Consider the following 144,179-nt stretch of genomic DNA (forward strand, 5'->3'; position numbering starts at 1 on the left):
CACAAACACACTCAATCTGGACAGTGTGGCCGGACACAGGCAAGCAATAAAACCTGGATTAGCGGAGTGTTCACACATAACACTAGAGCGAGAAAGTTTCTTAACACGCCCAAGCCCACCCTCTCCTCACACACGTCTCTCCTCTCTTTCATTCCCTCCATCTCTCCTTCTTTTGTGTCTGCGTCTCTCCTCCCTCCTCTTCCTTTGCCCCTTTCTCTTCAGAATTTCATTGTTTGTTATTACCATGTTAGAGATAAAGGAGGTCTGAGGAATTAGCTTGTTCTTACAGTTGCAGAGAAAATCCGCTTAAGTCCGCAACCCCCAAATTTGCAGTACCCAGAAGCCCCTGCTCTCGGGATTTAACTAGAATGCGTATCTTTGTGGTGGGGGGAAAAAATCATTTTGTAAGGTGCCAATGGGGCTGAGATGGAGCAGTCCGACCCGTCTCCGGGCCCCCATCCCTGCATCATGTCCTGGAAATGGGTGCATTTGTATAATATCACTGCTTTTGTCCCTACTTTGTAAGCTGGGGACAAAGCCCAGACACTCCTTCACCCCTCCCCGCTTACCCCCCCCCCCCCAAACAAACCTTTTTCATTAGAGCAGCAAACACTTTCCCCTTCAATAGCTCTGATACTACACATCATCCCCAGCATCTCCGCAGGACCCGAGCGCTTTAAAGCGCCTCTCTTCTCTCAGGACACAGAGCTTGCTTAATTAAACCACACTTAAGCCGGACAAAAGGCTTCGTGCAGGTCTGGGCGAGCCCGCCGAGAGTATTCATGGCCGTCGTAAAGCGAAAGCCGTGCGAGAGAGAGCTATATGCCAGATACTTTGTTCACACAAGATGAAGAGTCAACAGCCACCCCCACGCCATTTCTCTCCTAATAACCACCTTTAGAAAGGCTCCGTCCCTACACAATGCTTCTCCGCTCCCCTCCTCTCGCTCTCAATCACCCTCCAGGACAATGCCTAAAGCTCCGCAGCCCCCCAGGACCCTCGGCCCCACAACAGACACTTCTTTTATTGAAATTCTTTGGTGTTCTAATCCTCAGCTTCCTCTATAGGACAATAATGGAGTGTCAGTACTTTAGCTTTTTCCAGTGTGGCTATCATTAGACCGGCTTGGGTCACAAGCCCTCTCTTCCTCCTATCTCAGGTTTGAAATTATTTTTGACTTAGGGTTACTGAAGCTTGAAAATGAATACATTACCAGGGCATATTGCATATTTCGGGGGACTGTTATCCTTCCAAAGCATGTCGTCTGGCACGCATTCTTAAGCAAATATCAAATCAGACGTGAGAAGCGTAGATTGTATTTATTTTAAGAGTGCAACAGTCCAAACCTCAGGCCTCAGATGAAGATATTAGAGTTCTGAATGAATGGATTTTTTTTTTTTTTTTAAGGAAAAAGTTGTGGAAATAATGTCACTCGTTCTGTATGTGTTAATTTGACATTTGGGGATTGAAGGTTTGTCTGTGTCAGTCTAAAAAAGTTCTGTCAAGTTTTCACAGGATTCAAATCTCAAACCTCAGATTGGAAAGATTCTTACCAAGGTTTCATTTTCAAGGGTTGAAAATGAAAATTCTGAGGTTTGTTCGCATGTCATGCAAGTAGGACTGATTTCCGTGTTTACAATATTCAATGTGGTCTGTGCATGTGCGCTGATCAGTTTATTTTTTTGTGAAAATCTGTTCATCATATAACATTTGTGTCTCTTCAGAAGACTTGGATTAAACTGCTCTATTCATATGGAGCATTACTTTCATGTCTTTATGAACTTTTTGAAGCATCAAGGTTTTGGTTGAATGGATGGAGGGACATAAATGAAGATAAACGAAAGTCTTACAGGTTTGGAATGACATAAGTGTGAGCAAATGATGGAATTTTCATTTTTTGGTAACTGTCTCTAAGGGCTATTTCACCTAACAATTAAGATTTTGTCATAATTTACTCACTTTCATAAAGCAAAATAAAAGCACCAAATAATAGTTTTGTGAGGAAGAATCAGAAATGTTTAATCTCCTCTTATTAGTCTATATATAGAGGAAACGGGTTTCAAACAACATGAGGGAAATTGACATGAGAGAGTAATTGGTGCCAGAATTTCAATCAAAGTCCACGGTGACAGTACAGATGAATCTTTTTTTCAACTGACCACCCCAGCCTGTTCAACACTTAATAATTAATCAATACAAAATATACAAGGTTCATATATTTGTTAGTAACACAGAGAGAAAAACAAAGATGTCTTCATTTCTTCTAAAGCAATAAAAAATAATGTTCTAGAATATGAATAATCATTATAAAGTCAAATCGCATTTGTTATATAGCGCTTCATAATACAGATTGTTTCAAAACAGCTTAACAGTAAAAAAAAGAAAAAGAAAAAAAGGCAAGGTTCAGGTCACATGACTCAGTAAAGGCGAGTAAAAAGAGTATAAATGATGAGTATACAATAAAAAAAGGTAAGGTTATGGTCACATGACTCAGTAAAGGCAAGTAAAAGGAGTATAAATGATGAGTATACAATAAAAAGTCAAGGTTCTGGTCACATGACTTAGTATACTCCTCATTTATAACATTTTTACTCACCTTTACTCAGTCATGTTATCAGAACCTTGGCTTTTTATTGTATCCTTATCATTTTTACTCCTTTTACTGGCCTTTACTGAGCCATGTGACCAGAACCTTGACTTTTTTTTATTGTGTATTAATCATTTATACTAATTTTACTTGCCTTCATTGAGTCATGTGACCAGAACCTTGCCTTTTTATTGTATACTCATCATTTATACTCCTTTTACTGGCCTTTACTAAGTCATGTGACCAGAACCTTGACTTTTTATTGTAAAGGCAAGTAAAAAGAGTATAAATGATGAAAATACAATATCTTTTCAAGCAATTCATAAACATCGACAATGTGTTGATACTGACATCTTCTGGTTACATGCGGTGTCACACTTTTTTCTCATATTTTTTTCTTTTATAAAATGCTGTTCAAATTCTTATGTATTTTCAGATTGAAGACCAAATTGACTAACTTCTCTGATTTTATTAGCGTTAGAGGTTTCTTTAGCATTGGTTGTGACAGAATTACAATCACTTGAGACTTCTGTGCTCCTTAAATCATCAAATCTTGTTATTTATTTGGGAAAAGTGGAATCAGTATGCTAACATGTATTTTAAAGCTGGAATTGGTTGGGATCGGCCTGAAATATGTGAGGCATGCTGCTGGAGAATGTTCCCAATTCTAGTTAAAAACCTCTGGGGCAAATATGAGTACATTTGTAAGAACATGCATGAACCGTCAGCGAAACTTTCATCTAGTATAAATTCCCTTAGCTGTTGTCTTCTGTAAGATGAACAGTAGTAATTATGGAAGCTCTTAAAATGAAATAACTTCATGCCTCTATACACTTTATGATTTTCATGCTTATAGACTCATCAAAAACCTCAATGTAACATCTGTTGAAAGAATAAGTATTTATAAAAAAAAATTGTAATTTGATAAAGCCACAGTTTAGTCTCTGTTGACTGTCATAATGGCAATTTGATCTGCAGCCAGTGATTTACTCTGCATAGTCATCATTTAAAGGTTAATTAATGTCACAAGTTTTGGCCCTCGGGGGACAGAAAGACACAATGCTGCTGCAACTCTATAGGAGACTAAACGTAATCTTGTCTTTAAAGGTAGCCTGCTTCCAACAGCTGAAGGAATCGCATCACGTTGGGAAACATAAATCTTTGGGCCTAAGGGTTGCATTGTTAAAGAATATCAGAGTAGCATGTTCTGTGCTCCTAGATATAATTTAACAGCTTTTAAAATGTAGTAGCTCCTCGCCAAGAGCATTGTAAGAGCGGGAGTGGGAAGACCACAGCGCTTTGATGTTGTGTGCATTTGTTACGGTTTAATCATCAGCGAAGACGCTCCCACGTCATTCAGACACATGGCTCACGTTTCAAAGTTTGTGTAGCAGAGCTTTACATTTCACAGTAAAGGAACATCTTTGGCCCAGAGACTAAATAATCTTGCTTAGAAGCCTGTTAGAGACCTTACCGCCTATTAGTGGCTTTATAGCATTTGTTGAAGCATTAGCTTCACATTGACATGTAGATGGAAAGGACATATCATACTGAGATGTACAATACTGCAGGAATATAGCAATTATGAGATGACTACATACCGGTAGTAATTCTTAAAATATAGCAATTTAAATAAGTTTTAGGTTATATATGATTGTAGAACATCCTCTGTTTTAGGTGAAAATATTTGGTTGGGGTATGGTAAAGCTTCAGAATAACATTATCTTAATAAACCGTAAACCAGTGCTTCCTGAACTACACTTTTTTCCTAGTAAACTTTTAGAAAATTGACTGTTAAACACTTTTCATACTCTCACTAGTTTATTTATTTTGTCCATTAACAATGGGCATATGCATTAGTGATTTTTTTTTGTCATGTTTATGAAAAAGTAAATTACATTTCCACCACAATGTAATTTTTATTTTTTAATACCCTGTGGTGTCAATGTCAGTGATGGAAATTACATTATAAACATTTTTGGAATAAAATAGACTATTTTGTCTTGACTATTTTCACAGCTAACACTGTATGGATTCTAAGTACATATAATAAAATAATATTACTGAACACACTGCATAATTTTACAAAATTAGAGTTTAATCAGAAATAATACACAATAAAAATATTCTGTTTACAAGTGATATTTACTTTGATTTTTTCATGTATTTTTTACATCATGCATTTATATATATATAATATATATCACTTGTAAACAGAATATTTTTATTGTGTATTATTTCTGTTTAAATAATTTTGTAAAATTATGTGGTGTTCAATAATATTATTTTATTATATGTATTTAGAATACATACAATAATACTAATATATATACAATACATAATTTTTACAAAATCAGAAATAATACACAATAAAAATATTCTGTTAACAAGTGATATTTACTTTGATTTTTTTAAACATCTTAAATATGTAATTTTCACATAATATATATATATATATATATATATAATATTTCAGATGCAAAAGCCTCTAAGTGCCGTCTGAAATTGTCTTCTAAAATCAGCATTTTTATCAAGATCGTATGTTTAGGTTTAGTAATTTCACTTGAATGTCAATTAATAGGTCATTTTCATTGCCATTAAAGTAAAATAATAACACATAACCATACAAGCTTGATAAAAATGCTCATTTTATAAGAAAATTTCAGATGGCACTTAGAGAGATGGCATCTGAAGTCTTCATATATATATATATATATATATATATATATATATATATATATATATATGTATATGTATATATATATGTATATGTATATATATATGTATATATATATATATATGTATATATATATATATATATATGTATATATATATATATATGTATATATATATATATATATATATATATATATATATATATATATGTATATATATATATATATATGTATATATATATATATGTATATATATATATATGTATATATATATATGTATATATATATATATATATATGTATATATATATATATGTATATATATATATATGTATATATATATATATATGTATATATATATATGTATATATATATATATGTATATATATGTATATGTATATATATGTATATGTATATATATGTATATGTATATATATGTATATGTATATATATGTATATGTATATATATGTATATATATATATATATGTGTATATATATATATATATGTGTATATATATATATATATGTGTATATATATATATATGTGTATATATATATATATATGTGTATATATATATATATATATGTATATATATATATATATATATATATATATATATATATATATATGTTATAATGTTATATTGTTATATTAAAGTTTATATTCATTTCACTCTTTGTTTGGCTAATTATTGATAATTCATGTTTTTTAGTGAAAATGAATAGTATGATTTTCTTGGACAAGGAGCAATCTCTACATGAAGGACATTTAAAAATAGCAATATATATATATGAATAAATAAACAACAACAACAACAACAACAAAAAAAAAACCTATAAAGCAGGTTTTGAGGGCATTTTCTATGTGAACTTAATATAACAAAAAGAAAGAAAAGAGTTCAGAAGAACAAATCTATTAATTTTAATAAATAAATCAGTGCCAGAAGAATTAGGAAACACCCATGATATTAAATTGTTCAGTTCAGTGGAAACATAACAAGACATAACAAGTATAAGAATTACCTAAGACATTAATCTTAAATAGTTCAATAACACAGTAGTATGGTGTACTTAAGGGATAGTTCAGCAAAATGAAAATCCTGTCATCATTAACACATCATGTTGATCCAATCCAATATGTCTTTCTTTCTTCTACTGAACACAGAAGGAAGAATGTTAGGGACTGATGGCATTTGTTTTCTTTTTCTGTCATTGCATGTTTTCCCTCATATCATGAAAATGAAGTGTTGACTGCGTCTGTCAGCCCCTAACGTTGTTTTTTGTTCCACAGAAGAAAATAATACAGTTTTGAAACAACACGAGGGAGGGTTTAGGTGAACTACCCCTTTAAAACAGTAAACGCATTGCAACTTTCATAACGGGATACAAAGTATCCATTGTGAAATCCCGTCACATTTGAACTAGTTATTACAAAACCTGTTATGAACTTGTTATTATAAAACAGCCATTAGCGACTACTACATTATGTATAATATTTCCTTTAAATAAACTACTATACCCATAAATCTCTGTATTTTTGCATAATCGCCTAATGTCTCTTCACTAGCACTTTCTATGACGTTAAAGGGGCGTGCGCCTTTTCAGCAAATTATCAACGCATCGAACGCTGATTGGGCAACATCTTCCACGTGACTCACACCATCCAATCGGCGCCTATAACGATGAATACATTTCCATCTCTCTAAAGGTAAATTCTGAAAAATGATGACGTGAAACCATGAAGTCTTGCTGTGTTGTCATCTGTTTGCACAGGAACAAAGTGCTTCAAAGCAAACATAATGAAATAAACAGACGAATCAAGTTTCGTGTGCGCAAAACAGCAAGGCTACATTGCATAAAGGCTCCAGAAAGGAAGATATCCTGATAACGTTTACGAAACGAGCAAAACAGGGCTGTTATTATTTTCGTAAGGACTTATTGTGAAGTTTCTGCGTGATTCGTGAAGACTCTCGTGAAATATTGTACTGTAAGTGACCAGTGCTTTGTCCTGCTTATAATTTTAAATAACAACAATAATTGAACAGTTTCAGAAGTTGCTTTTCCACACTCTGCATATTCATTGTGGTTGTTACATATTGTTTTATGACTCTTATAGTCTATGCATCCAAATGTCAGTGAACTAAATGTAATTTTAAACACACATGTGCCTTTACACTTGCTTCTTGTCTGTGACAGTAAGTGCGCAATAGTTCTGAGTGTCCCTCTACCGCGCGAGGATGAATGTGGGCACGGCGCACAGTGAGGTGAATCCAAACACGCGAGTGATGAACAGCAGGGGTATATGGCTTTCATATGTGCTTGGCATCGGCCTCCTACACATCATATTGCTCAGTATACCCTTCGTCAGCGTGCCTGTGGTCTGGACCCTCACAAACCTCATCCACAACATGGTAAGTGCTGCTGAATGACACGTGCAAAGTTCATCTACTGTTGTCACATAGAGCACTGCTATAAGATTTTAGGTCAGTGTTTGCTTTGCTAAGTCAAGTGTTGATCTTTAAATCAAACACTGAAATGTTTATAATAGACCACGAACTTTATAGGCTCAACAATATGCAAAATTATCAACATGACATATTGACTGAAGGGAATATTTGTATGGTTTCATGCTTTTGGCAGGCAATTTATTGCAGAGAACAAATTGTGCCCAAACCATGTTTATCCTCACTGCAAGTGAACTTATTTTATGTCGTTTTTATACTCTTTTATAGTATTTAATATAGTCTATGTTGTATTAAAAGGTTAGTTCACCCAAAAATGAAAATAATGTTATTTATTAATCACCCTCATGTTGATCCACACCCGTAAGACCTTTGTTCATCTTCGGAACACAAATTAAGATATTTTTGTTAAAAATCCTCTGGCTCAGTGAGGCTTGCATAGCCAGCAATAACATTTCCTCTCTCAAGATCCATTAATGTACTAAAAATTTATTTAAATTAGTTCATGTGAGTACAGTGGTTCAATATTAATATTATAAAGCGACGAGCATTTTTTTGGTGTGCCAAAAAAAATAAAATAACGACTTATATAGTGATGGCCGATTTCAAAACACTGCTTCATTAAGCTTAGAAGCGTTATGAATCTTTTGTGTCGAATCATGATTCGGATTGCGTGTCAAACCACCAAACTGCTGAAATCACGTGACTTTGGCGCTCTGAACAGCTGATTCGACACAAAAGATTCATAACGCTCCGAAGCTTCATGAAGCGGTGCGTCCCAGTTCGCGTTCTTATGCACTATTCTAAGACTTTTTGTAAGCTGCCGTCCGTGATTTTTGGCCCTCTAGCGCTTAATAAACAGAACTGCACGCATCTTGTGGAGGAGCATTCTAGCAGGAGCTACTTTTCTCTGTGTATGTCTATGGCGAGTCACGCAGTTACTGTGATACTCTGCGGCGAGTCCTACCAGTCCGGTCTGAAATAGTCTGAATATAAACACTTATTATAAGTGTACCATAATGATTCAGGATAAAACAAAAACACGGTTTGGAAAATGGATTCATGTTTTATATTCTCATTATATGATTTTTGTAAATTTTTAACACAAAAAAAGTTGCGGACTGCAGCTTTAAGTATAAACAGTGAAAGTAGTGTGTTCACACTGAAAATTCCAAAAAGAAAAAGTACACTTTAAATACCTGGATGATGCACTAAATTAACGTAAAAAACGAAGTGTGGAATGTTGGACACTTCATGCACTCAACTGTCGCAGCTTTAATTACGTAGTGGAGGGTGAGGGGCTGTCAGACTCCGATGTTAAATGACAAAATAACCTTATACAATTCACGCACTACTTGGATGAGTACATAGTGCGTAAGTACATAGTGTATAAGTGCATAGTGTATAGTGTGTCATTTGGGACCTTATTCCAGATTCAATGAACTATGCTAAGCTATGCTAAAAGTGGTACCGCCAGACCCGGAGATCGGCTGAATGGATTCGAAAATGGTAAAACTCAACTGTTTAACTCTAGGGGAGTTGGAAAATGAGCCTATTTTCAAAAAAAGTAGAGTGTTCCTTTAATGGATCTTGAGAGAGGAAATGTCATTGCTGGCTATGCAGGCCTCACTGAGCCATCAGATTTCAACAAAAATATCTTAATTTGCGTTCTGAAGATTAACAAAGGTCTTACGGGTGTAGAACGCCATTAGGAGGAGTAATAAATTACATTATTTTCATTTTTGGGTGAACTAACCCTTTAAGGACACAACCTAAAGTAATAATTGACAATTGTGCAATCCAAAACAATCTCTGTCAATTAATTTTCCATTTGTCACTGTGAAGCTGCTTTGAAACAATATGTATTGTGAAAAGCGCTATATAAATGAAGATGACTTGACAACCTTTCAATTTACATATGCCAACAGACAAGTGTCAAAGTGACATTTGAATTTGTGCTGTGTATGTTATCTTATGTATTAGTTTTATTATCTTATATATCATGTGTAATATTGTACAGCACTTTGGTTCAACACATAGGGAAGCCCACACCACAGCTGTAACAATACTGATTTCCTGCTGATGAACCTTAAAAACATTGACAGCCAATTAGAATCGATCCCACTTTAAAGAGCTCAAGTATTTAAAGTGGCAGATGACATAACTAAATAATAAATAGAACCTTATCATACATTGATATGAGCGCTTATATAGTTATTGTTATAGTTATCTTTATAATTATCGTTCTTGGCGTGAACTGGCCTTAGCCACACTATAAACACTTCTATAGCATTGTAATTTCCTGCTATCAGCGACCCATAGCAGATCTGCAACCCATTTAGCATTAGTTTCATAGTGTAAATGTACTCTAGCACAGATGCTTTCTTAAGAAGCAGAGGCTTAAAAATAATCATTTGGCTTAAAAATAATCATCCAGCTGCAGGATCTCTAAAACGGCAACATTTTTTCTTGCTGAATTTTGGCCTGTTCAGTTGCTGACTCCAGGTTCTGTAATTTCAGCCAATGGCGGACTTACAGAGCCATCCTGTATCACCTTTCTTAGTTGTCCTGCTCCCAAAAAAGATCAGCTCTTGCTGTTGTTCTAAGAGTATCACAACATCTGCTTTGAAGAATTGTACCAAAGGTCATGATGTTCTGTGACTGTCTTTCTGCTGTAGTGCATGTATATCTTCCTACACACGGTAAAAGGAACGCCGTTTGAGACTCCGGACCAAGGCAAGGCCCGGCTGCTGACCCACTGGGAACAGATGGACTATGGGGTCCAGTTCACCGCCTCTCGAAAGTTTCTCACCATCACCCCTATTATACTGTAAGAGTGTTTGCTTTTACTCACTGCTGTTAGGAGCTTCATTTTGTCCGTCACGCTAATTTGTCTTTTTTGGTTGTGTTCTGCACACAAACTGTGGAGGCTTTCACAGCTTGCACTGCATGACCATGAGCAAGAGGCAGTGATGCTGACTTCCTGTGGTGTCTGCTGGCAAGGAGAGCTGGGTTTAGAAACATTTAGTCAGTCAGTCAGATCATTTGCTCTACTGTTTTCTCTCTTGTGTCTTCTCCTCTCCTATTGCAGGGGTGTATCTGTTGTGAGGAGTAAGGAGGTTGCTAGTCTGGTGTAGCTGGTGTTTAGGTTAGTCTTCCTGTCTGACCAGCAGAAAAGTACTTAAAACGCCTCTAAAAGTAGCCAACAGACGAGCCTGACCAGTCTGAAAGAGCAGCTAAGATCGGCAAACCAGGTTTAAGATGTTGTTTTCATTATATCCTGTGGGAATTGGATGGTGAAAAGTGGATGTTACATAGTAGCAGTGTTATTTTAGTATTATTTATATATTATAAATAATATAGAGTATATATAGTAATTTCTATTTAGCTTCAATTTATTTTTATTTTAGTTTTAGCAACTTAAGCTTATTTCAGTTAGTTGCCAGGGCAAGGTTAAGTTTAAGTTTTTCATCTAATATTTAATTTTTATTATATTTCAACTTTATTTCAATTAAAAAAAATATTTCAACAAAAAATATTTTTAATAGTTTTAGTTAACCATAACAGAAACACTGTATAGTATCAGATTTGCTAAAACAGAGCCAGGATAAACAAGTTATAATATAATATAATATAATATAATATAATATAATATAATATAATATAATATAATATAATATAATATAATATAATATAATATAATTAATATAATATAATATAATAAATTATATTATATTATATTATATTATATTATATTATATTATATTATATTATATTATATTATATTAGTTTTTTTAATCAATTAAAAAAAAACTAATAAATTGCACATTTTTCTGTTAGGCCTATTAAAACATGATTATATTGTAATAATTTCACATTGAATCTACAAAATAGAGAGTAGAAAGGCTATGTAGAAACAACATAAAGATGATACATTTTAAATATTTGTTAATTAGCATCTTTTTACTAAGCACTATGAATGAAGGCCTGATACCAATATTGATACTGATGTTTCTATTTAATGGGTTTCCCCCCCTCAATTTTAGCCATTAATTATAGCCATTCAACATTACAGTAGAATTGAAAGCGATCAATTTTAACATTTACTAGTCTTTAAAAAATATAACAACATAAACACATTAGCTGATTTGAAAAAATCTGCATTGTAAAAAGTGCTATATAAATAAAGGTGACAAACAAATTGTAATAAATATCACATTTAGCTGTGCCTTTAAGATCTCAGATCTCAACGTTTTTTCTACTAGTCCAGTTGGGCTGGTTCAGATTTGCACCTGCCCTACTAAGATGCACAAAAAAGTTATTGTTTTCATTGTTTTTGACCCATGTAACCTTGTAAATAGCACTTTAAGATTTTAAGGCCTAACAGGTCAAATGAAACACTGCACAGTCTTCACTGCATAAATTATAAATTGAATATAGATTAATCCTTATTAAAGCTACAAAAGTTATTCAGTCAAGAGCAGTGAGTGATTTCTATTTGTTTCTTGTTCTTTGATTAACATTAATGATAAATAGCAGCAGGTTTATTAGGCTGCTGTCTCTTTAAGACCTGACACTCATGACACGGATCTGACGTTATATTCTCAACTCTTTACACTTTTTTTTTTTTAAACTAATTTAAGACTTATGAGCTTATGAGGATACTCTACAAAACAGGAACTTTGACAATTTTGTGTGTTTTTGTCAGTTTAAGGTCAGTTAAGGCGCGTTTCGGGTGTTTGGCCGCTTTACAGACAGTGTGCTAGTACAGATTTAAGTTTTTTTTTTTGTTTGTTTTTTTGTTTTTTTTTGCGTCTTATTGTCCTTGAATGCTTTAATGGAGCTTGAATGAATGATAGTGTGATCATACACTGTAGTGCAGCCAAAGGATGACAAAAAAAGGAAAAAAGAAGGATGCTGCGTTAATTGCATTAAATTGCGTTTTTTCTTTAGAGTAACATGCACTATAGTTCACAATATTACTATTCATTAAGAAGGTAAATATGTCAGCTTTGATTTTGATTTTAAATCATCTTTTTATAGATGTATGAACAGCATTCTGTTACAGCATGAAGAAACCACATCCTGTGTTCCCATTAGATGCAGGGTTGTGCTGTGCTTGCTTGAGCAACTTCTGTAGCCTCTGCATCTGTGCATCTCATGTTGCTATTTGACATCTGACTTGATCTTGTCCTTGTCCTTCCCCTCTACAGGTATTTCCTGACCAGTTTCTATACAAAGTATGACAGGGTCCACTTCATCATCAACACCATTTCCCTGCTCACCGTGCTTATCCCCAAACTTCCTCAGTTCCACGGGGTCCGTCTCTTCGGAATTAATAAGTACTGATGAGGTTTTTTTCTTCAACACAAGAGACACACAGGGTGCTCATTGACATTGAATAAAAAAGGGGGAAATTGAGGGCTTCTTCAGATGCTCTTCTGCTTTGCGGTCGAACTGGCCGAATTGTTTGCTACAACATCACTTTTATTGATGTTTTTTTGTATACCATTTGTTAGATACAAATGCAATTGTTGAACCACCAGCAGAATGCCGCAGATGAGGGTCTCTGGAGATGTTAAGACCTCTGTTCTACTTTGTTGCCTAACAGCATAATGTACGTCATGTGGACCCACATGTTAGCTTTCAGTCACTTTGGCAGAAAAGCTGAGTTGATGCAATGAATCTGATGAGTCAAAATAATCTGGTTCATCATGTCTTAACTGTTTTGGGAGCCTGAGTCAGCATTTCCCAGTGTTCAGCACTGGGGAAAGAGAAGAAAGGTACTGTGTTTCTGAAGAAAGTGTACAAGGCTATTTTTAGCCCAGGTGCAAAGGACTGGCTTCAGTCCCATGGTTGAACTTTGTCCTGATAAAACTTTTGCCAGCCCTTTATTTCAAACGTTAAAACACGTTTTTAGATTTAAAACAAAACTAGTTTAATTTATATATAATTAACATATTTTAAACTGATTGTGCATATGTCGGTTGCAGTGATGCATATCTAGTGTTTAACCAGAGCCCTAAAACGTTTCACTCTTTTATAACATGCACTTAATATTGAGTAATAAAATGAGTTAGCTGGAATTGCATGGGAATTAAAACCCTCTAAGAGCTCTAGATGGGGAGCACAGATACAGGTAATATTGGATTAGATCCTTTTTTTGCCAAGAGAGAAACTTTAGTCTAGCTGTGCAAATGACCTTTGGATTGTAATCTTCTTCTTTTTTGGACTTACAATACTTTGCAGAAGTGAGTACACCCCTCACATTTTTGTAAATATTTTATTATATCTTTTCATGTGACAACACTGAAGAAATGACACTTTGCTACAATGTAAAGTAGTGAGTGTACAGCTTATATAGCTTGCTGTCCCCTCAAAATAACTCAACACACAGCCATTAATGTCTAAACCGCTGGCCACAAAAGTGAGTACACCCCTAAGTGAAAATGTCCAAAGTGGGCCCAAAGTGTCATTATTTTGTGTGGCCACCATTATTTTCCAGCTCTGCCTTAACCCTCTTGGGCATGGAGTTCACCAGAGCTTCACAGGTTGCCACTGGAGTCCTCTTCCACTCCTCTTCTGGGATGACAGCCATGCAGACCAATTTGATTCAGTGTGCGGCATATCGTTTGAGCACTGAGAGGCTGACCCCCCCACCCCTTCAACCTCTGCAGCAATGCTGGCAGCAATCATACGTCTATTTCCCAAACACAACCTCTGGATATGACGCTGAGCATGTGCACTCAACTTCTTTGGTTGACCATGGCGAGGCCTGTTCTGAGTGGAACCTGTCCTGTTAAACCGCTGTATGGTCTTGGCCACCGTGCTGCAGCTCAGTTTCAGGGTCTTGGCAATCTTCTTATAGCCTACGCCATCTTTATGTAGAGCAACAAATCTTTTTTTCAGATCCTCAGAGAGTTCTTTGCCATGAGGTGCCATGTTAAACTTCCAGTGACCAGTATGAGAGAGTGAGAGCGATAACACCAAATTTAACACAACTGCTCCCCATTCACACCTGAGACCTTGTAACACTAACGCGTCACATGACACCGTGGAGAGAAAATGGCTAATTGGGCCCAATTTGGACATTTTCACTTAGGGGTGTACTCACTTTTGTGGCCAGCGGTTTAGACATTAATGGAATTAAGGCAAATTTACACTGTTCTACAAGCTGTACACTCACTGCTTTACATTGTAGCAAAATGTCATTTCCTCAGTATTGTCACATGAAAAGATATAATAAAATAATTACAAAAATGTGAGGGGTGTACTCACTTCTGTGAGATACTGTATGTACAGCTCCTGCACTTCACGTTCCAGTGTGAGTCAGTATAACTTAGGCTAAATGTTAATGCAGTTTGCTAAGGTACAGAACATTTCTGTGAAGCATCAACAAAATGTGAATGTTTAAGTGCTTATCAATGTTGATGGCCAATCACCATGTTCTCTTTTACCATGCTATCATTATGCTCTCTCACGAAGGCAAAATGCATTAACCGTGGCAACACTGAAACAGAAAATTTTCTTTTATTGCATTTTTATTGATTTGATTAGCAATTTAAGCAAACCCATCTGTCGTAATACAGATAATGGTCTAAAAGGCCAGATTTAAAATTTGCAAACTAAGTACTGTGTTTTGTGAACAACAGTATGGACTGGTGGACTGATGATATGCATTTCGCATGACATAATTTCTAATAACTCATTATTTTCTTTTTTTGTAACAAAAAGTTATATTGGAATGATGTATGGTCTGTGACTAACCACACAGATGTATTCCTAGTACATACTGAGCAAGATTTTGAAAAGGTTGCTTTGAAAATGACAGTGTTTGCTTTTAAAGTCTCATACAGCATTTCATTGTTCATGTTTAGTAGCAGTTTGTTATAAGGGTGTCTCAGTCATGCTCTCTATGTTTGTTTTGTTGCTGCCTATCTTTGATGGTATATGGATTTCAGTCAGAAAAATTGTGCAAACGGTAATCCTGTGTACGTGGAGCAACACCTTATCAAATCAGTTGACCTTGAATCCCACATTTGTTCTTATTATAGTTTGCTCTTGTTTGTAAGTCATATTCTGTGTTATTGTACATTTCTTGATCAGTATTTGCAATAATACTTATTATTACAATGATAGAAACTGTATTATTTGCCTTCTTACATTTAACACAATTTTAGACACAAAGTCATTTGCAAACAGCCTTACTGCAGTGTTAATGATTACTTCATACTTGATTAGTTGACAGGGTACCTTTTGCAGTCTTGTTTAATTGCTTTATTCAATTGCAGATTAACATTGTGACGGATGATTTCATGTGAAAATCATTTAAAGTTCATTTGTTCATCAACTGTCTCATTATTAATTTGCAGATGTTTTGAGACTCATTTGACTGGGTGCATTAGTTGTAGCTGAAGGGATATTCACTGAAATGTGATTTTGTCACATACTGTATTAATACATTTACAAAGCTATTTTATCTATGTTTTGGGAACTGTAAAAACAGGAACTCTTGTGTAGTTGTGGCATGGTAATTTGTTGCGTATCGTGGTGCGTCTGGCTTTGTCAGCTGGAAGGATGCTGATATCAGGGTTCATGCGGAGTGAAATCAGAGCCTTTCTTTCTTGTATAGTGAAGTACAATGTTTTTTTAGGTGCAGCAGAGCCTCACGGACAAATTGTCAGTTTTATTACTGTTCTGCCATATACCCAACATTTCTCCTGTTTACCTTCACACAGTGATTATGATTGTGATAGCAGCAGCAAAACAACTCCCACAGCAATTCACTAACTGCACGATGTGATGCTGTGCGAAGTTAAACAGCAGCAAAAATCTTATCTTGTGACTGATGAAGAATATTCATCAGTTAATGTGCTGTAATAAATGTGTGGAAAGACATGAGGGTGAGTAAATGGTGAAAGAATTTTCATTTTTTGGCTGGACTAACCTTTTTTTATATCCAAATCCTCAGACATTTCTCTTTAAAATGTCTTGTTTTAGACTTCTAATCCGTGACCGGTGTTTTGTTTTGCTCTATCCTCTGCGCTTCCACGTTCATCATTACGTCACGCGTCGGGTCATGGGTTACTCTTTCGCCGCAGTACAGCCGTCTGTCTGAAGCTAGTTATTTTTCTTGATAAAGTTTTAAAGGTGCTCTTATGCTGCGCTCACACCGAATGCATCTGAGGCCTCTGGAGCGTCTGATTTACATGTTAAGTCAATGCAAACGCGCGTCTAGACATCCGACGGGGCGAATCAGTTGAAAAATCTGAACTTTGCCGTAAATTCGCGACACGTTAACCAATCAGGGACTCTGCTTTGATAGTAACGTGTTTATGACGTGATCAGCGGTGAAGACCAGAACAAATATAATAGTCTGTGTGTGGCCACCTCTGATGTGTCATCATATTTTTACCGAGACAGGAATAAAAAGAACCTTGTCTGGAAGAGGATAAGTGAAGAAATCGGACAATCTTGTTAATTTTAAAACGCTTTGCATGATTTTAGCCATTGATCATAGCCAACCTGATCGCTAGCAAAAGCCGGCCGGCATAACCGAGTTAAATTGCAGCTACTGGTTTGCAACTGACAAGATGATGTGTTTATTCAGAGGATCTGTGCAGAAAGAGATGGAAACCCCTCCCATGACGCGAATTCGCGTCTGAACACACTTTGTTTAGATTCGCAAATAGAGCGAATTTTACGCGCGTCTGACTTCAAAATGTTCAAGCATCCAACTAGACACGTCTAATGCGATTTTGACGCCCCAGACGCGTTTGGTGTGAACACAGCATAAGTGATGTCACGTGTTTTTAGGCCAAAACATTTTTTGTCACATACAGCAAACATCTCTTCACTATCCGCTAGCTGCACACTGTAAAAAAACACAGTCTCTGTAGTCACCACAAGCTCCGAAAAGGGCAATAAAAACAAACTGGTGCAGTCTGGACCACAAAACATAATAAACACGCTCCAACCAATAACAGACAAGATTGATTTTAAATGCGCATTCATGACTGTTTCAGGAAGCATGGAGGGGAGGGGGAGGAGGAGGAGGAGGGAGGGTCTAGCTAGCCTCTGTTTTGTTTGACAACACTTTGAACGTCAACATGAAGTTACTCCACCCAGGATCACTTAGAGCACCTTTAAATATGGATATTTTACTTACAAAAACCTATTGCTTTTTTTCAGAAGGCCTTTATTAACCCCCTGGAGCCGTATGGATTATTTTTTATGATGGATGGAAGCATTTTTTTGGGCTTCAAAACACTGATCACTACCATTACAAAGCTTGGAAGAGCCAGGATATTGTTAAATATAATATAATGCATTATTGAGGGTGAATAAATCATGGGATAATTTTCATTTTTGGGTGAAAAAATGTTGATGAGCTTTACCACAGATTAAATTATGAAACTGACATTTCTAAAGTGATTTCTGCTAGTTTTAACAAATTAAGAAATGTACTATGAAGTAGACAGTTACACTATAAAGAAAGCAACATGCCAGTATTCCAGTGTGCAACATGAGCCAAGGTTGTGCTCTTTGGGCTGTTACCCAAAGCCAGCAACTTTTTAAACATTGACTGGGTGAGAGTCCATCAGAATGGGGCGAGAGTGAGGCCTCATGTGTCAGTCTCAGTTCTCCATTACTAGCTCCAGCCTGTGTAAGCTGTCTATCTCCCTGTCAACACGTCTCTCCCCTCAGTGAGCAGATCCCTTCCAAACGTGAGGTGTTTCCTTCCTTCTTTACTCACATTTTACTGTTTTACGTCGTCTTTTATACTATCATCATTTTTTATGACTCCCCAGATAGTATGTCTTATTTTTAATTATTGTATGCCATACTTTTGTGGTTATACAGCAATAATTATATTTGCACAAAAGGCTATTGGCAAAAGGACCAAGTCGTCTTGATGCAGCACACACAGCTGACTGTTCTTTAAATTATAGCCTGGAGCAGGCTGAAGATTGAGCACACTTTTGGGAATTTTGTTTATATTCAGAGAGAAAAGATTAATTTTGTTTGTAGTATAGGCATACATTACCATTGAAAAGTTTGGGATCGGTAAGATTTATAATGTTTTTGATTGATTTATAAGTCTCTTATGCTGAGCAAGGCTGCATTTGTTTGATATAAAAATACAGTAAAAATAGTAATATTGTGAAATATTATTACAATTTAAAATAACTGTTTTCTATTTGAATATATTTTAAAATGTAATTTATTCCTGTGATGGCAAAACTGAATTTTCAGCATCATTACTCCAGTCTTCAGTGTCACATGATCCTTCAGAAATCATTCTAATATGCTAATTTGGTTCTCAAGAAATATTTATTATTAATTGAAAACAGTTTTGTTGCTTAATATTTGTGTAGAAACTATGATACATTATACTGACCCAAAACTTTTTTGGTAGTGTAGATGGAGTATGTCCACTATAACTCTCATTAGAGTATTAGTAGACTATAAGGTTAGGGTTAGATGTTAGGATTCAGGTTAGAACAAGCTGACAAGTAATCGAAAATGACATGTGAAGGCTAAGTATCGTAACTCATACTCAGAATTTGTCTTCCAAGTTAGTGCATACACATTAGGAATAGTGAACACACACTCGGAGCAGCGGGCAGCCATTTTTGCTGTGGCACTCGGGGAGCGATTGGGGGTTAGGTATTGAGAATTGAATACACAACCTTTGGGCTACCAGTCTGACTCATTAAAGGTAACATTGAACTTTTTTTTACAAGATGTATTATAAGTCTAAGGTGTCCCCTGAATGTGTCTGTGAAGTTTCAGCTCAAAATACCCCATAGATTTCTTTTAATTAATTTTTTTAACTGCCTATTTTGGGGCATCATTAGAAATGCGCCGATTCAGGCTGCTGCCCCTTTAATTGTTCGCGCTCTCTGCCCCCTCCCGAGCTCTCGACTCTATCATTGCATAAACAAAGTTCACACAGCTAATATAATCCTCAAAATGGATCTTTACAAAGTGTTCGTCATGCATGCTGCATGCATACATCGGATTATGTGAGTATTGTATTTATTTGGATGTTTACATTTGATTCTGAATGAGTTTGAGGCTATGCTCCGTGGCTAAAGCTAACATTACACACTGTTGGAGAGATTTATAAAGAATGAAGTTGTGTTTATGAATTATACAGACTGCAAGTGTTTAATGATGAAACTAACGACGGCCCTTGTCTCCGTGAATACAGTAAAAAATGATGGTAACTTTAACCACATTTAACAGTACATTAGCAACACGCTAATGAAATATTTAGAAAGACAGTTTACAAATATCACTAAAAATATCATGTAATCATGGATCATGTCAGTTATTATGGCTCCATCTGCCATTTTTCGCTATTGTTCTTGCTTGCTTACCTAGTCTGATGATTCAGATGTGCAGATCCAGACGTTTATACTGGCTGCCCTTGTGTAATGCCTTGAACATGAGCTGGCATATTCGAATATTGGGGGCATACATATTAATGAGCTGTTACGTAACAGTCGGTGTTATGTTGAGATTCGCCTGTTCTTCTGAGGTCTTTTAAACAAATGAGATTTATATAAGGAGGAAACAATAGAGTTTGAGACTCACTGTATGTCTTTTCCATGTACTGAACTCTTGTTATTTAACTATGCCAAGGTAAATTCAATTTTTAATTCTAGGGCACCTTTAACCATTAGGCCACGACTGCCCATTTAGTAGTTGGAAAGTTCCTTATAGTCAGTAGAATGTCTGTTGTGGGATCATCAAAATAAAGATATTATTAAATAGACAGTCTAATAATACATGTACTGAAATGTACTGTAGTTTCAAAGTTACTTGGGGTAGTAGGGTTAGTATGTCAAAAGTGGATTACTGAGAAAAAAGAAAAAAAAAATCCTTAGAAAAATGGAAAATATACTTATTGCACAATGCAATGAGTAATTAATAAATATGGGTAAAACACATGCAAGTAATCAATATGTAAAATTCAGTACAATGGGCCCCTATTTTTTACAAGTATTTTTAGTGTGGTAGATGTTACAATATGAGCTGTCCAACTGAAATGCTTTTAATTATCCGTGTGTGTAATGTCATTATCATAATTTGAATTTGAAAGGAAATGTCTTCTGTCCTGCCTTTTAACATGATGACATGGTGTGCAAACGTCTGAAATATTAATGTGCAATAGAGTACCTGAGTTGACCACCAGGTGTCAGTGCAGCTACTGCAATAAAATGCATTTCAGTGCAGATAATGTGGCCTTGCCGACTAATTAATTTACTGATAACAGTTCAGTGTAGTTTGTGGTTACTACAGAGTGATATGGGCAGTGATAGGATTGTTATGGCCTTCGTTTTTCTCTATCTGTATGATTGACAGGAAACAAAACAGGATATTGTTTTCTTGGCTGCTTTCACAAATAAAAAGTACTTGACTGTAGTCTCATTGATAATATAATCATCTGGTCCTGTGCTGTATTTGATAATGTGACTGAAGGCCACTGTGTCATATTCAAGTGACAGTCTGACAACTGTTTTTTTTTGTTTTTTTTTAATCTTCTGTCCCACAATAAAAAATGTTAATGCATACAGTATGGCTTTTCTTCAATAAAAAAACATTACTGGACATTAATGTGTATGTAAACTGCAAGCCAAGTAAAAATGTCAATAAATTAATATGGGACTATATGTATGTTATAATAGGCTAAGATATAAAGTTTTATACTATATTTAACAGGGGTCCCTCCCTGCTCCATCTCCACCAAGGGGTCCTCCTTGGTCTAAAAAGGCTGAAGACTCTTGCTCATCTGGATTACACTTCTGTTTTGTAATATGTAGTGTCTGTTTCATTCAGCAGGGGGCAGTACATACTACAAATTGACACTAATCCAAAGTGGCATTTGCCACCTAAAAATAGGATTTGCCAGAGGATAAAGGCTCTTTATTTATTATACTTTAGCCTAGATATTTAGCAGAAGTAATGTTTTGTTTTAGTGTGTTAAATTCATTGCTGTTAATATTTTGTCATCTTGGTTTACTATTTAACATTTGAACCGGTATCAAGGGTAATGCAAGTCTGTGATCTTTCATTTGAAAATACACAAAGGCTGCTTTATCTTTTGCCACCCACAGCTTTCATTCTGTCTTTCTTTCTGTCCTCAAATCCACTATGCCCTTGACTCTCTTTCATTCTTTCGGTTTCTTTCGCTTTCTCTCTCTCTGTCAGGTTCTACCCATCAGTTCAGTCAGCTGGATGGGAACATGGCTTAAATCTGTGCACTGGGAACACAGGGAACCCCATGGGTTTTAAAATATTCCTCACTTTCCTCTGCAATGCATTGGCATTTGAAGTTGCTCCTCTTCTGACGGAAACGTGATCTCTGTGATTTAAAGGAGCTCACTTTGAAAGGAAGCACATGTTTATTAAAAAAAGCTTTCAAAGTTCAGGATGTGAAATATAGATGCCCTGTGGTGTCTTATAGCTGTTTATGCTTGCAAGTGCTTTTTTTTTTTCTGAACTGAACTTGGGGGTAAGTGGATTACATTTACGCATTTTTAAATAACCCAAAAAATGGGGACTATGTGAGGATTGTGTCCCCCAGTGTGTGAGGGCATGCAGGACATCGAACATCACATCATGTCCTACTACCAGCAAAAAATAGACATACTAAAGGGGAGGTTGCACTGAATTATGGATATAAATAGAGTTGCCCCTCATTAGGTGCGTTAAACATGAAGAATTGATCCCTCCAGGATCTGTATGATGGAGAGGACAACAACCACTGCTTTGGAGAGAAGCCTAAAAATGTATTTTTAAAGTAGGAAAGCATATGGATGGCTATACGTTTACACAGTGTTTGGCATTGACGACCACATTTAACAGGTGTATCTTAGGGTGCAATCACATTAGTAAAAGTTTGTGGCTAAAAAGGTCAGTTTTTTTTTTATTGTCAATAGTGCATCGATGTATGAAGCACAGCTCATACAGAAGACACTTTCAAACCAAGCAGCTTTTTGGTAACCCAGTGAATTCCTATTGAAATGTTTGGATTTTACCAAAATTTGTCAAACGGTGATAAATGCGGCTAAATGTCGTTAGCGTTTCAAGTTTCTTTCCTGTTTTTGTGATAGAGGCAAGTATCACCTGTAGCCATAGTGACAGTGCAAAGTAAATATCAATAACAGAGCATACATAAAGGTGCAGTCATATTTGGCATTGCTCAGTGAAATTCACAGACGTAATCCAGTATTAATCTGAGTGATGGGGAGTTTTGCATGAGAATGAAAAATTCCCCAATTTCTCCCTAAAGCTTCTTGGTTTGAAAATAACTTCTGAGTGAGCTGCAAAGTCCCTTTCAGGCAAGTCATTTCACTCAGTGGCCATCTTTGAATTTTCCAGTTTTCAGACACTAGCCAAAGTTCTGTTAGCAGGCTCTGTACAGTGACTAAATTTAAATCTATAACCTTTAGATATCAACCACAGTTTAAATTGTCTCTGTGAGCTACCGAAACCACACATATATATATATATGAAGAGTTCATTATATGATGAGATTAATATATATATATATAGATACAGTGTTTAGCATAAATGAGTACACCCCCTTTTGAAAGTAAAATTTTAAACAATATCTCAATGAACATAAAAACAATTTCCAAAATGTTGACAAGACTAAGTTTTATATAACATCTGTTTAACTTATAACATGAAAGTAAGGTTAATAATATAACTTAGAGAACAAAATTTAGAGTTTTACTCAAATTAGGGTGATGCAAAATGAGTACATACCACTGAAAGTCTCTGGAGAAAAGCTAAATTTTAGACTACAAATGTCTCATTTAACAAGAATTCAACCACAGGTGAGTTATTATTCATTACACAGGTGTCCAACAGACAGTTGACTATAAAAGGGTGTTAAAACCCCTTCCCATTTCATGCTGTCAGCAACGGCACCACATGGAAGAGAAATGTCACAAGACCTGAGAAAGAAAATAATTTCTTTACACCAGGAAGGTGAAGGCTACAAGAAGATCAGCAAAGCTTTACTTATCAGTCAGAATACTGTAGCAAAAGTGGTACAAAAATTTAAAAAAGATGGAACTGTAACCATCTCACAGAGACGTCCAGGTCGTCCACGTAAGTTAACACCTCGACAGGAGCGTCTTCTGATTAGAAGGGTTGAAGAAAATCGCCATGCAAGTTCACTGCAGTTATCTAAAGAAGTAGAAAGCCAAACTGGGGTGACTATTTCCCGTGACACAATACGGCATTCATTGCAGAGGAATGGCATGCATGGGTGCCGTCCACGAAAGAAGCCTCTCCTAAAGCCTAGGCACAAAAAAGCCCACCTAGAGTTTGCCAGGGCCCAGGCTGACAAAGATGAAGACTACTGGGACTCTATACTCTGGAGTGATGAGACCAAGATAAATGTTTTTGAAACTGATGGCTTCAAAACTGTATGGCGTCACAAAGGTGAGGAATACAAAGAAAAATGCATGGTGCCTACAGTGAAACATGGTGGTGGCAGTGTCCTTATGTGGGGCTTCATGAGTGCTGCTGGTGTCGGGGAGCTGCATTTCATTGATGGCATCATGAATTCACAGATGTACTGCTCTATACTGAAAGAGAAGATGCTACCATCACTCCACGCCCTTGGTCGTCATGCACTTTTCCAACATGACAATGATCCTAAACACACATCTAAGGCCACTGTTGGATTTCTGAAGAAGAACAAGATGAAAGTGATTCAGTGGCTCCTGATCTGAACCCAATCAAACACCTATGGGGAGTTCTGAAGAGACAAGTTGAGCATCTCTCTCCATCCAGCATTCAGTCTCTAAAAGAGGTCATTCTTAAAGAATGGAAAAAGATAGATGTTGAAAAATGTCGCCAACTTGTTCATTTAATGCCTAGAAGACTCGGTGCTGTCACTAAAAATCAAGGAGGCCATACAAAGTACTAGATATAGTAGTTTTTGTTGTGGGGTGTACTCACTTTTGCATCAATTTGAGTAAAACTGAAAATGTGTTATCTAAGTTAGATTATTAACCTTACTTTCATTTTATAAGTTAAGCAGATGTTATATTAGCTTAACTTAGTCTTGTCAAAATTTTGAAACTGTTTTTGTGTTCATTGAGATATTGTTTAAAATGTTACATTTCAAAGAGGGGAGTACTCATTTACGCTGAGCACACTATATATATAATTGATCTCATTACCTCTTTGCCCAATTAATGTTAGGCCTATGTATTAAGTTCATGTTATTATTATTGCTCAGTGAACCTAACGTTATTAATGATGTTCCCACAAATTAATATCTCATGACCACAACATAATATCATGTTCCGGTGTGTTGTGGCCATGAGAAAACTAAGTGAACTGAACATATCCCCTCCCGTTCACCGTACGATTCCATTTACACAGCAGAGTTTACAAAAAAATGTACTGGCATCAGTTCTGTTACAAAATGCATCTGTCACTCTAGTTAATAATCGAACTGGGTGTGTACCTAACCATATTTAGCACTGCAAAACAGGACTGACAACTTTATTACACTGCTGCGTGAAACCAAGCGGTAAATCTTCCGATTTTCATATATATATACATAGCCTGTAAATTATTTTACACACCTTTGTACAAGTTTATTGCTTTCATTTTCATATGTGTTTTACAGCTTGTTTTCCCCTAGCATGTCTACCCTCATAACTTCTTCAAATGCATGTAAGCACACCTGTTTTCACACAATTATGCTTTCATTCGCAGCTCTGAACTGACCACATTTTACCTCAGGCTAACCACAGTGAAAGCTGTCAGGAAAAAAAAAAACACGATAAAGATGAATTTGTTTAATATCTGAGGGATATCATTAATATCAGTCATTGTCAGTGGTACAAACTTTGAGGTTACTTTTAATAACTTTATATTACGAGACATTAATCATGTCATGTATGAACATTCAAAAATGATTTAAAAGTGTATCTGTTTTGCAAGATACACAAGATGTGCTTTCACAAAAACTATTGCAGGATTACAGCTTATGTCCCTGCAAAAATAAGTCAATTACTAGAGCTCTGATTAAGTACACATTAGGAACATATTAGCATCCCAAGCATAAGGAGATTAGCTTCTCAAACGGTTAATCAGACACTTATCGGGCTGCTTAGAATCACTTTGTCATAAATAATGCCACTGCCCATTAGAACAGATAATGCACACTTCCACAACAGATCTTCAGCACACACACACTTGTTTGTCTATGAAGCATGGTGTGCTTATAATAAGTGGCCTTAACTACTATGTACTTATATCAAAAAATAAGTACAATGTACTTATTGGTTCATATTGAATTGCAAAACACTTGCTGCTATTGAGGTGGGGTACGGGTAAGGTTAGGGAAAGCTTTGGTGGTATGGGTAGGTTTAAGGGTAGGGATAAGGGTTAAAGGATGGGTCAACAGTGTAATTATAAATGTAATTACATGCTGGTGTTTTTAAAATATAAGTACAATGTAAAACATGTATGTACACAATAAGTACATTGTATCAAATTATTAATTTAAATGTAAGTACATAGTAGTTAAGGCCACTTACTATAAAGTGGGACCAAAAGTTTTCCTTTGCGATTTTTGTCCAACAGACGACAACATTGTTAAAATGATCCTTACTCACAAGGACCAGCTGAAACGAATAAAAACGCTGTATTATACATGCCAGACCAGTGGTTGGCAATGTCACAGTTGACAAGAAACACTACGTACCTAACATGTAATGCGCATGATGTCACCATTTTCACAAATTCGTGTTTTGTAGTTTACACTGTATTGTTTTCAAAAGCATACATTTTGAAACCTGTTTTCAAAAGTTTGCAGTTTCAGGCCCCCAAAGCTGTTGTCATGTAAATGAATGGCCAAAACGCATAAAAAGTTTTCCGCTTTTAGTTGAAAATGGTGTCATGTAAATGGCTCCTTCTATGAGTATTAAATATAAAATAATGATTTTTAATATGTTATTCATTTATATTATAATAACTAATTGTGTATATTATTTTCAATAGTAAATATTATATTACATTGCTATACATTAGTATAATTAATATTTCTGTTCTTAAATTGTTATTATTGGAAATGTCTGCAATAGGTAATATGACAGTGGTGTTAAAATAGTCCACATGACTACAGTGGTTCAACCTTAATATTATGAAGCGACGAGAATACTTTTTGTGTACAAAAACAAAACAAAAATAATGACTTTATTCAACAATTCGTTCTCTTTTCTGTCACTCTTGACGTAGTGAACACAGTGCAGCGCTTCCGTGTTTACGTCAGAACGCCGGCTATTGTCCGCTGGCTATTATCGCCAGTATTGGCCACTAAGTTCACTATGTCAACAGCGTAGGAGACTAAGAGAAGAAACTGTTGAATAAAGTCATTTTTTTTGTTTTGCTTTTGCAGTGAGTGTGAGTAATTAATGACAGAAATTACATTTTTGTGTGAACTAACCTTTAAGGCCTATCCTTCTCTTGGGTGGAGTTTTGTTGTGTTTTTTTTTTTTTTTACATTTTACCTGTACAATTTTCAAGCAGCAAACATTAATGATTTTATTGTATTTCAATATAAGGCAGATCATTAAGAGTGATCCGTCCATCCATCCTCCAATCCGTTTGCCATATATAGGGTCGCAGGGATGCTGGAGCCTATTCCAGTATCTTGGGCCAAAAGCAGGGAATTAAGAGTGATCATTTTGTCATATTGATTCACAAGGTAATTGCCGCTGATTGTTGTCTGTCTTTTGAAAAATGTAGACCCAGTGAACTCAGTCTCCTCATTCACATGTGTAGACAGGCAATTAAAACACATGTTGATTCAGTGTTCTCTTGATAATCACTCTCAGGGAAGGCTCTAGTACTCTCTTTAGGAGATCACATTAGCTTCACTTACAGTTAGATTGATTTTCAATGCTTTTAGTCTTGGAATGAGACAAGCACAATGACAGACATGAGTTTTCCAATATTGCGGCATGTCTTGTGTGTTTCACCTCTACCAGTAGGTCTAATTGATTCCATTTTGCTTTACTGAATCAGGTACAGAAAATCCTTTAGGGTCGAAGTGTCCAGGCATACACCAATGTATTTTGACAGAGATTTTCACTAACGCTTAAGATGAATCACCTTTGCCATTTGTCTATATACAGTTCTGTGATATAAAGCAGTGTTTCTCAATGCCAGTCCTCATGACCCCAAGAATGTTCAACACACAAAGAAACTGATGAGTTGAATCAGGAATCAGTTTTAATTTGTGAGACATATACAAAGTTCTCTCATGAAACTCTAGATGGCGCAGGCTGAAAGATCCTTAACTCACTTTGCTTACAATATAGGGCACAGCTGATTGGTTCCTATTGTATCAGTAGCCAATGAGCTCTCTGCTCAACTTTCAAATAGCATTTGTTGTAGCAGTTGCAGCATGCTTTCAGCATACAGAAACCCTCCACCTTCCCCAGCTCCACCTGTATTCACCTTATTCTGCCCCACCCACTTTTAATACTTCACTCTTCCGCATTTTGTCATCCGGCTTCTGCTAAATTGAAACGGCACATCCGGTAGCTCATTCAGTAGTTAGAAGATTGTTTATAGCTAGCTATGACTTTATCGAAATGACAAAAAACATTAATGCCATAAATTGGGAGTGTGGAGAAAACTTTATACGACGATCAGATGGTCCCATATTGTTTACGTGGGTAGACGATATGAAGAAGTGGCCAGAGGAAACTTATGGGGACATATTTAACTGCTTCGTCCTGTCAGGAGTTGATGGAGCAGAGGGTGTAGGTGAAGACTGGAACTATTTTAAATCAGTTGTGTTAAACAAGATATAACTTTGTGATTTGTGTTTTTGAAAAATTATAATTTAATATAAGTTGTATAAAATTCAGTTGTAAGAGTGTTGTTTTCAGGAAGGTAAGACACCTTTTACACCATAATGTAGAGGTAATATTTCACCATTTAAGTTTTCATATGTAGATGGAATTCATTTGCAAACTTGACATGACTTATTCCATTTAAATCAGAAGACTTAATTCCTTTTAATTTTTAATGGGAAATCTACAGAGCTCACATTATATGGTTTTATAAGAAATTACTGACAGCTAACATCTGGTCACATTGTAAATGTTAAAAAAAATAACTACATAGTTTTACACTGATTAGTTGCAAAACCACAGCAAAATATATCGACAAATTTGATCTATTTTAGGGGTGAGGTTAATTGGAACTGTTGTGAGAAAGGATTTTGAAGTTTTTCAGTCGGCATATGACCCGCTCAACGTGTACATTGGCGATGCGCCTAGTGTTGGTGGTGTCTTCTTCAGAGAGTTGCATGCCTCTCTTGGTGAATGCTGGAATAACAAGTTTCATATTGCTTTCATAGAGGAAATCGGTAATGGTGAAGCCTCTGTCTGCTGTAACTTCATCGCCTGGACGAAGGTATTCCAGGAACACTGAACTTGAACTTGCACGCAGCTGAATGGCTTCAGTTCTCCACATTGTAAACGACACCTAATTAATGTCTTTTACATATAAAAGATCACCAGGCATCGTCCAAATCCTTTAATTTTGAATGGCGAGCTGCAAGAATAGCTTAGATTTCCAAAAACCTGCAGTACTCTGACAAGGAAAAGTGCATATGACTATTCAGACCCTGACGTGGCGCTAAGCCCTTTCTTATAAATATGAGCGTTGGCGTGGATTTAAGCGTACGAACACTCTAAGATCAAATGCATATGCACACTTTATAAATGAGGCTCCAGGTTTTGAAACACCAAACCTTTCAGCAAGATCACCCTGCAATAAATTAAGATGCAGCTTAATCAGAGTCATTAGGAGCTGGTCCCAAGTGTGTAGCTGGAAGCTGTTGGTGTATGTATTGGTAAGGTGCTCGGCAACTGAATGGAATCCATCCAATGTCAACCCTGTGAGCTGACAAAGGTGGTTGCTTCTCAGCAGAGTTATGTACAATGGCGCTTGCTCAAAGCATCGTGTTCCCATATCAGATGTAGGTGGCTTCAGGTTGAGTTGTGATTTTGAAGCATAGTTGTGGTCAGAGACAGATGAATCATCCTATTGCGTTTCTGCATCACAGTTCAGGGAATGTGGATGTGATCATCTTCACAGTTGTCCATTGCATCATTGACACTAATCGATGGATCTGTGGAAATAATAGAACCATAAACATATTTTTATATTAGTACTTAAAATACATCATGAGAATTAATATACTTAAACAGAACCTAGGTCAGGCTTGGGAGGGTTACTTTAAAAATGTATTCCATTACAGTTACAAATGACTTCATAAAAAAAGTATCCAGGAATGTAATCCAAGTACCACAATATGAAAGTAATGTAATCGGATTACTTTTGGATTACTTCAAGGTCACACACACACACACACACACACACACACACACACACACACACACACACACACACACACACACACACACACACACACACACACACACACACACACACACACACACACACACACACATTTGTTTTTGTGAATTGTGGGGGCATTCCATAGACGTAATGGTTTTTATACTGTACAAACTGTATTTTCTATCCCCCCACACTAACCCAAACCCTAAACCTAACCATCACAGGAAACTTTGCACACTTTTACTTTCTCACAAAAACTAATTTCTGTATGATTTATAAGCCTTTTGAAAAGTGGGGACATGGGGAATATCCTCATAAGTCACCTCTTTTTGTAATACCTATGTAATACCCATGTCATTATACATAAGTGTCCTGATATGTCACAAACACACACACACACACACACACACACACACACACACACACACACACACACACACACACACACACACACACACACACACACACACACACACACACACACACACACACACACACACACACACACACACACTATATATAATATAATAATAATAATAATAATAATAATAATAATAATAATAATTTTAATAATAATTTTAATAATAATTTTAATAATAATTTTAATAATTTCTGCAAGTTTTTAAATGTTACACATTCCATACTTTTGAATGGGTCTCAACAATAAAAATATTTTACAAATGAGATAAAGTATCTATTGTAATACTATTATCGTTGTTGTTGTTGTTTAGAGCTTAAACATATAAAAGTCACATCAGATCATAAACAAAGTGAACTGAACAAGCTCGGATCAGACATTTTTGTTTATGTTTGTTCTGCTTTAATTTTAATGTTTAGCATTTGGTTACTTTTACAACCTATTAAAACTAAGCAATCATGTCTCATTTCATTTCATTTCCAACTTAGGAATACACAGCCCTGAATAAATATATGTAAAGGGCTATTTAGACATGTAGTGGCTACAGTATGGTATTACAGATTATTTTTAGTCCTTTGATAAAGAAAGTGTTTTTGTAAATGGAAGGCAGAGTTTGCACTGTACAACAGTGTTGTTTGCATTTTTTTCTTTGAAAACAAAATAGTAATGAAATTTCCATGAATTGAAAGCGTTTTTCCCAGCGGGCAGCATTGTTTCAACTAGCAGCAGTGATTCAATCTGTGTCTGAGGAGACTGTAGACAGGTTTTACTTGCACATGCACCAGCGGGTGGCTCGCGTGAGTCATCACTGGCCGAACCAGGAAATACTGTATAATCAAGCAGCACTTAATATGGTGTTATATGGCAAAATAATGATTTATTTAGTTTTAAATGAAACGATTGTAATCCTGATAGTATGCCCCCTTTTTTCAAAATTTTTCAAAAAGTTTTTTTTTTTATGTAACTGTACCGAATTACAGTTACTGGATTTTTGTATCCTGATTAGGTAACGCCGTTACATATATTCCATTACTCTCCAACCCTGACCTAGTTCAATAATCAATATCTGAATGAGAGATTTAGCTAGCTGGCCTGCTAGCATCTGCAATCTCTGTAACTTTCAGCTTCCCATCCATGAAATGGTTTGAACACACATAAGGGCGCTTGGGTGGGCACTTCAAGTTTAGCGCCTTCAGCCATTGCCTCAGGTGCTCCTCGCCTTAAGGTGGTGGGTGTAAATTGTAGAGTTGCGTCTGCTTCACATTGTGTTCGTAACATTGTTGATGCACTTGTTCTCTCTTCTTAATCCAGTTGTTATGGCAGCCCCTAACTGAGCATATAATACTTGACATATTTGCTTTCTGTCATCATCTACCGTTATCAGCTTTAGGATTACGGCTAGCAACTAGCTTAGGTCCCTCTCAGCTGGAAGTAAGATGACGAAACGAACGCAATGGTGTCACCCTTGTTGTCATGGAAAATAAGATGAATAGATCTGTTACAGGTAATTCATGTATGCTATTTTGTATAGCAGCAGCATGTCTTACTTGCTCACAGCAGAGTGTTGTGTATGTATTGGCAGTAGCAATTGCTAATTTTTCATAAAGTATTTGTACTTGCATATATATTAAATCAGTGGCAATAAAAAAACTCCCCAAAAAACAAAGGATGCAAATTAAACTTGACTAAGCCTGATCCTAATCATATTTGACATTTTTGCATTTAGCAAAAATATTTTATGTATTGGTATTTGTATTGGTATTTTAATTGTATTGAGCTTTTAAATTGTCTTTGTAACACTGACATAAAGGTGAATGTGGCCTGTGGGACTTTGGTGAATCGTACATTAAAATCATGAGGTGATTTGTGAAATAGTTTTGGGGGCACATGAAGCTGTCTTTGCCAAGTGGAAACCTGGTGATCTCGGCTTTTTATTGGGGTTAATATGGTTCTTCTAATGCCCTTCATGCCTTTACATCTGCACATTAGAGAATTTCATTATTTCATCTCGAGGGTGGCATACAAAAAGGTGATGTATGTGGGACCCGGAGACACACATGATGAATCTATTATAGTGACATGTTATATGGGCCGTCTCAAGGGAAATAGCACATCATGCTCTGTGTGCAGCACAATTATACAATGTGTTTTTACTCCATTTCTATGCACCACTGCATGTCTGATTTCATGCTTAACCAGAATTACCCAGTAGCCTCTGATGACTCTGAGCCAACTGAGTGAGCTGTCGCTACAGCTCTACTCTCGTTTTTTATCTTGTTTTAAAGTCTTTCCTGCTTTTTACAGTCATTTGGTGAAAATCTATTTTAAAGCCTCTAAGCCTTCAATTCAACTCCATACCAACTATGGAAATCCTATGTTTTGAATAAAGGCAAGACCTCAAGCTCACCTTTACTCTTGGCTCAGTTATGATGTCTGCCAATGTGAGGATTGGCATGTTAGAGTCACGTGACAGCTGCCCCAAATACGGTTCCAGATGGCTCCCTTTATACAGAGCTATTGGGACAGTGACAGTGTTTGCTGAGGACTGGCAGATCATACAGTACATGTAAACAGGTCTGTATGAGCACAGCATGATCTGTTGCATGAACCTTCCCCCTCTCTGATAAACTTAACCACCTCAGATCAGCTGATTGCAATGCAATGCATTAGGGGTCTGTATGTGCAACAATTGAACAGATAGGCAGTCCGTCACATCTCATTAAGCAGGAGTAATACTGTCTCCGCTTGTGGGTGACTAATATGCTTCAGTGTAGCAAGGCTCTCAATTTGTACGATTTGTTCCTAATGGCTGTTACATAATCGTAGAAGACCTAATGATGCACTACAACGGTTGATTATAGTTTACAAGACAGATTGTGTTCACGTCACAACTTCCTAGTTAAGGCCCGAGCACCGATGGTGTGAGGACCCTATTGTAATTGCTCGGTCAATTATTCTTATTCTCTGAAATGAATTGCATTTTTGAGGGCCTAAACGTACTTGAAAACTCATGAAACTTTTGCATACATGTCAGAAGTGGTGAAAATGTATGTCTAAAATGGGTTTCAGAATTAGGTGTGGCAAAATGGCTCAATAGCGGCACCTACAAATTTCAATTAAGTGCCCTTCGTGCTACGTTTCACATACAAGTATGAAATTCGGTAGACACATGTAACAGCCCAACAGTAAAATCATGTTTTACATTGTGATTAACTCCTCGTTGAGATTTAACCTGTCACACGTTGTAGCTAAGGATGAAACGGGATTTAAGTGCATCAATTTACAGGTTACTGAACAGAACTCAGAATCAACAGAACATCAACGTATACGTTACAGAGAACTGAAAGAACAGGCTGAAACGCAGGGCTTAAATACACAGTGAACTGAAGATCTAACGATACTAATTAACAAGACACAGCTGACCTCAAACACTAATCAAATCAGGAACCATGACAACAAGTGGCGGGAAACTAAGAACGAAGAACATGCAACCAATGAAAAACAGACTCTAAACATGAACTAAACAGAACAAAACAACTCAGACCATTACTGGCTGGAAAGGACGTGGTTTATCGGGACGGGAAGCCTCCAGGGCAGATTGGGCTGCTTAGGCGGCCAAGGCAGCACCGGCTGTTCAGGGGGCAAAGTGGCACGGGCAGCTCAGGGGGCAATGGCGGCATAGACAGCACAGGGGACCATGGTGGTGCCAGTTGTTCAGGGGGCCATGGTGGTGCTGCCTCCGGGGTCTTCACCCGGGGGTTTAGCTTGGCTACTACAGCAGAGGACGTACTTAGCCCCAAGGTCAGCACTGCTGGATACCCATTTCCGTGCACGGGGGAACACAGGGGGACAGAAATGGATGGATCCATTGGAGGGGACTGGCGTGAGGTGAGCGGACCAGGCCAAGTGTGTTTCTGGATGAGGAAGATACTTCTCTACCTTAACTTCTTCAACGTTAAACTTTGAACCATTTAAAAAGAGAATGAGATTAATCGACTCGACTAGAGAAATAACAAGCAGGTTCACTATACCGAATTGTATCTTCATCCAGACCCATCAGAAAACAAGCACTGAGGGAAGCATCAGGCCAGCCCACCTGATGAGAGAGCTCTAGAAACTCCTCCACATACAGTACCTCTCCAAATGACAACCCCTCTGCCTCAGTCCCCAAAGGCCGTCCTCAGCCCGGATCATCCTTTCTTCATGCTGCTAGATCCAAATATAGTTAAACTGTTACTGGTTGCTTTACATGTCACTTGACATGTTTTCGCTGTCTGTTGCGTTACACTAATTGTTGAAATTACTGTCATTTCAAGGTTTCAACTTCTAAAAAGCAAGATGGGGCTTTTTTCTCCGGGAGCTGCTACTTGTACCACTGTACCACCTGACCGCTGCAGATTTGTTTAGGCTTTGATAGCGGTGCTATAGAAACGCATAATTCCCAGTCTGAGGATGTGGTCTTTATATTCTTGTGGATTTATAATGGCCAGGGCCTCTGAAGATCTGGCTACAGGAGACTATTTCCACTCATATACACAGATTAAATAGTTGATTTTCTATTTTAATATGTTTTAAAATGTAATTTATTCCTGTGATGGCAAAGCTGAATTTTCAGCATCATTACTCCAGTCTTCAGTGTCACATGATGCTTTAGAAATCATTCTAATATGCTAATATGGTGCTCAAGAAACATTTCTTCTAATTATTTGTGTTTTGCTGCTTAATTTTTTATTTTTTAATTTTTTTAAACAAGTAAAACCAGAGAAATTTTTTTCAGTATTGTGTGATCATGAATATAAACGGCATTTATTTGTAACAGTGTATTTTTTATGTAAAAGTTTTTATTCTTACTTTTAATCAATTTAATAAATCCTTGCTGAATAAAAGTATTAGCCTATTTTCATTCAAAAACAAACCTTACTGACCCCAAACTTTTGAACAGTCAATGTTGCATCTTCTGAAATTCTTATATTTAAAGTGATGTTGCCTCCTTAAATAACATAAGAGCATTTTCTAAGTGTCGTTTAACAACTATAAAGCTTTAAAGGGTTAGTTCACCCAAAAATGAAATTACTGTCATTAATTACTCACCCTCATGTCTTTCCACACCTGTAAGACCTTCGTACATCTTTGAAACAGAAATTAAGATATTTTTGATGTAATCCGAGGTTTTTTATTATTTTTATCTTCCATGGAAAGCAATGTAATTACCATATTCAAGGTCCAGAAAAGTAGTAAAAATATAGTTAAAATAGTCCATGTAACTACAGTGGTTCAACCAATGTTATGAAGCGACAAGAATATTTTTTGTGGTTCACCAGCATGGTCTTGTAGGGTTGAGTTTGAGTAGGCCAGCAGTCTATATGCAAGTTTTGGGGACAAGCATTTCTTTTTCTTTTGTTTTTCTCTTATTAATGATGTAAAGGAAAAATAATATAAGGTTTAACAAAGTCAGGTCAGAGAGGTGAGTGAACACAGATGTATTTTTATTAGACAGAGGCATGAACACAGGCAAATGATGGAAGCAGGTGAATAATGGATCAAGCACTTTCTGAAAATTCACTTAGCTGAATGTTAACAGAGTTTGTCTATGCAGGAGGAATCGAACGGAGAACAGGAGACGGATGACGGCAGGAATGGAGATATGGAAACTCAGGTGAGTAGCGGGTAAAGAGTCTAGGTACGTGAGACGAGACCAGACAGTGAAGTGAAGGGAGTGAGGGCAGGTGCAAGTGATCAGTACTCGGGAGACTGTGAGCGAGTGGGTGGAGCGTGGTGATCCGGTGACGATGCGTAGGTGTTGGTGGGTGTTGGCTGCGACTCCGTGACACATATGATTTATTGAATTATATGATTATAACTTTGTAATTTCCTTTGCTCCCTCTGCGGAAAGTACAACTAAAAAAAGTAATTGTTTAAGTTATAATTACATTATTAATCAATGTCACTGATAAACTGGTAAAACGTTTCAAAGCATGTCTCCTGTTTCAAAAGATTTGAACACAAATCATTTCAAATCAGTTAAAATGAGCATGTGTGCATTGCAAAACAAAAACATTTAGAGGGTAACACTTACAATAAGGTCTCATTTGTTAACATTATTTATGTATGAACTTACATTAATGATGATCAATACATTTGTTACAGTATTTATTAATCTTTGTTAATGTTAGTTAATAAAAATCCAGCTGTTCATTGTTTGTTCACATAGCATTAACTAATGTTAACAAATGCAACATTTGATTTAATAATGTATTAGTAAATGTTGAAATTAACATTAACTAAGATTAATAAATGCTGTAGTATTGTGTTAGTTCATGTTAACTGAAGTAGTTAACTAATAAAAGCCTTATTGTAAAGTGTTACCAGTTTATAGATACAAAAACCAAGAATAATGCCTAATAAAAGCATAATCATAAGCAGTTCGTTCAATAACAGGTTATGATAAGCTTTTTCAATGGGACAGTTAATAACCACTTGATAATGAAAGTTCAAAAGTTGCTATTTTTAAAGACTTTCATGTTCATTTGTGAACTCACATGTGTCAAAATCCAGCTGTCAGTCACTGATTCCAAAAAGTGCACATGGTAAAGGGTATGTCATTGCAGTCATGAGCATGAAATATGGTTAACAATAGTAATAGCATCAATTTCTGAAAGAGAATTAATTCAACCAAAGTCAACCAAGTGGCAACTTAAAGGGCTTCAACAACTTTTGCACATATACCAGATATGACAAAGAAATGAAGCCAAACTGGTTTGTAATAAGTGAATATGGTAACAGGAGCTGTTTAATCATTCTCTAGTGAGATATTGATTTTATTTGCAGTTGATTTCATCTTTAGCTGTGTGGCTGTAAGTCAGTTGTAGTTGTTTCGTTTCTGCTCATCTCTTTTTTTTTCTGTTCCTGTTGATCCTCTTATCCTCATTGATTCTGTTTGTTAACTGAAGGTGTCATCAGTAATGCTCTGTCATCACATGTTGGGGACCAGGAAACTAGCAAACAGTATTCCATGCTGGTCCCAGCATGCAAAACATGGTGACCAGCAGTGCTGGATTTTTCAGCAAGGGTGTGGTATCTGCTATTAGTGGTGCTAAGCTAATGACTTTGCATGAAGGTATCTAATACCTACGACAAAACTCCACAGCACCAGCCATGAGTCACAGGAGGGGTCATCCGTCTGTTCTTCCAGCATGCATCACCCTGACATTCAGAGCCGAGCTTGCATTTGTGGTCCCATTAGTGGTAATTTACAGGCATATTTCATAGGGAACAGAGGAGGATGGATAGCTCATATTAAGGGCTGTGGACGGGAGGCTCGTATGTGTGTGTTAGACTTAGGGGGCTCTTTCCTCATTTGCTTCGGAGGGCACCTACCTCAAGAGACAAGTGCTTCTCAGTGAGTGCTGAAAAGTAATGCTCACAAGGGCTTGCATCGATTAGCTGTACACACAAAATTGTTCCTCATCTCCAGACTCATTAACATCCCTTTCTTCATTTAAGTGGTGCCATTTGCATGGCAGAGTCCACACTGACATGGCAGTGCCCTTGTATTTGAGTGGGGCGGCTGGCAGACTTAGGTTTTGGATTTTAAAAGCTTATGAACATTTTTCAAAGGGTGCTGTCGGATCATAATGTTGTACTCTAAAGGTAAATTGACAACTTGGTGGTACTAAGCGAAACAGTTTGTCTGAGAGAGCGATCGTAATGCTGGGGTTGGCATTGTTAGGTTAAGCCATTCAGTTTACTTCCATTTGCTCATGAAACTTAAGCTCCCAAATCTGCTCATTGCGTTTTATTTTTTTTAACCTGATGATCATATTGACCAGTATAACCAAACAATATAATCAATCACTCAACCAACTACCAACCCAGGCTCATTGGAAAAACATGTCTATGGCAGTATTTCTGCTTGTTGCTCATTTTGCGACACTTTCAAAGTGAAATGTCCAGCAAGTGGCACTAAGGACCTGTTTCCACCTGGTCTTAAAGGATTAGTCCATTTTCAAATAAAATTTGTCATATGTCATCCAAGATGTTTCTGTCTTTCTTTCGTCAGTAGAAAAGAAATTATGGTTTTTGATAAAAACATTTCGGGATTATTCTCCTTATAGTGGACCTCAATGGCTTCCAAATGGTTGAAGGTCAAAATTACAGTTTCAGTGCAGCTTCAAAGGCCTTTAAACGATACCAGACGAGGAATAAGGGTCTTATCTAGCATTTTCTACAAAAATACAACTGTATATGCTTTATAAACATAAATGGTCGCCTTGTAGGTGCTTCCGCTTTCCGTATTCTTCAGAAAGCTTACGTTGTATGTCCTATGCCTTCCCCGTTTCAACTTATGGAATGAACGCAGCACCAGTTTCGTTTTTTTCCATAAGTAGTTCCGCTTTTACATACCACCTAGATATTATTAACAAAAGCAAGTGTGGCATGAAAACGCATCTGTTGAAGCAACAATGTCATTTTAGTTTGCTTCTACAAGTCTTTGAGCTGTACATCTGTATGTCTTTTATATTTGTATCATTTAATATAGTTAATCAATATCACATTTTCTCCAAATATCAGCATGATTACAAATGTGATATTGATTTTACACAACAGTTCAATAAATAAGAAGTTGATTTTTAGTGACTTAAATTTTAGACACAATATTGCCTGTTTTCGCTCTATTTCGCCAATGAAAATAGTTCCAAACAATGCCACATGACTGATTTGCGTCTCTTGTCAGCAAACGGTGGTGAATGGACGAATTGTTTGAATGAATGATTCAATGACTCACTCATTAAAACGGTCAAATGTTTTGTTCCTGAATGAATCAGCCGTTTGAATGAATTGGTTGAATCTCAATGACTCACTCATTAACACTGACTTGCTGCCACCTACTGGCGGTTTAATTTCACATTTAAAGTATCTTTTTATTCTTTAAATAATTTCAAAATATCAATGTTCACCATTTTATGTTTAAAACATCAAAACATTATTTATGCATTTGTAACTGCAGTGAAAATGCATTTGTCAGCTGTGAGCTGCATTAAACAGTGTGTAAATGCATTTAAATGGCACTTCAGATGCAGATTCTGTGTTTTCTCTGCATTGAAAAGATTAATATTGTTGATTCTGATTTCATTTGATTGGTAACAGCCCTATTGTCTTATTGTTCTTATTGAATTTATTGATTAAAGGTAAGAATTTGACACAAAAGATGAGGCATACATTAGGTTAAAAAATGGCTTTATAAGGGTAAAAATGCCCTTAAAAATGTAAAAATCTATTTAAACTTATTTAAAAAAGATCATTTTTCAAGTCACTGCTGTGAACTAACCACCGCACAAAATATGAAGAATATCAAAAACTTTAAGAGTCAGCTGCCCACAGCAGCCCAAAACCTGCCAAGGTACCAACACAATAAACACACTCAGCAAAATATAGCCTAATTAGCGTTATCAAGAAAATCCCAGAAAATATCGAGATATAATTTTTTGTCAGTATCGCACACCCCTACTCTGTGGTGACTTATGTTGGACTTCTCCAATCATTTAGTCCGCTTAAACTCTGCTCCTTGTAAACTCACTTCCTCCATTCATTCAACAACTGTCTGATAGAAGCAAGACCCCTGCCTAATTTTTTTTTTCTTTCATTTTTGATAATCTCTTTCAGTCTGATCACATTACAATAAAGAAGAAAAGATCTATCGTTACTTCCATTTCATTGCACCTTTAATTAATGATCTAAAAATATTGCAGAATCTTACGTTTCTGACTTAAACTGTTTAGTTTTAGACTTTGATTCGATTTTGATCCACTAGGAACTCCAGCACTGATTTTGAAATGCTGACAGACGTTACAAACTTGGCTTATCTTCTTCACAGTGATCGACTGTCGTTTGGCACTCTCGCCTCTAATTTGCTTAAAATTCTGCATTTTTTTTGACACGCTCTTGCCCTACCTCTGTCAAAAACTCAATCCCCCAAGCATGATGCTTATGTCCCATAGAGAATGAATTGGAAGCGCCAACTTATGCTCCGAGTCAAACCAGTAAACAACCACATAAATATCACACAAGCTTTTGTACTTTTTGAAAACCTTGATAATTTCACTGCTATCCCAACTGAGCATGTGACACTATGACAAGACTAAGAGTATTATTGATGAACACTGGTTCATTATTGAAAAGAATGCTTAGTCTAAGAGCAGTATTCATGAGGAAGTGCTGTCTGTACTCAGAGGCGTAAGCGATATGTGTGAGGGTTAGTGTGTATGATGCTATTATGAAGGGTGTTTTATGGGCCTCGGGGACATGGCATTATTACAGAGAGCCACAGCAGAAAGAAAGAGATGCTCACTAAACACTTAACATGAATGATTAATCAAAAAGAAGATTCTCACAAAAGGTCTCAGGGCTTTATTAGTCTTCAGTGACCCTAATAGTCACACTGGATTTGGAAAGGACCTTTCAACGGCTTGAAAATGAGCATGATTACTCCCTTGGCGATGCATAGTATGTTCAGCAAATTCATACAAATTTCAGTTCTAATTACTGTCAAAGTTTAGAAGGAAAAATGCATGTTTTTTTTGTGTATCCAGTACAAAGTGTCTTTTGTTGAACAGGAAACAAGATTTTTACAATTCCCAAAGAAAGTATCAGTGGTCTTTGGGATTTATAAAAGTCACTTCTACTGTATGTTGCTGTTGTTATGTGGAAAGTTTGAGTGGTTTTTAGCATGTTGCTCTGTGGTTGCTGTGGTGTTCTGGTTGGTTGATAGGGCATTACTTTCAGGCCCATGTTAAGAGCATGATTCGAAACAGGATTCATAAAGCTTCGAAGCTTCATGAAGCAGTGTTTTGAAATCACCCATCACTAGATATTGTTGAATAAAGTCGTTTTGTTTTTTTTTGGTGCACAAAAAGTATTCTCGTTGCTTCATAACATTAAGATTGAACCAATGTAGTCACATGAACTGTACCTTTCTGGGCATTTGAAAGTTAACTTGCTCTCAATGCAGGCCTCACAAGCCATCGGATTTGATCAAAAATATCTTAAAAGCTCTTACGGGTGTGGAATGACATGAGGGTGAGTAATGATAGAATTTTCATTTTTGGGTGAACTAACCCTTCAAAAGGTACTAAAGAGGATCTTTTCGACGACTGAGAAACCAAAGACTGTTACTGAGTTTTTGAAATGAGCGCATGCGTAAGAACAACCCCCCCTGGTTTTGTGGGAACGCCTCAAAAAACTTGTGCACGAGTATTGGAACACGAGTGTTTTCCACCGGCATTCGCTGTGTCGTGTTAGTGGATTCATTATGTCGGACTCACCGCAGGTAACTCATAATCTGCAGTTGTTACTCCTGTCTCCTGACAAAAACATTGCATGCAGCGCCTGTGGAGTGTGGAAAGTTACTGGAGAGCGCAGCCACGCTCGTCTCTCACAAGGAACGTCATGGCAGTGATTGACAAGCCAGAGGGCCAATCATTTGCATGATGATCGCGTAAATGATTGGCTGATGTTTTTAAGGCCCTACCTCGTGCACAGATGATGTATATTAATATTATTCCTTTCAGTGCACCTAATAAATAGTCTTTTATCAGTTAGTAAAGACAGTTTCAAGTAATATTGCAAAAATGTATAAAACAAAACATCCTCTGTAGCACCTTTAAGTTGCTTTGGATAAAAGCATTTGCCAAATGTTCTTGTTACTCGTTTACTCCAAAATGAAAATTCTCTCATCACTTACTCTGACATAATCCCAAATGTATATATATTCCATTGGAACACAAAAGGACATTCTGAAAATGCCTCAGTGATTTTCTTGTCCATACAGTGAAAGACAATAGGGTATGATGTTGATTTGGGGTGTGTTCACATTTGGTTCTCTTGGTTCTTTTGCTCTGAACCAAATAAGAAAAGGATACATTTAGTCCTGGTTCGCTTAGCATTCAAACTGTCTTTTATGCACCGATCCTAAAAGATACAAAACAAAAAAACAGCTTTTATGATGCATATTTTGTGATGGAACTTATCAAACATCCAAAACAATGTGGGTTAAGTGCGCTTATTGTTTGTGTGTATATATAGAATATAGATGCGAATTCAGAGAGAACTTATAAAATGTGTAAAGGAGTCAGAACAGCACCAGTAATTCCTCCGTTGCACACAAACGAAGATCTGCTGCAAGGAGACGGCAGTTCCAACTCCTGTATTGAACTGTAATGCTGAATGTAGCTCCTATGCCTATAAGAACCAGGTAGGCTTGAGCATTCTGTCATTTTTAGGTTCACATCTTGTAACATCACATCCTGTTTCTGGTTTGTTTAGATGACTTTGCTCAATGTTACATTCATATTGGATTCAAATCTTACCAGAGTTCGTTTGGAAGCGATAGGTCTTGGTACGCATTTTTGATGCGCATGTTCGGATAGCAGCATTCACATTCATTCAAATGAACTGCGGTAATGGAGCAATCGCACCAGAGTTCATTTTAATCTAACCAAATCTGCCAAGTGTAAACACCCTTAGACCCCATTAACTTAAATTTTGTGGACAAATACAGTTGAAAAGCACTTAAAAATGAATTTAAATTTAAAATACTTGAGAAAATTGAGAACATAATCTCTCATGTGAAATAACATTTAGATAAAGGCACTGGTGTTATGTGTGCACTCTTTTAGACAACTTCAAAGGTGCTACATGCTGTCTGTCTCTCATACCCTCAGGGCTCTGAGAAAGAGCTGTGTTTAGGTGTGTGTGTGTGTGTGTGTGTGAATGAGAGGTGGGATTGACAGATGACTCATTGATGCACAGTTTTATGCATGGTTTTCAGTTCACCTCAAGGCTCTTAGCACAGTCATCATTTAAGGTGATTGCTGTGGAAATCACAGAGATGACATGCAGGCCAAGAGATGACAAAAAATAGCAAAAATCATACTGACAGTCCCCTGTCTGAAGGGAGCACCTTGAAATTCATTTACAGCCTCTGTATGCCGGTGTTTTTTGGCTTCATGTTGATCTAAACATTTTATGACATAGTAAATACATGATTAAGTAATGAACTTTAAAGGCGATGTGTGTAATTTCTGTGCCATAAAACTGTACAAACAGCAACAAACAGGTAGTCCCACCTAACTCATCCCATTTTTTAAGCCAGAATTTGACACATGTAGGCCACTCAAGCAAATAGCAATGTTCCGAAAGCAGCAAAGAGTCACAGCATTTACACTATTTAGCAGAACTTACCCCGTGAATGTGGTAAGTTGGTCCTCAGTGGCTTTTTTCGGCCGATTCGACATGTTGAATCGGCGTCGGAGCTCGTCAGTCCGTCAGGCCATCTGATCATTCTGATTGGCTGTTCAGCTACTGCCACCTGCTGGTACGGAAAGGCATTTCATCTCACGCAGGCGCAGAACGGACGTGCTACTTGGCCGTCGGCTGTCGAGTGTCTGTTTGGTGTGTCAGGGCAACTTTGGACCCAGATGCTGCCGAAGTGAGCCAACCTAACAGTCTGCTTTTGTCGCCACTAGTTCGTCGCCGTCAGCTTGGTGTGTTCCTGCCTTTAGATATATGTTACAATAGGGAAGAAAAGACTATTGCAATTTCTGTTTCATGCCGACTTTAACTTTAAAGGCATATTTCATCCAATTTTGCTATCATTTACTCTTTCTCATGTTGTTCAAACCTGTATGACTTTCTTCTGTGTTGGTAACCACAGTTTTGGTAAACATCGACTTTCATTGTATGAAAAAAAAAAAAATTCAGGGCCCTATTTTAATGATCTAAGCACATGGGCGCACGGCGCAAGTGCACTTAGGGCATGTCCGAATCCACTTTTTTTAGTTTAACAATGGGAAAAATGGTCAGCGTGCCCGGCGCATGGTCTAAAAGGGTTACTTTACTAGTCGTGCGTGTGTATATAATAACCTAACTCATCCCATTTTTTAAGCCAGAATTTGACACATGTAGGCCACTCAAACAAATAGCAATGTTCCAAAAGCAGCAAAGGGTCACAGCATTTACACTATTTAGCAGAACTTACCCCTTGAATGGCTTAAATTGGAGGAAAATGAAAACAAAACAACAACAAACAAACAAACAAACAAAAAACACAAGTTGCATTTAAGCTAAGCTGATTTTGTTCAGTAATATTTTATCCGTCTCACACACGGGCTGTTTTTAAGTACCCCTCACCCAGAACCTTGCGAGCATGGTGTGTCGACGTGTCTCATGAATGCAGTCATATTTTATCAAAGATTTATCTTAGCCCACAGCAACAGGCAACTTAATCTGCAGAATGAAAATCAGCTATTTAATTTGCAATTCAGGTGATGTCTAATGTTCCATTGCATTTTCAGAAGGGTTATCAGTAGTGTAGCGGCCTCAAAGGCTGTGTAGATAAGGGGATCCGAGGAGCCCAGACTGTTACGCAGTCTTCGGACTATTACCTTTCTAGAAATGTTATGACTCTAAGAAGTTCATCTGAGTGTGTGTTTGAATGCATGAAAATGAAACGTGTAGTTACTACTGTGAATATAGTACATATTACATAGAGTACATATCATGTTCTTATCATGTATTGAATGAAATATTATGGATATATATTGAATACCACCCCTTTCTCTATCTCCCTCTATCACTCTTTTTTTTTAATTTATCATCTTACATCCTGAGGACACAGCACCTTTTTGTGTCATGTCCTTGCAGGTGGAGGAGGGAGGGTCTGGCCCAGAGCCACGCTGGTCCCCGTAATATCATCCATGATTCATATTTAATGCTTTAAATTGCGGCCAACCCACTCCCTCTTTTCTCCCTCAGTCCTCTATATCTGACAGTGACATATAATGGTACTGATGGGCAGAAGTTACTGTGCATGCTCAGGAAGCTTTGAGAAAAAATGAGCTCTGAACTTTCTGATGAGAGTTTTATGGTTTAAATACCATACTTACACCATACCATACTTTTTTAAAAATCATAATTTGAGATTTTTTTTTTTTTTTTTTTTTCACAAAAGTTTTGAAGTTTAGGTATGTTTTCAGAGTATTTTAGAGGATGATATTAGTTAGACTGTATAAAGATATAAAAAGTTCTTTACTTTAAAATAACTTTAAAGTCACCATGAAATCAAAATGAGCAATTCCTATTTTTTATGGAATACTGAAGTCTTTAATATAAATGATTTATCTGTGCACATCGTTATTTTTTTATTCATGTGCCCTAGTTATCTTCAATCAAAATAACAACTCTGATGACGTGTTTACTGGCACAAAGTGTCACTCACATGACATCACAGCAATAGCAAACCAAAACGATCCAACGATCCAAACAATTCCTAATGGACAAAATGAAATTCTGCCCTTCAATTTTTCTTGTCTGAGAAACCGTTTCACTTAAGGCAGGAACACACCAAGCCGACGGTTGGTCGTTGGGCAGTTTTTGTTCATCGAGTTTTCTCAGTGTGTTCCGCACCATTGGCTGAAGTTGGTCCTCAGCGGCTTTTTTTCAGCCGATTCAACATGTTGAATCGCCGTCGGAGCTCGTCGGTCCGTCATGCCATCTGATCATTCTGATTGGCTGTTCAGCTACTGCCACCTGCTGGTACGGAAAGGCATTTCATCTCACGCAGGCGCAGAACGGACGTGCTACTTGGCCGTCGGCTGTCGAGTGTCTGTTTGGTGTGTCAGGGCAACTTTGGACCCAGATGCTGCCGAAGTGAGCCAACCTAACAGTCTGCTTTTGTCGCTACTAGTTCGTCGGCGTCAGCTTGGTGTGTTCCTGCCTTTAGATATATGTTACAATAGGGAAGAAAAGACTATTGCAATTTCCGTTTCATGCTGACTTTAACTTTAAAGGCATATTTCACCGAATTTTGCCATCATTTACTCTTTCTCATGTTGTTCAAACCTGTATGACTTTCTGCTGTGTTGGTAACCACAGTTTTGGTAAACATCGACTTCCATTGTATGAAAAAAAAAATTCAGGGCCCTGTTTTAACAATCTAAGAGCATGGGTGCATGGCGTAAGTGCACTTAGGGCATGTCCGAATCCACTTTTTTTCTAGTTTAACAACAGGAACAATGGTCAGCGTGCCCGGCGCATGGTCTAAAAGGGTTGTCCCTATTCTCTTATTATTTGCAAGCGGAAAAACTGAATGCTTCTCAGATCTGCTCGTGCGTGTGTATATAATAAGCAGAGTCTACTCGCCCCTAGAGGCACATATTACTAACATGCTCTTTAAATAACAACAACAAAAAAAATATTGTGCCATTGACTTTAGACCAGGATTCAGTTGGTCAATGGCAGTCTATTTCAGTTGCCTCAAAATAGCAACACGCCAACAATGCACCTGAACACACCTCGTTTTCAGACCAGCACACCCATGGGCGCACAAATGCATTTGCTATTTAAACAACGTCGCGCAGGATGTGAAAACGATAACTGCAGCTGAAACTAGAAAAAAACACTTGCAACGCACCTGGGGCCACATTGCACCAGTCATATGATAGGGCCATCAAAATGCTTCATGAGGGTGAGTAAATGATGACAGTTTTAATATTTGGCATTTGGGTGAACTTCACCTTTAAATGTTTACGTCTCGGTTACACTTTATTTTAAGGTGATGTAGTTACGTAAGCAATAATGTATAAGAGGCTATGCTGTATCATGAATAAGTCACGACTGAAGGCCACTGTTAGGCACAGCGTGAAGTGGAGTGCCTGCAACCCCTTCAGCTGTGACTTATTCAAGATACAGCACTAGCCTCGAGTACCTTATTGCTTTTATAAAACAGTTACCATACAATACAAATATTAAAGCCAGAAATATTTATCAATGCAACTTGCATGAAGTACACTTTTTCTAAAAGCCTTCCTTCCACCGGAAAAAATAGTCCCTGACCGTGGACAGCGACAGAAGTTACATTATTACGCCATTAGATGGTGGCAAAGACTTTATGAGTGTATCAGTCAGTAGCAAAGACTTTTACATGAAAAGACTGAATTGTTTAGAAAACGGAACAAGACGCAACTGACAAATGCTTTGACTAGCACTGTTAGTCATGTGAAAACCCCTTAACTGTTAAAAGGACAAGATAATACATTGGACATTTAATCAGATTTTTTTATTAGATTACATAGGACTGACCTGAAGGAAAATGAAAAATCTGATTGCAGGTAATAAACTCGCTTACTCGATCTTTTTCTCACAACACTTTTCTACATAATACAGTAAGCTTCAATGAACAAAATCAATTGAGAACATACAGTTTACGTTGCTAAGAGTGGTTGCTAAGGGTGTTGTGTAGTGATACACAGAACCGTTGGGTGAAGCGGTCATAGCAGTGTTTTATCATGAATAAAACAGCTATCAGAATCAAGGACAGGAACTGACCGTTTTATAAATTGTACTTAAAGAAGTATTGAGTATTATTAATTAACTACATGTACTTACTATAGCATTAAGGTTAGGGTTAGGGTTGAATGGAATGTTCTGAAATAACAAGAAATGGAAGCTGACCAGAGCAAGTATTTTTTTAGTTTTAGTTTAGATTTAATTATCTCTAGCCTTTGCTCCATCATCACAGTGATTTTCAAATAAGATCGAAAGGGAGGAAGTCACTTTGGTGCTCACTTCATGTGGCTCTTTGAAGGCGTTTGCATTTTTTAACATGTTTTTGAAAAGTAATCTAAAGGGGAGGCCCAGAACTCATTTGGAGTTTTTAGATAGCTACTGTATAAAATATTAGCCCCTGAAGACAGCACCAAGAGCTTCTCAGGAAATTATTATTTCAGCATGTGAGCGAGGTGGAAATGGTAGATGTGTGCATCACACCAACCTTTCCTGACAACACACACACACACACACATGTTGATATTCTCTTCAGTTGCCATTAAGATGATTTCATTTATCTTTTTGCTTTTAGCTTCTGTCCTGACATGTTCTCTCCCCTCAGCCTGGGAGAATCTCCTGCAGCTGTTGCTTTGATATTAGCTTTATGAATTTGCGTGAACCGAATATACCTCGGTAATCTGCCCGAATGCGCTGCTGGCGCTGTGCTATCTCCCTCTCTCTCCCTCCCTTGCTTCCTCTATCCTTTCTTCTCTCTCTTTCTCCCTTCATCTCCAAACATTAATCCTTCCATCAAAGTCTTGAATGTGCTCTTTTGGTCTCTGCCTGTGTTCATTAATGAAATGAACGCGGGGTGACAAGCCACTGATGGGACGAAGACCCTCCCCAACCCCACTCCTACTGTTTCTCATTTGATTGAATGTCGTGTGTTCTTCTGAATGTCACATGCAGACCAGAGTGCACTCTTACCTCAGGTAAACCGCAAAAATGAGTCTTGAAGCTTAAGGTTGTGCTCTTGGCCTGACATTCTCCTATCTTTGCAGGCATTAGGCTGGAAAACGGCAGTGCATCATTGATCTTATTGTGAAATCCTTCTTTGGCATGGCTTTATGAGGAACTCTTTCCCCCAAGCTGTTAGATTAGGAGGTTAATTTTGATTCAGAAAACAAGAAATCTATTCTGTGCATCAGACATTGTGAATTTTTGGTTTGTGAATTTGTTTCACTTACGAAAAAAAATGTTAATTTATATTACCGATTTATAATTTCAGCTATGCCATTTATCACAGCAGGAGTGTTTTCAATTGGCGGCCAGTTGAACGGTTACAACACAGTGTTTTTTACAAGCGAATTTTATCTGTATACAGTTATTAGGACAGATAATGATGCATAGACATATATAGCAAACTGCTAGACATATAACGGCATTTTTCTCCTTGGAGATTAGGATCTATTTAGAAACCAGAAACATCACAAGCTGGGTTTGATGTTAGAAGGTATTCGTATAAGGATGTAATTCATACCACACAATTATTTGTAAATTAAAAACATTTTTTATTATTATTAGTATATCGGATGGGCAACATAAAGTGGCTTAGTTGGCTGCATGAGCTCTATTGATTATAATGGAAGTGATCAATATGAGCTGTATCCAGAATTGCTCCCTATTCCCTACATAGTGCATTCACTAAACACTAAAGGTTCTTTATTGGCATCAATGGTTTCATAAAGGACCATTAACATCCACGGAACCTTTCCATTAGACAAAAAGCTTCTTTATACTGGACAAAGGATCTTTAGATTATTAAAATGCTCATCACACTAAGAAAGAAATTATTAAAATTAATGTTCTTTAGGGAACCAAAAATGGTTCTTCTATGGAACTGTTGCGAATCTACCCTTTTTAAACCTTTTTTTAAGAATAGTGAATAATAGGAAATAGAATAGGGAATAGTGAATGTGGGTACAAGTTAGTTATTTGTGTCACAGTGTTAGTGTGAGTGTGTAGTAAAACTTATTTTTGGATGAGAACACAGGCTTGGCAACAATTGCATTTACAGGCCTGACTTTGAAAGGATGTATGAAAACATTAAAGGGATAGTTCACCCAAAAATGAAAATTATCTTTTGATTTACTCACCCTCAAGCCAGGTGTATATGACTATCTTCTTTCAGACGAACACAATCAGAGATATATTTAAAATATAAAAATATACTTAGTCCTCCAAGGTTTATAATGGTTGTGAATGGGAACCCAAATGAAAAAAAAAAAAAAGCATCCATCCCTAAAAAAAAAAAAAAAATTCATACAACTCCAGAGGGTTAATAAAGACCTTATGAAGCGAATCGATGCGTTTTTGTAAGAAAAATATCCATATTTATAACTTTATGAATTCAAATAAATAGCTTCTGGCATACATTTTATTTTATTTTATTTTATTTTATTTTATTTCAAAATTATCTGATAAATGTGGCCTACAGCATTACTTAGACTGTAGTTTTTGTTTAACTTTACAAATAAGTGTATTGTTTTTTGGTCAACTTTCTAGTGTTTTATACATTGTGGCTCTGAAATGGCCCCATGCTGGCCTAGGGACCCTGGCCATCCAGAACCCCTGCTACAAATCTAACACATGACGTATAATTCAAGCAGTTCCTGACCTAATAAGCTTTAAAGCAAACACATCCAGGTGCTTTTCTAAGAGAAACCCACAGAGACATGCTTTATATACACCTTAGAGTGTTTTTCTGCCGTCGGATCAGAGGTGTCACAGTGTGACCCGAGGGGAAGTGGAAAGATGAAGAGCTGACAGCCTGACTCTGCTTTGACCTTACCCCAGCTTCCTTTATTGTGTGCTGGTTGCCATGAGAACAGTAAAGCATCACATGCTTTCTTCATTTAGTAACTGTGCAGGGGGTGATCACTTCCACAACAATCTGAAATAAAAGTGTCAGAGGAGAAGTTTTTTTAATGCTTACATATTTCTGGCATACGAAAAATATTATAATTCCAACATAGTTGTTCCAATAAGTCATGAGTCACTTTTATTACGGTTGATTCTTCAATTAGAAAAAAAAACTTTTTTTGTCCCCTATAATAATTTTAATTGAGAAAAAACTTGATGTGTGTGTTTGGGGTTGTTATCATGTTGGAATACTGCCCTGCGGCCCAGTCTCCGAAGGGAGGGGATCATGCTCTGCTTCAGTTTGTCACAGTACATGTTGGCATTCATGGTTCCCTCAATGAACTGTAGCTCCCCAGTGCCGGCAGGACTCATGCAGCCCCAGACCGTGACACTCCCACCACCATGCTTGATTGTAGGCAAGACACACTTCTTTGTCCTCCTCACCTCTTTGTACTCCTCACATGGTTGCTGCCACACACACTTGACACCATCTAAACCAAATAAGTTTATCTTGGTCTCATCAGACCACAGGACATGGTTCAAGTAATCCATTTCCTTAGTTTGCTTGTCTTCAGCACACTGTTTGTGGGCTTTCTTGTGCATCATCTTTAGAAGAGGCTTCCTTCTGGGATGACAGCCATGCAGACCAATTTGATGTGGTGTGCGGCATATGGTCTGAGCACTGACAGGCCCCCACCCCTTCAACCTCTGCAGCAATGCTGGCAGCACTCATAAGTCTATTTCCCAAACACAACCTCTGGATATGACGCTGAGCACGTGCACTCAACTTCTTTGGTCGACCATGGCGAGGCCTGTTCTGAGTGGAACCTGTCCTGTTAAACTGCTGTATGGTCTTGGCCACCGTGCTGCAGCTCAGTTTCATGGTCTTGGCAATCTTCTTATAGCCTACGCCATCTTTATGTAGAGCAACAATTCCTTTTTTCAGATCCTCAGAGAGTTCTTTGCCATGAGGTGCCATGTTGAACTTCCAGTTACCAGTATGAGAGAGTGAGAGCGATAACACCAAATTTAACACACCTGCTCCCCATTTACACCTGAGACCTTGTAACACTAACGCGTCACATGACACCGTGGAGAAAAAATGGCTAACTGGGCCCAATTTGGACATTTTCAGGGGTGTACTCACTTTTGTGGCCAGCGGTTTAGACAGTAATGGCTGTGTGTTTAGTTAATTTGAGGGGACAGCAAATTTACACTGTTATACAAGCTGTACACTCACTAATTTACATTGTAGCAAAGTGTCATTTCTTCAGTGTTGTCACATGAAAAGATATAATAAAATATTTCCAAAAATGTGAGGGGTGTACTCACTTTTGTGAGATACTGTATATAACAACTATGTCAATCTGGTGTTTTAACATGCTTTAAGACAAACCATGTGCAAATTCATAAATCAACACCACTGCACAGTTTTTTTAAAACTGCAGTAAAACAAAGACAGTCTCAAACCCCTGTTTGAAATCGCTGGTGTTTCTGAAACTAATTTGTAACCAATCACGTCAATGTGTTGGCGGGCTTTAGTCTCAAAAGAAGGTTATCCCGGTATATTTTTCTGTTGATATGAAAAATCGTGTAGATTTTGGCAGGTGTAAGATGCATATTACAATGTTATGATGAATTATATGCCTTTCTCCACTGACATTCTGAACTGTTCAAAGCATTTGTAAGGATAATGATTGTTAGAAGGCAGCTGTCTGACTCATAATGTGAACATGGTTTGTGTAAAATTAGCAACACATTATTAGCTGTTATGTGTCTGACGTTGTAAAAAGCGATTACATTGTGCAGCGTTTACCTCAGTAAGTTGACCGAGTGGATGTCCTCTGAGTTTGTGCAAGTGAGTGGAGGCGGGGCTAATTGGCATATTCATAGATCCGTGTATATTAAACGAGGCAAGGGTGTCGAGTTGCATTCAAACTATTTTAAGGCATTTCACAGAAAAAAACAACAACTTTTAAATATGTATTTTTGGTGATCAAAGATGAGTTTTAAGGGATACAGTTTATCTTTAAAAATATTTTAAAAGGTTTTTGTGTATTTTGCATTTAACCCATAAGCTTTTCTGTCATCTGAAAGAAAAAAGAAAAACCCTACAAACATTTACGCCTTGCTTTTTGTGATCAAATTTGACCGGCTTTAGGAAATTGTTGTAACATGATTCTGACCTGGCATGAAGTCATGTTATTTTTCTTTTCTCAGCAGACGGCAGCAATTCAGGCCAAATACATGATAAATTATTGCATTTTCCTTTGTTTCAATTCAAAGATTTTTACTGCATAGTTTCAGAAGATTACATATTTGATGGTGAAATATACACATAAATAACATATAAAAGATGTAAAGATGTAAGATGTAGAGTACTTCAGGGAAGTGTTACTTCAAGATCCATTAGTGTTTTTCAAGAATTCAAGACAAAAGTAACACTAATTGAAGAATCTATGTAAACAAAACAATAAATTGAGTTATTGCTGAAGCTACATATAATAAAAGTCATGTGTTGTATTTTAGTCCAGTTCCAGGAATAGTTTCAGTTCAGTTGCAGTTTAGCTCTTTATATGATTAAGTGTTTCACATTGATATACTGTTATTTAGCCCTCATACTGTTCCAGAGCAGCCAATCAACCTGGTAATGCGAACACTGCTATCTGATCTCTGCGTCTCCTTCTCTCATGCTTTCAATTTTTATTTCAATTTAGTCTGAATTATTGGCGTGACAAAACCTTCAATTTGTACTGACAAAGACATAGCTGCAGAAAATAATAATAATAATAATACAAAATTAAAAAATGAAATATCAGTAGTGCTAAATAGTCAAAGTAACAGGTTAGAGAGGAATGAACAGAACAGATCAGAAAGCATGGAGAAGGAATGGACTGAGAAATAGATGAAAAAGAGGAAGTAATGATTGCAAGCAGAGAAAGTTTTATTCCTGGAGGGATGGGGTGGGGTGGAGGGTACATATGTTCTTCATTTAGCGGGATGAGTGAGAGAGAGAGAGAGAATGAAAAAGGGTGAGACAAAGCATTGAACACTGGCTGTCTTTGATTTGAGCGAATGCACTTTAAGCTCAGGGATATCGCAGCCTTGATCCTGGAGATGATTCAAGCTACATTTAGGACGGTGCTGGATTACCGTTATGTGAAGCGTCAGTGGCATGTGTTTATGATACAATGCTTATTGTACAGGTTGTGATCAATGATGGCGTTGAGTAACTAAGGGAAATTTTGGGCCTGGTCTTAGACTTGAAACCATCCAAACTCAAATCGGTCATGACAACCAGAGAGACCTCAAACTATTACATATTAGGTTTCAACAGCATGTTTGTTCTGGTTTTGATAACAAACAGAACATCTCCGTGAAGTGTTTAACCACGAGTTCTCATCTCAGCCTCTTGAGATGAGTCCCTCTGGAATCCCACATCTATCTGCAAGACTTCTTTGCCAAAAGATAAACAAATAATCTCTCTTTCTCTCTCTCTCTCTGTCTTTTATATTTTCATCCAGCTTATTTATTGTGTTCCTTTGTCTTTCTTTAGTGCATATATTTGGTCTTAAGTCTCCTTTTCTCTTGGCAGCCATTTTCTTCTGTTGGATATTGTTTTGCATTCATCTTTGTTGAGTTGAATTATTATGAAGCTGGAGCCAAGTAGATTTCAGTAAATATTCTTCCAGCCCCCCATCACTTCTTTTTTGCTTTTTTCTGTTCCGCCATTCTTCAGTAGCGGTATAGGGGTGCTTTCATTGCCCTGGTCAGTTGAGGGTTTGGCCTGGCTAACCGCAGACCTTTTTATCTCCATTTGGCTCCCTGCAGACTCCAGCTACGTCTTATTGATTCGTTGCAGTCCAATTTGTTTCACGAGGATGGTCTAAGCACTCTTCCTCAACTCCATGAACTGATGAAATAAAAGGCTAGTCATGTGTACTTAAAGAGAGTATACACTTTTTAATAATGACTTTCTTTACACACTTAAAGGGTAGTAACGGTAAAAATATCATTAGTCCTCCAAGGTTTATAATGGTTGTGAATGGCTGGTCAAATTTTGAAGCCAAAAAAAATGCATCCATCCATAAAAAAAATGAATCCATACATCTCCAGGGGGATAATAAACACCGTCTGAAGCGAACTGATGCATTTGTGTAAAACAAATATTCTTATTTAAAACTGTATAAAGTAAAATAATGGGCTTCCAGTGGATGATCGTACACAGCATGCGCAAGTCGATTTGCGCCAAATGAGTAACCTGTGACGCGATGTATGACGCAGGATGTAGGAGTATTGTAAATTTAGATGCCTCTCGTGGTTCAAACAAATAGGCTGTGCAACAAACTCAAGCTCCTCTTCTCTTGTATCAAAACCCTCTGACATTTCTCTTTAAAATTTCTCATTTTAGACTTCTAATTCGTGACCGGTGTTTTGTTTTGCTCTCTCCTCTGCGCCGCCACGTTCATCATTGCGTCCGGGTCAGAGGTTGCTCTTCTGCCCAAATTGACTATGTATGGTCGTCCACCGGAAGCTAGTTATTTGAATTTATAAAGTTTTAAATAAGGATATTTGTTTTACACAAATGCATCGATTCACTTCAGAAGGCTTTTATTAACCCCCTGAAGTCGTATGGATTCTGTTTTTTTTTTTTTTTTTGGATGGATGCATTTTTTGTCTTCAAAATTTGACCAGCCATCCACAACCATTATAAACCTTGGAGGACTAAAGGATATTTTTAAATATATCTCCGATTGTGTTCGTCTGAAAGAAGATAGTCATATACACCTGGCTTGAGGGTGAGTAAATTATGGGATAATTTTCATTTTTGGGTGAACTATCCCTTTAAGTATACTTTGAAAAAAGTGCATTTTGTAGGGGTGTATCGATTCGGTCATTATTCAGTACTTACCTCGGTTTTCGGGTCACGGTTCAGTCCGATTTCGGTACAATAGAAAAAATGTTCACACTTTCATTTAGGTCCAATTCTCACTATTAACTATACCTAACTATGATTTTTGCCTCAATAAACCCCTAATTAATGCTTATTAATAGTGAGTTAGTTGTTAAGTTTAGGTATTGGGTAGGATTATGGGATGTAGAATAAGGTCATGCAGAATAAGGCATTAATATCAGCTTTATAAGTACTAATAAACAGCCAAAATCTTAGTAATATGCATGCTAATAAGCAATTAAATCATAGTGAGAATTGGACTAAAGTGTTACTAGACAAAGGTACAAATCCACAATGCTATGTTTCTTTACATTTATTTTGAACAGACAGTTGTGCAGATTTGTTCCACCCAGCAGCATTTAGTCCCCTAGTTGGTACAGTACAGCCTCCTATACTGTAGTTTATTAAGCACTAAGGAGTGAATAGAATGCACTCTAGCATAGGGCCTATTTTTTATTTTTATTTTAGGTATTTGGCCACAATCAGCAACAAAACCGAAAGCATCTATTGTTATAAAAGTACACTATACTTACATGTTCACTCAGTTGAGCCTTTCAGAGTGTTCTCCTTTGTCCATGAGCACAGAAAGACACATTTGACACGTGTGAAAAATCTAGTGGATTTTGTTTTCAAGCGCTCAAGTCATTCACTTATATGTATGTGCTGTTCTTCTTCTGCTCTTTTTCCTGTTGTGGCGATTAGCAAACACTGTTGCATTATCACACATGCCCCCTTCTGGATTGGAGTGTGGACTGATGGTATTCGTTGTCTGACTGCATGAACCGAACTAGCATTTTGTAATAATGGCAAATTAAATGTTCAACATTTTAAATCATTGTGTTTAATTTATTCATTCTTTAAAAAAAAGCAAATTTATTTTGAAATGTTGACTAGCATTCTAAAGCACATGTAAAGTACTTGATTATAATTTTAACTGCAGTGTGTTATTCATTATTACATTTAAAGGTAATACATTTTAAATGTAGGGTACTAAATTGCAACTTCATAATTACAAATGTGTACTAATATATTTAAATACATGACAAATTTCAATGAACGAACATCTGCGAGTCACCAGAACCTATAATAATATTACGAATAGAAACCATTCGTTTTACCAGTAAGTGTTCTGATGAAGAAAATGTGACTCTCTGACGTCCATTCTACATTCGGTGTAATACATTTACTGTGTTGTTTATGTAAAGTGCTGCACTGCTGATGAAAGTGGAGATGGTACTGAACACATAAGCACATCCATTAATGTAACCCCATACTGACCTCTTGCCTCCGACATGTGGCTCTTTCCAGGAAAAACACACACATTTCATTTTATCAGCTTAAACTTGTACCAAAACGTCATCTGTTAGACTTAGCAAATGCGCTGCGAATGATAGTCACTGATAAAGTCTGGTCTGCAGACTCCCCCAAATGTATTCAGTCATTGCTTGATCACTACATATATAATATTTAGGAGAATCTGTCCAACTTCATTGCTGTTGTAACCTAAAATAGTCCTGCAGCAGAGAGTGTGCACTATATTCTTTCCAGGTACAGCTGTCTGTTCTATAGCTACACTCAGAAGATAAAATATTGTTTTCGGTTTGTTTTACGACTACGTAAGGTTACGTTCATACACAGTGTGGTTATAAAGTTTCACCTCAGTTGGAGTTTTCATTAGCCCATTTATTAGCCTCATAAGCCGCCATTTTTATACCATCTGTTTTTGTATGTTTAGATATATGCTGTTCTTTATGGACATAAATGTAAATGTGTTTACACATACACATCTTTAAACATAAAAATTGTATCATTTTTTCACTATGTAAATTTTTATATAGTTTGGGGTCATTAAGTTTATTTTATGAAATTCAAATTCTTTTTAACTTTCTATTCATCAAAGTATCCTGTAAAAAATGTTTCATGGTTTCCACATAGCAACACATATTTATTTCAGCATTGATAACAAATGTTTCTTGATCACCAAATCAGCATATTAGAATGATTTCTGAAGGATCATGTGACACTGAAGACTGCAGTAATGATGCTGAAAATTCAGCTTTGACATCACAGGAATAAACTGCATTTTGAACTATATTAAAACAGAAATTATTTTAAATTGTAATAATATCAGAATACCACTTTTTACTGTATTTTTAATCAAATAAATGCAGACTTCTTTCAAAAGCTTTAGATAATCTTACTGACCCTAAACATTTGAACGGTTGTGTAGGATATAGAATATCTGTTCAGATAATAATCACATAACAGAATTAATAAACCTGGTATCATGTCAAAATAGTTAAATGCTTTAAATATATGTGATGCTATATTGGACATATTCATACCCAGCCAAAAAGAAGGAAAAAAAGGAAAAAAAAAAAAGCAAGAGGCGCATCATTTTCTGGTCAAGATCTTGTATTGACAATGCAAGAGGTGAGCACTCTGTAAAGTCTTCTCCAGCACATCCCAAAAACTTACACTGAGGTTAAGGTCAGTGCCAGTTCATGTGTGAAAATGATTCTTCATGCTCCTACAATTTGAGCCTGATGAATCTTGACATTGTCATCCTGGAATATGGCCATGATACATCTTAATACATGGTTGTTTAAGAAATGAAAAGCTGCACACTCCATCTTTTAGGGTTAAAAGAACCGTTGCCAAACATATAACATGCTAGAAAAATAATAATCACTGTAATAATGAATCATCCATAGACTCTTTAAGTATTTGCCTATTTTTCTAACAGTGACTTTTTTTTTGGCCGTGCAGTGTAATTAATATCAATATAAACAGTCTATTAATTCCTTTACTTCAATACTATATGTACATAAAAGTATTTGTACATCTCTAAAGTTGGTTGTGCTTAAAATGCTTATGTTTTCGGGTGCTGTCAGTATGTTAGTAATGTACATTTCAGTGTCTGTGCAAACATGTTGAAATGTATGTGTGCTAAAACCACTAACATATGAATGCTTTTACTAATGCATTGAAATAATATGTATGAAGCTTGACTCGAGGAGCCAGGGGTGTCACACAAGCATGGGAAAAATCAGCCAAACTTAATCTTGAGGAATCTTTCTGGTATTATTTTCTCTGTTCCTTTATTTGTTTTTGTTTAAATGCACATTTGTTCACAATGTTTTCAACACACTCTGTTGATATATTGTAGAAAACATTCAAGCTGCAATCATGTTTCATTTCCTCTGTAATCTCACCAATGCGAAAGTAAGATTTGTTCTTTCTGTTTTCTAATCACTCAATTTACTTAATCTTTTTAAACTCTCTGTAATTGCCTGGAATCAGATTTCTTGATTACTGGATGCCATATTTTCTTATTGAATTGGGTTTGAGAAAATATATACACAACTATTGAAATGTCATTCCACAACAACATCTGTACTTCATTAAAATCAATAGGAAAGACTAAAGAAGAAATACTATACAGCAAATCAAAAAAGATGACAATATACAGCTGTTAATCACTTTTAATTAACTCTCTGACAGAGACCATAATTGCATTCCAAACGATCAGTTTCCCTCTTTGTCCATGTTGAAGTTGTCAGCCTCTTTGAACAAATCATGAAACAGTCAATGATCATCTCTTTATGTACACTTGGCCCTTAAATTAGAATATTGTTGTCACACGTGAGCTGCTGTAATGAGATTATGCCCTGTGACTGAGGGCACTGTGCCGGTCAAAAGCGTGTGTCGAGTTACACACAACATGCACTGCTTAATTGGGTTACCTGCGGTCACTTGATAAGGGAGCGCTCTGAACTCCTCTACATGAGGAACATGACGTCCTGTTGTTTATCTCATTTCTAGTGGACTGAATGGAATAGCTGGGTGCACACTGTGCGATTTTGCCTTCAATGTGAACCTTAACCTCTAAATTTTAGCCTTTGGGTTTGTGCTGTATTTCAATTTCATGTGTCAATTGGGGTCTCACAATGTGACATGGATGACCAGCCAGTCAACTGCATTGACCGTGACCGAAGTCTTAAGATGTATATCAAACAGTCTGGCACAAAATAAAGTTGGTGACGCACAGTCTGCCTTTTCTTTCTCACTGTGATAACACAGTGTGATAAGTAACAACCGTGAAGGACATAGTTTTGCTTTTTAGAGCACTGAATGTGTATTGTACTTCAAATCTTAAATGTATATTTTTAAAACACTTACAGATTTAGGTGCACTTTGTAACAATACAAACCTCGTTTACCGTTATTACATAATAACAAATGTGTAATTTGCAAGTATATTTACAGTAAATACATACATAAGTTTTAACAGAAATTAAATGAAAGTGTATTTCAGTCTACCAAAAAATGCTTGACGCTACATTCAGCAGTACACTTTAACCATGTGAAAGAAAATAAGAGCAATTATGAAATTACATATAAAGTTAGTTAAAAAGGCACTCTGAAGTTCATTTAATTGCATTTAAAGGGTTAGTTCACACAAAAATGAAAATTATGTCATTAATGGCTCACCCTCATGTCGTTCCAAACCCGTAAGACCTCCGTTCATCTTCGGAACACAGTTTAAGATATTTTAGATTTAGTCCGAGAGCTTTCTGTCCCTTCATTGAAAATGTATGTACGGAATACTGTCCATGTCCAGAAAGGTAACAAAAACATCATCAAAGTAGTCCATGTGACATCAGTGGGTCAGTTAGAAGTTTTTGAAGCATCGAAAATACATACATTTAACCCTGAAATGCATGACTGTTTCGCCAATCATTCTTACATATTCGGGTCTTTATCGACCCGGATCTTTATCTAACACGTAAGGATCTCTACCTGTCGTGACGATATAAAACTCCTCTGATATTAGAGTAACAATTACAGAAGAATAAAATAAATCGGATTTTGTTACCTTTTGGAGCTTGAAAGGGCTCCATTTGAGCAGATGTTTTATGCCATCATCACTGTCCTCCTCAGAGCTCATTTCCCAGTAAATTCAGCAAATAATGGGCTTGTTTTATGTTTGAGGTCATGAATATTAGCCCATTTGCGATCTCAAACGTATTATCAAAACTATATAATTTTCAACATCTTCAAAATCAATATTTCCATCACTAACAGCTTCACCAGATCCATCCAGTAACAGTTACAGTCATATTTGATTGTGTTCAGTACTTGTTCTGCAGTAAATCGCTGAGCCATTTCATGTTTTTCTTATTATTTCGTTTTCTGTCTAAATGAGTCGTCACTTCAGCATTGTGTTTCAGACATTGCCACCTTGTGGAATAAAGGTGAATTGCACTAATTCTGTCATCTAAGATTCAATTATTGTTGTGCAGAAAAAATATACGTACACTCATACAGACCTCGGGTCGTTTGCGACCCTATACAATTTTTACAAAAAATGAATACAAAAAAAGGCATTCTTTTATAATTTTATGATTTTTTTCATGTAATATTCTTTATAATGAATTAATTGAGGAATACCAAGAAGGTTGATGTCTAACTTTAAAAAATGAACGAGGAGGAGGGTAGCGAATGACGTCCCGGGTCACTAAACACCCGAGGTATGCATTTAATGACATAATTTTTGGGTGAACTAACCCTTTAATATAAAATGAAATTATAATACATTTAATTTAATTGCGATTAACATGCAATTAAAGGTATAATATGTAGGTTTTCGCCTCTAGATGGCACTTATTTAAAACAGAGGTGTAGCTTGATGACGCCTTAATTTCACGGAATCATGAAAGGTGTTGGTGGAAAGAATCGGGCAGAAATGGCTGAGCTAATATATTAAATATTTATTAACATTACTGTAGTATAAAGCAAGGTGTGGCTGAACGCCGTTGGAACTGAACAAGGCCGCTGGAGCGATTGCTAATGACAGAGAAGTGCAGTGAGCAGTGGAGATTTTATTATGCTGCAGACAAGCACTTCTGCTTATTCCAGTCATGTGTATGTGAAGTAACGCAGTGCTGTTTTCTTCTATTAGATACATTTGTGTGTTAAAAGTTGTTATAATGCTACTCTGTGTGTCCGCTCTGTGGCAACCATGAGACACTTGTTGCACACTGCAATAAGCTAGATTGATATTAGGGAACATGATATTAAAACATGATCAAGAAAACGAGATTTAAACAATAAGACTTAGGGCCCTACGCCTGGCACAATGCGACACCATGCGCGATGCTAGTGTTTTTTGCTAGTTTCAGCCTGACGCAGTAATCATTTTCACATCCAACGCCACGTTGTTTAAATAGCAAATCAAATAGCACTCACGTCCATCTATTCACCCATGGGGGTGCTGGTCTGAAAACGAGATGTGTTCAGGCCCATTGTTGGTGCGTTGCTATTTTGAGGCAACTGAAAACAACTGCGCCATTGACCAACAAAAACCTGGTCTAAAGTCAGTGTATTTATTTATTTTTTGTTATTTAAAAGACGTGTTAGGAATATGCGCCTATAGGCAGGTTAAACTAGCAAAAGTGCATCCGCGCCATGTGCTTTAGACCATACACTTAGTTCATTTAAATAGGGCACTCACTGTGTTGAGCTATATAACAATGATTCAATTTCTGATGGTGAATGTATACAAACAATTGCTCACCTGTCTATCAAAACACATAATATATTAAAGCGTCTTTGGTGTTTCCATGTTTTCTACAAAATAAAACCGGAAGGGTAATGCAGATGTCATTGATAGGCAAGACACGGACACGGTCCGTGGCCTGGTTAAAATTGCTTATTTCTCTGGATTCAAACATTCTTGGAAACATATTGTAAGTACACAAGTCAACAAAATATATAACATTGTTCTAGTGGTTTTTGGCTATTTTAATCCAGAAATCTTACATATTGTGCCTTTAAGTGGCCAAAAATATTAAATTCACTTGACACCTATTCTATATCACTATTTTATTTTAAAGTATATTATTCTGGTAATGAGTACTGGTTTTAAAAGTATGCTAAACATATACTTTTTCACAAGGGCTGTTCAGTTGATAACTGTAGATGCAGAGGTATTTACAGAAGTTGCAAAGAAAGTAGCATATTAGTCCTCATTTAAAAAGTTTGCATACATTTTTTTTGTATGGATAGATAGTTAAACAAAAACCAAAAGATACAAAAGAGTCTTTGTTGCAGGCAGCCATTTGTGCAGTGCCATTCTGGGGGAAAAAGTCCTCTATTTTATTTAAAGTTTTAAATGACTGTATTTGAATGAATGTTTTGTGCTAGTTTGGCGTAGTTCTCGTCTTCACTCTCTTTTCTCCATACGGTAACTTGTTAACACTCCTCTGTGCATGTCATGATCTGACACGCATGGAACTTTTCCCAAAACATAATCAGTGCAACTAAATGAGCAAGGTTCCTGTCTTAATTGGTTTAGACACACAAGATGTTCATTTTTGTGCAGCACATTCATGAACTTGTATAAAAAGAGAGATGATAGACGCGGCTTAAAATAGCTTTACTCTGGTCTTTGTTCTGTCTGGAGCAAAACATCCCCAAGTCATAGATTTTGAAGTTTGAACCATGCTGAAAGGTGGTCGAATTGGTCCCTGGGAGCCAGAAGACACCTCAGTGGCATTTTCTGCATGTCTGGTTGCCATGTTTTTGGCACATGTTTCTGTGTGGAGGGCAGTGCAAGTGTAAATTAGGTGGAGGTGCAGGATTAGCTGTTGGCTAATCAAACATGTCATTTAACAGGCAATTTGAAGTGTTTTGATGAGGTTACTTCATCTGTAAATCATTTACACATATCAAGAAAACAGTAAATTAGTTATTGTAGTCCATAGGTATTTAAAAAAATATTTATGGTAAAATAGTTTGTTCATTTATTTGATTGATTGATTAACTTTAGACTAGTTTTATCAATACTTTTCCATATGGAAATAATTATATGTATACTAATAATCAGCATTTCTCTCACTTCTTCCACAATGTTGGATTTTTTTTTTTTTTTTTTTTTGGATGAATTTTAAATCTGGATAAATATGGTTAGCTCATTTGTCTGTTCCTCTGTAGCAGTCAGTTATCATCACAAGCATTGCATTTGATTTGTGCTGCTGCTATTCGGAGACATGTCTGACATTGATGTGTTCTGTCTTTATTTCTTGTGACTTCTTACTCTCTCACTGCTGTATTAAACCGAATAAATATTTAATATGCTTACTTCACATTCACAAGTACATAGACATTTTATCTTGCTTTCTTGTCCAGTCCAGTCCTGTTATTTTTACTTTTAACAAGTTTTTTTTATTTTATTCTTTCTCACCAACAATGTGGTAGCAGTATGTTTGCATCTTCCTTATAGTCATAAAGGGGTAGTTCACCCAAAAATGAATCTGTCATCGTTTACTCACCCTCATGTTGTTCCAAACCTGTACCAATTTCCTTCTTCTGCTGAACACAAAAGAAGATATTTTGAAGAATATGGGTAATCAAACCACCCCAGCTAGGGCCCAATTGACTATAGTATGGAAAAAAATGCTATGGAAGTCAGTGGGGCCCATCAACTGTTTGGTCAACATTCTTCAAAATATCTTCATTTGTGTTCAGCAGAAGAAAGAAATTCATACACGTTTGGAACAACTTGAGGGTGAGTAACTGATGACTGAATTTTCATTTTTGGGTGAACTATCCCTTAAACCTGTTGTTTGCAGGTTTCTCAATATATCTCAGATTTTCACCTAACTCTTGGCAATAATATTGTATGCTGAAGTGTAGTGAAGCTGATATAAAGAAACAGCAACTTTCTGACATTCTTCTGTGAAACTATGATGATATGAAATGTCAGAGGGATTGTCTTGACGTCGGATGTCTTTATTGAAAGGATCTAAACCAATACTTGAGCACCAAAATTATGGAGGATGGCTTTGACAAACAGTGGGAAAGAGGCTTATAGTGAAAAGCAGGAGGGAATAATGCAGAAATGGCATAAGGATTTGCACCATCCTGCAACAATCTTCTCTTCAATCTCCTCTTCTCAAGCTGCTTTTGAGTTCAAAATAATTGAGTATAGAGTGATACACACTCAGAGATCTTTACTGATTATAACACACTAGCTCATATAGCGTCCTTATCCTGACCATTATCAGTAAACATTATAATTGCATTATTGTTGTTGAGGAATCAGTTTTTTTTCTTGATCTTTGAGATAAAAGAGCTTTATGTACTATGAAAACATACTGTAACTTTCAGAATGCCAACTTTCATCCAAGTCCAAAAACACCATTTATTGAAACTAAGCTGCAAAGATGACTTTATTTCTCAGAAGTGTGACAGACAAGATTAAAATCAGGTTAAAATCTCTTAAGGCTACACATATATATATATATATATATATATATATATATATATATATATATATATATATATATATATATATATATATATATATATATATATATATATATATATATATATATTTTTTATATTATATATATTATATATATATATATATATATATATATATATATATATATATATATATATATATATATATATATATATATATATATATATATATATATATATATATATTATATATATATATATATATATATATATATATAATATAAAACGGTACAGTCAGTAATATTGTGAAAGTAGCTGTTTATGATCCTTGAGAAATCATTCTAATATGCTGATTTGATGTTCAAGAAACATTTCTTCTTATTAGTTTCCTATTCCTAGTTTCCTGTGTGCCAGTCCCTTGATTAATGATTCAGTTCACCTGTTGTGCAATTAATTAGCTCTTTTGTGTATTTAAGTCCTATCTTCATTTAGTAGTGGTTCAAAGTCCGATTAATTTCCGCAAACCTGTTCTTTTCGGACAGTTCGGCTCAAAAAGCCGATCGATAGGTTGATTTCGCTTAAAAACTTAAAATATTATCTGCATGTACAATAAACCATAGTAAAATGTATTTACATCTCTTGACAGAAAGGGTTTTGCATGCTAATAAAATGTTATTGAATAACAATAGTCATAATACGCATATTTCAAGTACGTGCCTCAGGCTTGCATTGTATCGTCAACTCACTCAACTGACTCCTCGGTAATCCTGCAAACTTCGACAGTCAGTTGGACTGGCTCATTTGCCGCTTTTTGAGTCAGACGTGCTACTTCGGCTGTGTGTTTTGTGTCATCAACACAGAACTAAAGTTCGATTCAGTTCGATTAATGAACCGGCTCGACCGGTTACTTCCTGAGGACCTGCTCAAAAGAACGATTCGTTCAAGAATCGAACATCACTATCATTCAATTCATTATCCAGTATCATCAGTGTTAGACAGTTGTTATTCTCTTTTCCTGAGTGTTCCTGTGAGTTTTGCATTGAATTTGCATTGCATTCTCCCTTTGTGTGCGCTTCCTGTTAGCAGCCTCCCGTGAAAATTATCAGTGTAGAAAAAGTGCTGATTCATATTTTTGTGGAAACCGTAATTCTTTTCTTTCAGGATTCTTCAAATATAAAGTTCAAACAAACCGCAAAATAGAAATATTTTGAAATATTATAAATAGGTTTACTATCATATAGTACTATACTAATACCAATATGCAGCATTTAAAAAAAATACAAAATATTACTTATTATCATGCAATTGGGTCTTTATTTCTTATAATTGTGACTTTTTATGTCTTATTTGCAACTTTATACTGTATCTCATAATGTGATTTTAATTCTTTATCTTACATGTCTTACTTTTTAAGAAACTCAGAAACAGAGATAGAACTTAGTGGTACAGAGGAAAGAAAAAACTGACAATCTACATGCAATCCAATGATTTGAAAACACCCTACACTTCTTAAATCACCCTCTTCAAAATCACACAGATTACTCCACATCTTGATAAAGGACAGAAATCCATTCTCTGCCCAACATGATAACCAGCACATCCCTGGCACAGGCATCCACCCACCCTCTCTCTCAACTTCGGATGGCATACTGCCATGGGCAGATAAAAACACACCTCCATCATTAATACCATTTGTTATTAATACTTTAAAACTCCATGAACATCCACATTGGCAAGAATCCAGCAAAGATTTACTGTACATGGACATCTATGGTATCGTCTTCAAAAGATCTTCTGTCATGTCTTCATGAAGGAGTTGCAATGTTCGGCTTTGGTCAGTATAAACTTAAAAGGAGCAGACTCGGCAGGAGCTAAGAGAAAAGGTTTTCAAACACAAAGACATTTTGTTTGGCACTGTACTTGAGAAATTAGCTCTCACGTCTGCTTCACATACCTCTGATAGCAGTGTTTTCCTCCTTTCCTCTACAGCTCTGTTTTTTCAGGCCGGCATATAATAACATACATTTAGCAGGCCGGCTAAAGCCAGACAGTGAGCTGTGTGGAGGAGCTCTGAGGTTTGAGCTTTGCCTTTGCTTATGGATGTAATAAAAGCAGTTGCTGAGGGTCCAGTTATGTTGAAGCACCATTCAAATGTTCTGCTTCTGGGATAATTGATAACTCTAAATATCAGTAGAATATAGATTAAACTTATGGTTGTTTTGTTGTTGATCGTAAGGGCTGGGTTTCCTTAAGTTGAATGTTACTAAGTTGTAATTAATCTCAATGGCACATTTCCCAAAATATCCTTAACTATGTAGCAAGTAGAAGCATTTTTAAAAGTTTGCCAATAATTAACAAATGTCCTAACTCTGATTCAGCATTCTCTGTGGCAGCAGAATGATAAAATACACAGTTAAAGGTACAATATGTAAAATTTTTGCAGTAAAATATCCAAAAACCACTAGGCTAGTGTTATATATTTTGTCCAGCTGATTACTAACAATATCTCTAATGTTTTCAACGACTTGTAAATCATGAGAAAATTCCCATTCTAAATAGTGACACGGGGCAGTGCGGTCGCCTGTCAATGACGTCAGTTACCTTTGTTACCGCCTTTACTGACGTAGAAACCACATGACAACAGTGCCGTGGACAAATGCGGAAGTAGTGTCTAGCGTCCAGCAAACCACTAGCTTGCTTCAAGCAGTTCCTTATTTACTTCTTGCACGTTTTATGGTGGATTGTGTTACTTATTTATGGAACATAATTACTGTTTACCATCTGCCGCTGGTTCTGTCGACAAGGACAGCTCCCTTAAACTCATGACCGGAAAAGCGGAAGCGGCACCGGCGACTGTGTCATAATAAAAGTCCTGCTGCTCGTGAGGCGTGTGTTGATCAATCGCTTCAGCTCCTCGTTCAGCTCCCGCAACACTCGGTCCTGCTCTGCTTCATACTACAGTAACGTTAATAATCGCATCCACGAACATGAGTTCTTCCAGACTCCAATCCCTACCGTCCGTTGAGATGGAAACCACATGTCCCAAGTTTCCGCTCTAAAACTTGGCGTCATCAAACTACGCCTTTGTTTTGAATAGGCTTCTAGCGACCTCTAGCGGAAAAAAATATCACAAATTGTACCTTTAATACATCATTTACACACCTATTGTGCATCTTTTATTCTTCATTGTGATGCATTAGTGCTTTTGTGTTTACTGTTATGTGTTCCAGTTATGTGTTCCAATGACTTTATCTCATTAAAGCTGCACTTTTTCCAATCGTTTGTCATATTTATACACAATAATTTTCAAAAGTTTGGGGTGAAGTGTCTTATGGCTAAGGCTGCATTTAAAAATACAGTAAACTACTGTGAAATGTTAATATATTTTAAAATAACTTTTTTCTGTTTTAATATATTGTGAAATGTAATATATTCCTGTGATGGAAAAGCTGAATTTTCAGCATCATTACTCCAGTCTTCAGTATCATTCTTCAGAAATCATTCTTATATGCTGATTTGGTGCTAAACATTAAAGGCATAATATGTAAGATTTTTGCAGTAAAATATCCAAAAAACATTAGGCCAGTGTTATATTTTGTTCAGATGAGTACTTACAGTATCTCCAATGTTTCCAACTATTTGTAAATCATGAGAAAATTGCGATTTTAACCAAGGATATGGGATGTGTCCAGGAGTCACCTGTCAATGGCTTCATATCCGCATTACCCTCGGTTTTTGGTAACATTTATTGACAGAAAACGAATTATTGTTATATAGCTCAACACGTTTAGCCTTATTGTTTAAATCTAGTTTTCTTGATTTTCCGAGAGTACCATGCGAAAAACACTATTTTGTCAAGAAGCTAAGTAATACAGCATTTTCTCCATCATACAATACGTTTTAAAATTAATTGTATGCCATTTTTCAACACAAGCCACCCAGCATTTATTAATAAGATATTCTAAAAACGATACCGATTTTAACAAACAATTATTGTCCGATACTGATATTTGTCACTTCCTGTGTTTTTGGTCATTATTCCGAAGTTACAAAAGTTATTTAGTCAAGAATAGCGTGTGATCTTTTGTTATTTGTTTAGCATTAAAGCGCAGACAACAGTGCTAGGACTATGCAAGCTAGTCATTATGCAGCTAAGTGCCGTCATGCAGTTAATTAATAATCCATCAGTTTGTTATATTTGCCTTTTTCCTGCTAAAGCTGATATACTGATGGTTGTAATTTGAGCAAAAATTGGCCGATAAACATCGGCGACCGATACATCGGTGCATCCCTAGTTTATACTACTTACACATACAGTGTAATTACAGTACTTTAGATGAGGGAAATTTCACTTTGTACAGTTAACTGTATCACATGTTGTACACCCTCAAGCTTGTAATTGTCAAATTTATTTGTAGACAATTTACTGTATATTGCAGAGGTAGAGAAAGGTAGAGAAAGTCTTGGCAGAAGACCAAGAAACTGCTATAGTTCTGTATACTGTAATGAAATTTGACAGTTTTTTTTTTTTTTTTTTTTTTTTTTACTGTAATTGACAGTTGTGTTGCATAGCATGTTAATATTCAATTAATTGGTATTTAAACTTTCTTTTCTAGTGTTTTCATCTACTGTAGGATCACTTTAATGTAGTGTAATGAAAATTATTTTTTCCTAAAGCTGATTGTTGTATTTTACTGTATCTTATCTTCACTCTTTCATTTATGTTCTATACTGTAATAGACATTGAGCTGCAAAATAATTCCTGAATTCCAATAAGAGGTTTTTTGTTGTTATTGTTGTTGTTGTTGTTGTTACAGTGTTATGAATTGATCTCATTAGTGTTCACTGGGCAGGAAAATAGTCTGTAAATTTCTTAAAGGTGCCCTAGAATCAAATATTTAATTTATCTCGGCATAGTTAAATAACAAGAGTTTAGTACATGAAAAAGACATACATTGAGTTTCAAACCCCATTGCTTCCTCCTTCTTATATAAATCTCATTTGTTTAAAAGACTTCCGGAAAACACGCGGATCTCAACATAACACTGACTGTTACCTAACAGTCGGGATCATTAATATGTACGCCCCCAATATTCGCATATATGCCAGCCCATGTTCAATGCATTAGACAAGGAAAGGCAGTATTAACGTCTGGATCTGTGCACAGACTATGTAAGCCAGCAAGAACAACAGCGAAAAATGGCAGATGGAGCAATAATAACTGACATGATCCATAATAGCATGATATTTTTTGTGATATTTGTAAATTGTCTTTCTAAATGTTTCGTTAGCATGTTGCTATTGTACTGTTAAATGTGGTTAAAGTTACCATCGTTTCTGAGACAAGAGAAACACTTGCAGTCTGTATAATGCATAAACACAACTTCATTCTTTATAAATCTCTCCAACAGTGTAGCATTAGCCGTTAGCCACAGAGCACAGCCTCAAACTCATACAGAATCAAACGTAAACATCAAATTAAATACTATACTCACATAATTCGAAGCATGCATACAGCATGCATAACGAACATCTTGTAAAGATCCAATTGAGGGTTATATTAGCTGTGTGAATTTTGTAAATGCACTGTAATATAGTCGAGAGCTCGTGTGGCAGGGAGCACGCCATTTAAAGGGGTGGCGCGCTGCCAAAATCAGTGTATAGTTAATGATGCCCCAAAATAGGCAGTTAAAAAAATTAATTAAAAAAAATCTATGGGGTATTTTGAGCTGAAACTTCACAGACACATTCAGGAGACACCTTAGACTTATGTTACATCTGGTGAAAAAGCATTCTTGGGCACCTTTAAGTTTTGTGTGTCATCTGAGGCCAAATCTTGATTCTGACAAAAGAGAATATGTTTTTGACTGAAATATTGACATGGAAGTTTGAGGTTTGTACAAATTGGTGTGTAGTTGTGAGATTGTGTTTATTGATGGGAGAAAATGGTGAATTGTTTCATGAATTCAGTGTTGTAATTTCTTTCAAATAATTAAAAAACTGTGAACATTTAAACACTAGTGGATATAAAGACAATGAAATAAAACAGGAAAAAAAAAAACCTGACTGTCTCCATGTTCTTTGATATATTAATTGATGTTGAGAGGTTTCAGTACTACACTACACTTCATTAACTAGGATTAATTTTGCTGCATTTGATTAACACTTAAGTAGTAGCAGAGCAATAGCCCGTTGCATCACTAACATTCAATCTAGTTACAGTGAACATATCTGGCAAAATCTGAGGACAGAAGTGATGCAAACTGCTGCAACTATTGTACTCACACTACTAAAGGGATATTTACACTGAGCTTTTGTGTAATTTCTTCCTTAGTTCAGTGAGATTTTCAATAAGCTGTGTCCGTTTATTGACTGTGACTGTGTGTTTATTCATGGTAGCCTTTTGAGTCACTGAAGATAGAAATCGACGTAGTGGAAACAGCAGTAGGCGGATAATGAAATTTAATTTGCAGTCATTTCAGACAAGGATGTTTGCCTGCAAGTGGATCAGTACATTTCTCTGCTTTTTGATGCTCTTATGTTTAAATGACTTGTGAATAACAGGTGAGAGGAGAAGAGGGGAGAAAAGAAGCAACAACAAAAAAGAGAGAAAGGAAGTTGCAAAGACAAAGCAGAAGGTCTTTGATCTGTTGAGCTGAAGAGATGCCACGTGGATGACCTCGTTTCAGGAGGAGGCAAACATAGGACTCAGAATGTGTGGTGTTTATTCTGGTTGTCAAAGGAAACGCTTGTGTGGGTGATACTGGCCTTTTGTGAGGCACATGAGAATATACATAAGCACAGAGTGTGGAGTTGTGCTGATACACACTCTCTCACTTTGTGAATGTGTGTGTGGATTCACAGCATGGTGGGATTTTGTCCACAAATTTGACAATTCTCCCCTATGTGTTTGCATTGGAGCATGTTTCATCTAAAACAACATTCGCATCAGTGTGGGTATCATATAAATCTGCACCGTACATATACACATGGCTCAAAGAAGGTACAGCAATCCTGAATCCTCATCCTCTTCCTGGAACTCTATTATTATTATTTTTTCTTCTTATTTTGGAAAGTCATCGAAACTTTATAATGGATTTTTATCCTTTGCTATTTGGGCAAAATGGAATGATTTCAGTCACCACTACATAACTATGATGGCTTCTGGAAATGTGAAAAGGCTCCATTCTTTTCTCTGTCTCTCTTTTCTCATGCTGTTTCTTCTTCTTTTTAGTGGCCAAACACCGAGCGAAGGGGCTATAGAACCTATTGTAATCCCCAGTGTTCCTATTCTTCTTCTTCTTCTGCTCTTGAAGTCTATGGCAGCCCAAAGAACCATTTGTGGGAAAGTTATAAAATTTGGTACACAGATAGAGGACAGTCGGAACTGTTACCATAGCAATTTTGGAGTTTCTAACTCAATCCCTGTAGCGCCAAAACTGTCCAAATTTTCACTCACGTTTATGCTAATAATTTTTGAACTGTAAGGGCTTTTTCTATGGAAGAGGATTAGGGCCAAGCAATAATAAAAAAATAAAACCATCTCGAGATTAAAGTTGTTCAATTTCAAGAAAAAACTTGTTAAATTTTGAGAAAAAAGTCTAAATAAAATGTTGAGAATAAACTCATTAAATCATGAGAAAAAAGGTTGTTAGATTATGAGAACAAATTCGTTAAGTTATGAGAAAAATGTCATTAAATTTCGAGATAAAATGTTGAGAATAAAGTAATTAAATTACAAGAAAGAAGTCGTTAAATTATGAGAACAAATTCTAAACTTTTTTCTCATAATTATCCATTAAATTATCCACGACATGTTTATCCTTTTGATCTTTAATTCTTAAAATTAGCAAAAGTCTAACCTTTCATTGAAGAAAAAGAATTGAAAGTGGGGGGAAGTCACATTATGAAATAAATGTTTATCTACAAAACACGTTGGCCACAATTATTGGCACCCTTTTATTCAATAATTTTTGCAACCTCCTTTTGCCAAGAAAACAGCTCTCACTCTTCTTCTATAATGCCTGATGAGTTCTTCAGATCCTTCAGATTCCAGCTCCATGTTGGTGCTTCTTCTCTTCAGTTCACTCCACTCATTTTCTTTAGGGTTCAGGTTGGGGGACTGGGATGGTCATGGCAGAAGCTTCATTTTGGGCTCGGTGACACATTTTTGTGTTGGTTTTGATGTTTGTTTTGGATCATTGTCCTAATGGAAGATCCAACCATGGCCCATTGTTGGATTTCTAGCAGAAGCGGTCAGGTTTTGAATTTTTATTCTGTGGTATTTGATAGAATCCATGATACCATGGATCTGAACAAGATGTCCAGGACCTCCAGCAGAAAAATAGGCCCACAACATTAAAGATCCAGTGTTATATTTAACCGTGGGCATGAGGTACTTTCTATCCATGTGTGCACCAAACCCATCTGGTGTGTTTGCTGCCAAAAAGCTCTTTTTTTAGTTTCATCTGACCATAGAAGCTGGTCCCGTTTGAAGTTCCACTCTTGTCTGACAACTGAATGTGCTGGAGATTGTTTCTGGATGAGAGCAGAGGATTTTTCTTGAAACTCTCCTGAACAACTTGTGTGGATGTAGTTGCTATTTGATCAATTTTTTTTTAGGCTTTCTGAAACTCAAGACTCAACTAATTCTCCAACTGTGATCCTTGGAGAGTCTTTGGCCACTCAAACTTTCCTCGTCACCTTGCATTAGGGCGATTTAGACACACGTCCTCTTCCAGGCAGATTTGTAATATGTTTAGTTGATTGGAACTTCTTAATAATTGCCCTGATAGTGGAAATGGGGATTTTCAATGCTTTAGCTATTTTCTCGCAGCCACTTTCTATTTTGTGAAGCTCAACAATCTTTTGTTGCACATTAGAACTATATTCTTTGGTTTTACTCATTGTGATAAATGATTAAGGGAATTTGGCCTTTGAGTTTCCTCATATTTATACTCCTGTGGAACAGGAAGTCATGGCTGGACAATTTCATGTTCATGATCACCCTGGTGTGCTAAAAAAATGTAAATATGAATGGGAATATACTTCAGAGATATTTTACTCATAAATATTCTAGGGGTGCTAATAATTGTGGCCAATGTGTTTTGAAGAAAAACATTTATTTCATAATGTGATTTTTCCCCCCCCACTTTCAATTCCTTTCCTTCAATGAAAGATTAGATTTTTGCTAATTTTATTAATTAAAGATCAAAAGGATAAACAATGCAGATTTATATTTATAGTCATCTTTGATCATATTTACCAAGGGTGCCAATAATTCTGATCATCACTGTATTACTAGTGATTTATGATTTTTCAGCCATTTTGCCTAAAATCATCTTAATATGTCTTTAATTGGCACAACTTCTTGTGCCTTCTTTGTGCTTGGCCTTGTTTTGTTTTGTTTTGTTCTGTTTTCTGTGTCCTCTCCTTTGATATCTTTTTTTTTGTCTCATCTTTTTTGTCTCATCAAAACTAAAAATAAAAAATTAAATCTTGAGTAACATTTAATAAACAAACAAATAATAAAATTGACAAAAGCATGTAATTATTAAACACTATAAATAATATTAAAATAAAACTGCTCTTAAATAAAAATAAAATATCTAAAAAAAATCTAAAATCTCATTATTTCTCATCCTTTTTTAAAAATGTTTTTTGCTTTGTCTCTTCTCATCTGCTCATGCCTTTTCCTCAACTTTCTCTATCCTCATCTCATCTCATCTCAATTCAAATTTTCTTTTTTTTTTGTCTTGTCTCTTCCTATTTTTGCCCTCCTCTCCTCGAATATTAAATTGTTAAGGAGGATGTCTTGTTTCTGTATGTACTCAAACATGAGCATGCATAGGTTCTTGTGTGCTGAACTGTTTTGGGTTTCATTTGAAGCAGCATTGGCAGAAAAGAGATATAGAAGCAGAATGCTGGAGTGAAATGTATGTATGGCATCTACTAGAAGTTCATCACAACAAACTATGGTTCACCTGACACTTTTCTGTGTGCAACTTTCATGTAAGAGAACGAGTCTCATACATGCACAGAATTCTTGGAAATAGTTTGGAAAAGATTGTTCTTTCTATGTCTGCTCATACTCCTTTCACACACTGAATTAAGTCAGAGGAAAGATTGCTCATTTCAGAAGAAATTGACTCTCACAAGGCCCTGTGTTGATATTGATTCACTCACATCTGTTTATTCCAAAAGCGATCACAGCTCTCACAACACAAATTGATTCTTTGTTTGAGCAAATAATCAAAGCCAGCAAGAACTGAAAGTGAAGGATGGTCCCTATTATCTAAAGCAATAATGCTGAACTGTCATATAACACGATTTAATCTTTATTTCCACCGCACAACAGCAGTTCCAGGAATCAAACATTCTCTGACAGGTATCTGCTATAAACTCTCTCTGCCTGCTGAGACATACAGACCAGATGCAATCACTGACACATCTTATCACATTGTGGTTAGTAATGGCAGTACGGACACAGCCATGCAGAGAATGATGCAAGCGCACACAGTACCCAATGTGCCTGTCTGAAGAGGTACATGGAGTCTTTTAAACTCTTTGATATCTGTATCAAAGTACAAATCGTGAGAACTCCAATGTTATGAGAAACTTTCATGTATTTCTTTACTTTCATCTTGATTTCCATGTGAAACCAGCGTCTTTTATGTCTCACTGTCATAAAAAGAAGCTTGTGAGTTGCCCTTATTACAAGACGAGTACATCATATAACAATCATAAGACTTATTTTATGCATAGTTTTGCTATGTTGAATGTTTTTTAAGCTGAAGTTATACATATACATATTATAAAACAAATAAATCCTTGCAAACTGTAGTTTTCTATTGGATGAGCCATGTTCAGAGAGATGTTGAACGATCAATGTTCAATGTTACGTAATCAGATACTCAGATAAGTAACTAGTAATGCATTACTTTTAAATTTACAACAAAATATCTTATTAACCTTATTATCTTATTACCTTATTAAATAAGTAACGCAAGTACTTGTTTTCTCATTTTTTTGATTGACAGCTCTCCTGTCCCCATGTTGAGAGAAATCAGGACTGCAGAGGCATTGTGTGTCAACATGATGGTTATTCTAGACTAGTTCTAGACTAAATGTGAGCATACATTTACTCATTTACCTTTTCTCCTGCGTTCTATTCTTCTGTATTCTTCTGTGTGTTTGTTTGAACTGCGCCCTCTACTGTACAGGCATGAATTCTCATTTCCTTCAGCCTGAGGCTTATTCATTTCACTTTTGGTGTGAAAGGGCTTTACATTTGCCAAAAATAAAACTTTTTTGTTGTTATAAAAACAAACAAACAAACAGCCCAGATGAGAAAAAGTAACGGAAAAGTAACGTAATGCATTACTGTCCATAAAAAGTAACTAAGTAACGCAATTAGTTACTTTTAAGGGAGTAACGCAATATTGTAATGATTTACTTTTAAAAGTAACTTTCCCCAAAACTGGTTGTTAATTAAATTAATTTATTATCAAATTGCTTTTGCTTTTCCTTGTGACCACATCACATTTGTAGTATAAATATCCTAATGTATCCCAGACAACCATTGTAGCAAAACCAGGGTTTTAAACATTTCTGCTTAAATAAGACCAATCCAAACAGTTGTTTATTGAACAGATTGGAAAATGTCACAATTGAGGTGAGTAAATGGCACATTAAACAGTCTTTGAAGGAATGCTGGTGGTGGATAACTTGAGTTTCTTTTTGGTGTAGGTTGTGACTGATGATGATGATGACAAAAAATGAAGGATGCATTTGGAGACCCCATTTGAAGGAGCCTTCAAATTGGGACAGCCTTCGTCACATCGCTGTGATGCAAACGGCCTTCGAACGTGGCCTTTGAAGGATGCAGCCTCTGAATTGGGATGCAGCTAGGGTGCATTCCTCTTCGCTTTTAGACATACACTGGCAAACTTCCCTAAGTACTTCCCCTCAGGGAAATCCCTGCCACCATTTTGTCCCCTTGATTTTGACTGAGGGAGTGAGTCTACTCCAATGTACACTTCAAGCAGCTCTAAATCCCACAATTCAACCTGATTGTGATGTCACAGCAGATCACACTTAACTGTAGTGTATGATATATTAATTATTTTGAAAATTATTTGTATAATATATTAATCATTTTGAGATATAGTAGTACTTATACGCATAATACTTATACTATTGATATTATTTTTAATTTGTTTTTTTTTTTCAACAGCTCAAGCAAAACTTATATGCATATGCAGTAGAATGGTGAATAAAACATAATTATCATAATCAAAAAAGGGGTTTAAATAATAAATCAATTCAATAGTGAATTCCAAGTGATCATGGGCTTAGTGTGTTCCATTTAAGCCTTATGCATGAGTTCTGCCAGTAGTGGGCACTAGTAAGCAATGACGCGCATCTGAGTCCATTAGACGGAGGGAAGTTAGCGAGTGAAATAAACATTTGGGCTGCGTTCCACTCCAGTTTTAGACACGCACTCGCGAACTTCCCTACACACTTCCCCTCGGGGGAATCCCTGCTGCCATTTTGAAGTGTGTTCCACTTCGTGAAGTGGATGAGGGAAGTTTACATGGACAGGCGACTCGGTGAAAATCGAGGGAGCGAGTCTACTTCACATGTACACTTCAGGCAGCTCCATAACCCACAATGCAACACGATTATGACGTCAGCGCAAATCGCGTTTAATTTACCCTACCACAAACAATTATATGATATATTAATTATTTTTTTAAACATTTAAAACACACATATATACATATAGAATGCTGTATTAAACAAATTTGTAAGGGGAAAAAATAAATAATAAATCAGCTCCATTGCGGATTCCAAGTGATCAAGGGCTTAGGATGTTCCAGTTCAGCCCATTGCAAAGGTTCCACCAGAAGTGGGCACTCGTGCAACGTAAGCAATGACGTACATCTGAGTCAACGAGACCGAGGGAAGGGCATTTAAAAACCGAACTGGAACGCAGCCTTGGAGTGGGATGCAGCCTTAGTAAGTGACTTGGAGTACTAATGGGGAACAGGTGCGTGTGAGTGCGGATGAGGGACAGGAGGGGTGCTGGGAAATGTAGTTCCTGACTAGATGACTGAACTGGTGAAGATGGGCAGAACTTATGTTGAACACTTTACAATAAGATTCCATTTGTTAATGTTAGTTAATGCATTAACTATCATTAACAATGAAAAACTATTTGTTACAGTATTCATCTTTATTAATAAAATTACAACTGTCCATTGTTAGTTCATGTTAGCTCTGGTCCATTAAATAATGATACATTTATATGATTTTAATAATGTAATTGTAAATGTTGAAATGAATATTAAATACATAGTTCTGCCATGAAACTCTAGATGGCGCAGGCTGATGGGTCTTAAAACAAGCTGATGATAATTATAGTGTTAACTGCTTGGCACAAGCTGATTGGTCCATGTCACATCTGCAGCCAATGAGCTTGTTGCTCACACATTTAAATGGCTGGTTACATTCACTATTTCAGCGTTCCTCTAAAACCCTCCACTTTCCCCAGCTCCATCTGTAAAAATCTGCTATGGGTTATTGATATATGTCAATGTAAGGTAGTACACCTAGATCTCTATTATTTAATCCAAAAGGTTTTAATTATATTTTGCTACAAGGTATTTTAAAGATTTTGAAGTGTCAAAAGGTCATTCAGTTTAACCGTTCAAAGGCCAATATAGCCATTTTATTTGTGATTAAAATATCTAAAACTTGTCACGGATGACACAGAGACAAGAGGATTAGATCCAAATGCAGTTTTAATTGGGTAATCCATAATCGTAGTCACAGCCAGGCAAGGGTCAAAATCCACAGAACAGTCCACATAAAACAAAGAAAACACAAACAGAAGCCAGTGACCATAACCGAATCCACAATAACAAAAGCAGAACAAACCAGGTATAAATAGACAGACACTAATGAACAAACATAAAAAAGCTGAGTGCAGTGAGAGGATAATGAGTCCAGGAAGTGGGTTATGGGAATTGAAGTCCAAGTGTGGTGAGAAATAGTCCGTGTTGGAGTGCCCTCTAATGGCTAACTAGGGCATTCCAACTGGTGATAATGACAAAACTGTAGTAATATATATTTTTTATTCTGGCATAATTTTATACCATTATATATCAACATCGTGCAAATTGGTATCAGAATTATGTGTAGAAGTCATTGCTTTGTTGTGAGAAAGAATGTCCGGAAAAAATAAATTTCATTGATGTAATTCAGAGTAACCAATATCATGTGACAGGATGTGACATCATTCAGATACCTGCAAAGGACCACATGGTCATGAAGCAAAGTAACTAACCCTTCATTCCAATGTCCATACTATCCATCCTAAATAGTATGTGAGATTAAAATAAGTGTGTCCCAAAGCATAGTATGTTGAAAAGAGTATGCCAAAAGTCCCCGGATGGTCTACTATTTCCGGTAGATTTTCGAAGTGTGGATCCGTGCACACTATAAAGGCTAATATTGCCCACAACCCATTGCGCATTGGACGAGGATTCAGTTCAGAACTACAAACACGAGTAAAAAGTGTTAAAAAACTACAAAACATGGCGGATACGCGCGATCGACGCTGAGAGATTTGAGTGACTAATAATCAGTTTAACCTGATAGAAAATATATATTTAATGTTACCCGTGTTATTTTTCATCTGCAAATACCAATGTGGACTTTTATAAAGATCCGAATGGCCATTAACTTTTAAATGCATCATTATGCATAAATATGAGGACAGTTCTCCACATGAAAGACCCGCGACTGCAGATCAACGTGCTGCATTTCTCTCCGATACGGTAGGAAATTAGCTAAATGAAATGTGGAGGAAGTAAGATGATTGACAGGCCAGTTTACGGTGACAGGATGCGACAGAGAGAATTGACGCGATTGTATGACGTGTTAGTATGTCCCAAAGCTTGTCTACTCTTTTGCTACACACTCAAAAGTAAGTACTTTTTGTTCACAGAAAGAGTACATACTTTTAGGGCGTAGTATAAGTAGGCGAATTGGAACGCAGCACTCCTCTCTCCTAACTATTTAAAAAATTCATGTTTTCACTTGCTCATACGCATGTCCTGAAACATCAGGTCATTCATGGAAAATGTTGTAATGTTTTAAAAACTTGCACTAAATATAAAATGTTTGATTGTCTTTTTCTAGTTAGCTAGCTAGATATCAGCCTGTTAGCATTGTTTGAAAATATTGTCATTTGGTATGACCAAAAGTGTCATTCAGTAAAACCGAAATTTTGGTTAAACCGAATGACCTTTTGGTGCCAAATTTTGTCCATCTTGTAAAAAATGACAAAAGCAGTGTTAATTGATTATAAAAATCATATAATCTCATTGTTAACACTTAAAAAAAAAAAACCTTCAAAATTAATTATATCTCCATTATGTTTTTTTTTTTACCTTATTTGTCAATTTGCTACATGCTATTTCTGCAGCAGCACTATGTCTTACTCACAGCAGTGTATTGGGAACTGTTAAATTTTCATTACAGGGAATACATGAACTGGTTGTGGACCTTGAACACAGTGTAATTTGCTTTGTATAAAAGTGTCTGTGAAATGTATAAATTTAGCTAACTGTAATTTAAAGCATAGCACAGAGTCAGAGTGTGTTTGTTTGTGGATTTCTTTAATTTTTTCCCTTGCACCACATCGCCTAAAGGAGACTAGCTTGTAAAATAGTTGAATTCACATTACAAAGGCTCCATTGAAAAACATAATTAAGACGGTGTGTTTTTCTATAACTCAGTCCATCCCCTCTAGTTCTCTGACTAAGACCTCATTATCACTCCTTCCCTATTGATCTTCCTTCTTGTTGCCTCACGTACCCTTAGGTCCCGCGTGTGTGTGTGTGTGTGTGTGTGTGTGTGTGTGTGTGTGTGTGTGTGTGTACACTTAATTAAAATACCATGCCAATGCACTGAACGCATCTGTAATTCTCGAGCCTAAATATGTTCTTTTGATTGAGAAATTCGCAAGTCATGTTTCACTGTCAGTGGCTCAGATGTACAGTTGGACTAAAACAAACAGTATGATAAATAATGTCTCATTCTTCATACAGTAAATGCATATTTTGCTTTGGGTTGACAACCACAGCCTCTTTCAGCTTCTGATGATAGAAAGCATGAAAACATGATCTTTAGTGTCTCCCACAAACATCTCATCCCACAAGGCGTATTTCGCAGAGCGTCCAGCTGAGGCCTGCAAGTATTAATGATGTTTCTTTTCCATCCATGTCTTTTGAATATGTTAGCTATCAGCATATCACTGTTGCACATTGATGCATTATTATTATTATTATTACAGTAATTGCTGTTTTGTGAATACAGTGGTTATTTTGACATTGGCACGACATGAGGCAGGATTCATCTCCCACGCAGTCCTCTCTCACTCTACCGCTCTCTTTTTTTCATGTGTGACATTTCCTTGAATCTCTAGCCTCCCTCGGGTGTCTCTGCTCATCTGCAGACATGAGCAACATCGGCACGTGCCCTCTTTTCCTTGCTCTACCTCCCTCCCTTTCTGTTTCTTCTTCTCAAGTTTGATTTTTTCTTTCCCCTTTCCCTTTATACCCACTTTCTATCCTCTTTTCTGTCTTAATTTCTGATTCTCTTTTCCCTTCTTCTTCTAGATCTAAACTTTTTTCCCCTCTCCGCTTTATTCCCTCTCTAATTCCCTAGTCCTCATTTCTATCTTCATTTCTCATTCCCTTTCTTTGCTCTGTTCTTTTCCTTCTCTTTTATTTTTCATTCAAGATTCCTTAATTTCTCTTATTCTTTTTACTCTTTTCCTTCTCTCTGTTCGTTTGGATGAGTGAGCAGTGTTAGGATGCCATCCTGGGGCAGACATTTGGATATGTGGGGTGAGCAATTAGTCAATGTAAGAAGAAATAAAATGATTTTTATTGCAATTTTATGACATTGATGTCCTGGATCTAACACTGATTACATGCAGTACATCATTTTTTTCTTCCATGGAAAAAACAATGTTACAGCTTTTAAGATATAGGCTACATAAATTACAAAAGAACACCAAAAACTTGCTTAGATACTACATACTGTCATTAGGATATGTGACACGTGCTGTCAAAATGAGTCTGAATGTGCACATGCTATTTTCGAGCTACAGACAAAACAAGTGAAAAATGTCAATTTTGCTTGAATTTGAGGTTTTCACAAAAATTAGTTCATTAAGCCCTCTTTATTTGTACATTTTCTGAGAGACTCAAGTACCTTTCCTTTGTCCATGAAAAATGCAGTTTTTCTCTGCTCAATCTGGATGACTGGCGCTTCCTCTCAGCACAAGTTTGGTATTGTTGTAAAATTCATCATTCCAACTTTGTGAATATTCTTAGAAAATTCTTGATGGCTTGAATCTGAACCAATGAAATGTGATTCTCAAACTCATGCTGATGTAAACAGAATGATCTTATGCTAGTACACACCACAAGATAATCTTGGGTAATATCCTGATTATCTTGATGGTTCTACAGAGTATCTTCCGATTTTCCTGTGATGTGAGGTGTGTTAAGAGTGACTAAATCTGCTCGGAAGAATGTCAGAGCCACCTCGATCGTGAATATTTACGATCAGAAATCCTGATGTGTGGGGGCAAACCCAGAGGACAAATGCACGCACGTTCTGGAAATTATCACGTGAAATGAAACAATATCCCATCAGAAAGCGAGCTGACAGAAGACGCAATCATGGTGCAGCATTTATTTTCAGAACACATATTAAGATATTTTTCATAAAATCTGATGGCTCAGTGAGGCCTCCATTGACAGCAAGATAATTAACACTTTCAATGCCCAGAAAGCTACTAAAGACATATTTAAACCAGTTCATGTGACTACAGTGGTTCAATTTTAATGTTCACTGCCAAAGTCACATGATTTCGGTAAACAGGGCTTCATTATGTCATAAGTGTTTCAAAATGTTTCTAAATTTCAATAGTTCACGTGATTAGCAGTTTGATACATGATTTGAAACAAAAGATTCGTAAAGCTTTGAAGCTTCATGAAGCAGTGTTTTGAAATCGCCCATCACTAGATATTGTTGAATAAAGTCATTTTGTTTTTTTGGCGCACAAAAAGTATTCTCGTCGCTTCATAACATTAAGGTTGAACCACTGTAGTCACATGAACTGGTTTAAATATGTCTTTAGTAGCTTTCTGGGCATTTGAAAGTATTAACTATCTTGCTGGCAATAGAGGCCTCACTGAGCCATTGGATTTTAACAAAAATACCTTAATTTGTGTTCCAAAGATGAACGAAGGTCTTATGGGTGTGGAACGTCATGAGGGTAAGTAATAAATTACAGAATTTTTGAATGAACTAACCCTTTAAGGTATGGTTGCTAGATAATTATAATACATTATTTTGAAGGTTTTTAAATAGAGAATGTGAAAATAACAATAACTCAATTTCGATAATTTGCTCATTGCAACTCATTTTGCCAGCACAGATCACAGCTAATGCTGCAGCCATTCTAAGACACTATAGAACAGGGATGGGTAAATTCGGTCCTGGAGGGCCATTGTCCTGTACAGTTTAACTCCCACCCTGATAAAACTCACCTGCCTGTAGCCTTCTAGTAACATTCTGTCTAGTTCCTTGTAATCCTTAAGGACTTGGCTGTGTGCTCTGTAGGCCAGTATATTGCAGTCCAGTCCCATTCATGTGACGCAAGCAGCCTTTTGGTGTTCTCTTTGAGCTCTTCTCTTCATGTCCTCTATGGTTTGTTGATGCCAGAGGGGGACAAGCGTCAGCGTTTTAGAAATGGAATCTCTTCCGAATGTGTTCTTGTGTTGACAGTCAAAACTGTAATCTTCCACAGAAGGGTTGAGTCCAGAGTGTGCCATCAAAGGACGTTTCATTGCTTTGGTGGGCTCATCTCGTCTGAACGGGGTGACACCTGAAAGATTGTGTGGTTACACTTTACAATACAAAGGCACTAATATGCATCGATTCATGCTTAGATAATGCACAGATAATCCTGAGTTAATGTATGATACATGAAGAACTAAACCATTCGTCAATGATTGCCACATCAGCAACTAATAAAGAGTCTATCTAATAAGTAGATTAAGTCTTGTTGATTATATGTCATCATGGATTAATTCCCTATCAACATCTTTATTAATAGTGTAAAACAATGTGTTATACCACAGTGGGTTAAAGCTGTGTATTTAAACTTCCAGTCGTTTGTTTTAACACATACATCTAGAACATGGAATCTGAACATGGGGCTGGGCACTGCTATTACATAACACCGTGTCTACACTTGATGCGACAAAACACAGTAGAACCATTATAATCAGTGATGCTGTTTACATTTGTCAGAATCTGAATTGGCCATTGAGACATGCAGCGTAAATGCGGCTTTAGTTACCAGGAGAAGAAAGTGTAAAGTGTTCCCAAAAACATTAAAGGTGAAGTAGAACGTCTTTTTAAAAGATGTAATATAAGTCTAAGGTGTCCCCTGAATGTGTCTGTGAAGTTTTAGCTCAAAATACCCCATAGATTTTTTTTAATTAATTTTTTTAATTGCCTATTTTGGGGCATCATTAAATATGTGCCGATTCAGGCTGCGCGGCCCCTTTAAATTCTCGTGCTCCCCGCCCCCAAGCTCATGACTGCCTTAAACAGCATAAACAAAGTTCAAACAGCTAATATAACTCTCAAAATGGATCTTTACAAAGTGTTCGTCATGCATCATGTCTAATCGTGTAGGTACAGTGATTATTTAGATGTTTACATTTGATTCTGAATGTGTTTGAGGCTGTGCTCTGTGGCTAAAGCTAACATTACACAATGTTGGAGAGATTTATAAAGAATGAAGTTGTGTTTATGCATTATACAGACTGCAAGTGTTTAATAATGAAAATAACAGTCTTGTCTCCGTGAATACAGTAAGAAACGATGGTAACTTTAACCACATTTAACAGTACATTAGCAACATGCTAACGAAACATTTAGAAAGGCAATTTACAAATATCACTAAAAATATCATGTTATCATGGATCATGTCAGTTATTATTGCTCCATGTGCCATTTTTCGCTATTGTCCTTGCTTGCTTACCTAGTCTGATGATTCAGATGTGCAGATCCAGACGTCCTGCCCTTGTCTAATGCCTTGAACATGAGCTGGCATATGCAAATATTTGGGGCGTACATATTAATGATCCCGACTGTTACGTAACAGTCGTTGTTATGTTGAGATTCGCCTGTTCTTCTGAGGTCTTTTAAACAAATGAGACTTATATAAAACAATGGAGTTTGAGACTCACTGTATGTCATTTCCATGTACTGAACTCTTGTTATTTAACTATGCCAAGATAAATTCAATTTTTAATTCTAGGGCACCTTTAAAAAAGTAAAGATGGATGAGAATACAAAGGCACAAGCAAGATCCTGACAACTACCTGAGACATAGAGCAAAAGGGAAGATACTTCCACCAATAAGAATTGATGTAGCCTACCGAGTTGAAACAGTCATCTGGAAAAACATGAACGAGCAGATGACCTCACCTTATTTAAGCTCTGGACAGGCTGTTAAAAGCCCAACACTCTTGGTGAGGATAATGTGGTGTAGAGTAAATGTTGTTTTCTGTAAGTATGGGTTAGAGATAAAGGTAATTGTATAGAGAAAATCTGAAATGAGACGTGAAACCTTTTCCATTTTGTACGGTCATGAGGAGCTTCTCAAACGTCCTGAGATCTGCACTACACACTTGTGTTGAAGCATACATCTTTAATCGCACACACAGACATTAACATGAGAATGGAGGGAGAGGCTTTTACTTAAAGTGATGTATTTACAAACTGTACTGTCACTTACATGCTTTAATACAAACACATACTGCATGAACACTACACAGAGACCCTCCGTACTTCAGATGTTGTTATGTTTACCTGAAGGACCACGTAAGTTTTGCTTTATTTCCAGGATTGCAGGTCGGTTCTAAGAGGTATTGGATTTCCTGGGCAATAAATCACACACACACACACACACACACACACACACACACACACACACACACACACACACACACACACACACACACACACACACACACACACACACACACACATACACATACACATACACATACACATACACACACAACAAAAAGTTACTCTGGCACTATATATTTGCTGGACTCCATTACTTTACCAATGGCTAAAGTTTTAGGGTAAAAAAAAAAAAAGGGATTTCAAAAATTACAACCATTACTGATTTAATAGAGAGATTATTCTTAAATTCAGAGAGTAAATATGCAAAATAATATAGGCATAATAATATATATAGGCAAAATAATAATATATTGTTTTACAAAGATGTTTAGCAATTTACAGTACAATTTTGTCTGTTTCTTGCACTTTGAATGTGACATTTGTGTGAAATGGACGACTTTTTGGGTGCTTTATAGATTCAGCTATACACTGTAAATCCACAAAACTAAAAAAATGAGGTAACGAGTTACCTAAAAAAATGTTATGTTAAGAAATTCAAAGTTTAAGTAAGCAGAATTAGCAGATTTTTATTTTGTTCTCATTCATTTTAAATGTTCTTAACCTGAAATCTTTGAGTACACTAATTCCTACATTTAACTTAAAATAACCTAATGTAGCCTCAATGTAGGCTAAACATTATATTTTTATTAGTGTAAACTTAGCTAGCTGTAACAAGCTAATTCAGAAAATGCTAATTTGCTAACATGTTAACAATAACATGATTTAGCACTTGCTGAAAGAATACAGCAACGTAAATCATTTAACATACTTGCTCTCAAACCAAGCCGCAAGCACTTGATACCATGATGGTAATTCTCCAAAAAACCCACATTAAAAGAAACTCTTCTAAATTAGCATAACAAACATTAATCACTCCTAATTCCCCTACTTAACATTAAAAACATTATATAACACTTAATTTTAGCATTTACTCTCCCTTTCGAGTGCCATGGGCAAAGTATGCTGGAAAAATAGAAAACCCAGCCCAGTTTAAAGGTGCTAAAGAGGATGTTTTGTTTTATACATTTTTGCAATATTACTTGAAACTGTCTTTACTAACTGATAAAAGACTATTTATTAGGTGCACTGAAAGGAATAATATTAATATACATCATCTGTGCACGAGGTAGGGCCTTAAAAACAGCCAATCGTTTACGCGATCATCGTGTAAACGATTGGCCCTCTGGCTTGTCAATCACTGCCGTGAAGTTCCTTGTGAGAGACGAGCGCGGCTGCGCGCTCCAGTAACTTTCCACACTCCACAGGCGCCATATGCAATGTTTTTGTCCGGAGACAGGAGTAACAACTGCAGATTGTGAGTTACATGCAGTGAGTCCGACATAATGAATCCACTAACACGACAGTGAATGCCGGTGGTAAACACTCGTGTTCCAATACGAGTGTTTACAAGTTTTGGGAGGCGTTCCTTCGAAAGGAGTGGGGTTGTTCTTACGCATGCGCTCATTTCAAAAACTCAGTAACAGTCTTTGGTTTCTCAGATGACGAAAAGATCCTCTTTAGCACCTTTAAGTTAAATTTAAGTTTGTCTAATTTAAAAGAAATAAGTTAATAAAACTCAAAACAATAAAAAAGTTCATTTTACTTCAAATAAATCAGTTCTGTGAACTTGAAAGAAAAAGAAAGTGCTAAATACCCATAAAAGTTTATCTGAATGAACTAATTTGTTTAATTTAAGTTTGTCCTACTCAAACCAGTTAATTATTTTGAGCATTAGACTTGACAGTGCTGTGGCTGTACATTACATCTCTTCTAAATGTTTTATATTATTGTGGTTAATGGATTAGTTCACTTCTGAATGAAAATTTCCTGATAATTTACTCACCCCCATGTCATCCAAGATGTTCATGACTTTCTTTCTTCAGTTGAAAAGAAATTAAGGTTTCTGAGGAAAACATTCCAGGATTCTTTTTCATATAGTGGACTTCAGTGGGGTTCACTAGGTGGAAGGTCCAAATTGCAGTTTCAGTGCAGCTTCAAAGGGCTCTACATGATCCCAGATGAGGAATAAGGGTCTTATCCAGCGAAATGATTGGTCATTTTCTAAAAAAAATTAAAATGTATATACTTTTTAACCGCAAATGCTCGTCTTGCACTAGCTCTGCAATCTGCATGCATGAGGTAATCACATTACAAAGGTGGAAGTACCGATCTACAAATTGAAAGTGTAAAAATTAAGCCAAACGCCCTTTACAAAAAAGAAAAGGTAAAACAACGATATCGGACGATTTTTTGAAGTTGGAGGAGAAAATTTGATTAAGTTTTTTGCCCTACCGCAGTACTTCTGCCTATGTCACGTGTTTTGTACATTTGTGGTTAAAAACTATATACATTTTTTTTTTTTTTTAAATGACCAATCGTTTTGCTAGATAAGACCCTTATTCCTTGCCTGGGATTGTGTAAAGCCCTTTGAAGCCGCACTGAAACTGCGATTTGGACCCCAACCCGGTGAACCCCACTGAAGTCCACTATATGGAAAAGAATCCTGGAATGTTTTCCTCAAAAACCTTAATTTCTTTTCGACTGAAGAAAGAAAGACATGAACATCTTGGATGACATGGGGGTGAGTAAATTATCAGGAAATCTTCATTCAGACGTGAACTAAGGTTAGTGGCTCAAGGAAATGGTAATATATATAGGCCTTCTATCTAGAGTAATATATATATATATAAAAAAAAAAAATACTGAAGCCATTTTCATGTTTTGTGTTATTCAAACACATGACAATTTCCCAAAACTTCTGAGGTTTTGACAGAATCCTCCAAACTATAGCGAGAATGTCACCAAATAAACAACATTTCCCTTACGTGACCACTCTGGATAAGGAGCTCCGTTCGCCAACAGCCTGTATTAAGCCTGAGGGCTTTCTCTGGCAACGAAGCCGTAGTTTTTCCATTTGTGGAAGCGCCAGTGACAGGCTTCAGATGGCCTCTGGTGTTCCTTAATTACATTAGTTTGCTCCCTGAAGCATTCCCACAGTGTCATCTCAGTCCAGCTCTTAGCCAAAGATGTTTGTCAGTAGTTGTGTGTTGCCATCTTTACACATGGCTAGACAAGATACTTTGTTTATCGTACAAGGTTCTGTTTGTTAAGAGCTTAGCTAGCTAGCGGATGGCAGGAGGTAATGCCATGCCATGCTGCGGCATGCTAATTACAGATAAACACAGTAAACCCAACACCCTGGACAGAGGATGCGTCAAAGCATGGCACTAAGCCTAAACCCTTCGCTTCTCTCTATCTCTCTCTTCTTGTCTTCTCTTCTCTATTCATTCAGCACAAGCTCACCAGGGATTTCACACTTTATCACCTCGTCTAACGCACCGAAGAGCACTGGAAATCGCCGTCTGCAGTCAAGTGATCCCGTAGTAATGAGATTTGAGCAACATCAAAGTACCGTGCCTTTGAAGGAGGAAAATAGATCAGAAAAATAGGACTGAAATGCAAATCCCTCGCAAAGATGTCCACAAGTTATCCACCTCAAGAACACAATATGAAAGGAGTGAATGATTTGAAGACAGACAGCGAGAAGTTTGAAAGTCACGTCTTTTGTGAATGAGCTTTTTTGTTCATTGAATTCTGATATAGAAACAGAGAGAGGGGAGAGGAGGAGGAGACAGCAATGAGCGACAAACAACGTTGTTGTGAAATGGGTAGAAAAATGGGTCAGAAGTGAAGCTGTGAAACATTGCTCATGGGAGAAAATTAGGGATTGAGTCATTGTGCTTGAAACCAAATTCTGGCCTCGTTCTGAAACATATCCACACATGTTTAGTGCCCACCACATACATTTCAGATCAAAGCAGCTTTTTTTGTGAGTTTCCATATGGATTTGACAGCTGTGTAGTTTGAGGAGGGAACATGATTAAACAGCAACATAGTTTATTTATAGTTATGATGGCTTGATAAGAATGCCTTTTAGGTAGAAAACAGTACAGAAGCTCAGGTTTGTTCTGACGCAGAGCTATTTTAGAACATAAACGTAAATGTCCTGCTTTTGAAATGCAAATGAAATAGCTTTATTTACAAGTGGCTCTGAGAGGGCTTTTGAAGACATATTTGCTCACAACCTGTCTAGAATTATGTGTCCTTGGATGGATGAATATAAAAGTGGAATACGTACAGTCAACACTGTAAAAAGTAATACGCTACATCTACTCCATAAACTTTTGGCAACAGATTACAAGAAATATTATTAATTAAATTCAACAAATAGAATTGAGTTGGAATTAATCAAATTAAATCCTTAAATGTCAACCATTTAAAACAAGTAAAATTTAAGTAAAATTTAAATAAAAATATCTTGAATAACAGACCGACGTCAAAGATGAATTAAGAACTCTTTATTTTTTATTGTCAACATTGAAGACACCTGATGATAACAAGCAGAATCACTGAAGGAAAGAGAAACGCAAGAATTAACAGAGGTTTAGATGTCAATGTTGATTTTATTGAACGTGTCTGGTGATCATTATGGTGATCGGTGTTGTTCATTTTGACTTTGCTTTTTATGTTAGTTTGTGGTTTTTGTAATGGTGTTTGCTAATTTTACACATTTTAAATGGTTTACTTTTAAGGAACTAATTTGATTCATTCTAACTCAATTCTTATATTTTGAATTTAATTAATATTATTGCTTCTAATCTGTTGAAGATTTTATTGAGTAGATAGAGCATATTACTGCAGTCTTCAGTGTCACATGATCCTTCAGAAATCATTCTAAAATGCTTATTTGGTGCTTATTTGGTGCTAAAATGCGTATTTGGTCATTGTTGTCAGTGATGAAAAATACTAATATATATATATATATATATATATATTTTTTTAAATGTGATACATTTTTTTCAGGATTCTTTAATGAACAGAATATTCAAATTGCATTTATTTCAAATATACATTTTTGTAATGTCATAAATGTCTTTACTGTCACTTCTGATCAATTGTGTGCATCCTTGCTAAATAAATAAATAAGAAAAAAAGATAAATTAAAACTTTGTAGCTTTTGAATGGTAGTGCATTGAATGTAAATCTGATGTCATTTCATTGAATATGGACATTGTTTTGCAGAAAAAAATTGTTAAATACTGATTTGAAGATGAACATTTAATTTTTATATAATTTACATAATTTCAGGCAAACATACTATGTTGACATCATTACATAAAGTATTTTTTGTGATTATGTGTAGTAATTTGCAATGGGTGTACAGTAAGCTAGTCTAAGAGCCTATGGTATACTAAGCTATTGGATAGTGGTATGCAAAAATAGCATGCTAACTGGTTAGCCTGCAAGCAAACAAAGAATGGGAATGTTTAATTTGATTATAACTTTGGTTATATAATGTGATTTGTGACATTTAAATTACAACTGTCATATTTGCATAGTTAAAATAACACATCATAAAGCTGTAGGATTTCTAATCAGGCAATAAATGTAGTTTCTATTAAAAGTTCTGTTTTATCACATACCCCTGTGAAAATGAAGTGTGTTTAAATGTACTGAATGTGTATATTTAAAAGTATTTGGAGATAATATAATAGTAATGAAATAAAAGGCAAGTGCACTTAAAGAGAGTAGCCTACACTTTCAAGACAATGGCTGTATCTGAAAACGCATACTTCCTACTATATAGTAGGAGAAAAATAGTATATTAAGTTCACTGTACTCATATTGGCAATCTTCTTCTGGCGAGATTCTGAAGTGTGCATACATACAATGGACACTTTACTATCCCATGAGCTCACAGGAGAGGATTTGTCAATGGCAGTGAAGCTATGTTACTGACACTGGTAGATCACATGACAATGACAACATGATCAATGTAGTCATCCAGAATACATTCATACTAGTACACACATTATTTAAAATAAGTACCTACTCAAGAGAGTATGCGATTTCAGATGCAGCCTATGTTTCTTAGCACATTTAAGTACACTTTTCTAAAGTTCACTTTAATGTAAAATTAAAAGGACATTTTAAATTATTTAGTTTGAATATTTTTTGTGACATTAAATTAAAAACATTAAACATTAAAAACTAATTGAAATTACAATGTTATATATATATATATATATATATATATATATATATATATATATATATATATATATAAAATATATATAAAATATATAAATTATATTCAGTTTGCAGCTAAGTATTCTTTTAAAGAATTATTTCCATAATATGTACACTTTTCAAAGTCACTATACTGTAAGTAAAAAAAAAAAATGAAATATTCATGTAAAATGATTTTTTTTGTAATGTGAGAAGAAAAATACTTTTGAAATTGAAATTTGTTGCCAGGCAAAACATATGTTTATCAGTCATTATATAAATTATCACACAACTACACATTTGATCATTTCAGAGAGCTGTGTAATTAAAACAATTGATGTTTCTCTTACGGTATTGAGAGATTTAAGAAGCCAATAGAATTCAGTGTCATATAACAGAAAAAGTAGCTGAAACTCTGAAGCATATGTGTCGTTTTCAGAGCAGTAATTCAAACCCTGATCTATGAGCTGGAAAGTGTGTGTAATGGAGCACTCTGCTATCTGCAGCGGGCCCGTGGATTGATTTGTTTTAGGAGAATGGAGGGACATCCAGCTGGAGGAGAGCCAGTGTGTGCTGCTGAGGACTGACGTCTCAGGTGTCGCTGCAGTGCCGTTACCCCTCCCAGATGCCCCTCGCCCGCCTGCCCTCACACAGCCCATTCAGTCCCAGGGCTCAATGTATGTCAGAGGGATAACTGGGATAACCTCCAAATGATGTTTTATTAACAAAATTCGGGAGGAGCAGGTGCAGATTATTAGACTAATTATCACAGGTGGAAAGCATTCAGCTAATCAACCAATGGAGGTATATATACGGCACACTTACCTCCGTTCGTTTGACAGTTTATCAGCATCCCTCCACCACCCCATCTCCTCACTTCTAAATTCCATCTCTCATAACCACATCTGGGGGGAGTACTCTGGGTTCGGGCCAAAATTCCGAGCTCGGAGCCCTCCCCCTGGACAGCACGCCAAATACGCATTACTATCTCTATCTAATCATATGTATATGTGAACTCGTGAAATGACAACCTGTAAGAAAAGCATGGCTCAGTTACAATTTTCAGAGAAGCCCAAAGCATATAATGAGACGAGAAATAAATGAGCCTTTGAGGAAAATGCTATTGATACAATATGGTAATGCATTCTTCCTCTGGTCCTCACGATTTGCTTTTAAAGAGAAGTTCAGAAAGACATTTGCAGTGAAGGACAGTTGAAGATTTAGAGGGAAAAAACCCAGCAATACAAAGAGGTTGGAATAAACCTTCAGAACCCTGGCAGAGACATCATTTTCTACATAGAGTCGCCCCCAAAACATATTTGAACACCTAATGAATATCCTTGAAATATTTAACAAAAATGTGAAAGGAAAAGAGCACTTTCAAGCAAAATATTACACCAAAGTATTTAAATATGTTCTGATTGTCAAACATTAGAACATAAAAAATAGATAAAGTAAAAAAAAAAAAAAAAAAAAGCAAATAAAACATATACAAAGTAACCATATAAGTGGAGAATAGCATGGCATCTAGCCATGCTATTTATTGTACAGTCCACAGTTGGATAGAAGTTCATTATACTAATATATCATAAGTACAAACCTGATTCCAAAAAAAGTTGGGACACTGTACAAATTGTGAATAAAAACAGAAAGCAATGATGTGGAAGTTTCAAATATCAATATTTTATTCAGAATACAACATAGATGACATATCAAATGTTTAAACTGAGAAAATGTATCATTTTAACTGAAAAATAAGTTGATTTTAAAATTTCATGGCATCAACACATCTCAAAAAAGTTGGGGCAAGGCAATGTTTACCACTGTGTGGCATCCCCTCTTCTTTTTATAACAATCTGCAAATGTCTGGGGACTGAGGAGACAAGTTGCTCAAGTTTAGGAATAGGAATGTTGTCCCATTGTTGTCTAATACAGGCTTCTAGTTGCTCAACTGTCTTAGGTCTTCTTTGTCGCATCTTCCTCTTTATGATGCACCAAATGTTTTCTATGGGTGAAAGATCTGGACTGCAGGCTGGCCATTTCAGTACCCGGATCCTTCTTCTACGCAGCCATGATGTTGTAATTGATGCAGTATGTGGTCTGGCATTGTCATGTTGGAAAATGCAAGGTCTTCTCTAAAAGAGACGACATCTGGATGGGAGCATATGTTGTTCTAGAACTTGGATATACCTTTCAGCATTGATGGTGCCTTTCCAGATGTGTAAGCTGCCCATGCCACACGCACTCATGCAGCCCCATACCATCAGAGATGCAGGCTTCTGAACTGAGCGCTGATAACAACTTGTCCTCTTTAGTCTGGATGACATGGTGTCCCAGTTTTCCAAAAAGAACTTCAAATTTTGATTCGTCTGACCACAGAACAGTTTTCCACTTTGCCACAGTCCATTTTAAATGAGCCTTGGCCCAGAGAAAACGCCTGCGCTTCTGGATCATGTTTAGATATGGTTTCCTTTTTGACCTATAGTGTTTTAGCAACGGCAAATGGCATTTTGGATTGTGTTCACAGACCATGTTCTGGAAGTATTCCTGAGCCCATGTTGTGATTTCCATTACTGTAGCATTCCTGTATGTGATGCAGTGCCGTCTAAGGGCCCAAAGATCACAGGCATCCAGTATGGTTTTCTGGGCTTGACCCTTACGCACAGAGATTGTTCCAGATTCTCTGAATCTTTGGATGATATTATGCACTGTAGATGATGATAACTTCAAACACTTTGCAGTTTTTCTCTGAGAAACTCCTTTCTGATATTGCTCCACTATTTTGGAGCAAAATAGCCACAGCATTGGGGGAATAGATGATCCTCTGCCCATCTTGACTTCTGAGAGACACTGCCACTCTGAGAGGCTCTTTTTATACCCAATCATGTTGCCAATTGACCTAATAAGTTGCAAATTGGTCCTCCAGCTCTTCCTTATATGTACATTTAACTTTTCCGGCCTCTTATTGCTACCTGTCCCAACTTTTTTGGAATGTGTATAGCTCTCATGAAATCCAAAATGAGCCAATATTTGGCATGACATTTCAAAATGTCTCACTTTCAACATTTGATATTATATATATATATATATATATATATATATATATATATATATATATATATATATATATATATATTCTATTGTGAATAAAATATAAGTTTATGAGATTTGTAAATTATTGCATTCCTTTTTTATTCACAATTTGTACAGTGTCCCAACTTTTTTGGAATCGGGTTTGTAGTCTTGGGAGACAAAGAGAGAAACTAAGGACTGTTTTTTTTTATAAAATAAAACACAACAAGACACCAGAAGTAGAGAACATGAACATTGTTTGTTAGTCATGTTTGAAAGTTTGAATAACAATCCAGAAAACCTTGTTTTTAATAATGGTGTTTGACTTCATCTTCAAATATTTAGGTTTGTACAATAAAATTAGAATTTTTGATATTGCATTTATAATTGTGCTACAGTATGTGGTATAGCTTTCAGGAAATGTGTCTTAGGAACTGAGAAAAACTTTATTATCCTAAAGTATAGTCTTACTTAAAGCCATTACCTCCTGGTAAGAGCATCTCCAAACACAGGTCTGGCTCCAGTTTCTCAGTGCATATTAAGGACATCTGTAGGCGTCTGGTCTTTCTGCCAAGACCTCACAGCACTTACAGTACAGGAAGTTCCTTATAGAGGATCAACATAATGGGTCTCATTCACTAACAGTGTGTGCATGCATTTGTAAGTAAAACCTGTGTGTGAAAGTTTTCACACAGACATCATGATTCATCAATAATTTTACATTTTAACCCTATAAAGCCTGCTGTATTATATTCTTTAGAGAATTATCAACATAACCAAAACTTTGCTGAAAAAACTGTTGAACACAGTCTTCTACATGTCTTCAGTCATCTGATTGACTATGTGCGTTACGTGTAGTGGATATGTACAATGTGTTAGCGCTAACATTGCTCATTCGTTGTTAGTATAAATAACCACAATACACATATGTCTGATTATAAGTGTTTATTATTTAAGATGGGGTTACACAGTATAACAAATATAACTTCCCTGATTGTAAAACACCAGTGACCAAACCTGTATTGTTTTAAAAGTGGAGTATTTAAACATGGTGGATGTGCTTTCTGAATGGGAGAAACCATGTTGGGTATGAAGTCATAGGGGTGTTCCCAATATTCCTGTAAAACAAGGTTTATCTTTGTTAATTCATTTGTTATATTGTGTTATAGTGTAATTTAATCATGGACAGATGTTTTTATATGCATAAGGTGATAAGAAGTGCATATGTAAGAAAGTAAAACTTACCTGTAGAATGATACACTCCAGAGTGTGGCCTAGACTACAAAATGGCTGCCGGAGTTAGCACATGGTGAGCAGAGTGAAGTTGAGTTTAGAGGTTTAGGTTGGTTGAGTGGAGTTGAAGTGAATCAAAGCAATAGAAGCGTCTGTTTAAGAAAGTTTGTTATTGAAGCTATACAACTGCTGTTGTGACTATGTTCCAACAAGACTTGTAAAAAAAAAATTCAACATTTATTTTTATAGTTTTCTTTGTTTTCTTTGTCTGCACAATAAATACACTTCAACTGGGATTTCCTGTTGCCATGGTCTTATTATGCCTCTGATTGCGAGTGCAATCGCTAACATATTGTTAGTAATATTTCAAGGCAAACATTTAGTGGACTGAAACAACTTTTTCAAAGTTTACTTGATTATCCACATTATTTGGAGAAAAATCAGGCTTTTGAGGAATGTTTATCTGTACATCTCTCATTCATCATTGTATTGCATTATATGTTTTGCCTCCCATAGTTAAAACTTCAGAGATTTGATCACAAAACTAAGCATTTAAATATCATTTTACTAAGCCATATTATTGGGAGATTTAGAGTGACAGCTGACATTTACAGTATATGCATTTAATGTAAGTAGTCTGCTATACTGTTATAAAGATCTTACTGATTTACATTACAAGCTATAAGAATTTAATCAAGCTATAAGAATAACAGCAACTGCACCAAATTGTTTTTAGGGGCCTTTAGGGGCCATCTTCTCTTTTATCATATATGAGTCATAAAAACCTACACTGTTGGTTCTTCAACGGTTCTTTGTGGTGATTGAGGTGCTAGCACCCCTACTGTATAAACAACCTGTTAAGCCCAGTATGGTTCTTCAGCAGTTCTTTGGAGTTTTTTTTAAAGGGTTAGTTCACCCAAAAATGAAAATTCTGTCATTAATTACTCCCACTCATGTCATTCCAAACCCGTAAGACCTTTGTTCATCTTCAGAACACAAATTAAGATATTTTTGGTAAAAAATCCGATGGCTCAGTGAGGCCTGCGCTGACAACAAATTATTTTACACTTTTAAACACCCAGAAAGCTGCTAAAGACATATTTAAAACAGTTCATGTCACTACAGTGGTTCAACCTTAATGTTATTTTGCGACGAGAATACTTTTGTGAGCCAAAAAAACAAAGAAACAAAATAACGACTTTATTCACCAGTATGTAGTGATGGGCGATTTCAAAACACTGCTTCATGAAGCTTCGAAGCTTTACAAATTTTTTGTTTCGAATCAGTCGTTCAGAGTGCTAAAGTTACGTGATTTCAGGCTTTGTTACGTCATAAGTGTTTCGAAATTTCAATGGGTCACGTGAATTGATATGGCAGTTTGATATGCGCTCTGAACCACTGATTTGAAACAAAAGATTTGTAAAGCTTCGAAGCTTTATGAAGGAGTGTTTTGAAATCTCCCATGTTGAATAAAGTCATTATTTAGTTTTTTGGCGCACAAAAAGTATTCTCATTGCTTCGTAACATTAAGGTTGAATCACTGTAGTCACATGAACTGTTTTAATTATAACTTTTTCTGTGCTTTTGAAAGTGTAAATGAACTGGCTGTCAATGGAGGCCTCACTGAGCCATCGGATTTTATCAAAAATATCATAATTTGTATTCCGAAGATGAACAAAGGTCTTGCATGTGTGGAATGACATGAGGGTGAATAATTAATGACAGAATTTTTATTTTTGGGTGAACTAACCCTTTAAGGTGCTATAGCACCACTGCCATACAAAGAACCTGTTAAGCCCTGTATAGTTCTTTAAAGGTTCTCTAACTCTCTCTTAATTTCTTAGTTTGTCTTAGTTTGACTAAGTGACTCGTGATTAAAATACATTGTATTTCCTAAAGATAATGTGGTTCTCAACCTTTTTGCCCCCAAGGCCCCCCTTTAAGCAAATATTCCAGGGCCCCCAGGCAAGACTTTTTGACCTCAGAAAAGCATAAAAGTGATTCTGGTGGTTTTGCCATTGTAGTAAATTCCCATTGATAACAAACATATGAGAGTGGAGTAACATATTTAAAATCTGAGGAGGAGAATGGGATGGTGGTGCATCCAATAAGACAGTTTGGATACTGAGACCTGTCAGATCCAGTTTAAATTATGTGGAAGGAGAAATACAACTGGAGGATGAGAGAAAGCTAAGACATGGTGATTAGCTGTAGTCTTTGAATGAATGTAAACTGATAAGAGGTTCGACAGTATGAGGTGTTTGTGAAGTCAGTTATATAATGAAATTATGTCACAAACTTGTAGTCAAATAATTATGATGTTTTTGTGATTGAAGCATTCTGTAAGTAAAGTTTTCAATCAACTCTTATGGTTCTATATAGCACCACTTACAAAGGTGCTATATAGCACTTAAACTTTTAGTGCTATTTAGCACCATTTTTCTTTAGAGTGTAATGTATCACATATGATGCTGCCTTCATATGCTATTGGAAATTTCCTACTTCCCACTTCTGAAGTTGTGATTAGGAACTTGTCGCATTCAAGTGCTTTATTGTCGGAAAGAACAGGAATCATGGAGGACACCAGGTTTACTCTTGCCTATTTATTGGGAAAATCTCATTAAAGCCAAAACGATATCAAAATGATAGCGTATTGCCAACCATATAAAACATTCACCGTGCTATTGGTGATAATTCTGGAATTACGGTATTGGTGAGTATAAAACATGCAATACACTTCAAAATGTTATTCATATATGTAAATATGCACTACTTTAATGACAAGGCAAGGCGATGTAGCAGTTGTGGAAAAAAACAGTCACAGCAACAATAATTCTCCCCACTGCCATGTTTAAGGTTTATGGCAAACCCAACTCAGGAACTTATCAATTTCACATTTTCAATCATCTACAGCATAGTTTGTTTTACATTGATTAAATTCACACACAACAAAATTCTACAGTATGTAATATCATCATCCTTTTTTGTAAGACATTATTTTAGTGTTTTTAGTGTTCTTTTTTTTGCAGGGAGACCTATTGTTTTCTCTCCTTTCTCCCATTGTCCTCTGCTCTCTTCAGTCACTTGTTTTATTGATCGATTGGCTTGGAATGACTAAAAGTAAATCAGTCTGGGCCTTTATACAATTTGGAGGGCTGCCCAGTAAGGACATTTAAATGTTTTACAAGGCCATGTAAGAGCTAACAGCAACATGTCCTCTCATGGACCTTTTTCAATCTTTCCTGGGCTGGTACTATAACTATTCCTCAGGGGTATTTATGGACCTTGTGTCACATAGAGGTATATTTAGTACCCTTCGCAGCAGTGTTGAGTATATCCAAATCCTCTTCGAGGTGCACTAGCTTGTTACATTTTAATGTGGTTTTCTAGCTGCAACTCCAGCAGCACTGAACTTAGCTCATGTCTAGCCAATGTTATGTGACAGTTTGTGCACACAGAGTAAATTATTCTGGGAAGGAATGCAAGTAAATTAGTGAGGGTGTCTTGAGGACTGTGGGATGTTTGAGCGGCAGGTACAGCTACAACACATCTGAACTTTAAGGCCTGTTTTTTTTGTTTCTGCCTGCATGTGCAAACGTGTGCACCCTGATAAATGCACACAGACGCAGGGTCAATCCCAGATAAGAACGAGAACATGAACATGCTGATAGCATACATAGATAAAGTCAGTTACCAAAACCACAGGCTGTAACCATATGAATCAACAAGGGAACTGGCCTTAAGATAGATGCCTTGGCACTTATCTGCCTCTAAACAGTAATGTTTTCTTGCTAATGCAAAAAGATGATGTTAGATGACCTTGTTTTGCTCCGGGCACGTGTTGTTTCACACATTCTCTCACTGACAAAGTAAAACTGTGAAAAGTAAAACCCAGCCCAACCTCAGACCCGGCATACAGGGTGCCATTTGCCCACAAGACCGACACTAACCACATAATAACTCTGGGTACCCACCGACGTGACATATGGATGCCCATAAATTGGCACTGAGAATAGATAGACAGAGCAACCACAAATCTGGAATGGGATGTTGGCCTCAGGGACAAAATGTGTATTTTTAGCTGCGTACACAAGAATGAAGGGGTGCACTTGAAGCCAGTCTGGATTATGAGCTTAGCTGATGATAGTTTTCTCTTGTCAGTACCCACATTTTCTCATGGAAACCAATTTTCACTTCAAAGTAAAAGGTTTACAATAAGAAATAAAGTCGCATTGCGAAACATGAAGTTACAATTGCAAGAAACAGTCATATTTGCGGGATATATATTCATATTGTGAGATATAATACAATTTTCTAATCATTTTGACAAGATATAGCCAGATTCTGAGATACTATGAAGTCACACTGTGCTATATAATGTTATAGCCTCATTCTGAATCACAGTATGATATATAATGAGATGAATGACATTTATGACTTTGGCCTAATTTTGACTTTATAAGATATTGCCACATTGTGAGATATAAAGTAAATACAATTTTAGCATTATTTTGACAAGATATAAAGTGTGAAATATAACGTTAAAATTATGAGAAAGTCATATTTTGTGAGATATAAAGGCACATTGTAACATCTTGTAAATAAGGCTTTCTCACAATTTTGACAAGATATAGCCTTGTTCTTGAAAACAGAGTCACATTGTGATGTGTGTAACATGCAGGAGAAAACAGGCTGAAATGTGAATCTAAATGAAGGGTGATTTAAAAAACAAAACAAGAAACTACAGACAATAGCACAAGCGATATGGCACCATCACATACCACAACTGACAGAGAACAAGTGAAACACAGGGGCTATTTAAACACAGGGGCAAACAAGCTTAACAAGGGGAGTGGCTAATAGGAAACACATGGGGAGAATTAATCAATGAGAAAGACTACAAACTGACTACAAATAAAGCACAGGAAACACTTCAACTTAAAAGCCCAAGAACAGACACAGAGCACTGAGCTCATTTCCCAGTGCATTCAGCATCTGGCTCGTATTTGTGATTCGCAAAACATATTCTCAAAACTATCATTTTCAACATCTTCAAAATCAATATTTTGATCGCTGACAGCTTCTTTGACCAGGTCCACCATCAAGTGACAGTGACAGTAATATTTGTTTTGTGTTCAGTACTTGATCTGCAGTAAATCCCTGAGCCATTTCAAGTTTTGCTGATGATACTTCCTATTCTTTTGTTTTCTGCCTGCAGTAACTATGAATGAAATGTCACTTCATCATTGTGTATCAGATATTGCCACCTTATTTAGTCATCAAAGATTCAATTATTGTTCTGCAGTAAAAAAAAAATAAAAATAAAATACTTGCACTGTTACACACCCCGGGTCGTTAGCGACCCTATACAATTTTTTACAAAAAATGAATGGGACAACATGCATTCTTTTATAATTGTATTGTATTTCTTGCTGTATTGTTTATAATGAAGTAATTGAGGAATACTAACAAGGTTGATAATGTCTAACTTTACAAAAAATGAATGCGGAGGAGGAGGGTATTGAATGACATCACGGGTCACTAAAGACCCGAAGTATGCGTTTAAGGGTTAATAAGACAAAAAACTCAAATTGAAAGAAAGTTGTATGTACAAGATACAGTCACATTATGAGATATAAAGTCAAAATTATGAGCTTATTGTACTTACAAGATAGTGTCAAATTTTGAGATAAATTCACAAATTAATAAGAAAAAAAAAATTGCATGATAAAAACTCACATTGTCAGCCCTGACCATTGCAGTAACTGTTCTCTTTTTTCTTGTCATTTTGCCTGCTCAGAAATGTGACTGAGGACTAGATTTTTGTCACATTTTTGTATGTTATTTTTTGGGGGGGAAATCAGTGGAATTCTGAGGACTGCCTTTAAAAATGGTAAAATGTGTTAAATGGAGCTGAATATGAAAAGGGTAGATGAGTACATCTTTTTGATTGATGAATGTTGCCGTTCTGCACATGCAGATTCCATAGCTTCCATATGCCAGCTGATGACTACTAAACTACTGAAGCATTCAAAGATGCTGTATGACTAATCAAAGAAAATCATGCAACTGCCCAATGGACCAGTCAGCATAGTAAAGGGCACACGATTTTCATGCTGGAAATGGAATGCATCATTCACTCACTTAAAACATGATGCATTTCACTGTCCTCATTGTTTTGATTGAATGCAGCCATGGACAGATTATTTAGAAATTCACACAAAGCCCTGTGTCCTTAAAGAGATTAGGGCAGGAACTAATGAGCACAATCTAAGATTAAAGCCGGTGTCTTCATCTCAATTAAAAATGTTATAGATTGACAGTTGTGTCATTCTTTTGCCAAAGAATTCTTCAAACTGCTTGCATATTATGCTACAAGCTCCAGAAGAGGGCAACAAGCTCTGCTGGAATGTCATGCTCATAATTTTGTTGAGTCTTATGACTGCATGGCAATTTTGAATCTTCTCATAAAACACTCTTTGGAGGTATCAGGCGACCTGCTGTTATTGAATCTGAGCAATATTAGACTTAATTAAGGTTCTTCTTGTCTGATGAGTTCATAGATGTAATAAAATCAGCCTCCGGACAGTGAATCACATGTTTCAGGCCAAACCTGTGGCACTTTTACGGTCTTCGAGAGACATAAAATTAGCATAGTTAAAAATGAATTTGACGCTCACCGGCTGTTATCTCATTAGTGGAAATGAAGAGTTAAATGAGATGTGTATTTGGGACAGTGTTCAGGAATGCAAGATCACTAACAATGCAGCTGAGGAGAGATTGAAGTCAGATGAGCAGCACTTAGATTTAGTGAAGGGAGTCAATGGTATAAATTTAAACCTTGGTATTCATAATGTAATCTGACAGTATCTTGTGTAGCACCATATTGTGCTCTTACTTTTAAACTGTAACATATTTAGATATAAGTTTAACATGTGCTAGATGATGATGCATCAGCAATCAGGAAATAAATAGAAATATTTGCTCATTTAATTGTTATAGCACAAAATGTCAAATATTAAATGAGGGGTAAGAAGCCCCCCTTGATAAACTTTTACAGAATGTATTAATTACTTGCCATAACTTGATATAATTCTTATTAATATTTATATATTTTTAAAGTGTCATTAATGTAAAATACTAAATCAACCACTCTACATCGAGAGGGCATCTTTATAAATTAAGCTAAAATGAAAATGGAAAATGTCAAAGCAAAAACTCAAAATATGAATAAAAACTAGTTTAAAAATAACATTAAAATAATGCTAAAGGAAGAAAGAGTCATAACTGTTTGGATTATGCAACATGAAGGTTAGTAAAGGATGAAAATGAAGGACTTGCTGGTACTGTGTAAAGCACACATATCCATTTTTTGCATTTTTTTTCTAACAGCATTTAATTAAAAATGTTTTTTCTCTCTGACAGAACTTCTCTATTTCACTTCTGAATAAGTCGCATCCTCGTCATCCTTATACTTGTGATTAGATTTTCAGAGCACACTGTATTCCGTGGAACAGTGTCATGATAGAACGGATAACTCTAGCAATCTTCAAATTCAAAACAAAATGTATAAAAAGATTCAATGAGGAAAAAATGCAAAGCTATCCATCTAGTAGCCAATTTTTCAAAATGTTTTTTCAAAGGCCAAGTTCAGAAATGGTTATGGTGCCATACTTGCAAAAACATTCATTTCAATAACTTCTGATGTCTAATGAATATTAGATTTTAGAATAGAATGCTTTATCTGTTTAGAGGACATTAAAGTGTGTTTCATTAAACGTCATGTTGAAGAATACAAATACTCCTCCTCATACAGAAACAAAGACTTGTTTATTCTTTCCTACTTACAAATCTTTTCCAATATTACATGAGCTGAAATGTGGATCTAAGCTGGTCTGAACTGTTTAGTTTTGTTTTAAGCGATAAGATCAGAGGGGTAGGAGAACATCTTAACATCTCATCAGGCTCCACCAATAATACCATTGCAACAAATCTCTTCCAGCTATATCATCCAAGGGACATGAACATCCCTTATTAAGGCTACATGAAGATGTGATAAGTTTAAGACAACAAATGGCACAGGGTGCCAGAATTCAGATGTACATTTTATATTATCAGAAGAGATTTTGCATATTTGCTTTCATTGTTTGGTTTACGTTAACTAATGGAGTAAAACTCAGCCGCAACTCTCTTTTACTTTTTGACCTTGCAGCTATTTATTTTTATATTTTTTGGGGGAAAATACTAAACTAATCTATCAGGATAATAATGTGAGGTAAATGTAATGCCACGTAATCACAGAGACAAACAGGTAAGATCCAAGTGCAGCTTTAATGGGTAATCCAAAGACGTAATCAGACAGGCAGGGGTCAAAAATCCATAGAACAGTCAACAGAAAACAACGAAAACAAACAGAGAAACCGGAGACCTGGGGCCTGTACCATGAAGCCGGATTAGCTGGCTAGCCAGGTAAGTTTCAGATTAGTTTGCGCCAGTCCTGGGTTTTAGGTACCATTAAAGTAACCTGACTTTTAGTGGTGTTCATCGCCATAGTATCTTACACTCCACGGCTAACCTGCTCCGGGGCAGGTTATGTTCTGGGTTAGAGATTTCAAACTGAAATTGGACCAATCAGACTTAAGCTAAGTGACACTGACACACCCAACGCAATAAAGTCACTCCCCCAGTTTCTCTTCCTCCAAATTAAAGGTCATTATATAGTAAAAACAAATATTTAACGATGAAATTGTCTGATTTTAATGATAATATAATTTATATGATTTGTATAATTATATGATCTATAATGTTATTAATCCATTACACACACGCAAGTTTAGTGTAACAGTTGTTATTAAGCACTTATTTTCGATGAATATTAATATATATAGATCATATGTAATATAGGCCTAAATAAGGTGTAAATATACTCTTTAAAAATGACTACATGTGACTTTGTATGTTTAAGTCTCTATCGCTATTATCAACTATATAAACTAACTTCACAACTTTCACTTGCACTGATAGAGAAAGATCATTTCTTTTATTTGTCCTCTTTCACAGACAAGTATTTTCCATTAGTGTAAATGCATTTAAATTCTTCATTTTCAGCGAAAGAGTTTTGAATCACGCTGGCTCTCTCGCGAGAAGTGAATCAAGTATATTTCTGTTGCAAGGCATGTGATTGGCTGTTTGCCACTGATGTCACGGATTCATGTGCACGCGCTCCACAAACTCAGGATCAAAGCCTGAGTTGACAGAGAAAGTTGATGATCAGCATCATGGTACCAACAAAGCTGGATTGGAGTGGTTTGGTTTTGTCAACTCGAAACTAATCCTAAAACCCTGAGTTTGTTCAACTACCATCATGGTACAGGCCCCTGGGGCCCGTTCTTCGTACGTTGCTTATTACATCCGAGATCAAATGACACATCCAAGATGATATCATCGTGCTAATCATGATCCAGCTAATTGGGTTCTTCAAACACACCTGTTGTGTATGATTAGTATCGCTGGATTAAGTTATCTGAGATAATTGTGCGTTCATGTGCTGGCTTAAAAGGGGATATGTATCGATAGTAGAAACATTGATCAGCAATGCAGCGATTGGCTGGAGTCAAGACGGCAACATAATGACATCATAGAATGAGAAAAGACACCTGACGAAAAACTTGACGAATTTCTAGACATTTATAAGGAAACAGCCAAGCGAATAAATGACAGAAGAACAACATAAATGTTAGATAAATTAAATGTGCACTATTTTTTTTTTTTTTTTACATGATTACCCAATTATTTAGGCTATATTCACAATTTTTATTATTTGTACATTCAATTTTTTATTTCAATGTTGTAATTAGCAACTAATTTACCTTTGAAGCATATTTGACAGCATTAATTAAAGTTTCTTAAGGGTCAAGATCAAGTTATCTGCATCTCCTGCGCTTCATCAAGCCACTCCCATAATATATGTCGCGGTTCAAATCGTTCAAATGCACAAATGCATGTATGGCATAGACATCTGTACATCGTGTGTGTAAAACTCCAATAAAAAATATTACGTAATTATTCCCTCACGAATGAATCTCTCACAGAGTAAAACTGTCGGTGTCTATATTATGACACTACACGGCATTATAGTGTTATTTGCAAATTTATTTTTAAATCATTTTTATTGTCCCTGGTTTACATTAGGGTACTCTTGTGGGAAAGTAGCAGAGGCTGGGACAGACTTTAAACATCACCTCCGCTTAAAAAGATGCAATCTAATCCTGTTTACATGAAATAAGCCTGCTCCCGAGCAGGTTTAAGCTTACGGACCTGTTGCTATGACAGCAAGTCTAGGATGAGCTTCGAAGAACCAAACGATTCAAGATCATGCCAAATCGTCAACAATCAAATCCAGCTAACTGAGTTAGCGACGTACGAAGAACGGGCCCCCGAACTGAAATCTCAATAACAAAAGCAGAAACAAACAGGGAATAAATAGACAGACACTAATCATCAAACACAAAACAGCTGGGTGTAATGACAGGATAATGAGTCCACGAAGTGTGTTATGGGAAATGGAGTTCAAGGGTGTGGTGAGGAACAGTCCGGGTTGGAGTGTCCTCTAGAGGCTATTTTGGGCACTCCAACTGGTGCTCATGACATGTAACTTCTAAAACCAATGTATTCAGAGATGCCATAGGATGAAAATTTCTTAATCATTCTCATAAAAGTGTCTTTCTGTTTCGTTTTTCATGGATTATGGGGCTGTTTACAGGACACAATTTCAACTAAAAACGTAAAAAAAAATGTATGTCTTCTGGCCTTTCATTTACAGGACAACATTTTAGTGGCCTGAAAATACAAACATTTGAAACGATACTGTTGTCATCTTTGTGTAAACTGCAAAAACGTAAATCTGTGAAAACAGACAACATGTCCATGTGTATTACGTGTTTATTCTATGCACCTTATTTTTCAATGTGGAAGTAAGATGTTCCCTTTTGATACAGTTCAGTTGTATTGTGTTGAAGATGCTATGGGGAAACTCCTTTTTTCTCCTTTTTTGAAGCTTAAATTTAACAACGCAGTGCAACTGCACAAGCCAGAAGCTGAGCAGGGCTGTACAAGAGCTGATTGGCTTGGCAAGCTGCAACTGCATGAACCTATGACGATGCAGCGTATGTGTACGAACCAGTGGGTGCACTTCCCGCTGTGGCGGAGCCCACCAGAATGGGCGTGACATCTACCTCACTTCACCATAGAAATCAGATTTCATCTCCTTCACTGAGGATCTTCAGACTTCACTTGATACTCCACTGAAGAAGCTTTTCGCTGTCGAACGAGCCCTGCAGCAGAATGAGAGAATCCAGCGAGCAAGCGGACCAGCTTGCTCTCTGGTTCCCCAGCGGTTCCCGTTTCCCTGCGGCCATCTGGTGCTGCTTAAAAGAGCAAATTTAAAGGCAAATTGGCTAATGCCACGCCACGAGTGTGGCACGTGAACACAGAGACGCTCTCTCCACACAGAGACGTTTCGCTGGTCCTCTTCACACATGCAGACCAGCGCCCCTCATGCAAAGTGAGCAGCCTTGTCTCATTCATCTGCTCTGAAGATGATCTTCATGATGACAGCATGACAGCCTGCCTCAAGACCTCTACCTCGAGTGACCTCACCACCATTGACGGTGCAGAGGAAAAAGGCTACGAAAAGCTGCCCCCTCTTGACCAAGCTGTGGCCGTGCATCTCTGCCTGCCCGCTGCGGTAAGATGGAGAGCCAAGGTAGCCCACCCATCCAAATCCTGCAGGACCACCTCAGCCCTGGCCGGCCACAACTATTCGTCTGCTGACCAAGCTGGCTCCACCCTTCACACCATGGCAGTTCTTCAGGATTTTCAGGCCAAACTCTTCCATGCTATGGACGAGTCTGGACCGCACCCGGACATTTTTTGTGACCTACGCAGCACAACTGACCTGGTCCTGCATGCCACAGAGGCCACCACCCAGGCCATCTGGGAGATCAATGGCCAGCCTGATCGTGCTGGACCACCACTTGTGGCTTAAACTCACTGTGTTCAAGGACGTGGACAGAACCACCTTCCTCAACAAGCCAGTCTCCCCCACTGGTCTCTTTGGTCCAGCAGTGGACGGTTTCACTGTGCGCTTCACTGAGGCCCTGAGGAAGTTGTCGCAAGCCTTGCGTCACTTCCTCCCAAAGTGCCTCAGCTCAGCTGCCTCGGGTCGCCAGAAGAGAGCGCTGACTCAGCAGCCAATTAGATTGACGCCAGGGACCCCGGCCCAAGACCGTGCTGGACCCTGTGCCTCAGAAGCAGACCTGATCCACAGAGAAGGAAGAGGGAAGGCTAGGTCTCGCCATGGCTGAACCACCCTCCAAAATTACTTTTTTTCCCTCACAACACCCTTTTCAGTTCCGGCTGCTGGAGGAAGTGTTTCAACTGTTGCTAGTGTGCCCGTCTCAGCTCACATTCCCATGCAAAAGAATGCTGTTATAGCAAATAAATTAAAACACAAAAATTCTTAGAAAAAGAAAACTTTTCTTCTTCCACAAGTTATGGCCATCTGCCCCCAGCCTCAGGGCAGCGGGTTGTCTCCCAAACTTATTCAACCCCTTGCCACCAGGGCCAAGGCTTGGAAACCCATCCTCGGCATGTCAGAATGGATTCTGAAAACCATAAAATGAGGTTACTCGCTCCAATTTGCTCGCAGACCCCCCTGCTTTAGAGGCGTGGTCAATAGTTCGGTAAGGAGCAATGTGGCCCACATCCTCCGCACCGAAGTCATGAGTCTACTGGTGAAGGGGAAACAGTCCCTCTGCCTCACAGCGAGTCAGGCTTCTACAGTTGCTACTTCCTCGTATCCCAAGAAGGACAGTTGGTCTCAGGCCCATCTTAGACCTCTTAGACATCTGAACTGAGCCCTCATGAGATAGCCGTTCAAGATGTGAACTCATTGTAGAGGTGCGGGTAGCGCTCTCTTTGATACTCATTGTTTAATATATAAACTAAATATTTCAATTCTTTATATGATAATAATGACATTTAGGCTTGCTTACATTCAATTTCATAATTTTAGTTGATTCACCCCCGCTTTTAAATGCGGATGTCACTACTGAAACTTATGTGTACATGGCCTATGATACTGAGCTGATGTAATCAATAGACTGGCCAATGTTTTCAGGATTAGTGGCATCAAACCTTTGAAAAATTGTAACGGTTTAATGATCCACCGCAAAATAGCTTGAGCTTCGATGAGAACTAAACAAATATTTAAAAGTGCCCTAGAACTTCTTTTTAAAAAGATGTTATATAAGTCTAAGGTGTCCCCTGAATGTGTCTGTGAAGTTTCAGCTCAAAATACCCCATAGCTTTTTTTTAATAAATTATTTTAACTGCCTATTTTGGGGCATCATTAACTATGCAGCGATATATAGGTTGCGGCCCCTTTAATTCTCGTGCTCCCCCTCCCCCGGAGCTGGCGCTTGCCTTGAACAGCATAAACACAGTTCACACAGCTAATATAACCCTCAAAATGGATCTTTACAAGATGTTCGTCATGCATGCTGCTTGCATACATCGGATCATGTAAGTATAGTATTTATTTGGATGTATTACATTTGATTCTGAATGAGTTTGAGGCTATGCTGCATGGCTAAAGCTAACATTACACACTGTTGGAGAGATTTATAAAGAATGAAGTTGTGTTTATGCATTATACAGACTGCAAGTGTTTAAAAATACGACGGCTCTCTTGTCTCCGTGAATACAGTAAGAAACGATGGTAACTTTACCCGCATTTAACAGTACATTAGAAACATGCTAACGAAACATTTAGAAAGACAATTCACAAATATCAAAAATATCATGATATCATGGATCATGTCAGTTATTATTGCTCCATTTACAATTTTTGGCTATTGTTCTTGCTTGCTTACCTAGTCTGATGATTCAGCTGTGCACAGATCAAGACATTCTGCCCTTGTCTAATGGCTTGATCATGGGCTGGCATATGCAAATATTGGGGGCGTACATCCTGACTGTTACATAACAGTCGGTGTTATGTTGAGATTCGCCTGTTCTTCTGAGGTCTTTTAAACAAATGAGTTTTATATAAGGAGGAGGAAACAATGGAGTTTGAAACTCAGTGTATGTCATTTCCATGTACTGAACTCTTGTTATTCAACTATGCCAATATAAATTCAATATTTAATTCTATGGCACCTTTCATTTCTATACAGTAGTAATATCTCGCTAGAAATGACATCAAAAGTGGAAAATGTTGGTCAAAAAGATACATTTACACACAAACTGACCAGCAAACACAACTTTCGGATGCCATCTTTATTTTTCTAGCTGAAGTGTCACAGAATGTAAAGCACAGGATTGTGGGATATCAAAGGCAGCAAAGGATACATCTATGCTGCCTTCAAAAATGATCAGATGAAGGTATCTCAGGAGACAGGAAGTGACGCTAACATTGGATTCGGACATGCCTTGATGCCTAGACGTTTCTCCCCAGTCTGTCTAATTAGTCTCATTCACATGTGCCTTGTTAATCACTTCTCATGTGCTCTAGTATATATTCTCCCTGTGTCTTTCAGTTCTTTGTCAGATCTCATCAACGTATAAGTGTGTTTTTGGTGTTTGTTAAGAGTTTCCTGAGATTCGTCATTAAAGATCCTGTTTCCTGTTATTCCTCGTCTTCAAGAGCTTCATCTATATGTTACGTAACAGCTATTCAGAGTCATTTATTAAGTAAAAGCAAGTTCATATTTATATCAAAACTAAAGTTTAATTAAAAAATAGATTCAAATTAAAAAGGTAGGCCTAAAGGAAAAGGTAATAATCAAAAAAACAATAAAGTACAATCAGTACAGTGTAGCACATATTAAAATATTTAAAATGACTGCTTTTATTGCCTACACACTGTCATTCAAAAGTTTGGGGTTGTTTTTGTCTCTTGCTTAAAAATAGAGTAAAATCAATAATATTGTGAAAAAGATTTGTGATGGCAAAGCCAGTCTTTACTCCAGTCTTTAGTGTCACATGATTCTTCAGAAATCATTCTAATAGGCTGATTTGGTGCTCAATTAATGTCTTTAAAAAAATCATGCTGACATTATTAAAACTTTTGAACAGTATATTAGCCTATAGCAGGAATATAGGCTAAGTCAGTGGTTCCAAAACTTTTTTTACGGCCACTGATTTTCACTCGTTCAACATCAACGAGTTCTATTTGCTTTTGTCTCGTCGCACCCCGCTCACTTCCGGTGTAGACACGTGGTTTGGTAATTTGTAAATAGACACGGACAATTTGTATTTATACTACTGAAAGTGTATGCTGGGGTCCGCTCGGCGGACATGTTTCACTCATGCCCAGTAGACCAGCGTGTACAGTAGACAATGGATTATTGCACAGAATTCGTCCCCTTGGAATTATAAGGTTCTATCTGCATTCTGAACAGTGAGATATTGAACTTCAAAGTTTTTGCATTCCATTCGACTTTGTAGGTAGAAAACAGTTGGAAAAAAAAGGAAAAAAGTTTGTTTTCTAAATAAACATTCCCAAAATGTACACAACATAAAAAAAAAAAAAAAAAACATCACATAATCTAGGCTAAATAAGTTGTCACAGAATAGGAATATGTGAATAACTCAATTTTGACCAAAAATGTCATTATTGTTGCACATCTTCATAATATTTTTGAAGACGGATTGTAGAGGTGCGAGTAGCAACAAAAAAGGGGTGTGGATGTCTGCAAAGAGCCTCTGCGTACAGTCCCGGTTATACTTTCCACGTGCCTATCAATGGATTTGTTCACCTTCTTTGATGTCATCTTCAGCTGCTCTGTAGGTATTATATTTGTGTCAGCAATATCACAACGGTGGCTTTGTGGCCTTCAACTTGACCTAAACCCAAGTAGTTCCATGATGACTGTTCCTGTAAATATTATATTATCATTGAGTCTGGACTAGATTATTTACCCCCACCACTTACAGTGGCAGAATGAGACATTTCATTCAACTTAAAAAGATATTTTTGCTTTAGAGAGATACTGATGTGAGGGTCACCATTAAAAGAACGATTATGTGAAGAACACGTCTAAAAAGATTCCACTAAAAAGCAGATTTACAGACTAATGCCATAAATGGATCCAGCTTCAGTGAAGTCCTGCAATTATTCAAGAGCAACTAGCCAAAGCACTCATGTTTTATCAGATTTCTGCCATAATGCACGCTTCCCGAGCTTTCCTTTCTCCATTTACTAAATTAACCCTTATTTATTTACTTACTTTTGAATGAATGCAAAGTGGAAAGGTTGGAGGAACATGAAGCATAATTAGCTGTGGCACCATAAACACAGGAGTCAAGCTACTGTGTTTTTGTAGGGGTGTACTGTAGTGACATAAACAGCCTATCAAAGGATTCGTTCACCTTCTTTAATTTCATCTTCAGCTGCTCTGTAGACATTATATTTGTGCCAGCACTATGACAACGGCAGCTTTGTCGGTCCACCGAACATCTTTTAATTAATAAAGAAAAAAGCTTTTGGAATATGTTACTCACAAATAAGTCTGTGTGCTGTAAACACTGGAATCACGTACAAGCACAAGTCTTGTTTCTGGCTTGTTGGCTTAAAGAAAGACAGGAACATAAGAACATTCTGCACTCGTACTAAATCAACTTCCTTTTTTACTCCACCCAGGATACCAACCCTGAGGAGCTCTCGCTGCAAAAAACTATCAAGGTTCCTAACGGCTGAAAGAATTGTGTCCATGCAGATGAAACTGCTATTCCTTCCCATTAACAATCACTTTTCTGTGAGTTTGATACTTAAATTTATCAGACAAAGAATGAACCGTTCAGTAACTTTATAAGTTCAGTCACATTTACCAAAATCTCTTTATTTAAAACCTTACTTTCAAATTCCACAAGAAGGTATTAAAGATTAAGAATCTTAAAGAATCATCTTTAAGAATCTTAAAGTTTTCCCTTTAACCAAAAGAACCTGGATTTTTAAGTTTACTGTTTTTGGTTTCTAATCCATTTGAAAGCAATTTTACTAGGCTCAGAGCTGGTTTTGAGGCAGTAATTGGATTGTACTTTACAAGATGTAGGCATTTGTGGTAAGTATTAACATGCCCCATTAAAGGGTTTTATGCAGGATCATACTGTGGGAGACCAGGATTTGATGAGGAAGAAGGAGTTCTTTGCAGCGATGATTCCATCATACCTTTATTTGACCCTCTGGGGCAGTTTCAAGTTGCCTGTATACCCTAAAAAGATTTAAAAAGTTTAGATCAGCATGAATTCCCTAAATTAGTGCAATTTTAAAATTACACTAAAATCATTGCATTCTTTCACCACATCAACCCAAACCATTTTATGCATTGAGATTGTTCTTTATTTTTCAACTGATTTAAATTACAATGATCTAAATGACAAACTATTCAGTAAATAAAAAATAAAAAAATGATACATTATGCATACTTGCCTTGAGGCAAAATTTTAGTCTGTTAGAGGGCCCGACTTTAAAAGGATTTAGCCTGAAGGTTCATACACATCACAGAAAAACATAGCACTCATAAGACTTATTAAATATCTGTTCAGGACACTGTTCCTGCAGTGTGTTCAAAATATTTTGAACATCAGTTATGATGATGATCTGATGACAGAAACATTACTGTGCATGGCGCTTTGCGTTTATGGTGGGCCTTGAAGAACACTTCACAAAATATGCATTGACAATCCTTCATCGTATGTTGACACTCGACTTCTTATCATTGGTAACTTTATATGTTATCTATGGTTTAGCACTGAGATCAGAGGGATTTCGTATATGTTGTCCTCAGGGGTGTGTGGAAGAGCAGAATTTTGGATGAGATGTTCTTAGCAGCTTGAATCATTAGATGTGGTGGGTCCAGTCTCAATAACATATCAAGCACAAATGTATATATTTATTTGATATATTGAGGAATTTCTAAGCGCTCTTAAGTTTGTTTAAATCACCATGAACTTAAAAGAGGCCATATTATGCCCTTTTTTTGAGGTCTAGAATGGGTTTTCATGCATTCATTATTTTTTCACATATTTTACATTGTTGCAGCACTTCTCTTTCCAGTCTGTCAGTGACGCTTAGTTTAGTTCCAGTCTCTATGAAGCTTCTCCTTCCGAAAAGCGCAATGTGCTCTGATTGGTCTACTGGACCAGTGTGTTGTGATTGGTCAACCGCTTCAAGCTTGTTTCAGAAATGTCACACCCCTTACCCTAACCGCAAGTTTCAACACACTAATAGTGAAACACGCAACTCAACGTAACTGTACTTTCCCTGAAGAAAACTCAAGACTACAATCATGGCATTTCATTTAGAGGTCTGCATGGGACTGTTTTTTCGTCCTGCTTCTGCAAGGTTCTATTCCGCACCCACCTGCTCCCGCTTAAAATTCACTCTGTGTTCACCTGCTATCCGTTTACAATGATTTTCTTCCCGACTAAATTTAGATCTCATTTCCAGAATCTCACATTTAAATTTCTCCTAAAGAAAGAGAGAGTGATTGGGTATAACAGATACAAAATGTTGGCTAGCCTATTCAAGGACTTGTTATTTGTCTTATCGTGATACTGTCAACACAGTAAAAAATGTCTGAGAAAAATAAGCTAAATTAAATATGACATCTGTCACTCAAAGCTACAAGCCAAAACTGTTGGCTTACTAGCTGTACTGCAAAATCTTTTTTTAACATCCATGCAAGAACAGAATGCTGCTGACTGACGGCGGTTTCAGTACCGAATGTCTGTCCTCCAAAATCCAAACACAAAGGCAGACCTCTTGTTTCAGGTAGTTCAGAAATCATGCTTACTTCTTTGGAGTGGACTTTTGCTTTGTATCTTTGCAGACGTTTTTCATGCTCAAACAGCAACATTACAAACTAAAGAAAGTTGAAAATGTAAAAAAGCATAATAGGTCCTGACCAAGCGAAGCCTGAGGGATGGCGGATCACGGTAGAACTGAGGGTGGGTTTAGCCAGGGGGAAGCCGATAGGTTGTAGAGCCAAGGTGGAGTTCAGGGTTTGGAGGTTTAGGGATCCACACACCAAGGTGGAGCTGATGATTTGGTAGCCAAGCCAGATGAGCTGAGTTGCTGAAGGGAGACAGTGGAGACAAGACTGAGGAACTGTCTATCTTTTGTAGTGGAGGAGGGAGAGGGAAGCTGGGTGGGATGATCCGCAGTGGGGGAGAATTGGGGCTGGGCAACAAAGACTTGGAGCTGTGCTTGACCAGAGATGACTTGGATGACTTAGGACTGGATGGGACCAACAGTAGTGACAAGGCTTTAATATAGGTGGGAATCAGGGTATTAAGGAGTTCACATGAGGAAGTACAGACTTCAGGGGCATGAGGAAGAGTGGAACTCCACTCCATGATATCAAACTCCACCAGCACTGTCTTGGCAGGCTTCATCCCTGGGTCTGCGGTGGGCTCTATCTTGTGGTTCATGCTCATGGCGAGCATATGTTCGGGCTATGGGACAAACACTGGTTCAGGCTCGAGTTCCAGGATAGACATTGGGTCAGGCTTACACACCTGGACAGACTCAGCAGGCTCTGGGTTACGGTGGCCTCAGAAGGTCCTTGAGGTCCTTGGCAGGCTTTTGCTCTGGCTCTGGGTTTATGGTGGCCGTAAAGAGTGAGGAAAGTGATTGAGAGACTGGTGATGCCCTTATCTTCTATATCTTCAACTGTGAATGGTGAGCCACTCAGCCACAGCCCACAATCCATGTGTGCCACTGTGCAGGTGGTAGCTCCCGCTGACAGTAGTTGAAACAGGTGCTCATTCACCCCACTCCAAAAATAGGTCTTTAGAGTGCCGTCGCTCCAGGACATCAGGTGGCAGAGCATGAGGGACTCCTCCATGTAGTCTTCCAAGGGATAGCCATCTTGTAAAGGAGAGGAAAAGATCTTCAGGGGAGTGATTGGAAAATCCTGCTGTGCTCATCTTGTTGGTTTGACCTTCTGTCTCGCAGAAAAAACTGAGGTAAAACTCAAACAGGTAGTTTTTTTTTGCTGATATAGCAAGAACACAATGCATTAACAGGTAAGTGATGATACTTGAGATTGCTAGCAGATGACATAGACTTGTATTATTAACTCTGAGTCTTTGTCTTACATAAATATTGGAGCACACACGAGGGAACAACATTGAGACAAAGGATGACTGAAGATGACTTGGATGACTGGAGATCGATTTGGATGAGGTAACAGCAGTAGCAAGGTAGCCAGGAACATTAAGCAGGTAAGTTTGTAGCATCAGGTGTGGTCAGACCATGATTGAGAGGGAGTGTGTACACTATATATAGTGCTGGTGATGAGGTTATAGATGAGTTCAGGTTTTGTGGTTAAGTGCCAGGGAGGATGATGGGAAATGCAGTCTCCGACAGTATATAAACCTATAAAGTAGTTAATGCTAAAAAAAAAAAAAAAAAACCCCCAAAAAACCCCCAAAAAACAAATGCTATGTCTGCTGTGTGAAATAACTTGACTTTAAGGCAATAAACATGACTTAAAATGAACAATTACTTATACATGAGCATTTATTTTCATGGAACCCAAAAGGCCAATATTATAGATTTGCAGGAAATGTGCTGTTAGTAGAAATTGTTCCTTATTAGCTCTAACAAAAGTGTTCTGCAAAATTAAACAGTATTTTGTACTATGTTATATGGGATATTGACCTAACAAAGTCACGTTGGCATTTAATGGCTAAAGGTAATATAGAACAAGTCTGGATTTGGAATTGAATGGAACCCTAGACATTCTGAGCAGAAGATTGTTATCTGCCAGTCATCCCTTTTGGCTGAATGTGCTGCCCTGTTCCCCTGCTTAGTTCTTTGTAGGACAAAAAAAAAAAAAGAAGAAGAAGAAGAAGAAGAAGAAAAAAAGGACTGTTCAATCAAATATCAGCCTCCAAATTGAAAATTACAGGTTCTTTTGTTATTTATGCAGGGACATGCACAGCCACACTGGGCAAAGACGAGTCTTTAATTTGGATTCATATGAGAGTGAAAGTATTTTCAGTGCTTAAGCACTGAGTTTCATTGTTTTTCTAGATTAACGGCTGTTGAATTCCTGAAGATGTGTTGTTTGCTCAGGGTTTGTTTGATTCTGAGGTTTTTCCAGCTTATGAATATTCATGTTTCTAATTAGTCCAGTTGTCCTTTACTCATGCTCAAATGACTCATTCTGTTTTAGGTTTAATTAGTCATACCTATAAGAATGCAATTATATTCTACATTTAAAGAACTGAGAATAGTGGGGAGCATGGGAGGAAGGGGGCAGGGGGCAGGGGGCAGGGGGCAGGGGGCAGGGGGCAGGGGGCAGGGAGCGGGGGCAGGGTGAAGTGGGGTGACCAACTCAGGGGGACCCAACCACCCTCCCCCCGCCACCCCGCAGTATGTACAAATTTGAGAAGGAATCAAGCATGTGCCATCTTTATAACTCACTGTGGGATTTTAGCAGAACAACCTTTAAAAGAACAGGTTGATGTATTTTTCCCATGAGGCAATATAGTAATATGATTGTGTGATTCAATAAAATTGTTAATGAAATGTTTAATTTATATATTTCCAAGAAAATGTCTAAAATCTCAAACCTCTAAAAAGCATGCTTAAAATATTGACATGCTAGCCACCTGTTTCACTTGAGATCACTGGCATTCATAGACCTTTCAGAAATTAGGACATCAAGGTCAGTGAAAATAAAAATGACTTTCTTTCTTCTGTGAAACCCAAAAGAAGATTTTTGAAAAATATGTTTTTCTGTCAATACACTGAACGTCTACACTGAAAGTGGTATCCAATGTTGGTTTGGACCACAATCACTTTCACTAAATGGAAAATAAACAGTTGGAACATTCTTCAAAATGAAGAAGGAAAGCCTTACAGGTTTGGAATGACATGAGGGTTAGATAATGATGACATAATACTTTCATTTTTGGGTGAACAAACCATTTGAATGTGCACATTTTTTCTTTACAGTTAGCTTGTTCTTATTCATCCCAGAAGTTTTGCACTCTAATGACACCTGTCACCTTGGATGCATGAAGTTTGTTCACTAACTGCTACTGTAGTATATCGAAACGGTTTGTTTACCCTTTGCTTTGTTCCATTTCATCTGTTTACTTCCATCCCTTGCAGTGGCTGTGATGCAGATTTGTGTTTGTACTTGGCAGTTGATGTCCAAACATTTTCCTTTACTCTGTATCAAGACCTGCACATTATTGTGGCTTGTTTGTTTCATTACTCTTTGGATGTTTCATTTTTAAACTTTATCCACCTTATTTTTAACGTAAGAGTGTCCACGGCCATTTTTACCTTTTTATAAAAAGTGTCAGCTGCTTTCATTTATTTTAGTTGTACTTGTACATTCACAGGAAATAGCTTCAACATTAAAGAAGGTGGTTACTCACTCAGTTTGGACCAGCGAATTGCTCACCTGCTGATCCATACCTTTATCCTGGACTCTACTACATAAATTTCTAAAAAAATAATAGCGATGGATAAACACTGTAATTGCATGATATGTCCTGAAGGGGCTTTAAAGGTCCAGAAAGGTACTAAAGACATAATTAAAACAGTCGACGTGACTGCAGTGGTTCAACCTTAAAGGGTTAGTTCACTCAAAAATGAAAATTCTGTTATTAATTACTCACCCTCATGCCGTTCCACAACCGTAAGACCTTCATTAATCTTCAGAACACAAATTAAGATATTTTTGTTGAAATCCAATGGCTCAGTGAGATCTCCATAGCCAGCAATGACATTTCCTCTCTCAAGATCCATTAATGTACTAAAAACATATTTAAATCAGTTCATGTGAGTACAGTGGTTCAATATTAATATTATAAAGCGACGAGAATATTTTTGGTGTGCCAAAAAAAAAAACAAAATAACGACTTATATAGTGATGGCCGATTTCAAAACACTTCAGGAAGCTTCGGAGTTATTTTGTTTTTTTGGCGCACCAAAAATATTCTTGTCGCTTTATAACATTAATATTGAACCACTGTACTCATATGAACTGAATTAAATATGTTTTTAGTACATTAATGGATCTTGAGAGAGGAAATGTCATTGCTCCCTATGCAGGCCTCACGGAGCCATTGGATTTAATCAAAAATATCTTAATTTGTGTTCTGAAGATTAATGGTTTTACGGGTGTGGAACGAGGGCAATGACAGAATTTTCATTTTTGGGTGAACTAACCCTTTAATTTTATAAAGCAATGAGATACTTTTTGTGCGCAAAAACAAAACGAAATAATGACTTTATTTTTTACTTTTTGTGCACAAAAAGTATTCTCGTCGCTTCATAACATTAAAGTTGAACCACTGCAGTCACGTCAATGGTTTTATTGATGTCTTTAGCGCCTTCCTGGACCGAGTCATATATCTATCGGATTTTATCAAAAATATCTTAATTTGTGTTCCGAAGATGAACGATGGTCTTACGGCGGTGTGTGTAACGACATGAGGGTGAGTACTTAATGACAGAATTTTCATTTTTTGGTGAACTAACCCTTGCTGTTTCCCAAAACTGCTGTTCATTTCTCTACGTTTAAATCCTTTTAATTAGCAAAAACTCCTCGTGCACCTTTAAATTAGAAGCGAAGCGGTGAGGAGGATCTTCAGTGATGAGGATATTGACGCCTTGCGCGCTGTCATTCGCCTCACATGACAGCAGTTTAAAAGAGAGAGAGAGAGAGAGAGAGAGAGAGAGAGAGAGAGAGAGGTAGTGAGGGAGTGCAGTAATGTAAGTATTTTACAGTGTTAGTCCTGTAGAGAGCAGTAGATCGTTTTATTAAATTGTTTTATACGCTCCCTGTGGTACTGTACATGAGTGGGACTGGGGAGGGAGGAGCGATCGTAGTATTTCTCTTCATTTCAAATCCCTGTCGTGGCAGCACGGGCAAGGCAGAGGACTTTTCTCCCCTTCAAACTAAGGGGAAAACCCACCACCAAGAGCCTACGGCACGTCCGAAAGAGCAAACGGAGGACTTTGGGAGGAGGAAACATTAGTTTGAAGGCACGCTGCGGAGGTATCGGCTCACTGTGTGCACTAGTGTCTCCACACTTGCACTGGATACACGAAGCAGGACGTTTTCACTTATCTGCAACTCGCAGGAACCCCGCAATCTTCTTGAAACCCGCCAACCATTCACACGGTGAGTCGCGCGCTGTGCGTGTTTATTTACTGCTCTCGCGCCTATGCAATATTCGCTCGCGTTCCTCTGCCATACGAAGCTAATTCCAGTGTACGCTAGCTGCATGGTTTGACAGGTCAGCGGTCCTAAAGCTAAAATGATTCATTCCCATGGCTCCTCACTCTAAGACACTACAGGCTTTTAGTGCACGCGGGCTTTTGCATGTTAGTACGGCTGACATTGCACAGGTTACCGGCGCGGAGAGTGTCTTGCTGTATGTAGGGCCTAGTTTATAGTAGGCACATACTGTACCAACAGACACATTGTAGCCCCCGTCTACTGGTACAGTACTGTGTGCCTGCTACACACACACACACACACACACACACACACACACACACACACATATACACACATACTGAAGCTTGCATGAGTTTTGTGTTGATGACTTCACTTCAGGTGCTGTTTTTCCAATCTATTCACTGGATAACATGTGCCCAGAAGATACAGTACCAACAGGTAAATTGGTGAAGAAATGAAAATTTCATTAGTGTGCTCCCTGTGGGAAAAGTTTGTATGAACTGTTTACAGTAAACAGATTATGCATCATACAGTATCAAAAGTAGGCTATCTTATTTTCTTTTTCCTTTGTATTTATGCATTTAAATAGTATGAGCTTGGAAACATATGTATGTCAAAGTGGCAGTCTTTTTAAGACTATATAATGTATTATATTGTATCAACTATACAAAACATTTTCCATATTTTGAATTGCTTGAAGATAGGGAAACTGCTATTTTGATTAATGTAGTTAGCATTACTTTAAAGTGAGATTTAATGACATTCAAAGTCATTAATATCAATGTTTTTAATAACTAAAGTAATTGCTTTTTGAATTGAGCTAGGGAACATGCAGTTGATTTTTAAGTGGCACATTATGACTTATAAGCATGTGTGAGTGAGCATCAGATATGCTAATGCATGCAGAATGAATACAAGCCACCTGTTGTCCTATTAAAATGACATCTTCTGTTATATATCACGGTATATAATTGTAAAGAAAAGGTTGCATAGATTTGATATACTGTAATGTTTCTGAAGAGAAGCTCATCTAAATGCTGTATTACTTGTTGGATATTGTAAACAAATATGTATATGTGATATGTGAGCACATCTTGCTAGACTTGAGCTATAAAGCCAGTTAAGGATGAGTTGCAGTCATTGTCCAACAGTAGCTTGGCTTGTTGTGTCAGGCCCTGATGAGTTTTTAATGGGGAGGAAGTGACCTCCCCTGGCCCCTCTCCTAGCAGCCCGCCATACCATGGCCCCTTGCTATATAGGTCAACATTGAGCAGTGATGATAAGTTAAGGTTTTGCAGCTTAAGCTGAAATCCCAGTCAATATGATGCTAAAGCAGACACTCAAAAAGCATACTGGGCACTTTAAATGGTTTTGAGGTTTGTCAGTCTAACAATGATGGGTTTGCAGTATGAGAATGGTTAGCTTGTGGCCACTTCTATAAACCCATCAGGCACTTGAAAATTCTTGAAGGGTTTTCAATCCTTTGTGTCATATATCAGACATCCTGATTACTTTGATTTGTTTATTGTTGCCACATCACACCCAACCTCATTCAGGTTTACACCTCAGTTGGCTGATTTTCACTATTTGATTATATAAGACAGTGAAGCATTTGCACATTGAAGTATACAAAGCTGAAAACCTTAGCATTGCCGTTTGTGTTTGTGCACTGTGGTGTAAAAAAATTTCTAGTGTAAGTAGCGGAGAGAGCACGTGTAGTGTGACCTATAGTTTATCACAAAGTGCTTTCTCTCACCCTGTATGTGTCATGCAGTTTTATCTAAAACACACACACTAGAAAGCTGATAAATGCATTTTGTAAAACATCAACCAACGTTATCGCTCAGGATTTTATTATTTTTGTAAAATGCTGCAAAATGTTGTACCTTAGATTGTAGCAGTTTACTGTAAATAACATCTGTTTTAAAAGACAACGCCCTGCCTCTTTATATAGTATAATTTAGATTTTAGTGTGGTAAGATAGTATAACCCACCACAATATATGATGTTCTTTTATTGTTTTAAAGGATTGGTTCACTCAAAAATTAAAATTCATTGTTTACTCATCATTTTATTCTAAACCTATAACGTTCTTTTTTGAGTGAAAATCCCATTCAAGCTTAAAAAATGTATGTAAAAACAGCACCATAAAAGTGATTAATATGATCCATGCACTAGATTCAAAGTCTTCTGAAGTCATTCAATAAATTTGTATGACAAATGGTGTAGAGCCTACATCTTTAACAGAGACGTAGACATCTTTACACAGAGAGGAGTTTAGCTGTATACGGCAAATTTGTTTATCGTATAGGTGATTCGTCCAGACCGATCTGGCATTTTATTTTTTGAAACCGTGTCCCAGAGTGGATAAATCTGAAAACGACACCCTTGTGTATATTTTGTGAAAAGATGATGTCGTCACCCCACGTCTCGACCCTACGTCGTGTAACGGCAACAGCAACAACAATCACAATAGTGGACTACATGCTTGTGTTTGTGCCGGAGAAGCTACCGAGCCTATTAGCTTTACTAAAATAAAGCTTTATTTCTAAGCTTTACTAAAGTTTGTACAGCGCTCAAGGTTTATGCGCATGCTCCAAGTCGTATTCTCCGTTTTTAGTGTATCTCTGTGGCAGAATTACAGCGCCACATAATGATCTGGAATGTATACTACATCGTTTTGAGTCGGTTTCAGTGGTTTCGTGTGTATGCAGATATTTCTTAAAGGATTAGTTCACTTTCAAATAAAAATTTCCTGATAATTTACTCGCCCCCATGTCATCCAAGATGTCCAGGTCCTTCTCTCTTCAGTCAAAAAGAAATTAAGGTTTTTGATGAAACATTTTTCTCCATATAGTGGACTTCAATGACCTCCAAACGGTTGAAGGTCCAAATTACAGTTTCATTGCAGCTTCAAAGCATTCTACACGATCCCAGACGAGGAATAAGGGTCTTATCTAGAGAAACCATCACTCATTTTCTAAAAAAAATTAAAATTATATACATTTTAACCATAAATGCTCATCTTGAACTAGCTCTCAAGATGAGCATTTATGGTTAAAATGTATAATTCGGTTCATTTAGTTTTGCCACAACAGAACTAAATGAACCGAACATGTCCCCTCTCGATCACCGTACTAACTGTCCAATGACAGTGAGTGTTACAAGTGAGAGAGGATTGGCTCTTCAAATTGGTTGCTCCCACGTGTGTACTGTCCAATGGCATTTTACCACTCGATTGACAACTGGATAAAGAAAAGCATTTGGCAAACTGACAAAAAAAAGCAATTGGTAAATAAAGAGAAAAAAGCATTTGCCAAATTCTTTTTAATAAAGCGATTTAAATGCACATTTAAAATGATTTACTAATGTACTTTTTATTGTTTTATTATGTACGTTTTAAAAAATGAATTAAATAACCTGCTTCAAATGTGTCTATTTATACATTCAAAAAAGATTTTTAAAATTTATTGTTTTATTGTTTTATTAAACTACATTTAAAAACAGGAATTAAATAAATAGCTTTAAATATGTCTATTAATTTGCTCATATAAAAAGTGGTTATTTATATACAATTTATGTTTGAATTATTAAATAAATTAATTGATTCTTCATTTTATATTTAAGTGGCACTCCTGGTCGTCCATATGAAGATAATAATTATTAATATTGTTCTTATTTATAATAACAACAACAACAACAACAATAACAAATCCATTCATACTTTTATTATAACATATATTATGTTGTATTATAATATATTATTATTATTATTATTAATACTGTATAAGTGGGGTTTCCACAGAGAATGCATGTCAAATGAGCTCAATTATGTTTAGCACAGCATTCTTTTTATGTGTTGGAGCATTAAAAGGGGTCATGTATAATTTCCTGCTTTTTCTTTTTAAAGATAATTACTGTTTTTTGCCGTAACATAGCTTTGGATTTGCTGTGTGTCATCTGTTTCATAATTCATGGCTGCGCTAACCGTGTTAACCTCTTTCTTCGACTGCATTCACAGCAGATGCATAGTGACAGATGCCGAAAACTGAACTTTGACTTTGGTCTATAACGTTTGCAGAGGGCAGTGCAGCTTCAGTTCTGATAAGCACAACCACTGTCCCATGGAACATGAATTTATCACCACTCAGTATGATCACCCATGAACGTCACCCACCGCTGTTCTGGCCCCTTTGAGATAACGTGTCCCATACAAGCACATGGACCTGCAGGCGCACAGATACACACGCATAGGTTTGTTTGATATTCTCTGTCAGTTTGTTATACAAAAAAAGCTCTCTCTGTCTTTTATTGTCCTTTACTTTCAAGACAACTCCTATTTGTATTTGATCTTTTTTGGTCTATAGTTTCTGTTAATGGTTTGTTCATGTGGTTTCCATGTCAATGAGGACCAGGGACTTCGGTTGAGATCTGGCCTTTTTACAGAAATGGGCTCCACACAAAAATCGTCCCCTCGCCTCACACATACACGACCGCAAAGGGTGGCATATGTGCAAGACGAAAGAGTACTAGCCTTTATTAGAACACAGTCTCAAGAGGCGGTTTTTTAAAGCCACACTTCACACTAATTAACAGTCCTAAATCTCAGACAGCCTTTTAATCTGGTCTCAGTGGCTTCCTCCCTGTTGCTTTTTTGGCTCGGAATGTGCTGGTTTATTTTTTTGCATTGAATCTAATGCATTTTTTGCACCATTTCCAGTGACTGGAGGTACACTCAGCCCAGCATGGAATTAAACTATAGAAAATAACATTGGATGTATGGTCACATATTGGATCTAGCCTATATGTGACCCTGGATCACAAAACCAGTCAAGTCGCACGGGTATATTTGAAGCAATAGCCAACAGTAAATTGTATGTGTCAAAATGATTTTTCTTTTACGCCAAAAATCATTAGGATATTAAGTAAATTTATTTTGAAAATTTCCTACAGTAAATATAGCAAATTTATTTTTGTGAGTGAATATGCATTTAGCGTAGTTTGTTGATATGGGAAGAATGAGGCGGGAACCAGTGAACGTTCAACACAACTTTAATATAAAATAAACAAAGAACAAAATGAAAGTAATGCAACGCCACACAAACATAATAAAACATAAAATAAAATCCAGGCCCGGTCCTCTCTCGTCCTTTACTGTCATCGCTCCTCCTTTTATGCTTCCGGAGCTCCTCCGTGAGAGATTCGAGGCCGGTGCAACTCGCAGGTGACGCTCATTATCACTCGCGTCACCAGTCTCGCGCCGTTCCCTCATGGCTCTCGCCCGCCCTGCTCGTCACAATGCATTGCTAAGGACTTCATTTGGACAACTTTAAAGCCGATTTTCTCAACATTATGATTTTTTTGCACCCTGAGATTTTCAAATAGTTGTATCTCTGCCAAATATTGTCCTATCCTAACAAACCATAAATCAATGGAAAGCTTATTTATTCAGCTTCCAGATTATGTATAAATCTCAATTTCACAAAATTGACCCTTATGACTGGTTTTGTGGTCACATATGAATCTTTTATCTAACAACAAAGTGTGATGAAGTGTAACACGTGCTAGAGTATTTTCGTAGCTGTCGAGAGCTGAATGTGTTAATAGATTAATAGATCTCTACAGTATAGATAAAAATGGTTACCTCTAGCCTAATTCCTCCCACTGTTCTTATGTTAGGTGTGAGAACAACGTACATTTCTGTGCTCTTCAAGTCCAAATGAGGTGCATAGACAAAAATATCCAAATAGCGAATCATTTCAAAAGAGTTCGCACACTCCACCAAAGATGAAAAAACATCAGATGCGAGACAAAAAACAAAACTTTACTGAAAGTCTGCAGTATAAAAATAACTTTTTTTTTTTTTTTTTTATGTCATTATTATGTCTTATTAGAGTGTTGCAGAATTGATGTAAATTTGTAGGCCAACTTGGAAGTTGGCATCACCCTGCTTCCCTCAACAAAATGCCAACAGGATATTTGTTGAGTTTTGGATTATTGCAGAAAATAAGCTTTGTGACTTCAAGTTGAAAAGTTTGAGTTGGTATAGTTTGCAAAAGAGTGCGTATAAAGCGAACTAGTGAGTAGATGAGTTTTCCTTTATGGTGTGATGACATTTAATGTTCCTGACAACCTCTGTAGTCTCATTTAGCCATTTGTTAGCAACCACATTTTTAAAGACAAGTAAAAGCTTAAAAATCATGAGTGGCGGGGAACTTATTTCAGGCATTAACCAAAAGCCCATTCAGAAAAACCCAATGACTTCAGGAAGATGGAACTGAAAGTTCAAAAATGCATCATTCCACATTCCTGCACAATTGTAGTCTTGGAATGGTATGAGATATGTGTTGAACTAACTTGGGAGGTCATGGGAGGTGCACAACGCTTGTTTTCAGTTTTGGTTGCATTAGATGTTTTGAGTCGCATGTGGACAAAAGAGGAATCTTCTGAAAACTTCAAGTCAGATGTATTGATAAAAGGCATTAACAGCAGAAAAATGCATACGTCACCACTTCCATTTTGAGTCATCTTAGGTAATGTATAACTTCTATAGTTAGTGTACACTAAAATGGATGACAAGTGAGCTGACAGAAAATCAAATGCGCTGGGGAGTTATGGGAGTGTCACCGTGCTCAATATTGAAAGTAAATGTAGGTAATGTTATTTTTTGAGAAACATTTTTTGCACTGCCTGAATTGCAGAGCTGCATCTTTTTGTGTATTATATTATATTATAGTATATTTTATTATTTATATTTTTGCAGATGACCTTGGCATAATTTCGTCTGAGAGGTCTGGGTCATCGAAATGGATTTGGATCTGATTTCATTATGAAACTTTCAAATGAAACTTTTTAGGAGGTCTTTCTTTTATAAACATTCATGCTTGAGAAATTCAGCTGAACTGCTTCCAGCAGCTGAGGGTTTGGCAGCGCTGTTGTGCCACACCTCTTGATCATTTTCCTTTTATTATGCCTTTGATATTTAGGCCATCAGTTACACCAGATGCCTATTTGTACCAATACCTCCATATACAACAAACCCAGAAAGTATCTGTTGTCATTTATTTAAATGCTGAAATGCCAGCCTGTGATATTTGGACTATGTTGAACTTGCATGTCAGCCCATGCTGTTTGCTGCTTGTATAGTTTGTTTTGTTCAAGGTTTTATAGAAAGAAGCAATGTTGAAAATCCCACTGAGTGAATAGAGATTGTGTTTTTTGTTGTTGTGCGGTTCAGCTGTAGAAAACTGTCAGCTCTCTTTCTGCAAGCCAATATGTCTTCCATTAATTTACAGTACATTGTCACAGTTGGATGTAACTCCTGTTTATGGTCACATTTCTGGCATCTCTCAAAGAAAAAAGTTCTTTATCTCTCAAGAGGTTTGTGAATGAGGTTTGTGAAAGATGGATGTGTCTGTGTTGTGTCATATAAAAGATGGTGGAAATGTGGGGTTTTCCATTGGAATAGCTCTTGAAATGAACCTTCAACATGTCAGAATGGCCTTTTCTTTGAGAAATACTCAAACCTTTCTGACTTTTTTTTTTTTCTTATGCAGGTCATAAAAGATATTTTGAGACATGTTTGTATCCAAACAGTGTTGGTTACCATTGACTTCCATTGTATGAAAACATCAACAACAAAAACATCACATTTCTCAATCTCTCTTTTTTATATATATATATATATATATATATATATATATATATATATATATATATAATATATTATTCCGCAGAAGAAAAAATAAAAAAGTGCACTATCGCTTTAAACATAAGTAAGTAAATCATTTGACTAATTATAGCGCAAACCAGTGCGGGCAAATCACATGATTTAATTTTGAGTTGAGTTTGCAGCATACTCTTTCTACGTTTTGGAGCCATTTCTTACAGCCAGGCTTGAAGTACAGCTAACTGCATGCAGCCTCCAGCAGCGGGCTGAGGATTGATCTCGGCAGCTTGCTGCACCTGCAAATAATGTGTGATATTCTGTGAGAAAAGGAAAAAGAGGGTTGAGAACTGAGGTGAGATTTCATAATTGAGACTGGTAGAGATCACATCTTCAGATTACATACACTGACAGAGGATTCAAGGGGCCTGCATAAAGGGAACAGGTAAATCAACATCACAACTGCTCTGTTTGTTGCTTCTGCTGCTGCTGTTACTGCCTTGAGTTTACTATCATTTGTCAACTTGTCCAGGTCACGATCTCCCTGGATCCCTGGAACACCCGTTGCTTTTTTTCCCCTATTGTTTCCTCTTTGGTTTGACCAAGCAAACATATGGATATTTTATTTAAACCTATTGTATTTGAATATTTGAAATAATTAATTGTTCGATTATTGTTTATTTAAATTAAGTTTAGTTGAAAAACATAAACAATGTGCATAAACAAACCAAAAAATTGACAGAACAAAAGCATTTAAGCTCAGAGTGAACAAAAAAAGAAAACTGTAATAAAGCAGACTGTGCCAATTATTGTGCAGAACATTCATATACATTTCAGTCAGCATATGATTATGGTGTTTATATTGTTTTAAAGTCTCATGTTGAAAAAGAAAATTTGCTTCATGAGAGTTGGCGTCTCAGTCTGATAACAAAAAGGCCGGCTGCAGGGAAAACGCTGTCCACCGATACAGGCGTTGCACAGAAGTTTCTTACAGCACATTGTGTTCTCTGTTCTTAAATGTATCTCCCTTAACAAAACAAGTGAATGCAGTGATGGACTGCTGCCTTTCCTCATTTAACTGGTCGATAACAATGATTCTGTTTAAATTTCATGTGATTTCTCATTGTGGTGGTGATATTATGACAACAACTCAGTTTCACCTGACAGTGTTTGCATATGACATGTTGATATTTAATCAGAAGTAATTCCATTTTGTAAGATCAGGTAGTAAAATCATTTTGATCAAAGTAATTCCACTACATTAATGGGTTCAAGTGTACTACAAGTGGTAACTAAATACATTTTTTTTTAAACAGAGATAGTATGATAAAAGCACATTTTAGTTCATATTCATGGTGTCTCAAAATAGCAGTTGAGTACACTTAGATGTTCTTTTATATTAAGTACAAAATTAGTGAGTGAAAATGGAGCACTTTAAAGGATTAGTTCACTTTCAAATAAAATTTTCATGATAATTTACTCACCCCATGTCATCCAAGATGTCTTTCTTTCTTCAGTCGAAAAGAAACTAAGGTTTTTGATGAAAACATTCCAGGATTATTCTCCTTATAGTGGACTTCAATGGCCTCCAAACGGTTGAAGGTCAAAATGACAGTTTCAGTGCAGCTTCATAGGGCTTTAAACAATACCAGACGAGGAATAAGGGTCTTATCTAGCGAAACGGTCGGTCATTTTCGAAAAAAAAAATATAACCGTATATCCTTTATGCTTTAAAAAATGAGCGCCTTCCAAATGGTTCCGCCAAAACCGCACTTTCGTATTCTTCAAAAAGCTTACGGTGTACTTCCTACGCCTTCCCTGTTCTACTTATGGAAAAAAATGGAACTGGCGCTGCATTCGTTCTGTAAGTAGAATAGGGAAGGCGTAGGACATACAGTGTAAGCTTTTTGAAGAATACGAAAGTCCGGTTTTGGCGGAAGCACTTGGAAGGCGAACATTTGTGTATATAAAGCATGTACATTTAAATTTTTTTCAAAAATGACCGATCATTTCACTAGATGACCCTTATTCCTCATCTGGTATTGTTTAAAGCCCTTTGAAGCTGCACTGAAATTGTTGTTTTGACCTTCAACCTTTTGGAGGCCATTTAAGTACACTATAAGGAGTAACAATAATCTAAACTAATAATCCTGGAATGTTTTCATCAAAAAAATTATTTTTTTTCGACTGAAGAAAGAAGGACAATGTCATCTTGGATGACATGGGGGTGAGTAAATTATCAAAAAAACTTTATTTGAAAGTGAACTAATCCTTTAAGTACATTATGGAAGTGTACTTTTTTCACCTGGGTGTTTGTCTTGATTACTTTTTCTAGTTTGTTAAATATATAGAGAAAGGTTTGTGTGCATTTTGTGCTGGCTCTTGGTGTGAACTGTGTAGAAAGGTGTACTCGGATATTGCAGGATGTAATGATGCTGCAGGTTATGGCCTCACTTTGCAACATTCGGCATGTTTCATCTCTGGAATGCTGCTGATACTGATAGTCAAGCCACATTAACTTCAACAGCTACTAAACAAGAGGTTTTCTGGATCAGGATCTCGTTAAGGAGAGTTCTCTGCCGACTGTTTTGTGGGACAAAGTGTGCTGTCATCACAACTGTTGTGTGGAGATAATGTCATACATTCTTCATTTCTAACTTTAGTCATATTCAAATAGACTGGCTAGTTCAGGAGTGTGCATTGTCTCATCCTACATTCATATAACCAAATATGTTAGCATCTGTCCATGCTATACTACAACAATATGTTAAACTGTCATTCAAAGTTTGTGGTCTGTAAGATTTTTAAAATATTTTTTTAAAGAAATTTCTTGTTCACTGAGGCTGCGTATTAATATTAAACAGCATGTCCTGCATTTTATGACAGTCATGTTGCATGATTTGACTGATTTGGATGTTAAGTTTTCGTTTTTAAGGAGGCTCAATGTTTTTAATGCATCATTGCTGAATAAAAGTGTTTATAAAAGCATTTAAAAAAATCGTATTGAGCCAAAACCCTGTGTATATAAAACAATATCGTTAAGCCTCTGTTGTTCATGGCAAAATTACTTTGAAATATATTTAATATTCAGTGCTTGATTTAATATTTATTATGCAATGCTTGAGCCATGATTCTTCCAAATTCTTCTAAAGTTTTTCAAGCAAGATTGTTCTTGAGAAATAGAGTGGTGAGTAATTCTGAGTTAAAGCCTGAACACTGTTGCATGGCATGGATTTGTACAAGGCCAGTGGTTGTGTTGTAGTGGGCTGTGATTCATGGGAAGGAGAGGAGGGAGATGGCATGGCATGGAGACCCCTCGCTGAATGACCCTGAACCAGTGAAACCTGAAGCAGCTGTGTAGAGAGCAGCCAAGTAGTTCCGTGAGCTGACCCACCCATAAGAAACCATAAATTTTTTTTCCCCACACTTGATTCTGTTGCTTGGTTTTGAACAGAGTATGATTCCATGCTTCTTCCCTTCCCCCACAGGTCTCTTTTCACATTGTACTTTTGGGCTTTAATGGCGGTATGTTTAAGTCATCTCTGTAAGTTCAACTGTGAGTACTAGTGGCAGCTGTTTTGTACTGTAAACACTAGGTACTAGGTAATGAGGAGAAGCATTTATCACAAGGATTTATCACCAAAATTTTAAAAAGAAAGACACGTTTAGAATGTGAGCTGTTCCACCTAGGTGATTTATTCAGTAACGAGCAGTAATGAGTAGGGGAGTAACGATACATCGTTATATCGAGATATCGATTATAAAAATGTGACAGTATGTATTGGTGATATAAATTATATGATTTGCGATTATAGAGTTAGTTCTATCCAAGACTACTGTATTTATAAGGTTTTATTTTTCCAAAAATATAAATTGTCATCATGCACTCAGCCTCATGTCTTTTCAAACCTATAAGATTTTCATTCAACTTCCAAACACAAATGAAGATATTTTTAATGAAACCTTGTGATTAAAACTGTGATTGATTGCATTGATCATCTGAAGTGACAATGCAAACATCATTTAAATCACCATATCGCATTTAGCTGAGTTTTAGTAGTATGATTATTCAAAGCGTTTTAGATGGTTTATTCATAAAGAAATGCATTAATGCTTAAGTGTGACCGCAAGCATGTAAAGATGCAAATTACACTTCATTGGTTGTTCAGGATGGATTTTACACCAATTTTGAACCATGCACTAGACTAGGGCTGCATGTTTCATTGGGGATAAAACGCCCCAAAATCACCTTACGCGTTAGGGCGATTGTCAAAAAGCAAAGACTGTGACTTAACTTAATAAATATATGTGCTGCATGTTTCGGAGTGAAGCACGTTGCTTTGCTTTTTTATATACACATGAGCTGCTCATGATCTGGTGTTTTCAGAGTATAACTCGCAAACCCATTTGTGCATTTGTTCTGAGTTTGGGTTATTTATAATGAGCATTTGGCAACACACATCAACCATCTACCCAAACTTGTATTGAGAAGCACTTATAAAACAGCTGTTGTCAACAAAAGAGAAGCTTGAAGGACTCCCTGCAATTTTCTGCCAAATCTTGATGATTTAATGAAGAAATAATGAATAAAACAAAATAAATAAAAACATTTTTTAATAATATATAAGGAAAATCACAATGTTTTAGTTTTGTCATTCCGCCCTAAACTAGACCATCTTTTGAAGTGGTGCAGTTCCCTTGGCGGGCTTTCACACCAACCAAACAAAATAAACCCTGACACCAAACTCGGGTCTGCCAAAAACTCTAGTGAGAAAATGCAGTAATGCCCACACACAATATCTACACAGTCTGACAGACACATTCAAATTATGTAACCATTATATAACCAATTTAGTTATTTATTTTAGTCAATATAGCATATGATGTTGTCAGTGTAGTTTTCGGTAACCAAACAATTGATGGGTGCCATTGACTTTCATAGTTTTTTTTTTTTTCTTTTTCTTCTTCTCTTCAGTGGGGCCTATCAACTGTTTGGTTACCCATATTCTTCAAAATATCATCTTTTGTGTTCATCAGAAGAAAGAAAGTCATTCAGGTTTGAAACACCTTGGAAGTTGGAACGAACTCAGTTTGGAACAAATGATGACAGAATTTTCATTTTTGGGTGAAAAGTAACATTTTTAAAAAATATCTCATTGAACACAAAAACTATTTCCAAAATGTTGACAAGTCTAAGTTTAATATAACATCTGTCTAACTTATAACATGAAAGTAAGTTTAATAATATAACTTGGATAACACATTTTTCATTTTTACTCAAATTAGGGTGAGGCAAAAGTGAGTACACCCCACTACAAAAACTACTACATCTAGTACTTTGTATGGCCTCCTTGATTTTTAGTGACGGCACCAAGTCTTCTAGGCATGATGAACAAGTTGGCAACATTTTGCAACATCTATCTTTTTCCATTCTTCAAGAAAGACCTCTTTTAGAGACTGGATGGTGGATGGAGAGTGATGCTCAACTTGTCTCTTCAGAATTCCCCATAGGTGTTCAATTGGGTTCAGATCAGGAGCCACTGAATCATTTTACCCTGTTCTTCTTCAGAAATCCAACAGTGACCTTAGATGTGTGTGTTTAGGATCATTGTCATGTTGGAAAAGTGCATGATGACCAAGGGCGTGGAGTGATGGTAGCATCTTCTCTTTCAGTATAGAGCAGTACATCTGTGAATTCATGATGCCATCAATTAAATGACACCAGCAGCACTCATGCAGCCCCACATAAGGACACTGCCACCACCATGTTTCACTGTAGGCACCATGCATCAGTTCCTAAAACATTTATCTTGGTCTCATCACTCCAGAGTATAGAATCACAGTATTCTTCAACTTTGTCAGCATGGGCCCTGGCAAACTCTAGGCGGGCTTTTTTGTGCCTGGGCTTTAGGAGAGGCTTCTTTCATGGACGGCACCCATGCATGCCATTCCTCTGCAGTGTACGCCATATTGTGTCACAGGAAATGGTCATCCCAGTTTGGCGTTCTACTATGTCGATTTTCTTCTAACCTTCTCATCAGAAGACGCTCCTGTCGTGGTATTAACTTCCGTGGACGACCTGGACATCTCTGTGAGATGGTTGCAGTTCCATCTTTTTTTTAAAAATTGTTGTACCACTTTTGCTACAGTATTCTGACTGATAAGTAAAATTTGCTGATATTCTTGTAGCCTTCACCTTACTGGTGTAAAGAAATTATTTTCTTTCTCAGGTCTTGTGACATTTCTCTTCCATGTGGTGCCATTGCTGACAGCATGAAATGTGAAGGGGTTTTAACACACTTTTATAGTCAACTGTCTGCTGGACACCTGTGTAATGAATAATTAGACTCACCTGTGGTTGAATTCTTGTTAAATTAGACATTTGTAGTCTAAAATTTAGCTTTTCTCCAGAGAAAAAAATTAAAATTTTGTTCTCCAAGTTATATTATTAATCTTACTTTCATGTTATAAGTTAAACAGATGCTATATAAAACTTAGTCATGTCAACATTTTGGAAATTGTTTTTGTTCATTGAGAGATTGTTTAAAATGCTACTTTTCAAAGGGGGTGAAGGGGGTGAAATACTCATTTATGCTGAGCACCGTATGTGTTTCCAAATGTGCAGTAGGAATGGCCCTGTCCACCTGGCTGAGGTATGTGGCATCCCGTCGCATGCAGATCGACCATCCTTGACCCAGTTCAATTTCAAACCGGTGTTTAATAAGATAAGAAGAGCTGTAGACTGTAACATGAATGTTGTTGATGTAAGGCTCGTCTTTAATAACGGCCCGGAGCTTTAGGTCATTGCCTTCTTGTGACCATTAGACCGTAAACAATTTCAGACGTTGACATCAAAAGACACCGTAAGCCAAAATTGTGGCTGCGTTATCCCATCAGTTGAAATTAGGCCACCAAAAAAAAAGAATGTAAAAAGGAGCATATAGCCATCCCATGATGACCTGATAGCACAGAAGGTAAGAGTCATCCATTTATAGCCGTCATAATTTCCTTGCATGTTTCTAGAGCAAACATCTGCAGCAGGCAGCTTGGTATGTCTGCCTGAAAGCCAGAGCCTTGCTCATCTGACTTTAACAAGTGGTAAAAGTAAAGGGGAAAAATAGGTCATGCCTTTGAGAAGCAATACTTTATCTGAAAATGAAAAAAGTGTCAAACGTTAGCTGGCTCACTCTCTGGCTGCTGTACAGAGTAGAGACGGGAGAGCTGTTTGACTTGGCATGCAGACTGGGCCCCATTTTGGCTTCCACCCCAGCAGATCAATCTCTAACTTTTTTCTCTCTCTGTGTGAAAGCTTTTTCTATTGCTTTTTTATTTTGTCTTGAGGCTGTTCAATCAAATCAGAAATAAACAGAATATAACTTTGACAAAAAAGTGAACATTACTTAGAGAAAAGGAGTTGTGTTGTAATTTAAAGGGCTGGTTGATACATCAGGTAGTCACTATATATTCACAGAGATTGCATATTGCAATAATTGAACGGTTCCTAATTGACTTTTAAGATTTCCTAAAAAACGTTTCATAAGAACAGTTTTGCGATGTTGAATAGTGATGTGCTTACATGAATTCTTTACTGAAACACTAAAACTGAAATTAAAGTTTTCATTTAGCCGAGAGCCGAAACCAAAAATAAAGTTTGGGTCATTGAACTTAGTATGCTGTTCAGGGCGTTTTGTTCTAAGGTGATAAAATAAACCAATTGTGCTAAAGCTCTTTGCATTGAGACGCCAGTGTTACATCCAAACAAATTTTACATATTGCAAAATTGCTGACACGGTCAAAGTGTGTCATTCAAGAAGCCCTAATTAAACATTACCGTTTCAGACAATGGTTTTGGTTCTCAAACAATTTTTTTTTTTTTCAGTTTTGGCTTTTTAAAGTTTTGGATGCACCTGAAATTTTCGTGCATCGTTAGTGTTAAGACTAGTGTCCGTTTCGGTGAATTGATTCATTATTCTGATTCAGCGTCATCACTTCCGCTGCATTCACACGGGGTGTCAGCATTAATCCTTCTCGTTTACTTTGAATGGGTGACGTCATGCGTTGTTGAACTGAATTGTGGGAATTTTGAAGATTTCTCAATTTTTCAAGCACCAATGCAGGCGTCAGCCAATCAGATCGCCTTATGCAAACACTCTAGAGCAATCACTAGCAAATTGCATTCATGCAACACCGAAAAGTAATGTGGCTATCACAACGGTCACGTCAACACAAGCTTCAGACACGGCCTCCGTCAAGCGTTGACGCTGATGCCTCATGTGAATGCAGTGTTAATGTTCACTGAAGTTACTTTTCAAAGCTGAATATCAAGATGTGTTCAATATTTTCAAAAGCAGCCAGTTTCAAATATGGTTTACACAGATTACATTTATTAATGTTGCAAGTGCATTGGGGTCCTTTAATTTCTGGGGTCAAATTTGAAAAATATGGTAATTGTATTTATTAGAATAATTCATAAACATCCACATCTTGTGTTACAGAGTTTTCAAAATGCCTGTACACATTTTTACCCAATCAGCATTTTGACTTCACACAAAAACATTGCTGAGATTGCTGAAACTGGAGGGTTAATGTAATAATTTGAGGCCATATTTTCTTGTACCTTACTTAGTTTTTTTGTGTTCAGGATGGACAGGTGAATTTGAGTTGTCTTTGACTTCAACAACAAACAATCTTTAAAACATTTTCTCCTCAGTTTAAAAAGTTGACAAGATGCTTTTGCATTGTTTTTCCTCTGTGACCCATTTTTGTGTTGTAACCCACCAGTTAAGAAGCACTGCTATAGTTAGCCATGGGATTTTACATGTGGTGCTCCAGTCCAGCAGACACATTTTCCACAACAGTCGTAAAGCGGCTGCCAGTTTATGTGCTCATTTGTCAATAATACATTACGGGATGGCCATCTGTGTCAGCTTCCAAATAGAGCACATACAGGTGCTGGTCATATAATTAGAATATCATCAAAAAGTTGATTTATTTCACTAATTCCACTCAAAAAGTGAAACTTGTATATTATATTCATTCACTACACACAGACTGATATATTTCAAATGTTTATTTCTTTTAATTTTGATGATTATAACTGACAACTAAGGAAAATCCCTGAAAAGGTCTTTAAATGGTCTCTCAGTCTAGTTCTGTAGGCTACACAATCATGGGGAAGACTGCTGACTTGACAGTTGTCCAAAAGACGACCATTGACACCTTGCACAAGGAGGGCAAGACATAAAAGGTTATTGTAAAAGAGGCTGGCTGTTCACAGAGCTCTGTGTCCAAGCACATTAATAGAGAGGCGAAGAGAGATGTGGTAGAAAAATGTGTACAAGCAATAGGGATAACCGCACCCTGGAGAGGATTGTGAAATAAAACCCATTCAAAAATGTGGGGGAGATTCACAAAGAGTGGACTGCAGCTGGAGTCAGTGCTTCAAGAACCACTACGCACAGACGTATGCAAGACATGGGTTTCCGCTGTCGCATTCCTTGTGTCAAGCCACTCTTGAACAACAGACCGCTTCAGAAGCATCTAAAGACAAAAAGGATTGGACTGCTGCTGAGTGTCCAAGGTTATGTTCTCTTATGAAAGTAAATTTTGCATTTCCTTTGGAAATCAGGGTCCAAGAGTCTGAAGGAAGAGAGGAGAGGCACACAATTGCTTGAGGTCCAGTGTAAAGTTTCCACAGTCAGTGATGGTTTAGGGTGCCATGTCATCTGCTGGTGTTGGTCCACTGTGTTTTCTGAGGTCCAAGGTCAACGCAGCTGTGTACCAGGAAGTTTTAGAGCACTTCATGCTTACTGCGGCTGACCAACTTTATGGAGATGCATATTTCATTTTCCAACAGGACTTGGCACCTGCACACAGTGCCAAAGCTACCAGTACCTGGTTTAAGGACCATGTTATCCCTGATCTTAATTGGCCAGAAAACTCACCTGACCATAACCCCATAGAAAATCTATGGGATATTGTGAAGAGGAAGATGCGATATGCCAGACCCAACAATGCAGAAGAGCTGAAGGCCACTATCAGAGCAACCTGGGCTCTCATAACACCTGAGCAGTGCCAAAGACTGATCGACTCCATGCCACGCCACATTGCTGCAGTTATTCAGGCAAAAGGAGCCCTAAGTATTGAGTGCTTTACATGCTCATACTTTTCATGTTCATACTTTTCACTTGGCCAAGATTTCTAAAAATCCTTTCTTTGTATTGGTCTTAAGTAATATTCTAATTTTCTGAGATACTAAATTTGGGATTTTCCTTAGTTGTCAGTTATAATCATCAAAATTAAAAGAAATAAACATTTGAAAAATATCATTGATTTTTATAGTCTGTCTGCAGTCTAGGGCTGGGTATCGTTCAAAAATTTTCGATACCGAGACGATACCGATACCTTGACTTCGATACCGATACCTAAACGATACCTTTTTCGGTACCAGTTTTATAAAATCTGTTTAAACAAGATTACATAACCTCAAAAAAATCTTTGGTTTTATATTTTAACTTTGTTGACTTTTTATCAGACTCAAAGACTCATCTCCTGAGCCACTGCGGGGAATAAAAAAAGCACAAATTAACAAAATTTACCCAACACAATAAACCAGTGCAAATAGTTTTAATAAAGTTAATTTTTTGCATTGAAAACTAAAGTATGTGAGGCTCTTTTTAAATCACTCAGCAATTGTTCTTCAAAAAATTTATTATTATTAACAAGATCAAAGCGTAAGTTCCTTGCGTCTTACCGTGAAATAAGAGTTCTGTGTCTTCATTAAAATCAACACATTAATGATTCATCTCTCATCCACCCGCAATTAATTTGAATGTTATTTTTTTATTACTTGGCCCGACCCGCAAATTATCCGCAGTATCAGGAGGACGCTGATACCTCTTTTTCAGCAGAATTGTTGCGTTCTGGAGCCAGAGGCAGAGCCTGTGCTCGTGCAGGCGAACGAGCCTGTCACGAACCGGTCGCGTGTTTCCATAGACTTGAGGGAAGAACGCTGATGTAAAGCTGCTGTGTGTTGTACCTGTCCATAACTAGTCTAAAAAACATTGCGCGTTCCGCTGTTTCTGCAGGCAGTGCTACACTTTTGTTTTCTGTTAACAGTATCTGTAGTGAACCGGCTGCTCACAAACAGCCGTTTCTCACCCGTCCATTCGGAGATAAACTGAAAACGAAACCGTTGATTCACTCGCCCTCTCGCACATAGGGTCTCTCTCGCGCGTATAGTTTTATATATTTAGATATAAATAACAATGTAGCGCAACGTTACTTGCTCCTCAACGAGACAGCGAAAGTATTTCTCCGCGCCTCTCCTCGATCGGCTCCATTCTGAGGTACCGAAATTTGGTACCGAATGACAAGAAACCTTTCCAATACTCGGTAGTATCGAGGCAGTTCGATCGGTACCTAAAAAGTATCGAGTTCGGTACCCAGCCCTACTGCAGTCTCATCTCATCTCATGCTTGTTCATTTGAATTTTAAATGAACATTTCAGAAGGTGCAGGGATTTTGGTAAGTGTTGCTTTAAAGTCGACATGAAATGGAAGTTGTGATATACATATATCCTAATGAAACGGCTACTCGAACAAGAAAAAAATGAAGGGTAGGACTTCATTTTGTCAATTGGGAATTGACAAAATTGGTTTGCTATTGCTGTGTGAGTGACAGGTTGTCCCGCCCTCAAGCCAGTAAACGCATCATAAGAGAAGAGAAGCTGCTGCAGTAGGGAGGGGAAATTATTTTGCTTTGCACATGTTGATGGCATATATATATATATATATATATATATATATATATATATATATATATATATATATATATATATATATATATATATATATATATATATATATATATATATATATATATATATATATATAAATATATAATAAAATATAATATAATATAATATAATATAATATAATATAATATAAATATTCCACATCATGTTTTGGTTCATTTGGGAATATTATAGAGAAAATTATCATAAGACAATGCTCAGAGAGCAATGCAAAATAACTTTTTTTTTTTTTTTAAAGTCAAGAAATCTTTAAGTAAAAAGGGAAAAACTTTTGAAAGACATTGATATATTGAATTTGATACATGCATAGGTTTGTATCATGTAGTGTGTCATTTCAAATAATGTACTTCATGTAATAAGATTTCATTCTGTACGAAACTTCAAAAAGCTCTTCTTTTTTCTTCTTCTTTCTTCTTCTAAAATGACATGCTCAATATGCTCAAACTCATGAAACTTTGCACACGCATCAGAAGTGGTGAAAATTTACATCTGATATGGGTTTCAGGTTTGGGTGTGGCAAAATGGCTCGATAGCACCACCTACAAATTTTCAACTAAGTGCCCCTTGCGCTATGTTTCACGTACAAGTATGAAATTCGGTACACACGTAATATACCTACAAAAATTTCTCATGGAGCAAAATCTGAAACCGAACAGGAAGTCAGTTATTTTGAATTAACTTTGCAAAATTTGTGCAATTTTTGCCCTTTCCAGATGTTGTACTTTAATAAACTCCTCCTAGAGCTTTAATCAGATCAACAACATCATATTTACTATTATAATTACCATAAACTGTGCATAATTACATGCAACTAACCCTAAACCAAACCCTAATCCTAAACCTACATGTAGTTAAATATTATTATTACTCCGTACTTAAATGTATAATTACACTGTAAGATTGACACCTTAAAATAAAGTGTAACCAAATGTTTTTAGATATTCTATAGATTTTTAATATTCAATTATGCAAAACAGGATCAGCAACACTAGTGTGTTAGCAGAAATACTGTAGAAAAAACAACACTCCCATTTACATGGAAGGGCTTAATCAGATCACTCCTGTTACGGATGTGGTGTTAAGTTTTTCATTCACAGGTCTGTTTTAGAGTGCTCTTCAGAACTCTAAAACTGTTTTTTCACTCTTTTGCTCTCTTTTGCTCTCTTTTGCTCTGGTAGAGGGAAAGTAGAAGTTTTTGCGGGTGCTTTGCTCTCAGTAAAGGCAAAAAATCTCTTCAGTAAACCTGATTTTCCTATAGACAGGATATTCTGCTTTCACTGGCTGTTCCTTACACTTAAGATCCCACAGTATCACATGGGATAAGGGGAAAAGGCTGTATGTGAACCCTCTTCTGGGCATAATGCAGAAGAGGCTTTAAGTCGTTCCTCTGTAGGCGGCTGTGTGAATCAGGGCTCAGGTTAGGGGAACTGCTCGGATGGCTTTATTTCCACAGTTGAGCCGTTATTTTTTTTTTTCTAGCCAGTATCTGATGTATTTTATTTATCCCTCACTGGACACAGTGAAGAAGGCTTAGTTGGGATTAACATGGGAATCGGATGAATGTCCATACACCAGTGGGCGGGCCAATGTGGGCAGGCGAGTAAGACACTTTTTCTGTGGACGCGTGACATGTAACACAGTCTGAATTGTTTAGGGCGTTCACCCTTTTCTGTATTGCTATATCAGCCACCACTGCTTAAGCATAATTCTGAATCACTGCAGAAATAATTATTAAAGTCAATGTTGTTATTGATAAAACTATTTAAAAAAGAAAGAAATAAAGAAAGAAATCAGTGAACTTAAAAAACAAACAAACAACAACTTAAAGGAGAAAATGTAGAAATGTTACCTCGGCAACAGAAAAAAAAAAAGAGCTAAATATAGACCCCCCCCCCCCCCAAAAAAAAAAAAAAACTAATATAAAATGATTTATAAAAGCTGAATGAATATTAAAATAAAATAAAATAAAATAACACTGATGTGAGTTTGCAGTTTGTATGGAATTTACTGTGAAATAATGGCAAAAAAAAAAAAAAGCTGGTCACATAAAGCCTGTAGTTCTTGAGTTCTTTGAGCAAAAGAAAACATATAATGTGACCAGTGTAGTCAGATTAATGCATGTTTGACTCTTATGAACCGGTTCTTTTTAGTGAATCAAAAACGTACTGTGTGACCAGTGTAGCCTAGTTCCTTAAACAGTTGACACTTATGGACCAGTTCTTTTAATGAATACTTCAAATAGTCGAGTTATCAGTTTACCATGTGTAATTGCAATTCATGTGCAGTTTCTTTTAATGTAATATTTAAGAAAAATACACATTTATAACGGAAATATTTATGAACTGGATTTAAATTCATATTAAGTACTTATGAATCAGTCAAATTGACTCAACTTGAAAATCTAAGTCATTACCCAACCCTGATCTTAAAACTTTTTCATGAATTGTGGCAGATGTCTTGACAAAACTGATCTACTACCTAGGCAGGACTCTGATTGAAGCAGAAGACTGTATGCAGTAGCAGTTTCACAAATTAGTAGTTGTTTTGCTTGCTGGTCCTAATTATTGAGCTATATGTATTTTTAGGATCTCCTCAACTCCTTTGTTTTCCTTCAGAGTCGACTCAACCTCTTTGGCAAATCAGTTTTTGGATTGTACTATTGCTGCTGTCTTCAATAAAACTCTCATCCATATAGCTTATGTGGTTTTAACACAGGAGGAACTTCATTATTCATACGCTAAGGTTATTGGATAGGGTGTTGGAGAACTTGTGCCAGACGTCAACGGACTAATGTGTTAGAGCCTTTTGCTTTTTTAATGGAGACTTCACTGTAGCGCTTTGCGGTAAAGAAAAACACATAGATGGGGTTCCAATAAGGGTGTCTAGTGTCAGTGTGGGGGGATCCAGAATGCATTCAAGTGACCTACATAGTTTAACTTGATACACGGCCATCCCTTCTCAACTGACAGTAACTGAGAGCTCCCCCCTTCACCTTGCCACATACAGTAGGTAACTAAGAACTAAATGCAAAGATGCGCTTCATCCCCCCCCATGCGCCCATCGTTCTTTCAGACCGTCTGCTATAGGACCATTGAGATGCAAATGACCTTCCTTAACAAGCTGCAGATCTTTACCCTCATTCTCTATACACCTTTATCGATTCATTGTACATTGACACCACGTCACAGTATGTGCTCTCAGAGATATACAGTAACACTTGATATTCAGAGACAAGATCAAAAAGTGAAAGTTCACAAGATATCGTTTCAGCTCGGGTCTTCTGTTTCAGCGTCGCTCTTTGTCGTACGGGTGGTCTTTCTTAATGTTATTCGTCTCTCTGGGCATGTGGCGTCTGTCATCCAGCTTCTGTCTTAATCGGTCGCCATGGATGACCTTTTCTTCCTTGCCAGACGAGAACATCAGCAGGTTTAAATGCCATCAGATTTGGTCTTCTGAAATTGTAACCTTTCTTAATGGGAACTGATGAAATCCGCTGGAAATGTGCAAGGGACAATATGTCTGTTCACATAAATTTGCAGGGAAATGTATGTCAAAAATTGCACAGGCTCACAGGAAGATGTATTCATTTAAACCATTTTTATATAATAATAATTTATAATTTAAGCCCACATTTCATTTTATTTTGAAATATAGGTGATAACATTTAAATGGACCCCTGTAGTCCAACTCAAAGTGTATAACAGTAGTTGTTTACATTTAAAAATGTAACATTTTTATTAAACGTTAAACGAACATAGAATTTGGGAAAATATAAAACTGTTTTCATAGAGCCGTTTTTACCATCTGTGACTCGGAATATGTGTATACTTTTTTCCTTTTTGCTTTATTTATTTATTTATTTATTTATTTATTTATTTATTTATTTATTTATTTATTTAATTTTAAGTGAATGGCATGTTGCCTGTTTTCAGAACCA

General features: G+C 36.8%; 2 protein-coding genes across 6 annotated transcripts in view; both read left to right on the top strand.

Moving 5' to 3' along the window:
* Positions 1 to 7,001: 7,001 nt before the first annotated feature.
* On the top strand, positions 7,002 to 80,584 carry ormdl3 (ORMDL sphingolipid biosynthesis regulator 3). Of its 2 annotated transcripts, XM_067370292.1 has the most exons (7): positions 7,002 to 7,249; positions 7,459 to 7,673; positions 10,403 to 10,554; positions 12,938 to 13,066; positions 36,164 to 36,223; positions 76,074 to 76,162; positions 76,783 to 80,584. In XM_067370292.1, the coding sequence occupies exons 2-6, from the start codon at positions 7,500 to 7,502 to the stop codon at positions 76,147 to 76,149; spliced, it is 591 nt and encodes a 196-aa protein (XP_067226393.1). In that variant the 5' UTR covers positions 7,002 to 7,249; positions 7,459 to 7,499; the 3' UTR covers positions 76,150 to 76,162; positions 76,783 to 80,584. The 2 variants fall into 2 exon arrangements, with proteins under 2 accessions (XP_067226393.1, XP_067226394.1); XM_067370293.1 differs by lacking the exon at positions 36,164 to 36,223 and having other exon boundaries at positions 7,003 to 7,249.
* Positions 80,585 to 120,445: 39,861 nt separating this feature from the next.
* thrab (thyroid hormone receptor alpha b) overlaps positions 120,446 to 144,179 on the top strand; it is a 180,239-nt gene continuing 156,505 nt past the window's right edge. For all 4 annotated transcript variants that reach the window (XR_010892613.1, XM_067368822.1, XM_067368825.1 and 1 more), the window contains exon 1: positions 120,446 to 120,701. The gene's annotated coding sequence lies outside the window, so the exon portion shown is untranslated. The remainder of the gene's footprint in view (positions 120,702 to 144,179) is intronic.

This window comes from Chanodichthys erythropterus, chromosome 19 (genome assembly GCF_024489055.1).
Source record: "Chanodichthys erythropterus isolate Z2021 chromosome 19, ASM2448905v1, whole genome shotgun sequence".
NCBI lineage: Eukaryota > Metazoa > Chordata > Actinopteri > Cypriniformes > Xenocyprididae > Chanodichthys > Chanodichthys erythropterus.

Coding starts and splice junctions, on each gene's coding strand:
- ormdl3 (XM_067370292.1), top strand. CDS start 7,500: ATGAATGTGGGCACGGCGCACAGTGAGGTGAATCCAAACACGCGAGTG. Junction 10,555..12,937: donor ACCATCACCCCTATTATACT/GTAAGAGTGTTT, acceptor TCCCCTCTACAG/GTATTTCCTGACCAGTTTCT. Junction 36,224..76,073: donor ATGGAGATATGGAAACTCAG/GTGAGTAGCGGG, acceptor TTTGATTGACAG/CTCTCCTGTCCCCATGTTGA.